The following is a 144,179-nucleotide window of genomic DNA, read 5'->3' as shown; positions in this document are numbered from 1 at the left end:
CTATATGCCACTGTGCCCCATGATATGCCTTTTAACCCTCTAATTGCCACTGTGCCCCATGATATGCCTTTTGACCCCCTATGTGCCACTCTGCCTCCAGAATTGCCTTATATCCCTATATAGGGGGTTAAAAGGCATATTATGGGGCAGAGTGGTATTAAGGGGGTTCAAAGGCATTTCACACAGCACTCTGCCTACAGAAATGCCTTGTGCCCCCATTTAACACTCCCTCCTCCTCCCTCGTCCAAACTTACCGGAGCTTCTGAGTCCCCGGTGCGTAGTCCGGGCAGCGTGTAGAGCTCTACGCGATTCGCGTACACAACTACCGCTGCAGCCGGGAGGAGGTGCGTTTAGCAGCGGGGGTTGTCTGCGTCCATCGCACAGACCTTCCCCGGCAGTCAGAGATCACGGGGAACTCTGATCTCTGACAGCCGGAGAAGGTCTGCCCGCACTAAGCACCGGGGACTCAGAAGTACCGGTAAGTTGGGGGGGGGGGAGACAGGAAGATCCATCGCTGAGGAGGATCTGGATCTTAGTCTCATAGTCAGACCTAGTTGAGGTCTGATTATAAGACGACCCCGATTATATTTTTATTTATTTTTCAGAGCATTTGCTCTGGAAAAAACCTTGTCTTATAATCGAGCAAATAGCTCTCATTACATGTGCATCTTACATCCATTCATGGGTATTCCAAATTACTTCACATGAGCTGTTACAGTGCTCATACATTATTTTACAATGTCTCACAGACACACATGAAATCATCAGCAGGAATTGTACATTGCTTTTTTTGCCAGGGGTAGGTCCTGGATGAGCATAGTCACAGCTTTGCCTGTAGTAAGCAGAACATTACACTGTGCTCCTGCCTGCAAAGCTCCTGAGAGAATGGATGCATATTAGGTCAGCACTGGCAGGCAATTTGGCAGATTGTATGGGTAAATTAAACACTCCTTAGCTACCCTAACCATTATAGCTAGAGGGGTTTCCTTTTAAAGGATACTCACATAAGCTGTTGTCGTTTGCGATATATCGAAATCTCTGACATACTTGAGCAGCATTTGAGAGGTCTTTGTGAGACAGGTTGGAAAGTATGGAGATCCATATCTCATCAGGGAGTAGTAGCCACACAGAGCCATTGGTACTTTCAGAGTTCTGCATTGCACATAAGAATAGATGTTTAGTTTAAATTGCTACACGTGTGGCTCGTATCAGTGGCACAATTTAAATAGGAAACATACATAATAAATGCTGCATTTAGCATGTATGCGACAGCTGCGTATCCCATTTTAATTAACAGTAACTATTATTTAATAGGAATAAAAGGTAGGTAGACAATACAATAGAGCAGCAGGAATGGCTAGCAGAATGCTTGGTTGTATAGGTAGAGATATTAGCAGTAGAAAGAGGGAAGTGATCATGTCGTTGTACAGAGCACTGGTGAGACCTCACTTGGAGTATTGTGTACAGTACTGGAGACTACTAAAATGGTTCATGGATTACAGGATAAAACTTACCAAGAAAGGTTAAAGGATCTTAACAGATATAGCCTGGAAGAAAGACTTGACAGGAGGGATTTGATAGAAACATTTAAATACTTAAGGGAATCAACATGATAAAGGAGGAGAGTTGATTTAAAAGAAGATATACTACCACAACAAGAGGACATAGTCTTAAATTAGAAGGGCAAATGTTTAAAAGTAATATCAGGAAATATTAATTTAATGAGAATGTAGTGGATACATGGAATAGTCTTTCAGCCAAAATGATAGATGTTAATAGAGTGAAGTAGTTTATGCATGCATGGAATAGGCATAAGGGTGTCCTAGGTGTCCCTAAGGCTAGGGACTAAGGACATTTTTAATAAATTGAATTTAATTAAATTTAATAACTGACACATTCTATGCTATCTATGTTAACTTAACTTGAAAAAATGTGTATGCATTATTCTGCTATCTAGATCTTCCTATAAAAGCTAGTACTATAACTGTGTATGTTTACCTGTATAACTTACCCACTTTATTGTATTTGAGAATCCATCTGAACTTGTTTTGTAGAGATGTTCAGTAATAGTCCCTAAATAAAAACATATGAAAAGGAAAATAATCAACCATCCAGGCTGTGAACCCATGTTTTTAGTGGTTAGAATTTTAAAGAATAGACCCTGATTTTGCAGAAGTTCTCCAAGAAGCCAGACTAATGCTGACAGATTTGCAGAGTAAGTGAGGTGCAGAAAAGCTTCTCTTTCTCCACAAAGTCATCTGATATATTCTTATAGTACTTCCACAAAAAGGTGTGCAGCACCTTCTAATAGAGTCTATGGAGGCTGTGATGAGGTGGCACTCTTTTCAAGCTGAGAGTTGGGGGAGCTCCGGCACTGTGTGTCTTACTCGATTGCCATCCAAACCACGCCCCCCCCACTATAAGTCATTAAAGTGGGGGTGCGGCCTATATTCGGCTGCAGGGGACCTGCATCCTACTCTCTGAAATGCTCAGACAGCCTCCCCTGTCCACACTTCCCACAGGGGGAGTGACGGCACGGGAGATTGTCTAAGCGCATAATGCAGACGTTCACCGGCTGCGGTGATGTGCATAAAGAACCGCCGCTGCCGGCATGTCTGCTCGATGTGCTTTAACAATATCCTTTGCCGGAACTTCCCACGGGGGTGGTGCCGGCAAGGGAGATTGTTAAAGCACATCGTGCAGACATGCCGGCAGCGGCGGTTCTTTATGCACAGTGAACGTCTGCGCGATGTGCTCTAACAACCTCCCTTGCCGCCACTTCCCACGGCAGAAGTGCCGGCACTGGAAGTTGTCTAAGCGTATTGCGTAGATGTCCCCCTGCCGGCCCCTGTCTCGGGGGGGACAGAGTGGCAGCATATCTCGTGGGGGACAGAGTGGCAGCATATCTCGGGCGGACAGAGTGGCAGCATATCTCGGGGGGGGGACTGAGTGGCAGCATATCTGGGGTGGGCAGAGTGGCAGCACTAAGTGGGTTTTTTTAATAAAAAATGTTTCTTTACAAAAGCACCAAACTTTTAGGGCGCGGCCTATATTCGGGTGCGGCCTATAATTGAGTATGTAGGTGGGTGTCAATGTATCAATGTGTCAATGTATGTTGTGAGCCTGGGATTAGTGGTGTGAGGCAGAGGAAGGCGATAGTGTGTGTAGGTATATGGTGTTTGAGTGTGTTTGCATGTTAGCATATGCATGTGTTTAGTTACAGAACAAATCTGCAGTACTTATTACCTTCAGTGCCCCTGGAATGGAGCTGAAGGTTTCTGTGAACGCAGGGTGTATGTATTAGTTTCTTAGTGATATCTACACCTATGGATCTTTGAGCTTAATGTTAAATCTCTAATCTTTAACCAATCTCATTAAAACGTGTACAAAAGGTTCATACTGTCAATACTCACATGCATTTGTTGTCTTCATGTAAGCATCAACATGACTTTTGTATCTTTCAATATCAGAAGCAGAAAGGCTACACAGTCGCTGACTGTCGTTTAACTTGTTGTTTAAATCCATAAGAACTACATGACAGAATATGCATTGTATTTACTATAGTTATGGTTATATGCATAAAAGGTTGCTTAATGAAGAGTAAGATTAGACATAGCACACATTGAAATCCCTGTTCTTACATGAGGTCTATCCATTGGCCGAACTATAAGCAAGCTTGGACTGGCCATTGGCTAAACCAGGTAAATCCCTCATGGACCAGTGCTCGATGCTGTCTCCTACGTACCTTTATTCCTACTTGTGCAGAAGATCCTGTATGATATTGTGAGGCCGCCAGCTTGTCACATGTTGCAAAAGTGTGAGAGCCTATGGTACAGCCACTTACATAATTTAATTGGCTTTTAGCCTTAAAGGGTCAGGGCCAATTTGAATGCCCAGTCTCACCGTGACCATAAGGATATATTGAATAATATAATAATATAAGTCAAAAGATAGTTGACATTACAGAAGCAGTGAATAAGTATGATTATACTGTGGAAAAATAAATAGTCATTCTGCTATTTATTTCTTTTTTTTGCTGAAAAAACTGTGAATGCCCATCTTTTTCAGCTAAATATTCTGCCTATGGTTAAGCTGGATGATAATGACAGAGCAACCAGTTTTGGTCCATACATTTGAGGGCTACCTTTTAATGCATGGAACTTCTATAACCGTTACACAATCAAATAAATATGTAGTGCATTTTCTGTGCATGCCTAGTTCCCAAAATTGGTAATACTTTAACAACAACAAACTCACAAAATGATATACAATTTAGATGTATAGAAAAAATATAACATGTTACACAAAGCACTTTGCAGTCGTTTTCATGTTTGACTGCAAATCTTTTATAAAAAATATAATAACCTAGAACAATGGTCCGAACTATGTTCTATCAAGGTTTATACATTACTATTTTGAAAGTAACTTTTGCTACAGTTGACTACTATTAATGCTAACACTTTGCCATTTTGCCAAAATATGCATTTTTTTGCTTACCTGAGCTATTGGGTCTGTGGCCTTGACTATGGGTGTCTTTCCTTCTGACTTCAGCAGAATCTGGTTTTTGAAACCTTTCTGATCTACAGAAACCAAATGCAAATGTGTTTCAGTTCCTTGGCTTTACAATATACATTGTGAAGGGCCAACATCAGTGAGCTTCAACTGCAGCGAGAGCATAATGCATAATTAATTATGTGACATTTTTTCAAAGTCTCATTTAGGTATGAATTATACAGGACAAGCTCAGTCACTGACTTTGGAGAAAATTACCAGTCTCGGCCCTTCATAATGAAGTGAGAGAGTTAAAACCACAACTCCCTGCAAGCTAACTCTCCCTTTAGTGTTTAAATCTTGACATTTATGGACCTGTATGAAAAGGTCTTGCTAGATAGAAGTCTAGTGACTAAAAGGAGAGTTGTCAGGATAGTTTGTGTTTCAGCTCCTTGACTTCACTATTCATGATGATGGTCCAAACCCGGTGAGCTTCTGCTGCAGAAGAAGCTTCTCCAGACCTCCATAGCTCCATTAACCTGCATTGCATAGTTTTACCAATATGGTATGATAGAGGCTGTAATGTATGTGAATTATGATTGGATAGAGAAGTTTAAGTTCCTTCTTTGAATGACCTACAATGGTTTCCCATTAAAACAACAACCATAAACGTATTTATCTTGTCATATTAACACCCTTATTAATTGTTGCTGAAAAAAAATCAGTGGAATACTATGATCACTGCATACTTAAGAGATTTCACTACACAGTAAAAATTACCAGCCAACCTCAAAATATGCATTTCACCTACATTTTACTAATCTACACCTCTGTAATATATGCAATCTTAAAGCCTCCCCAAGTCTGTTGCTATGATTAATTCTGATCTTTGTCCAAGTTGTTGGCAGCATCCTTTATCTTTCTCATGCAGGCACGTAATAGCTTTATTCCTCCTTGACAAACGTTTAGTTAAATAATATATGCAGGTCTTTGACAAAAATACACAATGGACACTGCACTTTGTAGCCGTCAAATATAAAATATATATGGGTCAAAACAACATTATCTCCCTAAGCACCACTGATTTGTTTTTTCATTAAAATACTGCCAAGGGATGTCCACAGTAATAACTTTGGTTTGCCTTGGCCTGGAAATGTATGGATTGGACTTGTGTTAACAAAAGTATATAACATGTAAAAATGAGATCATGATAACGGTCGAACCTCCGCAGAGGACAAGGCCTATTCTGTTTCCCATATGTTTTGATAAGACATTATATTACAATAAATAAAATAATATTTTATAAGAAAATAAGAAAGATACTAGATAGACCTCCACCTCAGTCCCCCATTAATGTCAGTGTGACATTGGTTTGGGCTCCGTCTCCTGTGGAAAAGCTTGTTGAGTCATAGTAACAACAAATAGTTTAACTCAATATAGAAGAAGTATGTTTTGAAAGGTCTTGTAATACATGTTGGTAAAGTCATCCAAGCATAGTGCTTTATGCAACTTTAACTTATTTTATGAGGAGCTTAACCTCATCTATTGAAGTGGGTTGAAAGATAATGTGGGGAGATTGACCTTTCCTTAAAAAATCTTCATCTCCCTTAGTGGTGGTTAGTGAAACGTTTCTGCACATTACATTCTCCGCAAATCCGTCTGCATTATTCCGGTCCCTTGGAGTGCTTCACCAACAAGCAGGAGCCACAGCGTGCGCCACTAGGACAGCCATTCCCCCATTCCTCCAATTGGACAAGAGGGTATGCACGTAGCCTCTCCATGAGTCCAGGATAATGGAGTGGATAGTGGGGAGAAGCGGACCAAGAAAGAAGAAACAATACATAAGAAAAATAAGAGGTAAGACTAGCTAGGGACACAGGGTTGGCAGAGAAGGTAGTAAGAAATTGAGAGAGTGTGAGAGATTGTAAGAGAGAGTGTGAGAGAAAGTGAATGAGGGCGAGTGACATTTTTGTTTCCGAATTGAAAAAACCCTTCAAATTTCCTCAGAACCAAAGGGGCAGGAAATTACATTTGTCCAAAAATGAATGGATGAAAAATGACACAAAATCATTTTTGGTCCATGTGTACAAGTCTATTAGTATAGACTAATCCCTGAATGTCTTTCACCTATTGATTCATTTTAAAGGACACAATTGTAAACACTTTGTGTATCATAGTCATTACCCCTCTTTTCTTAGAGCAACATGATAAATGTTATAAACTTTTTTTTTACTAGACAAATGGGTTTCTTGGAAGCAAGCAACATGAGAATTATTGGAGACAATAAATAGCAAAGAAGCGTATGGCTAATGATTTGTCTCAGCCACAGTGAGCAGAAATAGTTGTAATAGAGGTTCTGTCCTGGGCTAACATGATGTGTCCTGTTGAGGACTAGAAGATGATTCTGCTGGACACATGCCCCAGGACTTAAGTTCTTCTAAGAAACCACATGTTGAATGCCATTCTTGGTTATTATCATTTGGGGAATCCCCATCTGTATGGGAGATCACTGTCCCTAAGAAGTTTGGTGAGTGGCTCAAGGGATCTTCTGCTTTAAAGAGTATGCACTGATTATGTGATTTTTTCAATGTACCGAGGATCAGTTCTTTAATGCAAAAGTCATAGGAGTCTTAGTATTACATTAGGTGCTACTCATGGCTTAAGAATCCTTGTGAGTGTGGGTCTTATGGTATATCCAAGTGTGTTGCAGTAGGTAACACAAATCTTATACATAATCCTTATGAGAGCTGGCTTGGCTATCAACTATCTCATTCAGTTTCTGTTCCATTGAATCTCTCCCCAATCAATTGTATATCTAGCAATATATGCAATATCTTCTTTAATGTTGCCCCTGAGTTGGTCCCTCATATCCTGAAATAATATTTAGTTTGATTGACAGTTACCAAGGCCTGTTTGTTGGCTTGATCCACAGCCATATTGTCCGCAAAGATGTGGATTGTGGCTGTCAAATGAGTTTAATGGGTCCTTGGCTGAGAAATATGAAGTCTGCCCGCTGTCTTTTTAGAACAATACTGGGACATTTACACCACCCTCTGAAGTGAGTTAATCATGCTTTGTTCAACACAAATGTTGAATATGGAATGTATTTACTGGAGATCAGCTCTCAGGCATCCATTCAGCTCCTTGGCTAGCTTCACCCCATAGCATATGTTTTAATATATGTCAACCATAATTTTGTAACTACCATACTTTGGTAATTAATGTTTTTACACGGCATGTGGCTCTACTATACAACGGTTCTTATAATATCATAATTGTATTTTCTGTCTTGGTGCATTTTCAAATAGGCATTTTTATGTAATTCTAAAACTATTTTTAAAAACACTAACAACTTTCAAAAAGTTATTTTAGTAGTTGTGTGAGATGATTTATCTCATTGACTAAGTCAACACAGAAACATGGCACATAACAACGATTTAGCCCATCTAGTCTGCCCATATTTGAGCATCTCATTCACTCCACCTCCCTTCCGGTCTCCCACAATAGCCAAATTTCTCTCTTCTTCCACAGTTCTGGTTTCCAGTAATGGCCATCTGCATTTTGCAATTTTCATATTTGAAATCACTGGGTGCACTATAACTGGACCCTGGGAATTGTTAGGTTGGGCTCAAGGTGAACGCTTGATTATAATAAACTACTGAGCTTAGTATTAACCCCTTCATGACACAACCTGTTGTCCTTAAGGGGTTAAGCACTAACCACTATGAGCAACAATCCCAATGGTCACAAGGCTTTTATATACTGAACATATATATATATATATATATATATATATATATATATACACACAAATACATATACACACACATACACAGACATATATAAAGAGAGAGAGAGATGTTTAATTGATATTCAAATCTAAATAATTTCAACTTGACGGATGCAACACACTACAGCACATATGGAAATTATTGTAGGGCCAGACCGGTGATGAAAAAGGAGTCCTAGTACTTTATGATCTGGCCACTTGATGATACACGTGCTGCCGCCAGCTGGATATGCATCGCTGCATGTTATGTTTTTATGCTTTCGCAGCTTCACGCTGCAGGACCCGATCTCCAGTATTGGTGAGTATGTAGCTTTATTGGCCACTTGCGCACTGGGAATTTGCACTGTGTGCCAGATGGCTAGTTCAGGCCTGAATTAACTTATGATAGCACAGTATAGGTAAAGTATAGTATAGGTATATACATATTTACACATACGGGGGAAAATGTATCAGATTCACAAAAACATTCAATGCAAATAATAATAGGATAATACATTGATTAACAGAAAGACAATGAGCAGGTAGATCGGACTCTAAATATACGAAAAGGTGTTAGTCTAGAGTATCGTGTCGATTCATGCAACTCAATGCAGTATGTTGTCTAGCTATTTTAATAACGCTCTTAACCTGTGCTAACCTTATACAGTATAACAAGCTATCATCAATGTTCTGTGTGAGAGACAGACTGCTCTGTTCGGACAGGAGACAGGAGCACATATAATATCCATGCAACAATAATACAAATCATTATTTGTACTGATTAACAGTGATCTACAGATTAGCAAATATGTATTTGCATTAATTTGTCTTGATTTTGCATTATTAATAATGTGTGTTGTTTTAGACCTGAATCTGTTATATTCTGTACCGTTCTGTTTTGGTTAGTAACCTGTAAAGTCTTTATAGGTCTAGCAGAGTCTGTCTCCCCAGTCTGATATCTGAATATGTATCTTTGTATAAGCCCACTGCATTTTTTCTAATTATAGGCATTATAGGCATTTTGAATCCCATATCTTATCAATCTAAAATACAGAACATTACACCTTTACATATGACAAGAGTGAAGCATGTTTAATAAATGTAATAAGACCTAGAGGGCATGGGTTTTTCAATTCAAGTAATAAACTGTGTTTTTAGATTATTTTGCACATTGACTCAAGTTCTTTAGTGATGGGCAGCAAAAACTAGGACCCATTTACGAAGAAAAGTTTATGTTGATTTATCAAGCATATACAACCTGACACAGGACAACGGCCACTTTCCTCCAAAGCCACCATTCTCTGAGTGCCATCATAACCCAGCAGGTGTAGTGTTGAGCAAGTTTGCTACGAGGGCTGTGCTGGTCTTCAGAGAAAACTACTCATCTGTAGTGTATCGGAGCACAGTGTAAGGGAGATCTCTGGTCTCCCAACTGGCCCATGAAGCAGGTCTAGTTGGCCAAGAATACACAACTGGTGCATGAATTCTAAAGTGAACCTACATTTATACTGGAGTAATGCACTCATGGCATTGAGGGATGGCTTATTTTGGGACCATGTTCGTTGCAGTTAGATCTTTTTTATATGAAAATGGCATGCTGCTACCCTATTTATCAGATCAGTACATTCTGGAACTTTTGGATAAACTAGTTTATCTTCTTTAAAGGTATATTTTCTCATGCCAGGGTGGGCTAGCAATGGTAGCATTACCTCCATCTAAGAGACAATATGTGAGTAAAAGTGGTCTCCTTTCAAAGAAATGCATGATTTGGAATTCAACTTTCTATCTTAAACCAAAATAGCAGTAGGGGATTCTAGCTTCTAGTAGATTGTAAAAAAGGGTACATGAAATCAAGATGAAACAACTAATAAGTCATTAATTGGGGACAGGAAAGTATTCGCTCAACTGAAAAGGATTAACTTTTACACATGCATTACATACCATAATTGTCTATGATCCACAAGACATGTATATGGGCTTTTATTAAAAAATCCTTTTTTTGTTTTGAAGCAGTGGGCCATGAAAGTACTATTTTAAATCACATAATATAGACTGAAGGACAATAACAGAAAAGCAAAACAAATTGGATTTTAAGGTAGTCAACTTCGTTTTGTTATTCAAAATTGTGTGCTTGCTATATAGTGCAATGTATTGTATTCTAATTGTATTAATACTGATAAAGTAGATTTCAATTCTGCCTTGGAGTTCAAAGAGTAAACATCACAGCCACAATGTTCTATTAAATTAGTTATAATTGCAAAGTAGGTGTCTATTTCAAAAAATCAACTTGAGCACCATGAAGCAACGTATTTAATCAAGCATTGTTCTGTTCACTTTGCTGAAATGTCAGTGGGTCAGTAAAATACATGCATACTAATCGTATGTTTACTAAGAACAAATTGCTGGGAAATAAAGTGTAAAGTAACATATACCACACATAATACGATAATTTGTAAGTCTTCAAAATATAATTCTTACACGGATGTTAATAACTTTATATATATACACCCATGTAATTTAAACAGTATACAAATGAATTATGCTTAAACTTATATATGGCTAGTCACAAGATGTTTCTACTAAATACCTAGAAAATGTTAGTAAAAGTAAAGTAATACATGTACAATATCATTAATATTAATTACTAAAAAAAGAATTAGCTTGTCTCAAACTTTAAAAATAAATATTTATATTTTAGAACTACTCTATATCACCACCCTCCAACAACTACTGGCCATTTTCCAAATGTTTTCTAGCAAGTATAAGTAATCTAACCTTGGTTTCAGCTCTCCATGTGTATATGAAGACCATGCAATGCTGGACTTCTCCCAGCACCTCTTAGGACCAGTGACATTGGATGACATATAACTGGACTTTTGCAGCTTTCTGTCTAAAATATTAGTTATAAAAAAAGGTTTACTTCATAATAGTCTAGTAAAAAATGTAAGGTAATAATACTCATCGAGTCATTGGAAACGAAAAATAAAACACTTGACAAGGTAAATAATAAAGGCAACTGAACAATTATTCAACAAACTGATTGCTCCAGTTTATTTAATACAAAATGTACTATAACATTTAAATGAGTAATTTCTGGGAAAAACAAAAATGATTTCAAGATTTCAAGTGCACGCATAAATCTGATTTGTGCAATTTACACAAAGTGCTTTCCAGTGTAATTAATTATGTTGATTATTAAAATATAATATTTGTTTCTTATTTACCATGGTAAGGGGGATTAATATGTAATCAAGTAAGCAAAATATAAATTGAGAAAGACAAATCATTTTTACTTTTACCGGACTAACAGGAGTAAACCAATAAATTGATCATATATCTATTTGTTCTTTACCTAATGAACCTTTAACACTAGTCCCAATAAACTTGTCCTCAAGAAAATTCATGTCATTGGCTGTCTCTTGTGCTTCAGGGTAAGCTTTAACAACATTTCTTGCTCCCAAAAACTGTACTTCACTCTCTTCAGAGTCACTTGGGTCATCTATTTTGATTACAGTACTCTGAGGTAATCCAGCTGGTAAATGTGGTTTGCCGTACTCTGTGGTGGACTCGGCTTCACATGACATTTTGCTCGAGCAGCCATTCGTCTGTTTTTGTTCTTCGTGTTTCAGCATGTTCAGTTTGTTAACATAAAACAGATATTTCTCAAACACACTACCTTCACAATCTGATGAGACATCAGAATTAACTTCCCAGCCGACTGTTCTCTTATATTCTTTATCTTTATGTTCTATCAATGATGTTTGATCTAAGCTTTTTTCATGTTTGGTGGGGATCAGTATTTCATCCACTAGATCTCTTGGTGTTAATGTTGACTCATTTGCTGTGTGCTGTCTACACGGTTGGCTTTGGGCAGCCAGTAAAATAGAGCCACAATCAGTACACCAGCTAGTGTTTGTATAGTTTGTGAAACTGCATACTGGACACAGTTTATATGATCTTGCTTTAGGATCCTCTGGTAAATTACTAGATGAGTGAGCTGTGTATGATAATGAAGTGTTGGTATCTGACTCATCAGTTTCTGGAGTTAAGAAGAGTCTTTTTGGAGCATCATACTCAACAAACTTTTTCACTAAGAACGTTCTATCTGTTTTAAACCCATCATCCTCTGTGAGAGGAATATTCCTTTCTTCAACTGAATAAAAATCTTCCAGGTCATCAAGTCTTTCTGTATGAAGATGGGATTCTGATCGCCTTGGCTTATAATTGTCCCTTAAGTTTCCTATTGATTCAGTTACCGTGCTATCAGAATCATAGTCATATTTTTCATACTTTTCTATATTTTCAGATACGTTTTCTTCCTCGCTATAGTCACAAACCCTTTTGTCAGTCACGTTTTTTATCAAGTAGATATCCTTTTCATTTCTAGAATTATCTGGGCTGCATCTGCCTTTGAATTGTGGAGGAATCATTTGAAATAAAGGGTCCATATGAGAACCTTGTGCAGCAACCATACCAAAACAACTACTTACTTGTTGGCTATTTCTAATGTCCTTATGCAAAGGTAAATAAGAATCCAATTTTGGTACATTAGTTACATTTATTCTGTCAGGACTTTCTGGTATTATGCTTTTGTGTGGAAAAAGTTCCTCATCATCAAAATGGAAATAAGGGTCTTTGTCTACTTTGCTGGTATGAGAATCTACTAAGGCACCACAGCGAATGGTGAGGTCTTGGGCAAACATAACATTTAACTCAGCAGGCCTATGATCCATTGTATCTTCATCGTGTGAATCAGTATTTTGGAAAGTATGCAATTCTGATGATTTTCTATTGCGTACATCAGGTGCAATGGCTACCTTTTTAACAGAAGCAGTTTCATGGGATGACAGTGAAGTATTCTGTGACCTTCTACTGTCTTCTGACTTGTTCAAAAATTTCTGTGCCCAGGACATCACATGAAGAAGCTTCTGGGTTTCTGGAATAGATGCATTTTCTAAAAGATCTTGATCTAGATCAGATAAGAAGCTACTCCTTAGGAGACTCTGGCGAGTATGGGGCTCGCTCATACTTTCTTCAGTTTGTGCTGATCTTACGCCAGTTCTTTCTGGCTTTTTTTCAACAATTTTTACTAAATCTTTACCCTTCGCCACACTGACATTTGTAGAAATAGACTGCTTTGCTTGTGAGGTAGGTGCAGAGAGGCATCTTCTGGGTGTTTTACTCATTTGAGGTTGATGAACTGCTCTTTCAGTAGTCAGAGAACGTGGGGATTCTTCTATCGCAGATATTGTACTCTTAGCTTTTCCTCCACAGAAGTAGTTTAACCGTTTTTCACGAATGAATTTGAGATTACGTGTTCTTGGTGTTTCTATATTGTTAGCCTCAGGAGCTGCATCCGTCTTTTGGACTGCCCGCTCCATCTAAAATAAATAAAGGAACACCGAATAAAAGAGAAAAAGCATAAGCTTCCAAAGGACATCTGAAAAATGTTCTTCATATATTTATTTATAAAAAAAAAATATTTAAATTACTGAATAAAAATAACAGAGAATGTACTATTATGTTCTATAACAATAACAACTATTTTAAGAATAATATAATAAAAAAATACTAATTACAACTTCTTGTTTCACTTGTTAAAATGATGTTGTTTTGCAAATGGCTAGATACAGCAATTTCAAGCCACTGGTGCTAGATGACACAAGTCATAGTTCAATACATTCTGAGCTTGACCATCCTGGATCATACAAGATGAGTTGGACGGACTCACAAGACTCTGCATACCCGAAGACAGTATGATGGGTGTGTTTAAGCCATCCTGACCATCACCTGCACTAGCCACAAAAGATTCTAGGCATCCGCTCATGGTCATCTTAATACACTTTTAACTGGTGGGGGTATCAAAAAAGACATTCGTTTGCTTCCACCCTGTTAGAGAACGCTGTAGACTTTGTTACACAAGCTTAATGGCAACACATGGTCTGACCAATTTGCCAGGTCTCTTGCTGATCAGTCTAACCGCCCCTCCCCCACTACGTGGTGAAAATTGACTTTGCTAGACTATTATATTACAGTATGAAAAAACAATCCAACAAAGAAAACCACAGACACCATGGTCATCCACCTCTTGTGGCCAATGTCAAGCTGAGACAATTAATAAGGGGATTGTGCCTAAGATTACATATATTACAATATTAAAAAAAATACACAAGGCTGGATTATTCCTAAAGGTCATGATTTATTGAGGAAGTCTTGATGTTATGCATAACCTCACTGAACATGGCTGGTGCTATAAAACTAAAAGTAATAACGGAATAACGATGATCGATGTGATGCCATACACGTACTGTCTGATGCTGAGATAGAATAATCAGCACGATTAACAGGCAATGGAATGCACATTTAGATCACTTACCTCTCTCCAGTTAGTCGAAATGCTGCGTATAATGCGCAATCTTCAGGAACTTCCCAGTCGTAACTCGTGTTTTGGGGAGGAAATCAACACAACGGAGCGTTACCATAGCAACAGCAGACGCCCAACAGAAACTTGGGGAAGCCAAAGCGCAAGCGCCGTGGGGAGCCTGCCTCCCGTGTGATGTCACCTGCGTCTAACAATACAGCTATAAAAAGCGCTATCGTCCGCTGTTAGGGGTATCATGTTGCTTGCAGTGAGCTTGCGTGTCGCGGGTTCTTGTAATAGTAACATTATGTCATAGCGTGTGATCCATTGATCTCCCATCAGGTAGCCCGCAGCAGCTAGTGTCTCCCTTGTGGCCAATTACCTGAACTGCGAGCCTCAGACATGCAGGTGGCAGGCATTGTGGGCACATATCCAGCTGAGATGTTCCACCAGTTAATAATCATTATCTTTGCTTCCTTCAGCCACAACTAACTTGCATTCCATTTCTTTAAAAGAAGGGATTCTATATGCGTTAGCTTCCTTCATGCTTCAGTTTGAAATAATATTTATATAACGCCAGCAGATACCGTAGCGCTGTTACAACTGTCAGTAAAACAATCTAAAATCACACACAATAACAAACTGGGAAAGAAACGGACAAGAGGGACCTGCTCTTGTGAGTTTACAATCTAGTCGGTGGTTAAGGGAAAAATTAGATATTCCGGATGATGTCCCCAGATACACGTGTGGATATATCAGCTGGCTGTGGATATTCACGCATGTGTCGGTTAATCCCAATGACAGGCAACCTTGTGGAACTCTCCTGATAAACGAGGCCTTCTTCAAGAGTTTCCAACCTAGAGAAATGAAGATGTTTTTTTATACAAAAAGCTGCAATGCATTGGACAGCAAAGGTCCCAGAAGCCACGGTTTATGTCTGGTGCAGCTTGTATTAACCCATTAGTCCCCATAGACATACCGGTACGTCCATAAAATGTATCTCAAGAATCCCCTATGGACACATTCCTGCCACTACACAAGAGATCAGGCTGTTTGACAGCCTGGACTCTCCCCTGTCAGCAGAAGCCAGCATCGCTGGCTTTCTGCTGCCTGATCTCCTGTAACAGCTGCCGAGTCTATCCAGACCCTTCTGGGATATCCGATCGCTCCGATGAGGCACAGATCACAGACACTGTGATCTCTATGCAAGTCTGTGGGGAATTCTATATGAAATTGTTTTTTTTTCAGATTTTCGCTGGTTTTTACTACATTTCTCAGGTAATTATCTAACTAAGGTATCAAAAGAAAGCCCTCTCTCTTTCTTTTAATACCTTAGTATAATATATAGTTTACATGGGTACACTATAATCGCTGAACCGACATACCGCAAAAATGGCAAAATTGTTCCAGGCCTTGAGGTACCAAAAACCCCTGGGACTGATCATCAGGGGTTAATCATCAGGGGTTAATCATCATAAGTACACCTTAATGCCTGCTAATGAGTGGCCATGTCTTCAATATTTATCTGCCGGGCTTCAAGATTTTACATAAATATTGCCAGTCTTGGATTTTTTTAATAAACTTTTCAGAATTAGAATGACAAAAGTACTTTAGGCTAGTGATCAACATCATAACAGCATCACGGCATCAGGAGGTATAGTCAGCAGCGTACCTAGCGTACCCGGGTGCTCATCAGGGGGGCGTCACGGGCTAGGGTGCCTGGATCCCTGGCAGCCTTGTCACTTTGTTTTACGCAGAGGAGAGGGGCGCCTAGCAACCGCTTGGCTCCCCTCAGTCTCCTTCGCGAGGTCTCTAACTCCGTCGCGGTGCTGGCATGTCATGCTGAGCGCTGGAATATGACGTCATATTCAGGCACTCAGCAGTGAAGCGGCGCACACCATGGGAGAGCAGGAAGACGGACGGAGGCATCGCGCTCCCACTGCAGGACGTCTGGATGGTAAGTCCAAAACATTTAACTACAAAGGGGGAGAAACAAGGGAGAGGGGGGTAGTTAGTGAGAAACGAGGGAGAGGGGGTAGTTAGTGAGAAGGGAGGGAGAGGGGGTAGTTAGTGAGAAGGGGGAGAGGGGGTAGATAGTGATAAGGGAGGGAGAGGGGGTAGATGGTGAGAAGGGAGGGAGAGGGGGGTAGATGTGAGAAGGGAGGGAAAGGGGGTAGATGGTGAGAAGGGAGGGAGAGGGGGTAGATGGTGAGAAGGGGGTAGAAAAGGGGAAAGGTAGATAGTGAGACAGGGGTTGGTAAGTATATTGGAATAAATAAAACAGTGAGATTGAGTGAGAGAATAAATTAATTTGTGGGTGCATTGTGAGAATGAGGGAGATAAGTAATGAATTTGTGAGAATGCATTAATGAACAGTGAGAAATTTGTGTGAATGAGTGAGAGAATAAATCATTGTGTGAATTAATTATGTGAATGAAAGTGTGAATTAGTGAGTGACTGTAAGTGTTTGTGTGTACGATAGATGTATAATTGATTTGTGGAAAGGCAAAGATGGCACAAACAGGATGTTTGAGCCTTGGGGACCAAGATGACACAGGCCGGGCTGTTTGGGGACAAAGTTGACTCATGCTGGGCGTTTTGGGGACAAAGATGGCAGGTCCTATGTGTGTAATCTGGGTGCTGGTCAGGTTCTATGTGGGCAGTGTGGACGCCAGGGCTGGCTTTGGGTTGTGCCACCTATCATCTATGCCTGTTGTTTCATCTCTACCTTTATTGCTGAGTTTTTATGTGATTTAAAGTTGATCTATACCTGCAATGCTATGTTTCCATACATTGTTATTGTATACTTGCAAATACAGGATTTGTATGTCTGATTCTATGCCTACAGTGCTGAGTTCACATGTGAACAATAATAATAACAATATAAATATATATATATATATATATATATATGATTACTAACAGCAATCACACTCCTATCATGCCCAGGTAACCAGTACATGCTGGAATCTGGGTATGCCTGGGCATGATAGGAGTGTGATTGCTGTTAACAATCATATATATATATATTAATATTGTTATTTATTTTTTTTGTCCTATTTTGGTATGTTACTTACTTTAAATAGTGGTAGGTGTTATGCTATACAACAGTCAATGTCTGCCTCAGTATATAGTGCTAGGTGTTATGCTGTACCACCATCAATTTCTGCCTCAGTATATAGTGATAGGTGTTATGCTGTACCACCGTCAATGTCTGCCTCAGTATATAATGATAACAGTAATGCTGTACCACCTTCAGTGTCTGCGCCAGTATATAACAATAGAAGCTATGCAGTTTTAAAGTGTGTGTGTGTGGGGGGGTGCCACGTACAGGATCCGCCCCAGGTGCCAAATACTCTAGGTACGCCCCTGGGTATAGCCATACCTGGGAACTTCTGGGCTCCGGCTATCTGGAGCCTTCCCTTGCGGCACGCGGCCAGGACTGCCCACTGACGTCAGCAGGCAGTCCCGTGACGTTGGTGGGAGTTCCCCCTGACATCGGGGCGTTCTCGCTGAATTGTGGAAAATGGGTGGGGAACTGGGCATGTCAAGACCCCAAGACCCGGAGGATTCAGGTCCTGACCCAGAGAAGCAGTACTTCACCTGGCAATCTCCGGGGCAAACCCAGAGAGTTCCTAGGTATGCTCCTCATGCTGTGATGCATTTATTATGTGACAATAAAGCTTGAATTTTTATCTGGATTACGTCGGTACTATTTTGTGACTTATTAGTTCCCTATGAGGTGTGCAAGAATTTGCTCATTTCTTCTGTAAAGTTATTATTATAGCCAAAGGAGAGACTGCCTTGTGCTTCACTCAGTGGGAGCAAGCCATTGAAAATAGACATTGGCTATCCGGGGCTGCTACAATATTGCCTGCACGTTATTTATAATTTTATGTAATACCTCTTCTTGCCACTAGAGGGTATATTTGTTCTTGCAATTCATAACTTCCCGGACCCAGCTAAAACACTGTGGTGGTAATGGTGATTGAAAATGCGTGGTTTGTGATCCCAAATAGCCATTGTAAATTCCAAATGGCAACTGCTAAAAAAAAATACAAGTACATTCCAGACTATGAAAATCTTTGTCAATTAATTAAGCAGTCAGTGCCTTCAAGTTTTATTCAAATCTAACTCAGAATTCACTAATGGCAACACCGCATGTGCGCTCATAACAAAACAGTTGACTCACATGTGCTCGACTACAGGAGAGTTGAGTTGGTGTGAGTTAAAAAAAAAAACGCAAGTAACCTGTTACTTAATCCACAACTTGTTATAGCAGGGAGGTTATTTTGTAACACACATATTTGCAAGCTGCAGATTAGGAAAAGGCCACTATCAGAAATCTTGGGGCTTAATGCCTGGGCCACAATACTCCTGACTTCAGGCTGACCTCTGTCTATCCCATTGTACTACCTATTTCTCTACCTATTATACGATCTTAAGATCCTACCATAAGCACAACCTATAAGAACAGGGGAGAGCCTAGGGTTAGTGGCACCTGGGTGCAGTATTTCCTGCAAACTTTCTCTAACAGACACTCACTATAACACCGTACACTTACATACACATTCTTTCTCCTCCAGGCGCCACAAACCCTAGACTACCCCTACACTAACATATTGTAACAGAACATATTTTCACACACAGTAACTTACAGACACACATACAGTAGCATACCTACACACACAGTATCATACTTAAATGCACACAGTATCATACTTACACACCCACAGTAACATACCGGGTGTACCCCCTGATGACAACCCTGGGTGAGGATAAGCAATCTGTCATTTCACGTAAGCTAACCCAAACACCCTAACTATCTTAAGAGGATGCACAGTATCAAAGTTTGCTATTGAAGAACAGAAAGTAGTGGGAAATCAGAAGGTTGTTATAAGGAGGTGGGATTCTGGAAGACAGTGGTAGGGGTTCTGACACCAGAGCAAGCACCAGAAGACCCAGGGAATACAAAATTACTCAAGCCAAAGGCACTGCAAATCTGTGGTTTATTGAAGTAAAGGAAACAAGCAAAAGCATAGACAATAAACAGTCCAAGGTCTGGTACTGGCAGGTACTGGGCGTTTCAGGAACAGAAGACATGGCAGGGTTTAGGGCAGGGGACAATCAACAGCAACTCTGGACAATACAGAGCTCAAAAGTCTAGTAAGGACACAACAAAGTCCTCAACAGAGCAAAAGTTAAACGATAGACTACAGCAAAGTTGGTGCAAGGCATCAGACAATTGAGCACTGACTGGAAGGTGTGATGGCATACAGTAAAGGCCTGCAGGTAATTACCACTTACTTGTAGCACCTGCAAGACCTTCCTCAGGAGCTTGCTGACCAATAGCAGACAATTCACCTGTCCATTTACCTGTGTAACCTCCAGTTTGGCTAATTGGGACTCCATTAGCATAGCAATACCTCCCAGGCCATGACTGCATGGCACCAAGGCCTGGTACACGTTAGCCTCACAATACAGTGACTGCTGACAAGTCCCTACTATAGCAGTTGATGAAGGAGCAGGTAGGCGACCTTGGCACCGTGGTACAGATGTACCAGACACCTGACAAAAGCCACCCACCCCACCAGCGAGGTTGGGAGCAGGATGACTGGTGTAAGCTCTATGGAAGTCTTGAACACAGACTACTCTTCACTTACAGAGGAAACCCACATCACATTTTAGTTCTAGACCATCTGTGTGTGGGATTAAGTTCATATGGTGATGGATTTCGTTTCTCTGTGGCACAAGTTAACTAATATTTGGGACTCATTATTTTATTTTAATGTTAAACACCCATACTACCATCTTGCTAAGTGACTTGAGTTTTACACTACAAAAGTTATCTGGAATCATATCAGTTGTGGGGATGTGTAATCTGGACCTCACACAATAAAAACAATTCTGAAGGAAGGTCATTCGGATTCCATTGTGAATTTTATTTGAGATTGTCAGAGTAATAAGATACAAAACAATCTGAATGTTGACATAGAAATGTGAAATTTACTTCATACAAATATTGTAAGGCTCAAATGAAAGGTAGAGTTTCCCCCCATTTTGCAACAGAAACAATAAATGTGAAATCCCAGAGATGTGTTAATAAATAAGACAGACCACAAAAATACATTATATTTATAGACAAAGTACACGTCACTGTTCCAATATTATCTTCATAAACCAACTGTAACCAGTACGAACGGAACACGTCTACTATACATAACTTAACAGACTGTAGCAAGGCTAATAGGTAACTGTCGGTAGTTAAGCATGACTATTAAACCTGACCTGTGCTTTACTCAGAAACAGAATGGAGGTTTTGCTATGGTTCATGGCACTTTTCGTAAATCTCTTAGGTGCCAAGCTAAATCAAAACCAAGGCAGAATATGTTTATCAGCTATAGCCCTGTTTGATATGATATGTATTCCCTTTAATAGATATCATGGTTTTGTAATTTAGTTTAGCTGCAAGAGATTACCGATAAGAGCCAATTCTGTCCCTTAAATGCCTATGTTGCCAGCTTCTGTTTTACATGCAAGAATTGCTAATGGACTTATGTGCACGGCATCATGTAAACAGACACAAAAAGTGAGTTTACAGATGAACTCTAAGTATTAAAGTTTTTCCTGCAAAAAGGTCTAAGTGGGCCCTGCTTGACACATAGTCATAGTGGGGGCTCAAATTAGAAACAGTGATTGGCCCTTAATCATTTTTAGTGATGTTGGTGAGATGCGATACTTCATCCAACTCAACTCACAGTTTAGTGAGTATTCCCAAAACCTTAGTGTTAACAGTGCAAAGACTAAATTTATATGGACTAGACATGATCGCTATTGCCATACACCAGAGTCCACATTCATCCACCTTCAGCGTAAACCATCCAAGTTTTTTCAAACTTTCTAAAACTTTCTGTTTATTCACTTGTGTGTCTTATTTAGTAAATATTAAGTAGGTGTACTTGCTTGTATACTGCAAGAAGGGTTGTATAGGCAACATTGTTTAAATACCCTGCTAAGTGCTAGAACCCTCATTATTGAGGGGGTAAAAAAATCTAATGTGATCCATATATTTTTTGTCCCTATTAGAGTTTACAATACAGTGATATAGTACAATACAATGTTGTGATAAATTCATATGTTAGGTTAATGATTAATTTCAGACAACCGGTATTTGGAAATAATTTCAACGTGTCTCTACGGTAGGGTGGTTAACATGTATAAACCTATGTATATTAAGTACACAAATATACTTAAAGCTTCAGAGCTGTTATGAATTGCATAAAACAAAACTTTTTTTTTTTTTATTGGGGATGGACCTTCAGAATGTATAGTGAAGTCAAGAAGTTGATACCACAACTCACCTCCAAACTATCATATATATCCATTTAGTAAATAAGCTAAAAGGACTTTAATTTTACTTTAATTAGTCACCACACCTTAAGAGCGCAAGGGAGCATTTTCTCAAATAGTTTGTCTTTTATCATTCTTACAAATAACTTGTGATATTCAGTTCATGGGAATTTTACTAATACCCTTGGTTGACAAGCGAGAATGGAAGCTTTTTTGATTTCCATATTTTTCTCTACTTATAATTGTTGTGTCTGTGTAAAGATTGTCATAAAACTCTCATTTAGCCAACTCTGCAATCTGATACCTCTACTATACATTTTATACAGTAATAAAAAACATTGTGATATATTACAACTAGCACACAAAAGAGAACCATGAGTTATTTTTTCCTGCTGTTTCAGAATACAGATTAGCATGCTGGTAATTTCTAACATTCACACATTAATGTATCATTACAGGGCAGATGAAACTCAACATTTTCTAGAATATAATACATGGCAGAGCCTCTTGTTTTTTTAAGGCAATCTTATTCAAACGCAGAAAAAGAAAGTAATAAAGTAAGCATAGAATTTAAAATCATATGGTTGTTTCAAATTTGTTCTTCCCCCCAAAATCTTAAATAATTTATATTTCTGAAACCTATTGCATTAAGTGTATTTAAAACCCAAATTATTTTACACGATGGATCTGTGCATTTTCTGCTAAAAGATCTTCATGACATCTGAGTGGGCTGTGTAGTTCTATTCTGTCATACTAACATTTGCCAAATGATGATGTTCTTCCCCAAACTGTTTTAAAGAGTGAAACAAACTCCAGCAAGAATATGTAAGGTGAATAATTAGTATAAAAAAGCAAGATCAATAAATTGTTGAGAAATGTAAGTAAATGACCAGCAGCCTATGAAGCAATGGAATGAGTGACATTCATCAGGTGTTTTTTTTAACCTTTTTTGACAACTTAGTTGGCAAAAATATGACAGATTAAATTGAACAGCCACATTTTATATCCAAAAAGATCATTTTTTTAAATCTTTATAATTGAAATTAGCAAAGTTACTTGGTATTTTTGTTGAGTCTCTTTAGATAATGAGGTCTGTTTACTAAAGGGAGAGATTGTGTGAGAGAAGAGTTTCAGCTCCTTGAGTTCAGTATACATCATGGCCATCTACTGTCAGCGAGCTTCTACCACACACAAAAAAACTTGGCTGGCCTGTATAATGCCTAGTTGAATCAGAAAGAGTTCCACGACCTCCCCTGACCCATTGAACAATACAATATGCAGGGCCAGTTCAGCGTTCTGGCTGGAGAATCCTGGCAGTGTTGGCCCTTCATAATGAATGGCGAAGTAAGACAGTTGAAACTAGACTCGTGCATTCGTCTTCGGGCGAACATGAAAACGAACACGAAGAGTGCGTTTTCGTGTTGGTTCCGAAGACACCCCGAAGAGAAGACAGTGGCGGTAAAACGTAGGCGAAGACGAAGACACGCACCACGAAGATCTTCGTCTACCACTCTCCCCGGTCCCTTCCCCTTCTAACTTACCTTGGCATCGCGGCAGTTCACGGAAGTGGAAATCCGCAGGTTCGCCGTCACGGGTTACAGGGCAGTGCGAATGAGCCTATTGGTCGTCTACAGGGACCTCCTCTGGCATCAACCAATTGGAAATCCATAGGTTAAAGGGCCGTGCAAGCGACCAATAGGCTCACTCTCACGGCCCCTTAACTCCTTAAGGTGCAACAAGTGCACCAGGAGCCTAAAAGTCTGTACGAGCGACCAACAGAGTCGCTAGTACAGACTTTAAAAACCCCAATGCTGCAACATACCCGGCAGATCCCACTGGTCTCCCTGTGAATAGGGAGACCAATGGTATCTCCTGGACAAGTTACGGCACCAGTCTGTACGAGCGACCCTATTGGTCGCCAGCAGGGGGCTCGTCAGCCATCAACCAATGGCAGACGAGCCCCCTGCTGACGACCAATAGAGTTGCTCATACAGACATTTAAACTCCTGGCGCCAGAGCTGCTGCGGTACGCGTTAACCCCGTACTAACCCCTTAACCGGAAAAAACAAAGAAAAACCGAACACGAAGAATGTCAACGAATATTCGCCCGAAGAGAAGACAGGAACAGGCGAATATTCGCGGAATATGAAGATTTTTTTTCCCCCGAAGACGAGCACGAAGACGAACACGAAAACGAACACGAAGAGCCCCCTGGTGCCCAAGTCTAGTTGAAACCATATCTCTCCGTTAGTGAATAAAGCCCAATGTCTCTACCAACCTTACTTTTAATATGTGCGCACTTTTAGCACCTCGGTAACAAGGCACAGAACATTCTATTCTTGGCATTTCCTATCCCTTAAAGCTTCATTCTAAATCTGAGAAATACTTAATAGAATTCTGTTCATAACCTCCTTAAAAGTCACTTCAATCACTTTTCCCCCACTTACCTAGCCCATCAATCACTTACCTCATTCGGGCACTAACGATATTTATGGCTAAAAAAAAAAATTAGGTACCTTAATTGAGATCCAATCCCCACTGCATTTTTTCCAGTCTACTTTTGCTGTGTTTGTGATGACCTTAATGTATATATTTTTTTCTTCCATTTTCTTTACTAGTCATGTAAATTCTCTAACGTACAAATATACCATTTATTTCCTGAAAACAGGACAACTTATTAAAAAGAAAAAAAGATCATAAAATAAGATATTGCCATACATAGAAAATAACAATAATCTCAACATGCTTTTTGTGCATTTATCTTTTAGGTCTGTACAATTTCATAAGTTAAGAAGACTTATCTGTTTGCTACAAATTTACCAAAATATTTAAACACGTAAAAAGTTAAGAAAAATAAGAACAGCAAAAAATGTTGCTTGTATAGGTCTCGATTAACCCTTCTACTGCCTGGGAGATCTGCACACACTTTCTTTTTCTTGATATTACCCAGCAGTTAAGCAGTTATTGCACTGAGGTTTATATTTAAAATAACTTTTCCAGTCTGGGCAAGGACTATTCTTTAAATATGCTATGTGCAGTTAATTCCACTTCAACAGAATATCCACAGCTAAAATATTTACATAATTTTCTAATATACAGGAAAAATAGCAAAAAAAGAATAAGATTAAGAATTTTACATTGCACACTTGTTTTTGGTAAAATTTCCCTTACTGGTTTAGTGAAAAATATAACATTATATATATATATATATATTCCAAGGGGTAACTGCCCTATACTTCGTAGATTAGTTTTTATTTCATTTTATTGATTGTGATATTTATGGTATAGTGAGAAACAAAAAACAATGAATATAACCCTTCAGTCATTTGACATAGTCACTTTTTATGAACTGCTGAGGAGATGCAGTGCTGCACTAACTTTACACGCAATCCACTTCCGCAAAGGGCAGTAGTACTCGTTATGGAACTGCTCAAACTCTGGTGTCTGACGTATTTCATGGAGGAAAGAAATGTCAATGTTGGACTCCAGCAGAATGAGGAGCAGTGGGAGAACCACCATCAGCAGGCCCAAAGCCACCAGGATCAGTCTGGAGAAACTCTTCAGGAATGCGTTCAGCTGTATGTTCCCCATTAGAACATTGTAGCTCCAGCTCAGTGCTTTCCTGGCTTCTTTCATTTCTTCCTCCTCTGCAATCAGAAACGCATGTTCATCTGCCTCTAATTCCTCAAATGAATCAATGTCATCTTTGTCATGTTCTGCCCTAACGGGACTGTTAAAGAGCATTTCAACCCCCTCATCTATTGGGGTGGGCAACAAGCTAGCACTGGGGTTATACACCTGCTCTGAGATTGTTAGCGGCTCCTCTTTTATACTCTCTTCCTCATCGATTTTGATGTCTGTTGCTGCCTCTAATTCTCTGGCAGGAGAGTTGCCAGGAACTGGGAGAGAGTTGGCATCGTTTGTCTGTGAGATCACGACACCTAAAGAAGGGAGAGAAATCTCATTAGACACTAAGATCACTGCTGTAAAACAAAACATTTCCGATTTCCAGATAACCAAAAGGTGCTGTTCCACCTACTCTGCTGAGTTTGATAATTTATAACTTTTGCAAGTGCCGTTGGGCTATAGAGCTGAAAAAAACTTCTTAAACGGTTGTGTTGTTTTTTGTAATTAAACCTTCAGAGAAAAGAATACAATGACAGATGTGCTAAAGTTTATTTGCCTGCCATACCAGAAAATGCAGTTGATGTCATGTAAGTGGAACAGCAACTTTAAAACAGCGTCAATTAGTTGTTTTAAAAAACATTAGCATCCTGGGCTTTGTAGTGTAAGCTTAAGACTACGGAGAGAGAGAGAAATGGAATATCTTATATTTCAATAGAAGCTGACGAGTTAGTTCTTAAAAGCAGATGTTAAATCCCTTTGGTATAGAGTAAGTACACTGGCACTGTAGAATAACTCTCCGATTCTCTTCCTGGAGTGAAAGCTCCCCTATTTATCCAGCGCATTACTTTCCTGTTTTATTTTTATTAGTTTGAAACTACACCGTTTGTATTTGCCCTGCTACTTTTTATGTGATGGGTTATGTTGTATTTGAAATATGATGTTCATCTTTTATGTGTATGTTTGTGATGTTTTCAACTAAGGCTTCAATCAGTGTAATTCCAGAAATTGAGGCACTAGATAGGAAATTGTGTGTAAAAGTTACAGCATCTAATTGCATAGATACAATGAATTAATGTGAATTTTACTTTAATAAGATCTGATTGGCCAGTCCTAGATTAGATCGTGATTTTTTCTTCCAGTCTGATTATAGGAATTGAGGAAGCCCTTTAGTGTCAATGAGTGGCAAACATACTCACCTGGGACTCCCCACGATCCTTCAGTCCTCTGCAGACAAGGCATCATTGTTATACATTGTTCAACTCATCTGCAAAACCTCTGGTTAATTCAATAAAGCTCTACTTAATCTTTTTTCCTATGATGACACCATTGCTTAGTTTTCCTGCTAAAACCTATGACAGCTAAAAAATGAATGGTCCCTAGGTATTTGTTCCCAGTAGTTGCATATTCTTTTTCATGATTGTATAGGTGACACTAAAATAGTATATACGTTAACTGTGGATATTAATTTCTGTATTTTATCTGAGAACTAGAGAGGTGGCCACATCAGTTGCATATTATGTAAAATAATAGTAGATAGAGATATCTACAGCACTGACACACTGCGGAAAGAAAAGGGTCAAAGGGCACACTGCAAGAATTAATTGCCTCTCATGAAGATAAATGCCAACAGCCCATTGACCCATAAAAATTACATGGGATTCTCAACACAGTTGTAAGCAAGCGAAACATATTAATCAGATCATGAACATTTGATTGTTTTTGCAGCATGTATGGTATTATTTTTTTATGGAATTAGTATTGCTATTTATTTTTTTTATATAGCGCCATCATATTACACAGCGCTGAACAATGGGAAAACAGGACATAACAAGTAGTATATAACATAACAATTCAACTTACAGAAACAAGGGGTAAGGAGGGCCCTGCTCAAACAAGCTTACAATCTAGAGGGAGTTATTACACAAGAGGTAAAAGTGCCACTGTTAGGTATGGAGCTGCCACATTAGTATAAGTATTGTCCAAAGGCAGGAGAGGGACTAAGAAAAGTGGGTAAAAGGAAGATAGGAGGAAGAGCTTCAACGTGCAAGTTTGTAGGCATCCCTAAGGATAAGGGCAGCCCTTGAGAAATCTTTCAAGCGTGTATGAGAACTAGAAGCACAGAAACACAGAACAGACAGAGATCATCAGATGAACGGAGACATCGGGTGGGAGTGTATTTGGAGATGAGCGAGGAGATGTAAGTAGTGGATCCACTATGAACAGCTTTGAAATTTTGAAGCACACAGGCAGCCAGTGAAGAGACTGACAGAGGAGAGGTGTTAGTAAAGCGATGGGTAAGGAAGATAAGTCTGGCAGCAGCGTTCATGGTGGATTGTAGAGGGGCAAGACAGGTATGAGGGAGACCAGCTAAGACAGGGTTACAATAAACAAGATAATTTATATAGTGATCAAGCGCTAAAGTATACAAGAATATATAGCTCCAAAAAAATTTTTAGGTGTTTGACGTTATACCCGGGAGCTGTTTCTCGCCGGTTGGAGCTACAAAGAGGACTCCGATACTTTGAGACTTTAATTCAAGAGCACATTGCACTTTATTGCTGCAAATAAATCTTTTTGCAATACATATCCTGTCTCCCCATCTGCATTTCGCTATTTGTATGGATCAGAAAACGGTTCAAACGTAAACAACGGAGGAGATACAACTTGGGAGAGAAATCCCACAACGCTTGTCTAGTTTGAGCAAGCTGTTTTGCTCAACCTTACGTGAGTGCAATATTATCCTGGGGGGGGAAGTCTTTCACTGATATAATATAGAAAGCACTATGATTATTATTTGTTTTTGATTTTCATATGTCAACAAGCCTCCATTTGAAAACGGTTGGATGCCAATTCCACTTAATTGAGGATATAAGTATTGTTTTCAATTATATTTCTGGTGGATTATACACTGTGTGTGTCACAACTTTGGTGAATTTTATATCTTTAAATTGTGGTTTTTTTTTTGTTTTTTTTTTTTTTTTTTTTTTTTTTTTTTTTTTTTTTTTTTTTCTTTTTGCGCGACACTTTATATATTTATTTACAATAAACAAGGCAGGATATAATGATCGCATGAAAAAGAACCTTAGTGGCATCTTGTGTTCGGAAGGGATGAATGCGGACAATGTTTTTAAGAGGGAGATGGCAGATTTTTGATACAGACTGGATGTGGGGGGTAAATGAGAGGTCAGAGTCAAGGGTGACACCAGGGTAGCGAGCGTGAGGGGTCGGGGATTTGACTGCACCATTAACATTGAGGGAGACTGTAGAAGGAATGTTAGCATTTGAGAGAGGGAAGATGAGAAGTTCGGTTTTGGAGAGATTCAATTTAAGAAAACATGCCGACATTCATTTAGCGACAGAGGCAAGGCAGTTGGTTACATGATCTAAGACAGAGGGAGAGAGATCAGGAGAGGATAGGCAGATCTGGGTGTCATCAGCATACAGGTGGTATTAAAAGCCAAAGGTTGAGATTAGTTTGTCAAGTCAGGTAGTATACAGTGAGAACAGAATGAGTCATACAACTGAGCCAAGGGGTACACCAACTGATAAAGGAAGGGGAGGGGAAGCGTTACTGGAAAGGGAGACACTGAAGTATGATCAGAAAGGTAGGATGTGAACCAGAAACGCAACACAAAGGTCCGGTAGGATTAGCATAGAGTAGTGGCCCTTGGATTTAGGAGTGAGGAGGTAATTAGTAACTTAAGTAAGGGCGGTCACAGTAGAATGTTGAGAGTGGAATCCAGATTGAAGAGGGTCAATAAAGAGTTGCAGTTATGAAATGTAGTTATTTGACTGTATACAATTTGTTCATGAAGCTTGGAGGCAATAGGAAGTAGAGAGATGGGACCGTAGTAGGACAGATCAGTCGTAGCTTTATAAAGATAGGAGCTATGGTAGCATGCTGAAGGGAAGGAGGATGGGACAGATCCAGTAAGGAGGGAGTGGTTGAACATATTAGCTAACGTAGACACCAAGGTAAATGAAAGAGACTGGGTAAGATGAGAAGGGATAGGAGGGGGGACATGAGGATGGATAAGGGGAAAGAAGAAGAGCACAAACCTTAGTGACAAGAGGAAATCACTTAATTTAGAAGAGGAAGAAGAGTTCAGTGTATAGGAGGGTGCAGAGTCAGAGGGAGGGCAAGGGCAGCAGAAGGACTGTGCAGATTTTAAACATCTGATTATTTCAATTTTATTAGAGGCTAGGTTAGTGGAAGGGATAGTTGTCATAGGGCAAAGATGGGAATTGAAAGTATTGAAGAAGCGTTTAGGGTTATGAGATGAGTAAGCAGATAAGGGAGGTGAAGTAGGTTTCTTTAGCAAGGGTGAGAGCAGAGAAGTATTGTTCTGGTTTACAAGGAACAGAAAGGTGGTGGTTTAATTTGAAATAAAATAATTTTCAAACTGATGTTTTTTTTTGTTTTTTTTTTTATCATATAGACATAACTCTCCTTTTTCCACAATATTAAAGGTACTCTTCCACTTAAGCAACATATGAATTGTACCTGCTGGTCTGCTAAAACCATAAACCCTAGCTGATGTCCCAAGGCTTACATGGCTCTACAACTTTTTTCTGCCACCAATATAAGACAACATATGTTTACCAATGTTCAAAAAACAAAGAAAAGTAAACAGCTATCTTGATGTCATGTACAAAAAAACCTAATCAGTAAGGTTAGTAAGCACAAGAGCACATTTAACAACACAGCAACTGAGAAAGATAAATCTAACATTTTAAACAGGAAGATAAAAACTACAGACATAGCAGATTTCTTGCTATCTGAAACATTAATACTAAATTATCTGATAAAATTGAAATAATATGTTGGCTTTCTTAAGCAAAAAATGCATGTCTGGAATGTATACAAGCGATTGGGATCTTTAACATAAAGCAACTTGACTCCAAATGTACAATACTTACTATATCATCTCTAAGTCTGTCTTTAATTATAGGTGATTCCAATGTTTAGTTAACTCTTGCATAAAAAAGAAACCTTAAAGTTCGTGTATCTTGAAAACTCTATCCTTCTTGTGAGCTATTAAAGGTATTGCCTTATTCTATCGCATTTGCAATTTTTTTATTAGTAGCTTCACTTACTTTAATCAGTTAGTCTTACTAAGCAACACTATATTATCTCAATTTCTACTCCAAATTCAAAGCAGGGATACATACTGTGTAGAAATGCAACAGAAAACCTATAAAATGCCGTGTTACCAACTTCTTATGTCAAAACATTTGCAAAGGTCATACCAAAAGCATTATTTATTTACCATTATTCTTCGCTATAATCTTGGATCCAAACTTCAGCAAGCGAATGAACACCTCCTTATCAGAGCGATTTACCATGCGCATATAAATACTTTTTGTGGTCGTAATTTTCACTAAGAATTTCACCATGTTGACTTCAGGTTTAGAGTTGAGCAATGCAGAAGCTCTCTGGACACAAGCTATAAATGACTCGGTTCTGAATGTTTATAGTGAGTTACGGAGCATGAGCAAAAGAATGGGAAGGTCAACTACACAAAGCTAGGGATTTGAAGGGAAGGATAAACTGAATTGCCAGGCTAATAATAACTATATGCATAATTCTTAGATTTAGAACTGTATTGTGCAGCCTTTCTCACTAAGCCACTTTTTATTTATAGATACCAACACAGGGTAAGTAATTGTAGTTAATTCAAACAAGTCACAAACCTTGATATAGGGGGGATCATTAAAAAGGTCCACATGTGATTTGCATGTTCAATGTGTAATATAAAGCACCATAATAATTTTAGTGCATGTTTCATGTTTTCTGTAATACAAGACTGCATCTTTGATGGCATCTTTGTTAGAAACTGGTGGTAGATGATTTCCTCTTTCCCGAACTTTTTGCAACATGCATGCATGTAGCATGTGACAGCATCTATAGGTTGCCTGGTTTTCTGGAAGTTCTTGGGCATGAGAAGATTGAAGGTGATTTATGTGTACAAAAACATCTGAATGCATAAATTGCGGGTCTCTTCCATGAAGGAAAGAACTTGTAACAAAGTCTTATAATTTAAACAACAAACGACAAAGCTAAAATTCTGTATTACCTGTGTTTTATCCATAGAGCAGTGCATGCAACTGTAGCAGAGGTTACTAACTTGAGTTTTATGAAATATAAACTGGCACCACCCATATAGATCATTGGCAGATGAAGCAGGACAAGGTAATTCTTGCCCATTATATTCATCTACCATATGCAGCTGTGAATTGCTGAGATAATGTATGCAGAGCGGCCTTCTCTATGTCTATGGGGTCACTGAATGATGAACCCTCCTCTGTTGGAAGACAGGAGAATCATGTGATGGCAAAGTCCAAATCCTGGTCAATATGTGGACACTTCCTAACCACCGTGGGTTTAGAAAAGCAGGGCACTGATGGAACATGATTATTGCAAGCATATCCAAAATCAGCCTGTGGCATGGGCCACTATAATAACATTACTAAAAGTGAGAAATTAACATCTGGAACAGCATGTCCTCCCCCTAAATCAAAGCTTGGCATCTGATCAAAGGATTTCCAGTCCCTTCCAGAGATATTAGAAACAAAAAGCACCCCTAATACAGATATATTATTGTCTAGCTAGAAGATGGTTGCAGACCTGGGCTATGAATACAAAGTCTGCTACTGGAAAGTAGGACCTGTATAACCACAGAAATAGCTTCAATCATGTCTGCAACATGTGCATGACTTTTGTTTCAATGCTGGATGGCATGAAAGTGTGATGGCATATGGTGGTCATAGCAAATATTGAGAATTTTTGATTTTCTGTATGTATTGACAGATTTTTTTACTCTTATTAATGAAAATGATGCATGATTAATTTTTTTTCAGGATTTTTTTAATTTTATTTTTATTTTATTTATTGTGTACTTAGACTTTTACAACCTATTGTACATGATGTCAGCTTTGGTTGGTTTGTTCATTGAATTGCTGCTGCATAATCATCTACACACTCGTGCTAACATACATATACACTCACACTTACAGATACTTACATTAACACACTTCCACATACTCACACATTCATGCTAGCACATACTCTAGTTCCCCTCTCATACTTGCACGTACACATTCATGCTCACACAAACATACACATTCATGCTGACACATACAAATTAATGCTTACATACACTCTCCCTTTAACATACATACATTCATACTCCCCCTCCCTTACCCTCTCACTCATCCCCTCACTCGCCCCCTAACCTCACTAGCAGCTTTCTTTCTGGCTGTATTGTGTTACGTGACCCCACTGCATGCCTGCATCACTGGCTAGTCTAAAATTGTTCACAAAGGGTTGGTCCGACCCAGGCCTTTCTAGACCAGACCAGCCCTTTGTAAACAATTTTAGCCCGTGGCTTAATGGAGTGGGAACAGATCAACTCTCAAAAGTCGGTGGATGAAAATGATATTCTAAATATATTGATGCTGTCCTATTTACATGTAGTGGAAGAAGAGTCTTCCTGGGCTTAATGGAGATGGAACTAATAGCATATGAAATCTGAAGAATGAGCTGGTGGCATTGAATCTGTTTAGCTGCAAGAAGTGCTAGTAAGATTTAGTTAGGTGGAATGGGGGCGGCGGTGATACTTGGTGGTTGAAGTATGGAAATATAATGGTGAACTGTGTGGATGTGGTGCAATCAGCATGAAGTAAAGGTGATCTGATGCTAAATGCAGCTAAATCTGGTACCAGTAAACTAGCTATAATAATATTTAAGCTATGACATGCAAAGAGCACATACAATACTATTCAAAAAATTTGGGATCAATTAGAAATGTCCTTGTTTTTAAAAGAAAGCAAATTTTGTCCATTAAAATAACATCAAATGGATCAGAAATACAGTGTAGACATTGTTAATGTTGTAAATGATTTTTAATGGAATATCTCCATAGGAATACAGAGGCCCTTTATCAGCAGCTCCTATCACTCCTGTCTTCCAATGGCATGTTGTGTTCGCTAACCCTAGTTTAAGTTTAAAAGGCTAATTGATCATTAGAAAACCCTTTTACGATTATGTTACACAGATAGACATGTCCTTGTTTTCCATGAAAACAGCTAAGTGACCCCAAACTTTTGAATGGTAGTGTATTTTCAAGAGAATGGATCTGGCATGTATTATGCAGATCACGTGTGATGCAAGATAATCTGGATGGAGAAACCAAGGATATAGATGTCTTGTAAACATACAACATTGGAATGAAAAAACAGAGCTGGGAGAGTTACAAAGCATGAATATTTGCATAAGGCCATGTGATTCTCGTTCCATACAGAATGCATGGTTTGCCAAGTAATCCAGTGCAGAACTTCCAAAATGGTAGATCTCTGGCTGTAGTTAAACTATAATTACTATGGGCCTCTGCCAACATCTAATTGGCTGAGAATCATGGAATTTGCAGCTGATCTACCTTTTGGCCCCATGGATCTGTAAAGAAGAAGCTTAGAGAAAATATATATTAATGCAATTTTAATTCTTGCTTTATTAATATCAAATAATTACTGGGCAGAAGTTAATGATTAGACTTTACACTTAAGCATAAGTGTTGCGTCCAGCCTGTGCTTCACTACCAACGTGTGGCTAAGAGAGAACCATATATTGTGAGAGACAGCTGCCAACAATAAATTAAAGGATATGGTTCAAGGCACAGGCTTGTTGGAAACACTGGTTTGCTAGCAAGTCTAATATGCCACAGAAAGTCATAGCAGCGCACACACAAGAAGGAGGGGTATGGCTTTGCAGGCAGGATGCAGCACTGGAAGTAATGACAAGCAGGAGAAGATAAAAGAGGTCCAAAGACAATAAAACACAAAAGCATCTTTATCAGCAGACTGAGAGCACAGGTAAGGCAAATAGTAATATGTATAAAAAGAGCCTAAACTCACACAAATGTTTTCTAGGCTGGAATGGAAGTCCTTTGCTCAGCTGCAGGCTTTCTCTGGGGGTCTCGGAGGAAAAGTCAAGAGGTCAGACGCAGTTTTCTGCGTTCGTTTGGCCAGATATTTGTTTAAAGAGTTGCTGGAGCTACTTTCTCCAAACTTATAAAAACCCTTCAGAGAGCAACTAACATCTATATTAACTAAGGTTACATTATTTTTATTATGTACAAATATTTACTGGATTGTAGTAGCGCTGATTCTGTTATCCCTTAAACTTGAGGGGTATGACTCTTTTTAAAGTCGCTCAAATTATCAAGAAATTGGCAAGATTACATAAGCAGAGATCCCAAGTTTCTTTGTAGTTATCTACATATGCATCAAAGCAGCATTTCTATGTTACATTGGTCCTGCACCAAAGGATTATACAGCTGATGAGAGAGGGCAATGGGAAATTAAACGTATACATGCCTCACTGTCTCCTTAATATTCCAAAAAACTTTCTTTTGTTTACTAAGGAATTCAGCAGGAGCTATCAGCTAACTACTTTGCTTTTTGGCTTACTAAAGACGTTAGCAATTAAATTACCAAAAGTCACAATTTGTTTCAGTGATTGAACCTTCTTTTTAAAAAAAACTTATTGATTATAAATAAAAAAGCAAATGTCATGAAATGGAGAAAAAGATAGCACTGTGACAAATGTGTTGGATAACTGGGAATGGCATATATTAATGTTATGCAGTAATGGACATGCAATGGATCTACCCTACTGAAGAACATCACTATTCTCGTACAAAACAGTGATTCCATACAATACCCAAAATTAAATACATACAATTAAATATTTTACACCCAAAAAGCTAGCCTTTTCCAAACAGATTTTTCGGAATAGGTATGGATTATTTTAGTGCATAGCGATAATTTTAAAAATAATTGTTAACAATCAGAACTGGAAATCTCCATTAGCCCACTCACCTGTGATGACGAGTAAGGACATTTACTAGGTCAGGGGCGTCCAACATGCGGCCTGCGGGCCAAATGCGGCCCGCGGAACCTCGAGGTGCGGCCCGCGTGAGATCCGCAGCCAGGATCACAAGAGCCCTGCTGCTTACTTGTGGGAGGCTCTATTCTCTGCTTCAGTCCTGCTTCCTCGGTGGGGAGAACGAGGGAGGCCGCGCCCCCTGCTGAAGTCTGTGATCGGCATTGAGAGCTGTAGAGCAGGTAAGGGGGTGGGGGAGGTTGTGTGAATGAGTATGTCTGATTGAGGGAATGAATCTGTGAATGAATGAATTTGTGTGTGTGTGATAGCATGGATGTGTAAGTGCTGGAACCTAGGCATGATGGGACTATGATTACTGTTAGCAATCACACACCTATCATGCCAAGTCAGCCAGTACATGCTGAAACCTGGCTAGCTGCCCCCCTTGTGTATTGATGCTGCCAGCAGTATGGGGTCTGCACTGTACCAGCATGTATTGGCTGACTTGGGATGATAGGAGTGTGATTGCTAACAGCTAATTGCAATCACAGTCCCATCATGCCTAGGTTCCAGCATTCACTGGTTGCCTGGGTATAAAAAGAGTGTGTTTGCTGTTAGCAATCACACTCCTATCATGCCAAGTCATATTGTTGATTTTTTTTTGTCCAATTGTGGTGTGTTACTTTTAATAAAAGTGTGGTTACACTGTAAAATTGGACAAAAAAATACAATGCCCAGCCAACCAATACATGCTGGAATCTGGGTATGCCTGAGATTGCTGTTAACAATCATAATATATAATTTTTTTGTACAATTTTAGTGTGTAACTTACTTTTATTAAAAGTGTGTGGGGAGGTCACTTTCAGTTTCGGCTAAGTGAACCCTGAATTTTCGGTTTTGGTCCAGAATTTTCATTTTAGTGCATCCCTAAAATAAATAGAACTATTTTATTTTTACTTATCCAGAATCCTGAATTTGTAGGCCCAGAAATCCCAGAAATCAGTGAGAGGAAAAGTAAAGGTTTTGTGTCATTTACTTTATTTTAATCTGCATATCTTATTAAAGGCCATATTTTCTCTCAGTGAAAAATGAATGCGGCCCTCGCACGTATACAAGTGGCCCACTGCAGAAAAAACTTGGACACCCCTGTACTAGGTGGTTTAGGTAAAGGGTCTGATTTTAGCTATACTTAACTATGTAATAACTTGGATACAAAGACATCACAAAAGAACCAATCTCCCTATCTACTGTGCCCTAGTTAGTATAATTTTATGCACATCCCAAGCTTTCTTGAATGAGAGTTTGCCTGTGCTACTTCCACTGTATCTACTTTATGTAGGGTAGAATTTTGTCACACTACCCTTCAGTTGTTCACCTTCTAATTTTAAAGGTGCGTTTCCATCTTAAAATACCACCAAATAAGCGCAGCATCATGTAGACAGAAACCTGTCTTTTTATTTTTCGCCTTAATGCTCCCGGTTACTTAAAAAGCCCTCCTCTATATATTACTAGATACTAGCATCCTTAGTAAATACTATAAATAACAAGGAAGCAGAGAAGCCGGAATGTCTGGTATATTGATTCTTTTTCGACTTCTCATGCTAGTCTATGGAGAAATGATTGGGACTTGTTCCTCAACCTAAATGTTATGTTACATAAACCACTAGTAGTCTTATCAGTGAAAGGAGACCTTTTTTACCATCAGCTACACTCTACACTTGTTAAAGATGAAGCAAAATAACACTCACTGCACCGATTACCAGTATGACCGATGATCTGAGTTTACAAATCTACTACCCAACTGCAGAAAGTCTGTAAAAACATTCTTACACTGAATGGTCTTTAACCCCTTCGAGACAAAGGCTGATTTTACTTTTTGTACCCTTTGTGACAATGGCCTTTTTAACATTTCTGCGCTGCTTGTGTTTAGCTGTAATTTTCTTCTTTCCCGTTTACTGAACCCACACACATTAGATATTGTTTTTTTCAGGACAAGAAGGGCTTTCTTTAGATGACATTGTTTTGATTGTATCATATTATTTACTATTAAAAAAATTATAAAATATGGTGAAAAATTTAGAAAAAAATGACTGTTTCTAACTTTTAGTTGAAAAATCTTTTACTCATCTATAAAAGGTAATGAAAAAACCTGCTAAATAGATTCTACTATTTGTCCTGAGTTTAGAAATACCCAATGTTTTTATGTTTTTTTGCTTTTTTCTACCCATTATGGGGCAATAAGTACAGGTAGCGTTTTGCTATTTCAAAGCCATTTTTTCCAAATCTGGTAATTCTTCCCCCCATGTGCCATTTCGGGTATCTTTGAACCCGGCCAATGCAATTTACCCCATCAAGTCATATATTTTTGAAAACTAGACAGCCCAGGGTATTTCAAATGCTAGTATTTTAACTCTTTCCATGCACCATATCTACCACCAGTCTTTGTCAAACTTTGTGGTAGTCATTTTTTTGCATTTGGTTTTCCACACACATTTTAATTCAGGTATGAATTAAAATGTTCTCGTATATGTCACTATCACAAAACACCCCAATATGTGTTCAGCAACATCTCCTGAGTACAGCGATACCTCACATGAATGATTTTGCCTGGCTGTTTTGGGGCAAAAGGGCCACATTTGGGGCATGCGCTTTTTTCAATGTTGAACTTTGGCATTTGGGATCCACTGCCCATGCCCTATTTGGTACATCTTTGAGCCAGGCCATTTCAGTGTGCCCAACAAAACCATATATTTTTCAAAACTAGACACCACAGGGTATTTTAAATGCTGGTATTTTAACTCTTTGCATGCACATATTTTACCACCAGCATTTTTTCAAAGTTTGCAGTAATATTTTTGTGTGTGTATTTTTCCCACACACACCTACTTTATGTATGAATTTACAGCTCCTGGTATATGCCGCTGTCACACGACACCCCATAATGTGTTCAGCAACATCTCCTGAGTGCAGTGATACCCCACATGCATGGGTGTGTCATTTTTTGGGGGAACTAAAAGGCCACATTTGGTACGTGTGCATTTTTCTAATTGGAAATTAGATGTGTGGCCATCCTTCCCCCCGTGTTAATTGGGACGTTGTTGAACCTGGCCCATTCAATTTACCCCATCAAATCATACATTTTTTAAAAGTAGACACCCCACGGGCATTTAATATGCCAGTATTTTAACTCTTTCCATACGAGAATTGTTTTAAGCTAATATGCTAATTTTAGGACTTGCTCACAAAAATATATTTTTTATATATATATATATATTTTTTTTTTATTTAAAAAAAAAAAAATTTTACATTTTTTTCAACTTGGAGGTTCCCCTGATAGTGACATCAGTGGGAAATGATTTTTACATTTTACTGTTTTTTTACTATTTTTTTCTAATTATTATTAATTTTATTTTATTTTTTAATTTATTTTTACTAATCACACTGTGATTAGAAAGCTGGGCTCCATTGACTTGCATGGTGAATGCAGTACCTGTATTCAACCTGCAAGTGGAGCCAAAGTTCTCTAGATGGTCTGGACTATCTAGCGAACTTTTAAAATTTGTGGTTCCTGTTACAGGACGGCGGCCATCTTCCTTGATGGCGAAGATTGCCGGCAGCTGCGGCTGTGACCGCTCTCCGGAGCGGTCACAGCCCATCAAAAGGTTAGTGTTTGGTGTCGCTGGATGCCTCCTGATCGAGGCATTCCAGCAACACCATTTAAGTTTAGGAGGCGATCGTCGATCGCCTCCTAAACGCTTTTAAAACGGGCGTCCGCCGCCATACAAAGTATGGCGGATGTTGACGCCCCGTGGAGGGGCCAGAGATGGCCCCTTCGTGCCGATCGCGGCGTTGCTGAATGCCTCGAGGTCGAGGCATTCAGCAACGCTTTTTGGGTGCAGAAAGCGATAGTAGATCGCTTTCTGCACCCGTTTAAAGACGTGCCGGTCCTGGCACGTCAATTGTCGTAAAGCACATGCTTTTCCGTGCCGTGCCAGGACCGGCAATTGTCATTAAGGGGTTAAATAATGATTGCTTCTATTACAATTTAAGATTGCTCTAAAATAATTGTCATTAAAACAGTTTTTTCCTTGTCTCTCTCCAAAGCATTACGATTGTGAGCATAAACAAACTCAACTAGTTATTTTCTAACTCTGCAACTCACTGAACCCTGTAAGTTTATCTTGTAAATCAAAACCACCCATTCAAAGTGCACTACACTCATCTGGCCCCATCAATCAGATACCCAACACTTAATTTTAGCTACAGAAAAGGTCCTTTTTTCTTTTAATTTTTTACATTTTGTGTGTAACTAGTAAATCATTTCTAACCAAACCTTGCTGCAAACACACTTATGTTTCACCTATATTTGGAAACACTCAGTAAAAGTATTAAAACAATTTGGACAGTACGCAAAAAGAGTAAAGTCGTTTGACATCCAAAAAAATAAAAAATAAAGGATTTATTTGTAACATATAACTATAAATGATCTGTGTACTTTTGATATGTAGTATTGGCTCTGTAGTCCATGGAACTACAGGTCAAGATTGGGTTACCATAAGGTCAAGTAGTCAATAAATACATTGACAAGTTGAAGAAAATGGAGTAACCTTGGCATAAAAGTAGATTGAAGTTATAACACTACAATTTACTACATATTTACCTTCATCTGGTTGTGCATGGTCTTCCTCTTCTTCATTCGGTGATGGAATTAATGGCTGGAGGGGCTCCATGTTGATTATAAGCTGCTTGTTTAAGGAATACGAACTGCGACTGTGGGGTATGAGAGATCTAACAATACAAGATAGACAATGTTAGCTGGACATCACACCAAAAAAAAGGTTTTAGTGATAAACCACTGACAGACTGGAAACTTTCATTAGTAATAATAACAAAACTGAAAGATCCAGGTTTGGAGGGCTTGATCCAGTATGATTTATACAATGTATGTGTATCAATCACTGACATCCTCTTTATATTTAAAATTGTGAGTGTAAAAATGCCTTGTAAACAGGAATTTATGTAACATAATTTGGAAAAAATATTTTTAAGATGTATCAATTTAGAATGGGAATAAATTGTTAACTATGAAAAAAAGCTTATGAAAATTATCTGTTTCAATGTGTTTTCACAAGTCATCATTGTTCTAAAAATTGTATTTATATTTTACTGTTATGTTATATCAACATGTTTAAAATATATGTGTAGGCATGATGTTTTTTTAGGCTTCTCCTGGTTCCTGTGGTTTTACAGACCACATGGTCTCAGTGCTGGTTAAAGAATAAACTATGAACCAGTATCAATAAAAGATTGTTCTAGATAGTTTTCCTTCCTGAAAGATGAGGTTTATGGCATCGCAAATTGCATGTTAATAGGCTACAATTTTTGAATACTGATACCCTACTTCTTGTTCATTATTATTCAGTTGCGCAATATGTTTACACAATTTATTACACATGGGTCAAGGTGTTTAAAAAATAGTAAAAGCATAAAAACACAAAAAGAATTTAATTTTACAAAAAAAACCCAGCCATACCTATGTACTTCCGGAGGGTCCCTCTGAATTTTGCAGCTTGCATCTACAACCTCTTTTGCAACTTTTCCACTGTATAGAAATTAAATGTTGTCATAAGTTCATAGAAAATGGATGGAAATAAATGGTACACTAAATCCTGTATTACTGGAAATGTAGTTACGCGTGATTTCAACGTGACATTATTTATGTGTATTGAGAAAACAAGTATACAAATATGCAAGCTTTTCATACGGGAATTATAATAGCGAGCTACCTTTTGTTTCCTATAAGTGTATTCACCTTATAAGCACATTAAGGAGCTAAATAGGGCTCAATAATGAGCAAACATTGAACTTGTGTTTAGTATCTTAAATTATAGAAAAGTGAATTCTGTGACATGTCCTCAAAATATTTTAATTGCAGACTTAATACACTGGAAATAGTATAAAAAGTGGGAAAAAGTGAACTTTTGACTTTGACTGTGTTTGGCTATTTACACATGGCTTGTAACAGCTCCAGCTATGAAATAAATTTCATACACAACCATGAGCTGTTCACATCAGGGTCTGCGAAAATGCACATTTTTGTCTATTCTGTCCATTAGGTGGCAATATTGTTGCCACACATTACAAAATATGATAGTTATGCCATAGTGTAGAGAGCATTTTAATGTAAAAGCTATTTTATTGTTAATCATACAAACAATAGGCATGCACTAGGATACTTACCAATACCGAAATCGACTACCTTTAAAAAATATATTGCTGCTGGTCATTGTCTTCACTTGACTGGATTTTGCATATCTAAAAACAGAAAAATTACCAGAAATATATATTAGCTGTACAAGTATTATTTTTTTCACTTGTCCTTTTCATGCAGACATTAGAATGAAAAAGCAAATTTACTGCAGGTCACCAGAAGCTTGTTTCCTAAAGACCTAATGGCAAAACATGGTGCTTGCTTATAGTAAACCTTATGTATCAAGGAAAGAAATTGGGTCAAATGCATGAATAAGTGATGCTATCAGAGCCCAGATCTCAACGTCACTGAGTCTTTCTAGGATCACATGAAGAGAGAGAGGAAACTGAAGCTGCCTAAATACAGAGAAGAACTGTGGTTAGTTATCCAAGATGTTTGGAACAACCTTACTGCCGAGATCCTTAAAACTGCGTGAAAGCCTACCTAGAAGAATTGATGCTGTTTTGAAGGCAAAGAGTGGTCACACCAAATATTTGCATTTTGTTAGATGATAAAAATAGCATGTCTTACTTTACAGCATTTCTTTTCACACCTGCCTAAAACTATATCTATATATGTAAAACTATATCTATATATATATAGAAAACGAACTTTATATGAATTTGAAACACTCTAACAAACTCAAATACAGTCAAATAATTTAATTCTAGAAAAACACCCTTACTTGTAAAAGGCTTGGTTCTCCACACCACATTTCCACAAGTGCTTACAGGCCGCTGGTGTCGAGGTGTGAAAGGTTAAAACGTTTTTTTTCTGGTGAGTGGAAAACAAGAACAAATCCATGCATTAGAAAAAAGTTAGCGTAAAGCAATGCATTTCTATGGATTACGTTCTCTTGGTTATATGGGTAAAGGTTAGAGAGATCACTCGCGTGAAATATACAAACGTTCATTTTGAAAATGCCTAACAGGCTTCAGAAAATAACCAAAGTAAAATATCTCCAAGTTTTCCCACTGAGATCGTTTTCACACCATTGTCCTGAGTTGGTATTAGGAGCTACTAGCAATTTCCTATGTCAGTGGAGTTATTTCTACCTTTATATGATAATATGTAATAGCATGTGTGGGTACGAGACCAGCAATGTCATTCATTCTTAGAGCTGCCACCTTTTCTTAAAATAATTATTATTAGCCCATGTCTCATTTAGCTGCTCAGTGATAACCGCATCCACGTATTTTTTTTTAAATTCCAATCCCTATTCCAATGGAAAGACATAAAAAAGAAGTAATTGGTTTTCTTCGGTTAGCTTGGTTAATAGGCAGACACAATAAGAATAGGTAATTCTTGGCAGTAATGAGAAGGACATTGTGAATTATACAAAGGGAGATGAAATGTGCAGTATTATATTCTCCACACTGAATGACTTTAAATTACATCTTTAACAGAATTCAATAGGTGAGGCATTTTACTGTTCCTGCCTAATTGAGTAACATACTGCTATCTTTATATTAGCAAGAACTCATTTCTGTTATTGACTTTTTTGTATTATGATGGGTGCATTCTCACAGCCATTCAATATGTACCCAGTTGTCTACCCTACATTGTATCCTTCGCAGTATATTAGTCTTCTGTGAGATAATATGTTTCTCCATTATACTTCCCACGGAACTTGACAAATCAGCTCTGACAACAGCTATGACTTAGCATAATAACATTTTTCATTTGCTAATATTTACTACTTTACTTATTCCACTTTTATTTTAAGTAAAACTATTGCAAAAAGTGGTTCCTAGAACACAATAAGATGTTTATAGTTTATGAAGTACAATCCTTTACCATAGATTGGCAGGTAGAAGAGCAGGTGCCTAACTTAAACACTTACCTCCTTCTGCAATACAACAACATAAAATGTCTTCCCATCAAACTTCAATTTACAGATATCCGGCCTACAAAGGAAAAAAAAAGATGGCATATGTGACATGCTCTTCAGATGCTGTACCACTTTTAGAGGCAGTGGTGATCATGGGCCGGATTGGTGATCTGAGGACCTCACCAGCTTGGCCCATTGAGAAGCAGAAAATATCTGTGCTCAATCAAACCTCAATCAAAGCTCCCACGCAACTTAGAACCTACAGAAGTGGAGTGCTGGGATATTATACTGGCAGACACGGGACATGCGGGGAAGTATGTTTTAATACCTGGCCCCAATCACCAACTCCTTTGACACATGAAACGAGGGGTTGCAGTAAAGGTAACTACACATTCTTTTTTATCACAAACTAGAATGATCTACAGCTTGTTCCTTTTTGTTTCAGGAAAACTGTTGTGGAGAAATTTGATTCAAAAGTTTATTTATCTGTGAAAAATAATCTAATTTATCCTGATAGCAAGAACAGAAGATAGCTGCTCCCAAAAGTATACAGTAAAGGTGGGTTTTTAATATATCATTTAACATTGAATGCATTATTTTAAAGAAAAAATACATAGGTACCATAAAATATATTTAGTGCTCCAAACTATAAAATGTACAATTTGTGTAAAAGAAACAGATTTGCTTTAAGGTCTACTATGAATCCTGTTTTTTCAAGCTAGCAAGAGCCAGTATTATGGCATTCTACTAAATATTGTTCTTTTTCTACATTTTTTCTATGTTTCATTGCAAAGAAACCTGAGGCTCAGAGTCTTTAATAGCCATAAGCAGGATGCATGTATAAAGGAAAGTTCCTCACCATTTTATAAGATGCACTCTCTTGTTACCCTGGAAAACAACAAAACCTGCGGCGGTATATCCAAGAAACGTTGTGGTCCCAGTAGAATCCTTGAAAAGAAACCAGCACAGACACATGAAAATACAGCGGCCGAATGAAAGGGATATCATATGTGCATCAGTCAGAAGTCTTCTGCATGAATGGATGCTTTTTCTATGAAGTCCTGCCAGAAAAGATGACTATAGTACAATAATGTCCCTTATTTAGGATAAAATGGGATCGGATTATGTATTATGATATAATGACCTAGCATTCTTGTTTGCAAACTACACCAACCATAAAGCACTTTCCATCTCCAGTTCTTGTGTAAGAAAGGCCACTTTAGATAGATTTAGATGAATATATGGAGGATAATACAGAAGCGAGTCATATTATTTGTAAAAGTAGATTTGCAACTATTAAAAATTAAAAATTGCACACTTTTTTTCTAACTTGTAAATCCTTTATAAACTCTTAAACCCCTTTAAGAGTCAATTCTTTAAACATTTATTGATAGTATAAAAAGTTGCTTGTAACGTATGTGCCTATTGTACATTACTTCCAACTATTGAAGCAGGTATTTCAATTGAGACATATCAAAGAGAACAACACCAACTTGTATGTTGAAATATCCTTAAATTGAAGTAGTAGATGAAGGGATGAACTTCCTCTAACTGGGATACTAGTTGTTACAAGGTTAAAACTTGCTGCAGCTCATGGATGTATAATGATTAGGATGTGTGCACCCTTTTAGTAGGTACATTTTAAATTGCTTGGCATACGAATATTGACTGTTTTTTTGTTGAACAAACAGGATGTTTAAATTTGCTGAAAGCAGCTGTTTTGGGCTGAATACAAACTTTTCTTTTTTGTTTATCAACCTGGCTTCCAGTCTCCTTCCCTGCTGAGCTCCCGTTACAGACTCTCTAATACCGAGGGTCAAACCTTGACAGTTCCCAGGTAGGTGTACTTGTGTGATTCAAGCACTGACTACAAATTTAGACCTGACAGAATAGAGTTGATTCAAGAAGCTCTGCACCAGGTCTCTTTGAGGTGTGATTAGGTCACACATTAATAGCTCTGCTGCCATCATAGGTGTGAGTTTTCATAAGAGTCACACGTAGGACTTTCACATTTGTTTAACAGGATGTGGAAATAGCTTCTCCATTGTAATAGCCAGAGTTAAGACCATAATCCCCAGTCACCAGACATATCAAACTATGTTGCAAACAACTGTGCTACCTTGCAAGGATGAGGATCCACGCCATAGGTTTCCAGGGAATGTGCTTTCAACAACAAATTAAATTCGGCAACAGCTGGGCTCTGACCTCTGTAATGATAGGAGAGGACAAAAAAATCTCCATTAGCATTTTTTCCTCCATGGTAAGCAAAACAAGTCCCTCAAAGAGTGCACTTTATCTTTTCAGTACATTTCAGTGTTATTGAAGATACATATCATATGGGCACCTTGACTATATTTATCCTCCGAAAATGTCTAATTTCATTATTTTTGCAAGCAATTGTTTAACTGTTGTCAATGCTCCATATTCTGCCAGCTAAATGCTTCTTTGACTTGGTGGTCAAGTTGGCACATCTTCCAGTTAGGGTGATCACATCGGCTATGTTTTCCAGGACACATGTGTGATTTACATATTGATGACCAGCACAGATAAAGTGCTTCCCTGCAGTATGCAGGTTGTATAGACTCGTGGAATGCAACCAATTAGTCATTTATGCATCCTCCATACTGCAGGGCAGCACTTTATCTGGGCTGGTTAGCAATATGTAAAAATATATATGCGTCCTGGAAAACATGGCTGATGTGGTCACCGTACTTTCAGTCCTTCTGCCAAAACACAATGGCTTCTACTCACAGACATGGAATACATTGTTTGGCATGATGAGACAGGAAAGGGTGAAGCAGAATTAGTTTGGCTTTAAAAGGTTTTATGTTCTGTGTGCACTATGGAAAGGTAAGTTGCGTAAAATGAGGTCCACATCTTTGGATGGTCAAATACAAAAGCAACATATGAACTAATACAGTATGCCCCTGAGAGAGTTGTGTTTTCTTACCCCCTGAGCCACCGAGTTGGGTACTAAAAGAATGTATTCTTGCCGTAAGAATGTCACGGTACAGCAGGCGGAATCTTTTATTAAATGGATGTCCTGGGATAAGCTTATCTCTCCTGAAAATGAATTCACTATTTGTATTTGTAGGTTGCCAAGTGAAGCTGCAGCAATTGATGTTTCTGAGCTTTTTCCTCTTGAGGCTCTTCACATTTAACAGGGCCTTCAGATTGTGTTTATTCCTCTGAGCACAGTTTGTAGTTATCATCCCACTGCAGGTATGCCATGTATGTTAATATGACCAATCCTGCTAATCAGATAGCGTTTTTCTAATTGACTCGTGGAATGAATTTACAAATACAATCCCTGTTTTATTATTGGCAATGATAAAGCTCATTGTGTATGGCTTCATCTCATATTTCCACTTGTTCTGCCATATCTGAGAGACTAATATCCAAAACATGATGATATTTGGACCAACAAATATCACAATTGTATATGTATCTGCCATTCATTTTCTAAGGGGCCTTTTAAACTGATGGGGGCCCTAGTCAGCTACTTAATCTGTCCACGTGGCAATGTCACCTATGCTCTTACTGAAGGTTAGGTTGTATATATTGTTTAAGGAGAGGTATTTGTGTAATTCGGTAGCCAATACTTCAATATATTAGTAAACATATCTAATTGTCCACACCAGAGTCCATGTCTGTGATACTGACTGAATCATAAAAATCAAATAGGGTTTTATTCACTCAAGAGGCAATAGGCATTATAAAAATCCAGCTCAGCCGTTCTTGCAGAGAAAATAGCAAAGAATCTTACATTTGAAACATTACAACGCAGAGCGAATTTAGGGAGTTGAAACTACAAACTTCTACTTTTAGTGAATGAACACACTTTGACACTTTATCAAGATCCCTAATGTAGTACTTTAAAATACTATAGCAAAAAAAAGCAGTTTCTGTCCCTGGAAGAAACCCATATTGGTAGAGTTCTGTTTCTACAGCTGCAGCAGGAGAGCTCAGCTGCTTTTTGGTAGAAATGACATCATAGTGACCGCAGGAAAAAAAAACTGTTTTAGAAGTCAGAACCTGGACAGAGCTAAGCCTTTATTCTTGATTGCATGTTGCTAATGCTGCTTCTCCCCATAGAAGGAGAAACATTTTTTTATAGAAATGAAAACATGCATAATAAATAAATGTCTTCAATTCTGCCAGTTTTTAGTACAGCAATCTGGTGGTAACTAACAATCACCTTGTATGCAGTACTGTAAAATATCACTGATATTGCGTAGTTATCTATCTTTTTCTGCACTCCATATAGCAGCGACAGAAGGCATTAGGTAAGGATATCATCATGTCTTGATGCCTTCAGTACAGAACTTAACCCAATCCCCATCAAGATATTTTACTAATAAATAGTGAGGAAAGAGACAAAAGTGCTCCAGCATTCAATGTCCCATCACAAAGTTCAAATGGATTCTTATGGGAAGTTATAGCTTGTGGTATGATATCCTGAAATTGTATCTTTTCTATCAATTTTTGGCCAAGGACTTTAAAGCCATGGGATGCTCAAGCTACTTCCCCTCACAGGTTTAAGGTTATCAGCAGGTCCTTATTACTTTATCATTAAAACGTAATTTATTCATTACTTTAAGAGCGTCATTTTCTACTGCAAAGAGGTTTTTACACCTAGAAAATAACATTACTTATGAGTAGGATAAGCAGCAATACTTTTCCAATTATAAGGGAAGCATTTTTATTCTTTAAACCCCGGGAGCCTCAGGGGAGCAGATTATAAAATGTCACAAAACCTTCTTTAAATGACAAGGACACAAGCGACTGAATCCAAGTCCATTTTTATCAAGAAAAATTGGGCTGGATTATATTATTACGATTTGTCACAATAGGGCAATGTATAAAGAGAATTCTATTGTAAGTCCCTATAGCAACCTATAGCAACCAATGGAATATTTTTGCTTTTATTACTCCATACCAGAATTTTCGGAAAAAAGCCCCCGCTTTTTTGTTGGTGACTACCTTGTTAAGGCCTTTTGTCCACATTATAATGTGACTTTACCATTTATAAGTTAAGTAATAAACAATTGGCCACGCTCAACAAGAAGGTAGACATCTAATACCATCAAAAAATGTCAGCCTTACTGGATCCAAACTGAAAAAAAAGATTATTCAGATTATGATGATTTTTTATGCTTTTTTCTTAATTTGAAACAGCTGTGTGCATGTATAAAGCCTATGTAGGTCTTCTAATCGAGTTCTGCCGCAGGCTGCTCAATCAGGTGTGGAACATCACTATTACAGCGTACAGAAAGACCCTCCTGCAAACTAATGTATAAAAAGTATATCCAAACAAAATAAATACCGTATTGGCTCGGATATAGGCCGCCCCCGTATATAGGCCGCACCCTAAAAGTTTGGTGCTTTTTTAAAGAAAGTTTTTTTCTTTAAAAAAGCACCAAAAAAACATGCTGCCACTCTGTCCCCCCCCCGAGACATGCTGCCACTCCCCCCCGAGATATGCTGCCACTGTCCTCCCTCCCCGAGATATGCTGCCACTGTCCTTCTCCCCCCCCGAGATATGCTGCCACTGTCCTCCTCCTCCTCCTCCTCCCCCCCGAGATATGCTGCCACTGTCCTCCCGAGATATGCTGCCACTGTCCTCCCCCCCCCCCCGAGATATGCTGCCACTCTGCCCCCCCCCCCGACTTACCAGAGCAGACTCCCAGGTGTCTTGCGGGGCCGGCGGGGGACATCTACGCAATACGCGTATAAAACTTCCGGTGCCGGCACTCAGCGGATGTGCCGGCACCGGAAGTTGTATACGCCTATTGCGTAGATGTCCCCCGCCGGCCCCGCAAGACACCGGGGAGTCTGCTCTGGTAAGTCTTGGGGGCAGAGGTAAAACGCATTGTGCGGACGGTAACCGGCTGCGGCGATGCGGGTAAACCAACCTCCGCAGCCGGTGACCGTCCGCACAATGCGCTTAGACAACCTCCCGTGCCGGCACCCCCCCAGTGGAAAGTGCTGGCAGGGGAGGCTGTCTGAGCGTACCGGAGAGTAGGATGCAGGTCCCCTGCACCGCTGCGGGGGATCTGTATCCTAACCCCGCTGCCTGCCTGGCGCCCGGGACTGCATGTCCCGGGCGTCGGGCGCTAGACCCCGAATATAGGCCGCACCCCCACTTTAAAGACAAAGTGGGGGAAAAAAGTGCGGCCTATATTCGAGCCAATACGGTATCAGGAAAATATATTTCTAAAGGCCAACTTCTCAGCTCCATCTCAAAAACTCTTAAAATAGTGTGATATTCACATTAGTTACATGGTATACATCCATATTTGTTCCCTTACTTTCTTTAGTCTAATAACAGCCACAGAAAGTAAAACTTAAAAACTAATACATTTTAAGGTCGCAAGGATGTTATTCGTAACTCTGTACTCTCCCCTTTTGTAACAGCGCTTCATAAATACTATGTACCGTAATGTAATATAAAAATATGGGACAAAGCTGTCAGCTGTAGCCAAGAGAGTATGGCAAAAACCATTGCTCACCATATGGCTCACTTTTTCAACAGGTTTTTTTATTACATCATGTTTTATCAAAAAGAATGTACTAATACACACTGTACTCACCCAAGTTAAATATTTACTTATATTATGCACTATATAAAAACAATATATATATATATATATATATATATATATATATATTGTGCACTTTCTAAGCTAAATTTAAGGTTTTTATATACAGCTCGTATAGGTCAATGGTGGTTCTAGGTTTTTAGGGGCCCTAAATCAAAAGAATTAGGAGTCCCTATGTATAACACAAGTGATGAAAACAATAGTTGTACATACTTGACATGACACAAATTGTGTGTTAAATAAAAATATTACAATAGTGATTTTACAAAGAATGTCATGCATCCCACATCCTCCAGGCCCTCAAGGGCCTAAAGCAGCTGCTAGCAGCAAGGCTAAGTCTGCTTTCAGCGAACAAGTGTTATTGACACGCCCCGCTCCCCACCCATTTTCTCTTTAAATGAGGGTGTTTCCCTGCTGCCGTCAGCGGGAACACCCCCAATGTCAGCGGGAACTCCCATTGCCGTCAGGGGGACCTGCCACCGACGTCATAGGACCGCCGACTGACGTCAGTGGGCAGTCCTGGCCGCGTCCCGCATGGGAAGGCACCGTGTAGCCGGAGCCCTGAAGTTCCCAGTTATGGTTATAACACGCACTATTACTGGGTCATTCAGTCTGACTCGCCCCTTGGCCAAATGATGGCAGTGCTCCCTTAGAGTGATAGCATTTTCAACACAACACAGCTCCAGCTGCAAGAAAGTGTTTAAGGTAGTGGGAAATACTTTACCTGAGTTCACTTTTATGAATGTCCATTATTTTTCTTTCAAGCTTCTGTGATTGTTTTGGGAATATCTTGAAGTCGCAGATGTAATTGTCAGGATGCTCATCAGGATCGTAATCTCCAATTTCAGCTGTAGCAATAAAATATATACACGTGTTTTTGTTTAACTGTTTTAATCAAAAAATTATGGGTAAGTTCATGACACTACCCAAAGAAAAATTAAATAGAAAAACATGTCAAAAGGTTTAAATGTTTATTGCCCAATGTTGGTAGTCTTGTTCGGCAAGCATGCAAACTTCTAATGTAAAAAAAAAGGAGTAAAATGATGTAATGAGCGAAGAACTTTCAAGGGTACTGGAGAACTATCATCTGAGGTCTACCCAATCCAATTATTTAATGGAGAATATTTAAGAAATGACTGCAAGCATGCCCAAATTACACTTTCTCTTTGTTAGAAATAAAACATTGCTTTTTTTTTTTGCTTTGCCAACAAGAACATTTCACATGGAATGGCTTCAAAGCTTCTCATGTGATTTAAAGAGGAACAATTGTTTAAATTATCAAATTAGTTGAGTGAGTTGGAACAAAATTCCTTTTGACCATGAATCAACTGCTTAATGTGAAGATTCATTAAACAGACTTGCAGCTGCTCACATCAGTAACTGTGCTTAAATTCCATTCTCTACTATTAGGAAAATGTCCAACAGATAAGAACATCTATTAAGGCGGGCCCACTGGTGCTGTAAAGCTGTTTGTTATTTTCTTTCTCTATACAGGTGTTTTAGAAGACAACAGACTGGTACCGAACAACAATCACAAGTCCAAGTTAAGTACCAAGAAGAAAAAAGGAAGGCATAGGTATTTTTTTTGAAAGATATACTACTTTGGGTTTACACATGCAAGAGAACTGTGGTTTTTAATCACCAACTTCACTATGCTATATGGAGGGCTAATACCTGTCCACTTTCAGCTGTAGAAGCTGGCCCTGCATAATAAACAGCTCAATGGGAAGATACTCTTAAGAAGCCTCACTATGTTAACTATGTATTATCAAGGACTAAACCAAACTTCATAATGCATAGTAAAGAAAGTAAGTCAAAACTGCAACTCTACTGAGAACTCACCTGCAAACTTCTGCTACTCCTGGTTGGCACCCTGTATCAAACTAGCCAAGGGCCGTGTCAATTTTGCCACTAGAGTCGGCCAGTTTGGGGACATTCACTTTGCAGAACACAGTAGAACAGTGTCTAAATCCAGCACTTGATAAGCAAATTCTTTGCCTAAAATTCTTTACATTAACTCAATATGTGCATAACACCCTTCAATGTTATGATGGCAGATGAAAAGGCAGAGCTTGCCTTCCAGTAAAAACAGAGGTGCATCTGGGTTCTTGTTACTTGCCCAATCACCAAGGAGTGACTTAGGGAGCCATGTGGTACAAGTATATTTATAATACATACTAATCTGGAACTATCTGGGTGTGTATTTTATCTACACTCACATACACATATAAGTTGTCTAACAATGGTGGTAATCATCAGCAAGGGGCCACATATGATGATGATGATGCCAAACCAAGAGAAGGTGCACATAGTTCACCAACCTTGAATAATACAGGCACCCAGGAATGCAGCATCCGCAAAAGAGCAGAGCAGACGGCCGTGGAAAATATCCCGCTTTACTTGTAAATATAGAAGGTACCTAAAAAAAAGAAAAAAAAAAGAAAGCACATATGGTTAACACGAGCTGAAAATATTGCATTATCAGAAATCATAGCATTTATAGTATATGTTCCATTGTGTGAGCCAGCATAGTTTAAGTATTGATGATTTATAGAACTGTTTTCATAAATTCTTAAAAATTCATATTAAGTTGTATACATTCCATTTGCCATTTCTATATTTTATTTGTGAGTTTTTGTTAGCTGTAAGAGACACATTAATGTAGATTTTTTTAAAAGTCAACAATTGTAGATAACAGAAAAAATAGTAAAAGTAATTTGGGAGTAAACCCCAGATTATGAAGCACATCACTAATCTTTACGTAATGAAATAGCATCAAAGCTTAGATACAAAATAAATCAATTTGGTTTGTAATTTAAATCACTGATCCTGTCTTGATAGTTCTACTTAAAGCAATCACATTGGTCCTGAGGCTTTTCGCTCACAAATCGCAGATTAAAAGAATGGTAAAGCAGGGTTTTTCTGCAATTAATGAAGGCAAGGCTTAAACTAATCACTATTTAATTACGGCAGATGAATACAAAACAAATGTCTATGGTTTGGGGTCCTTTATTATAAGCCCAGAACATGGGGAAGTTACGCAAAGCTATGATTTTGCAGCGGTAAATTCGCCTGGGTTGGACTAAAGTCTCGGTCACAAAATCACAATTTGCAGATGGACCTAAATGTTGGTTGGCAATTGGAACTTAGTGTAGATTTAATTACAATAAGGCCACCCAAGCCCCCTTCCCGTGCCCAATGGGATGAGGGTGGATCCTTTAAGAGGCATGGAGCCAATCTGTAAAAAGTGTGAAAGTTTACACTACCCCTGCGCCTATGTTTCAATCCCCAGGTAGAAATGATGAAGTACATCCTGGGAAATCTTTGGAAATTTGAAAAAAAGCCTGATGCAAAAAAAAAAAAATGCTCCTACATACATTCAGTGGCAGTGTATTGTAGAAAGACCACGGTCTGCACAGGAGGGTGTTTATATACTCCTGTTTACCAAAGGCCCCTAGTGGTGTAATTGCATTGTATCATCCAGCAACATGAATGGAGAATAGAAATTCTTCTTTTTATTAATATGCATTTTCCTAGTCAAGCAACATGTTGGGCCACATCATGGTGCAGATGAAAAAAACCCCAGACTCTGTAAAAGCTAAAAACAATACTGTAGGCGTTGGCGGATCCAGGGGAGCAACAGGGAAATTGCCCCCCCCCCCCCAGCTAGATGGCAGCATGCTCCAGGAATAGGGATAAGGAGGTAAGTCCCAACAACAGTACTTAATTCTTAAGCTCCCTAAAGGTCCAGGAGGAGAAGGGGTCACATAGCGTTGCATTGCTTAACCCTGCGGGAGCGGTGCAGCAGCTCACCAGGCGAATTGCATCAAAGACTGATTGAGGCGGTAAGCGAGTTTCTTGTGTGTCTGGGTAAGTTAGTGTGTGCATGTCTGGGTATGTATGTGTGTCTGTCTAGGTATGTATGTGTGTCTGTCTAGGTATGTTAGTGTGTGTGTGGGGGGGTATGTTATTGTGTGAACATGTGTCATGGGTGTGTTAGTGTGTATCCGGGTATGTTAGTATGTGTGTGGGGGTATGTATGTGTGTGAGCATGTCTCTTTGGTTATGTTAGTGTGTGTCTGGTTATATTAGTGTGTGTGTATGGCTATGTCAGAGTGTGAACATGTGCATTTGGAGATGTTTGTGTCTGGGGATGTTTGTGTATGCCTGAGTATGATAGTGTGTGTGGGTATTTTAGTGTATGAACATATGTCCTTGTCTGGGTATGTAAGTGTGTCTCTGCCTATGTTAGGGTTTATCTAAGTATGTTAGAGAAAGTGTGTGTGGGTATGTTAGTGTGTGAACATGTGTCTTTGTATATGTTAGCATGTGTATGGTTGAGTTAGTTTGGGTGTATTTTAGTGTTGAATATCTAGTTGTGTTGGTGTGAGTGTCTGTGTGAGTTGGTGTGTGCGTGCATGTTAGCATGCATGTCTGGATGTGTGTGTTAGTGCGAATGTCTGGATGTTTGTATGTATGTTAGTGTGAGTGCCCCTCCTGAGGTCAGGCTGTGGATCTGCCCCTGACTACAGGTGCATTTGCTGCATTACAGATGCTCCAGTGCAAAGTCTCTTACATTGGCACCCTGTTGTAACAGTTAGTTTGATTTAACATGTATAATGCAGTTAATAATACCAAAAAAATTCTGTAATTTAAAAATTCCACAAAAGACCAGTGTTCTGGGTGCCTATTTGTACTCTGATGGAAATATAGAATTGTACTATGTTGTGAAAAGACAGCTGGTAAAGATGATACCTTTATCGGCTAAAACTGAAATACATTAAATAAAAAGCTTTTAAGACTACTTTGGTTCTTTTGCTCATAATTCTTATCTTTTTCATTAAAAAATATACCTAGAAGAGCAAACCTAAATAGTTTTGACATCTTGTGATCTCATATAATTTAATTAGCAAATAAAGGTATAACCTTTAATACAAGATAAACTGATAGACTGTTTGCTCACTCATTGTACTCGCTATTATCATATCTGTAGTAATTGTGAAGAAGCACCAATAAGAGAACAACTCTTTTGTGTAGAGTATGAGAAACCAAAAGATCTTGGGACTTAAGCTTCATATACTTTTGTAGTTCAGCAAACTGTCTAGGTTTTTAAAAGAAAAATGTAGGTTTTCTTTGGGGGAATGGGTTCTTGTCACATTTCTCACTTTGTTTGTTGCCTGTGGGTATTAAAATGAAGAACAACTGAGTTGCAGAAAGTAAAATGCTCATATCTGAAGCTGACAGCATTCAGTGTGATGGCTTTGCAGATAACGCTCCGGAAACATTTCAGCTTCAGAAAAATTCAGCATGTCATCGTTTGCATGTTATAAGTCCAAAATGAGCTATTTGTACTTTTTAAAGCCTACTGATCAATTCAGATTTCCAGCTTGCCAAAATTACTGTACGTTCTGAGTATTCATTTACTTAATGGTGTTGCTACTATCCTGTTTCTATTTTTTTATCAAGATTAATTCTGAGAAAAAGTGGCACAATCACCATGGAAACGAACAAATTGGCCTTTATCCTTATGGCCCAACAAGAGAGATCTGTTCTAAGGCTGGGTTTTATTTTATGTCACACCTTTCTTAACACAGGCACTAAGGGGTGGCAGCAAGTCAATATGTATAACTTATTACAGTCAGGAATTATCGATAGGGCTATATATTTTACTGTTTTCAACAAAGTAGGCAACACAGGTGTGACTTTTTCTCTCGAATATCAATTGGTGAAAAAAATCTTCACTGATTTGCTAAATAGTTTGTTGGTGGATTCGGTATGTTTATATTTGAGGCCGCCTAAATGTCCCTACAGCCCTATCAAGAAAGAAGGCTTTGAAAAAGAACATTATTTTCCCTGGAAATGAAAACCATAAAGACTTACATGGTGAAACAATACCAATTCCACTATCTGCATTTTTCACTGGCAGGAAAGTGATTCTATTCAAATCAAAGGAATGCTTTCTGCCCATCTGGGTAGGGGGTCTAGCGGGCCTGGGGGGGTAACACAGGGGCTCTTTGGAGCAATACAGCGCTGGAGGAGACATGGCAGGGGCTGGAGGGCACTTGACAGGTGCTGGAGGAGACATGGAAGGGCCTAAATGGTACCGGGGCTGATGGGACAAAAGTATGTGCCTCTACAAGAGTAGATCTGGTGTGGGTGATGTAGTGAAGACGATATGATATATCCTTGAGGGCAGCAAACAATCCACAAATTCTTGTCTTGGGGAAAAAATCAAAAGAATTTGTGGCCCTCAATGACTGGAACTGTATTTATCTCAAAAAACGGAGGAGGAGGAGGGTCCTACAAGCTTTCTTGCACCAGAGCCCTTTGCTCACTAGTTCCACTACTGTTTCTGTAGGATAATGGTAGTGACAGTTACTAAAGGATATGGATATAGATAGTGTTATAGCTTTCTTGGTTTTCTTAAGAGGAACCTAATATTTGAATGCTATGTTTTTGTTCAGGTGTCCACTGGTAGCAGAGTCCACGTTCTCTATCAATGTTCTTGTTGGTTTCAACATTTACCGCATTAAAAAATAGGCAGACTAGATATTTCTATTTTGGTTTCTTAATACAGTATTTAAAGCTCTCTGGCCAGCAATGGCTCCAGATATGTCTGTGGTGCAGACATCAGTTTACCCTGGGGGGGTGTGGAGACCTAAGGAGTACCACTATTCTAGATGTGTGTAAGCGTAATTCTCATATGGTGTTCTCGGAGAATTCCCAAAATAACTGTGATGTTTAATATACTATCTTGCCTTATTTCTTAACACTACCTAACATTGTGACAAGAATTTCAAGAGATCTAACATGTAAAGAAAATGCTTCCGACTGAAAGTGTGATGAGCAGGTGGCACATAACAATCTTATTACTTTTTCATTGTAGGTTTCTGTTTCCCTAGGAGCGTGTTAAGAATAAACGAGTTACTGCAGAAGACACTTATTATTAGCAAGACTGCTATCACGTAGGCAAACACCGCAGTTACTTGAACACAATCACTATAATGTGTATTTAACTATTATGAAGGCTCAGGATTTTTTCAAATAAATATTTAGACTGAAAAGACAATTGACTGTTATGAATGTGAATTATTGGTTGTTATCCTTTAGAAATATGTATCTAACAAGGTTTTCAAGTTAATAGAACAATATAAATATTTTATGATAAAGTGCCATTTGGATCAGTAGTGTACTTACATTGGGTGCTGCTCTAGGTCTAACTCTCGTCCTCTGTCTTCACTGCTGGGCACCAGAATATGTCTCTTAAAGGCATGGATCCCTGTGCACTGCATATTATGGTGCCCGCTCGGCACAATTATTCATGGTATAAATGGGCCGAATGGAGAGCAGGAGCCCACCGGAGGAACTGATCGCACAAAAGGACAATTTGCCCCTGGTTTTTCGGTAGATGTATTGTCTGCCCTTTTTGCTTGATGTAAAACTTCATAGCTTATTGAGTTCCTGGCCTTAGCTAATGTTCAGGCTAGTTTAATGACTATTCTGTGACTGCTTCCATGTTCTCACTGTATAAACCTCTTCTGTTTCTACGGGAAGGTGATTTAAAGACATGCGACCATCCCCTTCGGTGAAAAAAATACTGTGTAGCATTATGATGTAAAATATGTAATATAAAATGTACTTGGTTTGCTGCATAAAATGTTTTTATGATTGATTGAACATTTGTGGAATTATATTATGCACCAACTATCAGATAAGCTTGTGATATCCTGGTAAATTTTAATTATTCAACAGCTGCCCATGGCCCAGTCCAACATGGGATCACATTAGTTGTCCCTTGTCCCTTGGGTATGGTTAAAGAAGGGGAATGGGAGTATGATTGAGAAGGAGCAAAGGAAAAAGATTTGATGCTGTCTGAATATTATGTTGACTATCTGGGGGGAATATGAAATGGGGAGCCACATGTCTTCCATGTGTTCATTGGGTCTTTTTTGGACCCAGTCTGTGTCTAGGAGGTATATGGTCTAACAATTGAACTCCTGACTTACAGCCACTGCAAACGCCCGACTAAATTTCCAACATGATGGGAGATCAACATTTTGGAATACCTTATTAGATTAGTGATTCACAAATTAAAAAGTAAGCTCTATCACATATGGATGATTAGCTTGGACATATATATATAGCATCTCACGCCACAAGACCACTAACAGACACAGATTTCTAGCCAACATTCCAAACACAAATTAAAAAACCAACCAAGCCCTTTCTTCAGAAGTAACCCTCCACGAATATGGTTATCTTGATGAATGAAGTGAAGTAACAGAACAAGACTTAAACTGAAGGTTAGATCTCTAAATGCCAACATCACTGGCCTTTTCACTTAACGTCTAGGTACATCAATTGAACTGACATGACACACATACAGACAGGAAATACCTGGTGAGCTCTTCTTTAATCTTCAAAGGTTCGTGAGGGTAGAATTTCACTCTAAAGCACATGGTGTATGGTGGATGAGCTGAAACGTTATAAAAAAAACAAAAAACAAACAAAAGGGCATGAGAACAGCAGCAGAGTATAATAATTTGATGAATCGAAGGAGAGGGGTTTTAAAACAGTGAAATGGTTAGATCTGCGGTATCAGCCAATGCAGTGAACCAAATAGCATTCTGCTCATGGCATCAGTGGACAAAAGGTGATGCCAAAAGCAGATATGAAGAATGAGTACATTTTATATACAGTGTTGACAGCTTAATGGGGGGGGTATGAGAAGCGGTTTTCTTTGGTATGGTGTTCTTAAAGATGCTGTCCCACTAAGACAAAACAACAAACTGCTCTCTCTAGAATGTTAAGCCAATAAATCTCAGCAGATCTGTATATTTGTTTTTCCCCCTGAAATCTTTATCACATAAAAACAACACAAACAAGCTATTTTCTGTTGTTATGGCCGGCATCAGTGCCTCCTTTTTTAATCACACAATTAAGTAATTCCCCGAAAGAAAAGGAATGAGGAATATTAAGATTTATGTAGAGGATGTGAATTTTTAAATGTAGCGGGAATTATGTTTGTAATGCAGCACTTAGTGCTAAAGTGTAGGAGGAACAGCACCTTTAAAATAATTACCAGTGGTTTCAGATTACTACTTGTAAAGCCCTGCTTTTTATTAGCTCATAATGACTAAATAAGTCATATAATGTATATACAGTACATTATGTAGATTTGTGTTTAAATCAGGCAATATCATTAATACTCTTCTTTTGTGAAGGCGTTTTGGACGCTGTGATGCCATGACATACCCGCACATATTGGAGCTAGAACATGACCACAGACAGCCTTAAACACTGAAACCACATTCAAACAGCCAGTCGATAAGGAACTAATTGCTAGCAATGAACACTGATAGATTTTCACACAGACCAGAGACGCAATGTATTCCAGCAATACTGAATATAATAAAAGCATCCATTTGCCAATGCATCGTTACACCATCGATGGAATGCATTACAGAGTCCTAGGGAATATATAGATATATTAACAACTGTGTGCAAAAACCTATACACACACACACACATATGTATTGCTGTATATACAATAGGTCAAATATTTTGCATGACGTCTCAGATCCAGTATTATGAATATGTAATGTATTTGTGTTTCCCCATACATTACCTTAAATGTGCTCATATTTGGGGGGTTTTATCAATAGAACCATAAGGCTTTGTCTTTCAATATAGTAAACATAGTAAAACTATATGTAGTATGAAGTTGGGGTATTTTAATTTTCTGGTGACCAATGGTAAGAGGGTGACATCAAACCTTTATTTCATACAGATACAGTATATCTATTATATAAATACCTGTATATGAAAGCTAGAACCAGGACATACTGATATGCATATTTGAAACCATATTTTATATATAATAAAATCCATTAGCATGTTGTATAAGCAAATGATACAGCCTAGCATAAAGCCTATTTTCCCAAAATACATAAATAATATATAACGTCCATTTCTGATATCAATTCTATGCCATAGACCTCTCATTGAGAGTTTACTCTGTTTCTTTATCTATTTCATATGATTATTCATACTAAAAATGTGGTAATACCGAAATACATTAGAAAACTATTATTTAAATTCTGGCTGACAGGTTGTTCAAATGCTCTATTTCTTTAAACTGGTTCAAGCATTCTACCCTTTAAATGTCACCGTGTATCATAAGCATGGATACATAAAAAGCTACTCATATAATAGTCTAACGTGGTGTCTTGCAGTGAGATTTGAAATTCACGGACCATTTTAAAGAAGGCTTTCAGCAAACGCTATACTATGTTCCCCACGGGCAACACAGATAAGCCTGCAATACATTTTTAAATAGACACTAAACAAAGTTTTCCTATTTTGCCTCTCATATTCCATTTAGCACTGGAATCCACAGTATAGCCCTTGTGACTTGGTGTAAAAACATGTGTAAAAAGGATATAAAACACATATTGTGTATTTGAGAGGCCTCAGTAATAATGCAACTCCGGCAGCTAAAAAAGAAAAGGCTGCGGGATCAGGTTTATTTATTTATATCATGCTGTCTTCATTGGACAAGTACTGTGTAACATTATGTAGCCCCAATTCCAGCCCTATGTTCTGCCAGTTTGATGTGGTTACCCTACATCGCCACTAGGTGGCAGTACAAATAGGATAGATATGTTTTTAATCATCTGACAGGTTGGAAAAATATAAATTTATCTAAATACACATTCTGTCCAGATTACCAAAAAAAGATACATAAAAGTAGATGGAGAAAATTGGCCCGCGTAGTGTGATAAATGCTGGTCATCACCCACTTCCTCGTTACTGTGATAGTTCATTGGATTTTCTCTCCAAACAAGTTTTTGTTGAGTTTTAGGATCTCCGGTAGACTTTTATCTGCATTATTTAGTAATCTTTTCTTGTTAACATCTCTTATTAATGCAAGTCTCAGGAAAGATCTGCACCCACATGCCGAGCAATGATCACGGATCCAGAGCTACAATAGTGGGTCCACAGCTATCATTTAGCCAGGGGCTACAAACAGACTACATTTGATAATGTCATAAAGGACATGCAGCTTGTCACGTTTGATCATCAAGCAAGATGTATAAAAATACCGTGTTGTTTAGTTTTTTTTGAATGCAGTTTTGTATTTATAACATGTAATTTGTGTATGGTAACAAAAAGAAGCACAATTGCAACTTTTTTAAAAAAATGTCTGCTACAAACTTCTCAAAATGAAATGTACATTATCTTATACATACGACAAGCTGAGATTTTTATCCCAAAGACATACTGACACAATCTCCCAGTAAGCTTCCACACGCAGCAAAATGGGACTAGTTGCTGTATAAGTCTTCACCTTGGTTTTGATTGCATTCTCTTTGCAATGACGTACCGGTATATATCCTGGATCATTTTAGGTCCTGACATGTCATTTTAATAGTTCAGCTGAACAACTTGATTTGCAGTTTGTCTGTTTGGAGGTTGTCCAGCAGTACATTTTGCCACTGATGTTTTACTGAACACATAGTGTGCTATTTTGACCTATGACTACAGGTGACAATCTTATGTTTAATTACTATACATGAAGTATAATAATGTTAACAGAATTATAATAGGATAAAGTCAGTCATTGATTGGCCTGTGATGAACTATACAATTATGTTCTTCTTCCGCTAAGGAAGTATTAGACCATTAGGGCTTGGCAGTCATTTTTCACAGATCCCAAGTAGCATTGGATATAAAGCTCATATATATTTTACTTACTGTAATAATTGCGTATGGCTATTTTGCCATTACCAATATAGTGACGTTACTCGTATAACAATATGGCGCATGACAGCCAAAAACTTTTCAAGATCTAAGAGGTCTTGCTTAAGGTTTTTTTTTTTTAAATAATTCAGCAGATGATCAAGGTTTTATTAATTTATGTAATTAAGATATCTTCTAATTCTTTATTGGGAAACTCAATGTATGAATATTAGAAGAGACTTTTCTACATCTTGATATCTTCTGTGCTCAACTTGTCTTCTTTTTTGAAGGAGCTACAAGTAAAATTGGTGTATTTTCATTGCACCAAGTTTAATTAGTGCTTTATCATTAGTTTATGTTTTTGTTTATGTTTTGCATATTATGTATTGTATAATATCTCTCATCTGGTAGATTTGTTTTAATGCTGCTCATTATGTTTTAACACCAGTATGTGTGCTAAGCATTGCTTATTGTTTAGTCATTCTTTTTTCCTTAGTTTCTTTTGCAATCGCTGTAGAACTGACTTATAAGCACTAAGACTGGAAATTACTGTCAACAGATGGAGCAGAGGAGATCTATTTTTACAAAATCTGTTTGAAATGCACTGCATGAGCTAAACAGTGTTTGCCTCCTTCATATTTCCTGTAGGATTATCCTCAACCTCTCAAGTAATAAGGGGGAAGAAGATATTTCTAAATTTACTGTAATTATATACTAGCCAAAACCATTTTTTCTTACATTATTGCGAATGTTATTGTAAATTTATAATTTTGTATTCTCCATCAGTGTAATAGTGTTATGAAGTCTGCTGGTGTACTATACATAAAATCTATCAATATTAATAATTATTAATAAATAGGTTTGCAAAACAGTGCAAGGCTTTAGATATACAAATACGTTTTAAAGCAGTGTCAGCCTACAAGCCCAAATGGCACCCTTTTACCAACCATGTCATACTAAACATTGTAGAGCATCTCAAAACCCAGGAAAACTTCATGTTGATGGATAACATGAGATGTACAACTCAGCAGAAATCAATAAACACTTTTTCATTAAATGTGGATCTCGTGGAAAATGTATGGCTCTTAAGTGGAACACAACATCAAAAAGAAAAAGTTTGCGAACCAGAAGCATCACACCCAGGCGGTGCAACATGAAACAGATAAAAGGTAAGTTTTATTTTGATTTAACCAGATAGTAAAGAAAAACACCCGAAAGTGTGTAATTTTTCAATATGTGACACATATCAATTTCATATTTAATGATTATGTAGAACAGTTTTCATAAAGTATATTTATTTGTGTTGAGGTATTTCTGTTCTCTCACCCCAGAAATGTTCACACTGCCACATGGAACTAAAGTTAAAAAAAGAAAATAAACAAACTTAACAGGTTTTGCGAACTGAAAAACAAGTCTGAAAGCAGTAATTCACCGTGTTAATCACAGCCCACAGCGTACATGGTGTTTATGCAGAAGATAATTACAGACATGTTAAACTCTGCCTTGGATATATATTTGATACTGCTTGGTACTTTGCTTCAGTGTGAAATTAATCTGGCTTTGAATGTACAAAGGGAGGCTTTCTTTGAAGATATAAATGGAAACTTTAATTAAAATTACTTAAAAACATTTTTTCTAAAGACTTAAAAGTAGGTTTTTTGGAGTTGCAAAAATCATTACTTTTTACTACATAAAAACTAGGTGTCACCTATTAGTGTGGAGGGGAATCTGATGAATAGCCTAGGTGATGCTTTAACCCAGGGAACACATTTCGCAGAGTGTTGCACACCAGCCCTTACTGTTCAGACATCACTAATACTTATAACATGGGATCCATAGAAGGACAATAGAAGAAGCACCTGGGTATCCTGTCATAGACAAAATACTAATTAAATATTGAAAAGAGCAATTAAATTATCCATTGGCCAACTCATCCCTCTCGCTTATAAGAACCTTACCAGAGATGGTTTTTCATAATACATAGCTAATTGTGTGAAATCAAATGAATATGACTATATCTAAATATTTAGTATTTGGATAAATACCATATTCTGTACGATGTATAAATATTTTTATAAAATCACTCAATATTTATAATACATATCCACTGATGTTATCTGTATGTTTAGCTCATATTCTACACAACTTCACACAACTCAATTTAGTATTCATTTGCACAAAAGGAGAGGGAATGGTTAATTAGATGCAGGACACAGATTTAATAGGGATAATGTAAAATGTGTTATTAAAAAGATCTAAAAAAAAACACTGAATGAAACAGTTGTAAACTTCATTTCACCAGAATGCGAATTAAAATCACGTAAGCAAATATTACACACATAGGGATACCACATTAAGAGTTCATCTTATCATAGTAGAAATTTAGGAAAACTTGTACCTATGTTTGGCTTTATTGATGTAGTCAAAGCAACTTGTAGGAACTACTTAATGACTATTTTGAAACTAAAATTGTGGATAAAACAGTTCTGATCTCAGAGATATGTATAGGGCCAGCTCAGCCTTTAAACAGATTCCTCTAGGTCAAAGTGAAGTAAGTGTGAAAAACATGACACTCACATAATATCTTATTATAAATTAAACTTCTCAAGGAGATACTAGACTTTTGTGTATGTTTGGGTTATGATAGGTTCAAGTCTACATACCATGTGAATCATTAGTAAGTATTAAAAAAAAAACTAAGGCCTTCCAGCTCTGGAACCATCCACTAGACATGGTCAAATGTTTAAAAAGTGCTCTTCTCAATCAGTCACACCAACCAATAAAATAGTACATCTGAGTGGATGTTTTTGCTCAATACTATGGTGATAAGACAATTTTTATACATAACCCTAAGTGTACATAACCCAAAGTGTACATAACCCACAGGAACCTCTCCCGGATTGAAAACGGAAAACTATTTTGATGTCACACAGTTTGGAATGTTTCTGTTGTCTAGTAGCTCAATGTTACGTATTCATGTAGTGTTAACAAAAACACTACTGGAACCACGGACAGCAGATTTTTGTGAAATAAACAAACATTCAGCATTTTATAGTTGTTTACTTATAGCATTGGTGGTTTCATCACTGTGCCACTCAGACTTTATAGACTGTAATTACACCATAGGATAGGAAGACTTACATTTCATTTGCTTGGCAATGGGCTTGTTGGGATCGAGCCAGTGCTGAAAAGAGAAAGCAAAGATTTTAAAGTTAGACTTATGTCTAATAAATACGATTTTAGATTATTTAGTAATGTACATGTGATGTGCTAAGAGTCCAAAGGCAACTGAACAGCAAAGCCAGAGTTGAAATGGTAATCGTTCTTTCCAATAATTCAAAAGTGCCTCAACTTAGTGATTTTGGGAGAAATCTCTTTACCTCTTATCTGATTTCATACAATTGTATTCAGCATTTCTTAAATATTAAGGATCATTGCTAAGGATTAGTTATTTGTGAAAACCCTATTTTGTTATGCAAATCAGAGCTTTTCCCCAACATTAAGCAGGGATTTGTGTTTGATAATCTCTCCATTTTGTTTCATAGTACAGTGACCTATATAATTAATAAATAGTACTAAAACATAGCAATCACGTCTTGTACTAATTACTTTACCACCCCTCTTTACAATCTCTTTTATGCTCCATTTGCATTTCTTAGATGCAAGGTGGCAAATACCTTCTGTGACTGTTGCTTGTAATATATCATATATATTATGTTTTAATATATTTAATATCCATGCAATTTAATGGTAGTTCAAAGACGGGAAATATTTCCTGCAAAAATAGTATTGCAAACAGACTAGAATATCCCGGCATACGTAGCTCAATCAAAAATCCAGACCCTCTGTCTGTGGGTCTGAGGCCTGGAGTTCAATAAGTCAGGTATACTATTTTTCTGGACATTTTCTCACATGGTATATAACCTAAAGGCATTGCTATACACAGTTCCAGGAGAGAGTTAACTGAGCATACTGGGTAAACCATGACTACCTTTCCGTATTCTATTATTACTGCAGAGAACCAACAAATAAAGTGTATGAGGGATTTAGCAAGGCCATATAGTCTGCTTTCATCCCTCTATTAGTAAGATGAAGCCGCAGTGTTCATTTCATGAAGGTGCTCTTTTCTCAACTTCTTTTATAATCTCTAGACTGTGAAAGAATAAATATTTCTGACTCCCTACTTGCCTGTCTGGGGCTGCCCTGATTTGTACAGATACACGGAAGAACACAGGCATGAAAACAATATTAATACCATTGAGATTTGTGATACTGGAGGTTTTATTTAATTTTTTTTTTAATAAATAACTGCTGCTTCCATAATGTTTAAACAGTGATTTATTGGCCACATATTGCTCTGAAACTTCATTATTTTCCAATAATCGGGTTTGAGAATGTACGGTGCATCATTGTAGTTACATGAATAGTAATAATCATTTGTGATGTATTGTCTGCAGTAAAATGTTTCTGGGATCTCTATGGAAAACCTTCCAATATTACCATTTATAGGAAAAATTAGCCCAGACAAGAACAGTATAAAACCCATCGTAAAAAGAGCACTTCTTCCATGGAGTAGGAACTTTACTTAAATTAAAGGTTTTATGATGTCATCTCTTTGAACTTCACAACTGCCGGTCAGCTCTGCATTAGCACTGGCAGTGATCTAAGATCAAAATATTGATCTATCAAAGAATCCAGAATAAAGGCAATGGCCCAAATGTAAAAATGTAAGCAACTGTCCAAAGTGTATTTGTTCTTCTTTAGGAGAAACAGAACATCTTTTGTATTCATTTGTCTATACCACTCTATTTATTCTAGGAGCCCGGAATGCTTGCTGGCTATAAGTGTATCACAGTGTTCTTCAGCCCTAAAAGCCACAAGTGTGTATAGAAACAGTAGAAACAGTTACAAGTTAAATTGTTAATTAAAGCCCTTCACTCTAGCCACTAATATAAAGGTATCCTTCTTTAGTTTGGAGCGTGGCATAACTAGATAGGTCTATGAGGATGCAATCAAAGCTATACACGTTGATGTACTCAAGTGCTGGAACATTTTAAGTTTTTGTAATATTTTTTTTTTTTGTAAGCATGGCCCTCAGTATACCTGTAAAAAATAAAAATAAAAAAGTGTCTCTCTGTGCTACTTGTAACAGACCGTGGATTACGTTGGCATATATATATATATATATATATATATATATATATATATATAGTGATCACAACAATACAATAAATTATGTAGAGGTGATAAAATACTGGATGCAGTGTTGTGTAATACTTCTAATATTACAAACAGCCAACTGTTGAAAAAGGGAGATGACAACTCAGAGTAGTTTGGACAAAGCGTGATAACTAGGGTGTAACACATGTGAGTTTATCAGTGTTACCCAACAACCACACCATCAAGTACACTATATGACCAAAAGTATGTGGACAGCTGACCATCACACTTATATGAGAACGTGGGACTTCCTATTCCTATTCTAGAACCATGGAAATTGATCAGCTTCCACTCTTCTGGGAAGGCGTTTCACAAGATTTTGGAGTACTTCTGTGGGAATTTGTGCCGTTAAGCAAAAGGGCATTTATGAGGTCAGGCACTGATGTTGGACGAGAAGGCCTGGCCTCGTAATCCACGTTCCAGTTTATGACAAAGGTGTTCAGTTTGATTGATGTCAGGGCTCTGTGCAGGCCACTAGACTTACTTCACACCAAAAAGGTCTTTATGGACCTTGCTTTCTGCACAGGGGCACAGCCATGCTGGAACACGACACAGTCTTCCCTAAACGTGTGCTACAAAGTTGAAAACATACAATTATCTAAAAAATACTACCTGCTTAAGCACCGCTTGGTGGCTAAAGTGCTGTTACTCCTACATGCTTCCACTTCACACTAATAGCAATTGCAGTGGAGTTGGGCAGATTCAGTAGGGCACAAATTTCATGAATTGACTTGTGGCAAAGCTTGCATCCTATGACACTGCCACGTTTAAAATCACTGAGCTCTTGACAATGAATGAATGTCAGAAACACCATAAATTCAAAACATGGGGTGTCCACATGAGAATGTTACAGCTTCTCTCCGAAGCAGGGAGAGCTCTTTTAGAGTCCTGGAGGACTGCTATATTAGTTATCTTAATTATAGAGACCCCTCAAGCAGACAACAGACTAAAGGATGATAGATGGCACCTTGAAAGGGCATAACTCCTTCAACTGCAGAGCCTTGTGACATTTCTATTTACTGTTTCCTTAGTAGTAAGCCAATAATTGCTTGACACAGAATAATACTAAACACTCTAGTGACTCCAATGTATAGAAAAGACATCTGTGAGGTTTATTTTTAAAAAAAAACAAATACCGACCCCTAACTCTATACCTCTGTACCCTATACAATGCAGGGAAAGTCAGAACATAAATCAGCTCATAGCAAACATGAATTGGAGTCAATGAACATTATTGCATTAATGCTTTAACACTTTAACTGGTGACCCTCTCTTGCCTGCATTAAATCCTGAAATGCCTAGGAAACCTATAGGTAGAGTACCAATCAATCTTACTCTTCTGTTTTTCTGTAAGCAATCATCCTGGGTCATTATTCTACCAGAGTAGCAGGATATCGCCAATTAAAGTGCAATTAACCAATTAACTTGTGTATTATACTAAGTAGAATGGGATAATTCTAACCAATATAAAGCTTCAAACTATTAAATATATACATATTGCCAATTTATTGTGAAGAAGCTCCTGAAGGTGCAAGTAACTTTACATATTTGTGATTGGCCCAATAAAAAGTATCAACTTCAGCGAAAGACTCCATTTTTGTTCAGGCTAATATGGCTAGACCCATTTTTCTTATCAATTAATTCTCGGGACTCACTAAGGTCCACGCCTTCCAATTGGCTAAACCTTGGAGGGACTAATTTTGCAGACCTAAATATTTCTTATTATATAAATTATATAACGTAAGCTTTCTGTAGGTAACACTGCAAATATTTCTGTTTGATGTAATGTAAAGGGGTGCTGTCCACATTGCACCCCCTGATACCCTCTCTCAAAAGCTATAACCCCAGGATTAAACCTCAAGGTATATGCAGAGGCGTATCTAGGGTATGGCACCTATGGCTCGTGCCATAGGCGCCAGTTGAAGGGGGCGCCAGTGAGCGGCTTTCAAACGCCGTCTTTTTTTGATGCGGAGGAGAGAGAGGGGCGCCTAGCAACCGCTCGGCGCCCCTCATTCTCCTCCACGAGGCCTCTACCTCCGTCCCGGTGCCGGCTCCGGCGCGGGCATTTCATGCTGAGCGCCATAATATGACATCATATTTCGGCGCTCAGCAGTGAAGCAGCGGGCACCAGCGAGCGGTGCAGGATGACAGCAGCATCGTGCTCCCGTAGCTGGACTTAGGTGAGAGACCTACGGGGGGAGGATATATATATATAGTGGGTGGGGGGGGAGAGGATATATATATAGTGGGTAGGGGGGAGAGGATATATAGTGGGTAGGGTGGGGAGAGGGTATATAGTGGGTAGGGGGAGAGGGTATATAGTGGGTAGGGGGAGAGGGTATATAGTGGGTAGGGGGGGAGGGTATATAGTGGGTGGGGGGAGAGGGTATATAGTGGGTGGGGGGAGAGGGTATATAGTGGGTAGGGGGGGAGGATATATAGTGGGTAGGGGGGGAGAGGATATATAGTGGGTAGGGGGGCGAGGATATTTAGTGGGTAGGGGGGGAGAAGGTATATAGTGGGTAGGGGGGGGAGGGTATATATTCCTTCAGTGCTGAGATCACAAGTGAATTTCAATTGATCTGGGTTTGTGTGTTGATCTATACCTGCTATCGGCACAGGGACTAATATTTATATATATATATGGGCAGCAGGGGCTAGTAAATGGGTTTTAGATATTTGGACAGAGGCGCAATTTCAGTGCTTGCCATAGGTGCTATTTTCAGTAGATACGCCTCTGGGTATATGACATAAAAGATGAGATGGAGTACTAATCCCCACTGCAAATGTACACATGAAGAACAGTTCTTCTAAATTAGCCATATTAATCTAACCCACTGAGGTTATTTTTAATATACTTTGTTATAATGCAAACTGATATACTGTATAATATTACATACAGCACCATTCCTTTTAACGTCTAGATTGTAAGCTCATTTGAGCAGGGCCCTTCTTACCTGTTGTTTCTATAGGTCAAATTGTTATGTTATATACAACATATGTCTTGTTTAATCATTGTACAGCACCACAGAATATGATGGCGCTATATAAAACAATAAATAACAACACTGTATACATACTGTATGATTATAGCTCCTTGCAACCTCTACCTAAGCCATAAGGATTTTAATGTAATATACTACTGAGGTGCTTAAATTAAACACAAATAAACCTGGAATAAATTTATGGAATAAGGAAAACATATCTAATACATACCCGCTGTTTCTCTGGGTCAACAAAGCGAATTCCAAAATAATCCTTTTCAAGCAAGCTGTAATGATTGCAGATGTGGTCTATGAGAAACTGGCCTTTGGTATCCCTCTGGAAAAGAAAATCAATGTATTTGATATAGAAGAATGGTCAATTTGTTTCACTTGTGCACATAAGAACATTAAATGTTGTTTTTTTTTATGTCTTTTACTTATTTATTAGAGCGCTGAAAATTAACAAGGTGATCGTTCAGTCTTATAACACTAATGCCAATGAGGTCTGCAGCTCAATGAAAATGGCAATTCTTCTACATGGAGTGTTTTTAGAAATGGCTTTCACTGGAATATTCGCTAGTATTGCTGACCCCTAGGTGAGTAGCGGGAGGGCCTTATCATTATTGTCAAACGTATGTGTATATATATACCCTTTGTACAGCGCTACAGAATATGATGGTGTTGATGGTGTTAACAATAAATAATAATAAAATACACAACTTGGTCACTGAAGAACAAGATTAGATAACAAACATATTCATAACCAATTCAATTGTGTGACTAATCAATTGTTCCATATTAATCTTCAGTAGCAAATTATGTCATTATTGTCATTGGTCTTTAATATTAATATCAATAATAAGTGCTGAGTGTAAGACCTGCACAAGTAGAATTGCCTCAACCGTTTTTGATGGGAACTTTTCACAGGAAACTTTAGTTTATCTACTTTGTTGATGTCCATATGTGTCAAATATCAGCAAAATTTGAGCTAAAGTTCCTTTAATAAATATCACATTATCATGTGTTTCACTGATAGTCTCTTGTCAATTTAGCATGTGCTTTTCTATAGTATTACACCCTTGTTAATATCACAGAAATGTTAACAAATGTTCAAATATAATCAGGGTTTATACAAACCACAAGAAACCATTTTCACAATATGCATGGTCCAAAATAATGTATTTCAACTAGACTTGTGCATTCGTCTTTGGGCGAACATGAAAACGAACACGAAGAGTGCGTTTTCGTGTTCGTCCCGAAGACACGCCGAAGAGAAGACGGCGGCGGTAAAACGTAGGCGAAGACGAAGACACATACCACGAAGATCTTCGTGATCGTCTTCGTCTACCATTCTCCCCCCCTCTTCTAACTTACCTTGTCTTCGCGGCATCGCGGCAGTTCCCGGAAGTGGAAATCCACAGGTTCGCCGTCACGGGTTACAGGGCAGTGCGAATGAGCCTATTGGTCACCTACAGGGACCTCCTCTGGTATCAACCAATTGGTCGATGCCAGAGGAAGACCCTGCAGGTGACCAATAGGCTCACTCGCACAGTCTTTGTAAGTTAACCCCTGACAGCGAACCTATGGATTTCCAGTGGCATCTGCAGGATAAGTTGCAGCATTGGGGTTTTAAAACCCCAATGCTGCAACTTACCCGGCACATCCCACTGGTCTCCCTCCCTGTTCAATTAGTTAAATGTCTGTACGAGCGACTTTATTGGTCGCTCGTACAGACATTTAACCCGGCACAGACTAACTAATTGAACAGGGAGGGAGACCAGTGGGATGTGCCGGGTAAGTTGCAGCATTGAGGTTTTAAAAACCCAATGCTGCAACTTACCCTGCAGATGCCACTGGTCTCCCTCCCTGTTCAATTAGTTAAATGTCCGTACGAGCGACTTTATTGGTCGCTCGTACGGATATTTAACTAATTGAACAGGGAGGGAGACCAGTGGGATGTGCCGGGTAAGTTACGGCACCAGGAGTTTAACAGTCTGTACGAGCGACCCTATTGGTCGCCAGCAGGGGGCTCGTCTGCCATCAACCAATGGCAGACGAGCCCCCTGCTGACGACCAATAGAGTTGCTCATACGTACATTTAAACTCCTGGCGCCAGAGCTGCGTTAACCCTGTATTAACCCCTTAACCGTGAAAACGAAGAAAAACCGAACATGAAGAATGTCCACGAATATTCGCCCGAAGAGAAGACGGGAACAGGCGAATATTCGCGGAATACGAAGATTTTTTCCCCCCGAAGATGAGCACGAAGACGAACACGAAGAGCCCCCTGGTGCCCAAGTCTAATTTCAACCTTTATGAGGATATATTCACATTAAGATGTCATCAGTCACCATTGCCAAACACAGCATAGAAACAGTTATCCTTGTCTGTCAATGACATTAACTTACGGAGTTATAGTCCACTATTATTAGGTCTAGCTAAGGAGCATATTGAGATAATTTAAGGTTGTCTTCTTTTTTAATTTAGGTTGAGCTCTATGCAACCCCATCTGAACTGACTTGTGATTACGCGATGGGCTTCTTTTACACCTTTGATTTAGACGTCTGTAAAGAAGAGTGTGTTTCGCTTATTCCAACATCTTTAATCTATCCTTTTCTAGGAATTTCACCTTTTAGAAGAGCGCTGACAGCCTGGAGAAGAACCCAGCCACATGGCTCTTTAACATAGTAGATCAGAACACATTTGAGCTACAACATAATGTTACCAAAAGGGTCTGCAAAGAATAGGGGGCATTGTAGAAGCTCAGAAACGATGCAGATATGATGTAAATGCTGCATACAATCATTGCTGATCTATACATTTGAACTATAAGTAAAACACACAAGAAGACTTCGAATTGATAATATTTAGTCCTTGTCCCCCTTTCTAGCCCTCTACTGCCTTCATCTGAAAAATGCAATTCATCCCTTGCGGTGTCTCTGTTCGTATCACACCAATTGTATTATTGAGTTTAAATTTATCATGGGAAATTAGGAATAATTATTTTGTAGACAATAACCTTGAGTGTTCTCTTCCTTTTCAACTGTTTTTTTTGTACCTTTCTTACAGAAAGGGAGATTATCATGAAACACGGCCAATGCACTTTAAAACTCCTTGTCATAAATGGGTGTTCTTGCTTTTCTACATCTAAATGGACCTGCTTTGTTTCTGGGATCAACTCCCATGTAATAATAGACCTATATAACATACTGAAAAAGACAAGGACCAATGCTTTTGAGAGTCCAGATATGATACAGAGATATATAATTTGTGTAATACATAAGGAACAACTTACATTGTTTCATGTGAAGACAGTGTTTGTCGAAAATGTATTAAAGCACATTGGCATTATGCATATAAAATGAGATTATGATGCAAAGTTTATAAAGTAACAACTAATGCAATGACCCAGTCCACAGGAATATCCCATTGGTTGGGTAATAAGACCACTTTTCAATGTTTGCAGGTGGGTATTAATTCCCAAAACATGATGAGAGGAGCCATGGGATATTTGGGTTACAGGAATCAGCCAAAACAGTGAAAACTACTCAAGCCACCATCTCATCGCCTCACTGACGGCTATAGTTGTCTATAGTGTACAGCTGAAATCTCCATGCTAATCTTTTAAGAACGGCACTGACATATGGTGAGTGAATTAATTGGATTGTACCGTTTTTTTTCTACTGTGATGGCTTACAGGGTATTGCAGGCAATTAAAGAACCCCTATAATTCTAGAGAAAACATTGACTTAACTCTACATTGTATCGTTCAAAGCGAAAGGCCCATGAATGCTAAAAAATCAACCTGGAACTGAATGAGTTGTACAAACAAATGAAAAGGTACACAAATTCTTTTTGCATACTACCCAGGAAACGCAACAAGTGCCATTCCACATCTGCCGCAAGCAGCGATGGAATGAGTGAATAGACAGATGGCAATCTGCATCATAACAACCGGCTTAAGTAAGTGACAAAGCTACAATGGCTTACAGGATATTGCAGGTACACCAAATTTTGCTTTCTACGATCCGAGATCACGTGGTTAACCCTTTCAGTGCTGGGCGAGTCTAGTGCGGGCGTGATGAAACAGGCCTGCAATCTAACGGAGCCGAACTGACACTATGGCTAGCCGGAGCTTAGCTACACAGTGGGACAATAAGTTACCATAGCAGCCCACCCCAAGCATCAGACTTGTGTTGAGGTGACAACAGGAACAGTTTATTGAGAAAACACACTGCCTTATATAAAAAGATAAGGAGCATATTCACATTAACCAAACAATACACTGCCCAGACAGCCCAGCGACACAATCTGGTCACCAAGCATAGCAATGTCCATATAACCCTAAATCTGTATTTTCGGGGTGATCCCAGTGAAGCGGCGAAGATCCCAGGGTTTGGATGGATAGCTCGGGGTCCCTAGATTGTCCAGTCCAAATAGCGATGTGATCCGGAGTCGGAACCCCCGAGTGACAGCAGTTGGAATAAACAGGGGAAAATAACTCCAAACAGCTCAAACGGTTTTCTGGAGCCCTAGTTCCGTGACAGTAGGCAATTAAAGAGCCCCTATAATTTCTAGAAGAAACACTGACTTTACTCTACATGTCGTTGCTCAACACGAGAGACCCATGAATGCCAAGAATCAGCCTGGCTGCTGAACAACCTACAGTACCTAAGTAAGTGGCTTCACAAGATGCCACATAAAGTGAAGCACCCAAAAGCTCTAGTTTGTTCCCTTTTGTCTTCTGTGGATTGGTATATTTACAGGCAGCATACCATAACGCTGTATGTACAAAACAGAAAGAAACAAACCCAGATTTAGAGCATGTTTTCTGACCTGTGACCGTCCAGCTCCAAAAAAAATCAATAACTTGTGCCTGTATTTGTTTAATACCTTAACTTTTTTGTAGTACATTAAATATATTTGTATGAAATGCCAAGGCTATGTCTTTGTTTAAGCAGACGGTGAGGGTTGGGTCCAAGTTCTCTCTTAGTTACTCTATTTTATAAAATATCCTGCATTATCATCCAGATCTTGGAAATTCTATCTGATTATATTTGCAAATAAGTACACAGAAAACGGTTCTAAGATTTTTTTTTTATCTCAGCCGTGTAGGAGCTAATGGGAAATTGGACAGCGTTTTTATGAGATGATGCAGCAACATTATCGCTGCAGTCTGCCAAGCTCCAAGGGTAGATGAGCAAACAGAAAGGTTAGTTAAATTCACTATTTAAAAATGATTTACGATAAAGCATTAAGTATGTGTTAGTTACATGCTTAATGGTTCATTAATGAAAATAAATTATTGGGTGTGGTGGTGGGAGTTTCCTTTGGAACATCTCAGTTGAAGACTAGCAAAATATATATTATATCTAATATATTAGATGTTTTCAGATGTGTCACCAACCACTTGGGGGTTAAATATGGAGATACCATGTTGATGGTACTTGGTCCATGTAAGGCTGCGGCAAACTTGAGTCACATTTTGTGGGGTTGCGGATTAATCCAGTGGTTACTGTAAAACAAAAAATATTTTCTCACAAACAAATTTCATGTAACATCTAGTTTGTTTCTCTTATATTTAGGTATTTTGCTGTAGTCATCCATTGTGGAAGGTTTAGGCATGGATGGAAGGTTTAGGCATGTATAGGCATGGAGGTATGGATTTGGTACAGCTCGTATTTATATTTTGACTTAAATGGAATATTAAAAAAATACAGAATGTAATAATAATAATAATGATTATTATTATTATTATTATATATAAGCATCATATTTCTGGCAACAGGAAACCAAACGTTGATATGAAGTCTGCCAGATCAGCACTTCCAAAATTGCACTCAACATGTAGAAAATGTATTGTTTATGATATAGTCCATTTACTTCTTGCATTTAACTTTGTCCTAAGATGAATGTAGCTATCAAGAGATCAAAAATAATGAAGTAAAATCTAATTAATTCAACAGTGTGTAGTAATTAATACTAACGCGCGATAATTATTTTAAAGATATTTCTGCAATAGATATGAATTAGGCTGGGAGTCTATATGCTTGTTAAGCTTTTCCCTGTGGGTCCTGGAAAGTGGAGCTTAAAGGAACAGCTTGCTGTCCCTGACAGCCGCACTAAAGAAGAATGCATAATATGTATAAAAACAAAAAACTGATATTTTTTCAGAATCCCCTCCAATGCATTTTGCAAGAGGGACGTTGTGAAAATTTAAAGGTTCCCCCCCATCTATCATATACATTTAATTGCACCTGATGACTTTAATAGGGGTTGAAGTTATCTGTCAGGGAGGCCACAGTAACATTAACTCAGAGTTTGTCTAATTTTATAGGTCACAAATGTAATTTCACCTGTCTTAGAGACCTGATCTTCACAAAGACATACATAAATTAAAGGTCATTTAAAGAAATTTTAAAGGTAGAAGGTTTTAATTATTTAAGCAAACCATCATCATTTGGTGTACGTTACCGGCAATCGTCTGATAGATAACACAGCTGGTCCGATCTATCCAGTTATTTAAAAAGCTAAAAGGCGGAAGAGGGTTGATCAAATGAACAAAATAAGATTATTACTTCATATCTAATTTCTATTATAACAATATTACACTATGTTTCTCTTTTCTCTCTCTCTTCTCTTTTCTTTGTATGTTCAAATTTATGAAGACGCTGACTACCTTTTGAAGATACTATTTGTGTAGAAGAACCAGACAACAAGTTTATTGAAACAATTTGTTTGATGTAACCTAAGGAAAGTATTTCCTCTTTGTGTGCGCAAACACCAGGGTGATTTACAATTAGAACAGGTTGGGGGTTTTTTTTGCCAATGAAGTCTAAGTAATCAATTGTTTTTCTGCAAAGTGGCTCCAGTATATTACAATGAGTGAACGCAAATGGCCCATCAAATTCAACTCTTCAATTAACTTTCTATTGCTTCTGAACAAGTTGACTACAGTGTGCCTGCTATTAAAATAAAAAGCTATCTTTTAGTATGGTAGAAAATCTCCACAAGTGCCAGTTTTGCTTCAAAATATACGTGAAAAATTACTGTGATTTTTTTATTCTTTTTTTTTACCAATTATCTGTATGGCAATTTTCTGCTACCAGCACTTAAGACAAATAATACAAAACTGTCCACTTAGAGACCCACTAAAGTAGATGCACCCACAATGATGTTGCTGTAATTGGTCAAGAGTAAACCGTGAAAACTAACCGTTAGGACACTCAGTTCTAAACGACAACTTACAAGACAAATGGTTTGTTTTGGCTTGTAACTGCGTGAATGAGTGAATGTTATAAGTGTTTAGGGGCAGAAATGTTTAGGGACAGAATTTTATAAGAGTTTAAGGGGCAGAGGTGGCACAGGCAGACTGTTTCAGGTACAGATGTGGCACAGGCAGGTTCTTTCAGGGGGAGAGGTGGCACAGGCAGGAATCTTCGGGGCTGGAGGTGGCACAGGCAGGTTGCTTCAGGTGCGGGGGTGGCATGGGCAAGTTGCTTCAGGGGCAGTGCCAATGTCCTGCTTATAGTGATGGTGCTTATGCTGCACTACCGTCAATGCCTGGCTCAGAACGTTACGCTGTACCACCATCAATGTCTAGCTCAGTATATAGCAATGGGAGCTATACTGTACCATATCTTTTCAGTAAATGTTATTTACATAAACTTATTTAATTTATTTTTCAACGTCTAGCTTTTTCCAGTTGACATACAGTTTAAAAATGTGTGAAATAAATATTCTTGCCTACACTATTTTTTTTTGTGGGTGTCTTTACATTTTAAAGTGTGGGTGGCACATACAGGATCCGTCCCTAGTGCCAAATATTCCAGGTACACCCCTGCTATTTGCTTAACATATCGTAGGTTAAAATAATGTTGTGTCTAAGTGGAACAGCATCTTTAAGAACTATAAGGAATATAAAAGTTTCAATAAACGCAAGGTTTTGCATCAGGTACCCATGACTTCCCCAGATGAAACACATGCCATCTGGTTTCCATGCAATAAACCTCAGCTTGGCCTCTATATATCTCACAAGGACAGTGCACTCAAAAAATCTATTATCCATTAAAAGCACTGCTTTCCATACTGCTGACATTTCTCCAGCAAGGAATAATCACCAGGATTATTGCACTGCACGCAAAGATAATTGTATAACACTATTTCGTTTTGCATTGATTGGTTACTCAATTAACTTTAACCTGCAGTGACATAAGTCTCTTCTTGGACTAAAGATCAAACAATTCTCTTTTTCAATACGCAGCCTTAATGCCATAAGGAAATGTGACGGCCGCAAACTTCAACACAAACAATGGGTCATCAGCTTATTGGCTCTCATAATACTCCTCCAGTAAACTATTTGCACCATATATACAAATTACTTTGCAAGGTTTTTACCAAACATCCCACTTACCGAGTTCTAGATGTATTATGGGTTATATTCAAGGAAAATCCCAGAGGGTCAATTAGTCAATCATACAGAAAATGTATAGCTAGCTGAGCAGCCTAAAAGTGCATTAATTAAGGTGTATAGTGTTTCTTGTGATTTATTCTTTGCAGTATTGATTTGATTGTGTGTGTTAGACACAATTGACAGCCTACATTAATGGAGGGAGGTGGAATAACTCCTCTCCCATGTGACATATGTGAATAATTGTTGCTTGTTCATGCACATCTTAGTTAAATACACAAAATTCTGCACTATACGTCTCCGTTCCTGGTTTCCCTGTGCGGGACAAGAGAAGTGTCGGTTTGGGTGTCGGTGTGGCAGAGTCTGTCATGGTGTGTGTGTTTGGGTGTCGGTGTGGCAGAGTTTGTCCCGGTGTGTGTGTTTGGGTGTCGGTGTGGCAGAGCCTGTCCTGGTGTGTGTGTTTGGGTGTGGCAGAGCCTGTCCTGGTGTGTGTGTCTGGGTGTCAGTGTGGCAGAGCCTATCCTGGTGTGTGTGTTTGGGTTTTGGTGTGGCAGAGCCTGTCCTGGTGTGTGTGTTTGGGTGTCGGTGTGGCAGAGTCTGTCCTGGTGTGTGTTTGGGTGTTGGTGTGGCTGAGCCTGTCCTGGTGTGTGTGTTTGGGTGTCTGTGTGACAGAGCCTGCCCCGGTGTGTGTCTGGGTGTCGGTGTGGCTGAGCCTATCCTGGTGTGTGTTTGGATATCAGTGGGGCTGAGCCTGTCCTGGTGTGTGTGTATTTGGTCATCTGCTTCTTGGCACTTTACTTACTGTAGGAATAAATAGAACTATCTAATTTTTACTTATCCAGAGATAAAACACCCTCCTGCATTTGTAGTCACTTCAGAGGACAAAACATTCTTGGCCCAGAAATCTGTAAGAGGAAAACTAAAGGTTTTGTGTTATTTACTCTATTTCAATCTCCATACCTTATTATAAAAGATTAGTGGCACTAAATTGTGGCTTTAGGCATCCCATGTATGACTTTTTTTTATAGTGTGCTACTGTCCTTCCAATTCCATCACATAAGATTCAATCCTATATTATCTGCCTCGCACTGATATCATCTTTATCCAGTACACATGGATGCCGAGGAGTTAAGATTCTATTTTATTTATATTCATAAAAAGGCCACCAAAATTCTCAGCGCCAGACCCATGATGCTCTTAGTCCGGCCTTGCGAAAAAGATTCTAAGAAGCGTTTTTTTATCTCATGGACAAAATGTGAGAAATATATCATACAATCACTTCATAAACACTTACTGAATACACTGCATATATAGTTTGAAGAAAATATGCTTATAAAATGTTTTTTTACCATTTGCCAAAAAAAAAAATGTCCCGGATTTCATTTTAAAAATCTGGTCACCTTAATTTAACATGAACGTGCAGTCACATAATGATAAACCCCCACAATGCTGTCTGTTATTTTGAGAATACACATCTGTGGAAAATGGGAACTTCCATGGATAGAGTAATGGTGAAGAACAGGGGTTTGTCATAAAAAGGTCCCTCTTAGGCTGTTTGAAATGGTTAAAGGTAGGATTATACCCAATTATGTATTTAGTGTTAGTGGGTCAGTTATAGACTGTTTCCAAGGCCTAAAATACGCGACAAAACACTAGTATGTTAAATCAACCTGATATGTCATTTAATTATTTTTCTCTGAAGGCTTAATCACATAAAAACAACACAAATATTTCCAGCTTCTATGGAACACATTTTTCACATGATAATTAAGTGTTACTGGCAAAAAAACTGAATGATGTAAATTTCCCTTAATTCAATATTTTTTCCTGGAAAGGTTGGACATTCAACAGTACTAGGGACGATGTCTAGTTGCCTACACTGATTAGTTCAGGAGTAGGCACCAACATTGCTCATGGTGGACATTTACTGAGGTCTGTGGGGGACAATTTAATGAAGTTCTACGGACCTCACAAACCTTGCCACGGACACTGGTGTCTTTGTCAGGATAGAGACACAGTACCTAAAGATCATGGCTGTCCCACAAAAACCAGGAGACTAGGAGGTATCAACTTGCATTCTTTCCTTGCTGATATAACTGATGTTCTATACATAATGTCTGTACTTATGAAACGTCAGTGATGTATGACAACTGTCCAATAAAATAAGCAGTGGATTAGGAACATGGAGACAGATGGTAAAAATCAAAGATTATTTAAAAAATCATCCCTATGCTCAATGCATGTTGTTTGTAGGGTAGAAGTGGAAAAAATCTATCGGAACAAATAGAACCATGTGAGATTTGGAGATAAGTCAATGCAGGCCTTTTTACTGAGAAGTTATATACGGGAAGGCTTGGGAGACTATGCACAAGACATGCCAGACTTTCCCCATCATAAAGAAAAGCAGAAGAAAGTCCACACAAGCATCTATATGATCACTCATGATGACCAAAATACTGAGTGAGGAGAGTCAGCCCAGCTCTTCAACTATAGATGAGCTAGTCTAAGTAGTTTATCATTTGAGATACCATACTAAATGCCACAGTCCTTCTAGTCTGATACCTGATAACCTAAACATTGGAACTCCCCAAACAGGTTTCAAAACATTCACTGAAATCTAAGTTTAGTTATGATAAAATACAATTGTGCCAACTACAAATAACTCAAATAACTGGTCACTTCATTTTCTTCTCATTTCCTTGGAAAGGAACAATAAAGTCTTTCTACTAAACAGGTCTTGCATGGTAAAAATCTGTGTCTTTTTCCGTACGCCCTGGGAACAGTGAGGCACAGAGTATGGAATAGTCTCTGGCACAATTCTTGTTGCCATGGGAATACAAATAAAAAATCATCTCGATTGGCAAGCATTGACCCAAACAATCTGTGACTTGTTTTACATGGAAAATACAGGATATTGAGACAATTAAGATTACAGACATTTCCATTTGCTGCTTTCCTCTGTTAAAGCAGTTTCGTGACACTATTTATATATTCAGTAAATGGTTGCCTTCAAACCTGGAGAGAATTACTGTTCAGACATGATGCAGAGAGTCATAATGTGAAGGCTGTAATTTTGAAATTTGAAATGCGCAATATAAAGAAATCTATAATTCTTTTGTTCACCCAATATTTTGTTTTACAACTAGACATGAACAAGAACAAATATGCAGTATAGCCAGGCGTGGACAGGCCACTGGGCAACAATGGCAAATGCTGATGCTCAATGGCAGTGGCATAACTACAGGGGTTGCAACCGTGATGGGGCCCAGGTGGCCCATGTGACCACTTGTTCCTGTATCCTCGTGCCACTTCACAATTGTTCATAAAGGGCCCTTTCGACTTGTGTGAAAGTGGATGTGAGTATGGATGTCTATGTATCAGTGTAACTGTGTATCAGTGTATGTGAGCATGAATCTCTATGCATAAGGGTATGTGAGCATGGATGTCTGTGTATAAGGGTGTGTTTTTAGTGGAATATTCATTATATTTTTATTCATTTATTGCCTTAGAGCAGAGCCAGGGAAGCCCTGCAAGAAATCAATGTGCTATATGTCAACGAGGCAATGAAAAAACAAATTGTCACAAGACAAACACAGGGAGGAGAATCACTAACCCATGATGGTATTGAGCACACAATAAACAGTACCCTCTAAGCTGCCCACGGGCTATTCCAAATCCTACATGCATGCCATTCTTTCTGCACAGTGCCCCTGTGCTAAGCTCTAAATATGAAGCTATTAAATTAATAAACAATAATGCATGTCGCAATTATTCAGATGGAATGCGTACACCCCCACAGCATATTCCCATTTAGAATTCAGCATTTCCATTAAAGTAAATATTGGACTTTACTGTAAGGGCAAAGAAAAGAGGCAAGACATTTAGCTGTTACTTGTCACTCCAGAGGTTAACAAAAGGGATTCTCAAAAGACAGAAATCAACAAAAAGGAATTCTTAAAGGACAGAAAACATTGATTATTTCCAATATACTGCATCTAATACATTTACAATATAGATGACATATCCCATGATTTCTATCCTCCATGTTGATATACTGCATATTCAAATATATTCTATATAAAACATTTAAGTAAAATGCAATGAAGCGCTATTTAGAACTAGGTTCTATAAGCTTAATGGGTTAAGAGACATTCTGGAAAACTTGATGGAGAACAAGACAGTCTGACAGTATAGCTATTTATACTTTGTGCACAGGGCTGAAGATTTCCACTAGTCAACTAACCTGTGACATTAATACCTTTTTACAGTTAGCTAAACTTAGCTAAACTTCAACTGGATATAATAACCCTTTAAGGTTCAGAGCAATACACTTGGGCAATAAGGTGCCTAATTAGAGATGAAGGGACCAGCCACTTGCATTGCATCAGCATCACAAAGGTCTCTATGGACCAGAACCCAACAACCTATCACCGGTTCGCTTTTGTATCACATGGCAATTAAGTGTTCTCAGCAAAATTATGGATGAGGCAAAACTGTTTAATGTTACAGAATGAATTTAGCAGAACTAGGTGGAACAACTCCTTTAATAAGTGTAACAGAAGATAAACCTACTATGTATAATATCAAATGCTGGTGACTAACCACATACAAATGTATGTTTTTTTTCCAGCATGTATTGTGAAAGTACAAACTACAACATATAAAGAAGCCATAAGATGGACATGAAAGTATCCTGAATATATCATAAAACTGATAATTGAATCCCACGATTAGAGGTTTTAAGGAAAAAAGAAAAGCATTATGGCAATCATTCCACTCTCCTGTCAAATTGTATTTTTTTTTATAAGGTAAGTAGCGTTGACTTTCTGAGAAGTAATTTAGTTATATCCGCTGAAGTGTTTTTCCCAATACATGCCACAGGAAAACAATGTCTGTGCAATATGGAAATGGTATAGCCTATGTAGTCACTTTTACAGGCATAGCTCAGCTTCTGTATTTATTTGTAAACACACTATATATATATATATATATATATATATATATTTATAAGTAAAAACAATAACCATTTTTTAATGCAGTAAAGCAATCTTTACAATTGTATTATTGCTGATTTGCAATCTGGCGTAATATATTTCGTATTATGATATATAGTATAGTTAATACAGGATATTAACTGCATTTTCAGTTGCATTTTGAACAGTAACTGTGGCATTTTGGACAGTAACTGTGGCAGTTTGTTCAAGAGAGGTGAGCGTGACATCACTGGGCAAGTAGTGCAGGTTATCTAAGAAGCTTCCTATTCTAGTACATCTTCTCCCGCCTCTAGTATAACATTAAAGGAACACTCCAACTATCATATGCACTTTAACACATGTGAGTGGTCCTGTTAAATTTACATGGTGTCCCCCTTGAAAATGCATTGGGGGGATTCTACAAAATTCCTTTAAATGCATTTGCCTCTTTGCCAGCCCCCATCCTCTTGTTGCTGATGGCTGGCCCCATGGACTGTCCATTTAAACAGGGGAAAGGGGAGCTGCCAACTACTCATATTGTAGTAATGCAAATAATCAATTTCTCAATGAAGAAGAAGTTTCTGCTGTTCCAATGAATACGACCAGTGGTCAAACACTAGATGCTTAATCTCCCATGCAAACCTTATACCTTCCAATTGTCCCTCTTTAGGACCCAAATCTCTCTGTCCATTTGTGCTCTCCTGTCATGTTTCATGTATCGCAGTGTTCTCTAGAAAGAAGTGATGTAATAAAGAGCAAATTAGATGGGTGGAATATGCTTTTATTATTGTGCAATGTGTATATAAACAGCAGGATTTTCTATGTATTTGTAACCCTGGTATCTATATACATCCAGTTACCATAGATACAGACTTCCTGGGCAGAGAGTGATCACTGGAGCACTGGGCATGACTTGGGGCCAATAGGAAGTGAGGTCCTTCCCCCAGACGGCCTGGGGGAGTAGAGAGAGAGAGATGGGAGGTGGCTGAGCTGGGGAAAAAGGAAGGGGGACTTGGTCTCTACAGAAAAAAGCACCCCAAGAGATCTCTGTACCTTCCCTGTTGCTGAGAATCCCACAAGTCTGCTATGATTAGCTGATTGACTCCTGTGTCAGGCTGCTAGGTGTCTGAAGGCAGATGTGCTGCAGTGAGCTTGCCATGTGGTTCCAGTTGGATTACTGAATCCAGTATACAGCAGAAGGCCTACAGAAGCTAAAGCTGCCAGACTGCACCAGATCCAGATATCAGAGGAAGGTACTCAGGATTAGTTACAGGCATTGAGGCCATCACTACCCATTTCAAGGGAAGTATTACCTCCATCAAGGGCCCCAACATCTATGTGCACCAACGTTACCCCAGGGGACTGATAACTATACAAGGTTGGGTTCCTAATTATTTGGGGAGGCAGGTGATTTGGACTGGGCTTGATTCAGCTATATTTTGTTTGCTGTATACCTGTTGATATTATTGAAATGCTGTTGGTTCCTGATCTAAACTAATACATGAGTTCATCTGTTTGACAACTTTACATTCTTTGTGTTTGAGTTATATATATATATATGTGTCCTAGTACACTACACTCTAACTCCCTAGAGTAATTACTAGGTGGAGGCACTGCCAAACGGTCATATTAACCCCTAACTCTCCACTATGCAGAGGCCAGGATCTCCTGTAGGCGCCAGCCAGGGTGTACACACTATGATGGATGTCAGGCCCAAAGTAAAAAGTGTTACAGATGGAGGCACTGCTGAGATGATTAGGGTTAATTTTGGGACCCCCAACACCCCTTCCTGGCCATCATCCTCAAAAGTATATGACTGGGCCTTGGACTTGGAAATTCCCCCATGGGAAGCTGTAGCTGTGTGTGAAATTCCTAAAAATAAAGGAATAAAATCAAAGCAATTAATAGCTACTCTTAGACAGATTCCTGGACTGGAATATGCTCAGATAGTGGACACTATAGTAGATACCATGGAAAATAAAGGGGCTGCACTAGTTACTGGGGGTGCCCGCTTAAAACAGGAGGATTGCCCAGCAGTAATACACCTCCCAGGAGCTCATCCCACTGGATGTCCTTTAGTGTATCCAAAGAGGATTAAAACCACAACAGTGAGTGATATGATGCCCCAGTTTGCTGCTAAGCTTGAGCCCAATTCCCTAAATACAACGGTTGGTGAGGTGACCAAGGTATCAGACTCTGAGGTAAATTTGTCTCTCCTCATAAAACAACTATCTGATGATATTGTGAAATCTTCCCATACTCATAGTTATCGCAGGTTAAAGATTTTCTCAGGAACTCTCCCTGTTCCTACAGGAGAGGAAGGGTTTGATGTGTGGCAAGATAACACTTTACAAGTCATGGAAGAATGGACCTGTGATGAGGCTAGCAAAAGACAAAGGCTGATAGAATGCCTAAGACCACCAGCATCAGATCTTGTTAAATTACATAGGGCCCAATGTGATAATCCAACAGCTGCATACTTAATTAAAATACTGAGTGATGCTTATGCCTCAGTGGTAGATCCAGTAGACATGTCTGCACGTTACTTTGCCATGAAGCAAAAAGAGAAAGAAAAGTTGCCTACTTTTATCACTCGACTGGAGTTGATGTTAGCTAAGTTAGTGGACAAAAAAGTAATTGCCATCAGTGAGGTTAACCAATATAGGCAGAGGCAGGTACTAAGAGGGGCGCTTAAGTTAGACCCAGTGATACTGTCTCTCAGGGCTACCCTAAGTGAAGAGAAATATCTTACATTTTCAGAGATTACTGACATGGTAAAACAAATAGAGAGTCAAATGTGCGATGAAACTGTGAAAGTGGTAGATAAAACCACCCACAACCTGAATCCTAAAATAGTTGAAGATTTGAATGCTTTACACCAGAAGCTATCTGAAATGACTGTTCAGAAAGGTATTTTAGAAGACAAAAATACTCATTCATCTTCAGACCAATCTAAAAATATGGCAGTAGCCCCATCTCCTACGAGACCCCGTCCCATTCGCTGTTATGGGTGTGGTGTAGAAGGACATACAATTCGTCAGTGTCCTGGTAATTCACAATCCAAACAAGTGAATCAGGTTGCCATCACTAGAAGTGTGCAGGATTATACCTGCAAATCAAAGGCAAGAAGGAAAAGACCTACAAAACGAGCATATAGTCATTCTTTAACTACCAGGATAGGCCCAAAAGCTATAATACCGGTACTAGTCAATGGGATCTTTGCGTCAGCCTTAATAGATACTGGATCTCAAGTAACCATTATCTACAGATCATTTTACAATCGTCACCTGAGACACTTGCCAATGCAAACAAAAGACAAAATAACCTTATGGGGCTTGAGTTTACAAGCATACCCTGTGCATGGGGTCATAAAGGTCAAAATAGTGATTCCTCCGCTCAATACAGGAGCAGCATGTCCCATGGAGGTGGAAGCCTTAATATGTCCTGAACCAGGTGATCGTCCAAGTGCTCCTTTAATTCTTGGTACTAACGCAGAGGTAGTGCAGGATTTGTTCAGAGCCTTTCTAAAAAAAGAAGATTTAACACGGTTAGATCTATATCCTGTACTAAAAGGAGAGTGTAGTAAACTGACTGCTGAAGGTAAACATGGATATTGCTACAACAAGAGCAGAAGAACTGTAATTATACCTGCTGGACATGTTAAAGTTCTGCATGCTATAGCTGGCTATCCAGAGAGAGATGAAGGTGATCGCTATTTCTCTTTGGAGTCAACTCCTAGAGAAGATGCTGCTGTAGGGTGGACAGTGGTGCCTGAGGTACAAGATTGGGGTTGCGGCTATCCTAAGAGATTCCCAGTAACAATCAGAAATTTCTCACCTCATCCAGTAGAAATCATGCCTAATCAACAACTGGCTTTAATCTATGCTATTAAGGAAGTGACTCCATATAACCACGTGAGTGCAATGTCAGTGCAACCTACTCCTGCTGCTTTGAGTTTTGATTTAGGAGATTCATCTTTACCACCCAAATGGAAAGAGAGCCTTAAGTCTAAATTACTCCTAAGGGAAACAGTATTTTCCCAAGGTGAGATGGATGTAGGGTGTGCAAAGAGTGCTCAGCATAAAATGCGATTGAATGACTACACTCCTTTTAGAGAGCGATCAAGAAGAATTGCTCCACGAGATGTAGAGGATGTCAGAAATGTTCTACAAGAGATGGAGACTGCTGGAATAATCACTGAATCCTGTAGCCCATATGCTTCACCTATAGTAGTTGTGCGGAAGAAGAATGGATCTGTCAGGTTGTGTGTGGATTACCGAACTCTGAATAAAAGAACTATCCCAGACCAATATACCGTGCCTAGAATTGAAGACCTTCTGAATGCTCTTTCAGGAAACAAGTGGTTCAGTGTTTTAGATTTGAGGTCTGGCTATTACCAAGTACCCATGAGTGCTGATGATCAAGAGAAGACCGCTTTCATCTGTCCTTTAGGTTTTTATCAGTTTACAAGAATGCCGCAAGGTATCTCAGGGGCACCTGCCACCTTTCAACGCCTTATGGAGAAGACTATTGGGGGCATGAATCCTAAAGAGTGCTTAGTGTATCTGGATGACCTCATTGTGTTTGGAAAGACTCCTGAAGAACACGAGGCCAGATTGGTGAAAGTACTGGATAGACTACAGAAAGAAGGTTTAAAATTATCTCTTGATAAGTGCAAATTTGCAAGGACATCTGTTACCTATGTGGGTCACATTGTATCTGCTGAGGGGGTGGCCACAGATCCAGCCAAAGTGGAAGCCGTTGTCAACTGGCCAAGGCCAAATAATGTGGTAGAACTTCGTTCTTTCTTGGGTTTCTGTGGGTACTATCGAAGATTTGTTGAAGGATACTCTCGAATTGCCCGAGAACTGCATGATTTATTAAAGACTTCAACAGGGAACGTAGAGAAAAGAATGGCACACCCTAAAATTCCTTTTGGTGAGAAGTGGACACCTGGTTGTGAAGAGGCTTTCAATACTTTAAAGAAGAGACTAACCGAAGCACCAGTTTTAGCTTATGCAGATCCAGAAAAACCATATATTCTACATGTAGATGCCAGTTTTGAAGGATTGGGAGCCGTTCTTCATCAGCCTGATAACGGAGGGTTAAGACCTGTAGCTTATATCAGCAGGAGCTTGATGGATAGTGAGCGCAATTACCCTGTGCATAAACTTGAATTTCTGGCGCTTAAGTGGGCCATTGTGGATAAGTTACATGATTACCTATACGGAGTCACTTTTGAGGTGAGAACTGATAACAATCCCCTTACTTATATAATGACTACTGCAAAACTGGATGCTACAGGACATCGATGGCTGGCAGCTCTATCCAACTACCAATTCACACTGAAGTATAAGCCAGGCCCCAAAAACATTGGAGCAGATGCACTTTCACGTCGGCCTGGACTACCCTCTACTCCAGAAGATGAGGAATGGGAAGAGATCCCAGGTCCTGGAATCAGGGCCATGTGTAAAACTACTACGATAGTAGAGGACAGAGTTAATTTCTCTGAACTGAGAGTGGTTGATTCCCTGGGATGCCATCCTAAGGTTCTTCCTGCTGCTTTGTATCAGCTCATGACTGTGGCTTTAAAAAGATGGTCCATAATAGGACCAGAAGAGAAGAGAGAGGCTCAAGAAAGGGACCCAGAGGTGGGACTGGTATTAAAAGCTGTACAAGAAACTAATGCTAACATGCTAAAACAATTGCCTGCAGGCCCTAGAGAATTATATAGAAGAGAATGGAGCAAACTCAGAATAGAAGAAAACTTGCTATATAGAGTTGTGCAGTATCATGATCATCCTGGAAGGAAGCAGTTAGTATTACCACGTAAATTTCGCTATATGGTACTGAGATCACTCCATGATGATCACGGGCATCTAGGAGTAGATAAGACCTACGGTCTGGTGCAGGATCGGTTTTATTGGCCTCGTATGCGAGAAGAAGTTGAACAACACTTTCGAAAGTGCCTAAGATGTATTCAGAGAAAAAAACTCTACCTACTAGAGCAGCTCCCATGGGACACCTGAAGAGTTCAGGGCCTTTAGATTTAGTGTGTATAGACTTCCTAAGTATTGAACCAGATACTTCAGGAGTAGGAAACATACTTGTGATTACAGATCATTACACCCGATATGCTCAGGCTTTTCCAACTAAAGACCAAAGGGCTATAACTGTAGCCAAAGTTCTTTGGCAGAAATACTTCATACATTATGGCTTACCAAATCGTTTACATACTGACCAAGGGAGAGACTTTGAAAGTCGATTGATTCAAGAATTACTCAAGGTTTTAAAGATTGAGAAAACACGAACCACTCCTTATCATCCCGAAGGAGATGCTCTTCCTGAGAGATTTAACAGGACTCTCTTAAACATGTTGGGTACTTTAAAAGACCCAGAGAAGAGAAGCTGGAGTCGTCACGTGGAGGCTATGGTGCATGCATACAACTGCACCCGACATGAAGCTACTGGATATTCTCCATATTTTCTAATGTTTGGAAGGGAGGCAAGGCTACCTTTGGACATTGCTTTTGGTGTATCATCAGATGGTATGATCAATACCTCCCATTTCCAATATGTGAATAACCTAAATGATAGTTTGCAAAGAGCATATAAGTTGGCTGAAGAGGCTGCTGCTAAATTAAATCAGAACAATAAGAGACGCTATGATGCCAAAGTTCGCTACCGGGAGCTACTACCTGGAGACAAGGTTCTTCTTCGCAATCTAGGAGTGCCTGGCAAGCACAAGTTGGCTGATAGATGGAGAGAGAGTCCATTTGAAGTTGTGACTAAGTTGCCAAATATTCCATTTTACAGGATCAGAGGGGCTGATGGCAGAGTAAAAGTTTGGCATCGGAACCATCTCCTGCCTCTCTGTCAAGTTGAAACAGAAAGGCAACAGAATGATTACAACCAGATTGAGGATGTAGAACCTGGGCAGTCAGACCCTCCTCAATTAACAGACAGTAGTCAAGGAGAACCAGAGCTTACTGCTGATAGAGATTGGTGGACTGTACCCCAAGAAAATTCTGAAGAACAACCTAGTTCTTTGTCTCCAGTGCTTTGCCAATTAAATCCTGAAAGTCCTAATTTTGTTCCAGCCTCTGGGAGAGAAATTTCCAGACCTGTGGGAGAGCCAGATCCTCAAGCTGCTGAAAACCTTCTCGATAGAGAGTCTAGAACAAAGACAGAAGATAATTGTGGATTTGCGCAGAGAGAGTTGAAGAGGGGGCAAAGGTTAAGGCATCCTCCTAGGTTACTAACTTATGACTTGATGGGAGAACCAAGTTATGAATATTCTAATAATGTACAATCTAAAGTGGTTAATATGTTGTATGCCATTGCAGATGTGTTTGGTTCTGGTGATGCTCCAATTTAATTATAGTTCCTTTATTTACAGATAAATATATGCTGTATATGTATCTAGTTAATTATTCAAGTGTATTTATATGTTACTGTTAAACTTTGCCTACCTTTTCTTGCCAGTGGAAGGCAAGAATTTGACTGGGGGGAGAATGTAACCCTGGTATCTATATACCTCCAGTTACCATAGATACAGACTTCCTGGGCAGAGAGTGATCACTGGAGCACTGGGCATGACTTGGGGCCAATAGGAAGTGAGGTCCTTCCCCCAGACGGCCTGGGGGAGTAGAGAGAGAGAGATGGGAGGTGGCTGAGCTGGGGAAAAAGGAAGGGGGACTTGGTCTCTACAGAAAAAAGCACCCCAAGAGATCTCTGTACCTTCCCTGTTGCTGAGAATCCCACAAGTCTGCTATGATTAGCTGATTGACTCCTGTGTCAGGCTGCTAGGTGTCTGAAGGCAGATGTGCTGCAGTGAGCTTGCCATGTGGTTCCAGTTGGATTACTGAATCCAGTATACAGCAGAAGGCCTACAGAAGCTAAAGCTGCCAGACTGCACCAGATCCAGATATCAGAGGAAGGTACTCAGGATTAGTTACAGGCATTGAGGCCATCACTACCCATTTCAAGGGAAGTATTACCTCCATCAAGGGCCCCAACATCTATGTGCACCAACGTTACCCCAGGGGACTGATAACTATACAAGGTTGGGTTCCTAATTATTTGGGGAGGCAGGTGATTTGGACTGGGCTTGATTCAGCTATATTTTGTTTGCTGTATACCTGTTGATATTATTGAAATGCTGTTGGTTCCTGATCTAAACTAATACATGAGTTCATCTGTTTGACAACTTTACATTCTTTGTGTTTGAGTTATATATATATATGTGTCCTAGTACACTACACTCTAACTCCCTAGAGTAATTACTAGGTGGAGGCACTGCCAAACGGTCATATTAACCCCTAACTCTCCACTATGCAGAGGCCAGGATCTCCTGTAGGCGCCAGCCAGGGTGTACACACTATGATGGATGTCAGGCCCAAAGTAAAAAGTGTTACATATTTATTTTATATAACACATAAACACAGTGCCTGTGTTGCATACCTACGCTTCTAGCTCCTAAAATTGCAGTATTAATCCCAAATCTTGACCATACTTGACAGCTAATTAAGCAGTCTAACAGAGGGATAAATGTTCAGTTGCCTTGTGAATGTGTTAAATTTACACCCTGAGTCTATAGGGCGAGCAACTGCTCTCCAAATCTGCTCAGTTTTTATGTGGAAAACAAAACAAGTACAAAATAATATCAGCAATAAGCATAAACTTTAACTTTAAAGAGACAGTCTTTAATCTTTCGAACATGCCTTCTGCAAGCTACGTACCTGGGAGGGGGGGATGCATAAAGTGCATATGATGGCCAGATTGTCCCTTTTTTTTACAAACTGCTAGAGCTGAAACTTTTTTTTTAATGTACCAACATTTGTTAAAAACTAAAACACAATAACTTTTGTCCCCAGATCATTCTGGACCAGCACCCAAAATACCTGCTGGTATTAGAGTGGTAGTTCATCTTTAAAAACAATGACAGTTATCTGTTAATATTTCCTTATAGCTTTGAAGAACTAGGTCAAAGGGGAAGACAAGGATGACAACAGAACTATTACTGTCCATGCTAAATAGTAGGAACAAAGCAGAGATTGTGGATAATTACTTTTGTGCGGATGCACCCCTGTAGAGACATATATAATGCAATGATTGTGGAGGCAGACAGACCTTTTGATAAACCAGTAAATGACTGGAAAGCACATTAGTTTCTCAATCAATTGAGAAACTGCTCCCTGACATCATTAAACACAAATACATGCTGGGCGTCAGTGTACTACAGTGTCCTGCAGCTCTAAAAGTCACGGTAATGTGTATAAAAACTAGCAGAAACACACACACACACATATATATATATATATATATATATATATATATATATATATATATATAATTAATTAAATTGTGCAAATATATTACATTCCTCTTCTTCTACTGCCTTACTCAATTACATAAATACATATTAATAGGTCTTAGTTAACCCTTGCCCCACTAACTACACCTCTAACCATACATCCTAAAACATATGGATAGCCCTGGCTCAATTTAGCAGCCAGGGCTGCATGTGATTGTGGGGATAAGGGGTCAAATGTAGGTCAGGCAGGTAAAACAGGTTAGGGTCAAAAGTTCAGTGCTAAAAAAAAGTGGTAGAATGTTCTATTGCTGCCCATGCTTTTTTGCCCGCCTTGCTCTCGCGGCTGTCTCGTGCTGCACTCGCGGGTATCTCACGCTGCACAAAGGGCGGGAATTTGCGCTATAAATAGCAACCTGTTTGAGGTGAGGTGCATTACCTGAAGCGAACTGCAAACTGTCTGCACTGACCTCGTAGGAGAGAGATGGAAGAACTTCTTTTCAGGCGGCCACCCTCCCACCCAAATAACTATTGTTTTTAATTGTCATGGCCTTAATTGGGGTTAAGGTTGCCCTTTCTTATATAAAAAAAAAAAAAAGAGAATGGATGCACTGGTGGTTTAGTGGGCCTTCTGGCTTTAGGGCACATGACCTGGAGTAGTGTTAAAGTTTGTTGCACTCTGGGTTTGGGCCAAGAGTGTCAATATGTTAAAGAGTATTGGTATATGTTAATAAGTTATAGTTTTGTTTGGTAAATGTATTGTAAGCTAAATAAAAGACCATGGTCTGTTTATCCAATTTCAGTTGTTTGTCTTTATATATTATGCGTTCATGTTTATAGTGTTTACAAATGTTTTGTTTCTGTTGAGTTTATATATCCCTTACAATCACATGTAGGCAACGCCACAAACTAGTTTTGTCAAAATGAAAGAAGACCAATTTCTAAATAAGTGTACAATGTTCCCCATACTAAAGGATTAAGGTGGAAATAGCTTAAATGGAATGAGTGAGTGAGGTGTGAGTGGCAGTGCTTCCCATTTTACCTACCACTTAACAACCCACTTGTCTCATTCTCACATTCAAAACACTGCCCACAGTCCACTGTGGGACTGCATGGGCCAGTTAACCAACATCATAACAGGATTATCATACAACCTTCAAAACATGCAACCAAAAGTAGTAGATGTGGTTAGTTCAAGTACATGCTTACAGATATTATCAGTTGGGATAGAAGCAGTGTGGAAATTGAAAACATCATGATTTAATGGTGTTGCATATGAAATATTAACTAAGAATGTCAGACCAAATAATGTTGATCCACGGGAATATTTTCTATTCTGTTACATCCCAACACGCCTTGTTAGCAAAGCCTCAGTGTATTTCACAAATTTTAATATCAAACTCAAATAATATTTCAAATAGGAATGCTGGTAATATGTTAATATGACAGAAAAAAGCTACATTTTTTTCCAATTACAATATTAATTTGGAAGACATCCAACATCACTTACCTTCTGATTATAAAATTACTGTTTCCGTGGCTTAACCTCTTTCCCCACTCTGTTATTTTTTGGGGAAAACCTACATTTAAATTTGCATTATAATGAAGAGTTTATCAGCTGAACCTGTCCGTATTAATATGAAAATTAATAGAATATCCTTTTCTTTTTTGGCACATAGTCTAAATAATATAAATAATAATAATTTTATCAATTACTTTCTATTTCATCATTTCTTAGGGTCAGTATTCATAAATAAATCTGTTACAATTACTTGGATACGACAAAATATTACTCGGAAATGCCACTTTCCTTTTTATCAATTTTAAAACATTAAACAGGGAGAGAAAAGAAAACTAATAATATAGCTTGGCATAGTTGTTCATGAAGCCTGTAAGGATAAAAATTGTTTATATTGCTGAGGTTTATGTACTTCATGGCAATAATGATTGCATATGTAACAATAATATTACAAGCCAACCACTAAATATTTATAAACTACATCTATGCCTTATATTTAACAAAATGTCTTTAAAAAATTAACGACGTTTTGCATGGCCAGACTAGGTATGACTAGATGGCCCTGGTAGCTGCATATTACATTATTATACTAATGAAGAGACTGGCAGATTGGGGTATGGAGTGATGTTGGCGAGTAGCTCACAAGGCATTTGCCTGGTGTGCCAGATGGCAAGTCCAGGCCTGGGATTTTGTCTTAATGGTACTGAACTAAGTGTTGAGAAGATACTTTTTCCTTTCCCTTCAAGGGAGTAAAAATATTTTAAAAACTGTAAGATGAAACAGAATAATGTTCACAGACATCAATACAACATTGTGTCTTAAGGCACTGTGAATCCATTGGGTGATAAAATTCAGCACGTTTAATTCATGCATTTGATCTGCAAAAACTTCTGATAAAAAAAATGAATACTAATCGGAAATGCTTAATTTGCAGTTTCAATCTGTAACATCTCTCTGAGTTGTAGAAAAATGAAAGCTTTTTCTTGGAATTTCTTTTCTCAGAAAAGAAACTTGTCTTGCTTTAATAATTTCCATTTAATAAAAAATTAGGAATTAGATCTGAATTATTCATTCTATGAAAATGTACGCTTCACAGACTCTCATAGGTCTCGACTCTAATAGAACCATCGACGTATTAGCTGCCTGTGCTTTCCACTATCTGATTTGTGTTATGTCATAAACCCTATTCACATGCTAAACAACTGGACATGAAGGAGACTAACAAGGGAAAATAAGTACAAGCGGAACATTCATAAGGCCACTAACTCAATAAAGGTTAAAAATAGGTCCCAGAGAAGGAAAATACTGTTGAAATTAAACTGATATTTAATGTGTTAATGTAATAAACCACGTAGGACAACATAATATGAAAGGATGTTAATTGCTAAAATAATATATACATTTGGAACACTTACGAATGGAGGGACAGAGGAAAGGCTGCCCCATGGCCTTGCCTTTTGTCAGAATAATGCAGACATATTTGTGGAGAAAGAGAGGTGCAGAAACGCTTCTCTTTCTCCGCAAAGGGCAGAACCACAGAGACAGCCTCTCTCTCATTCCCCTATTCAGGGGAGATAGTGTGCCCGGAGGCTCCCCCCTATCGTGGAAGTACTCTGGGAGGCCTGGTTATGAGAGCAGATAGCAGGGAGAAGCGTGGAAGAAAAAAGACAGAAGTCAGAAGGGTGAGAAGAGGCAAGAGAAGAAGCAGATCTGCAGGAAAGGAGACAGCGTCACAGAAACGGTTGGGGGGGCAAGTAGGGAGACATTGAGAGAGAGTGAGACAGAGTGAATGAGAAAGTGAGAGAACATGAATTAGAGTGTGAGAGAGCATTTGAGAGTGTGCGTGAGGTGAGTGACAACAATTTTCATTTCTAAATGGAAAAAACCATCCGAAAGAGGAGGAAATGAAATTTGTTGTTTAAAAACAAATGGACCAAAAACTAGATGACAGTTTCATCTGAAATGTTTTTGATCCCTGCGCACAATTTAATCAGTACTTGCAGACTGTATGTTAAGTTTGAAACAGAGCCGGCCTTAAGTGTTCTGGCGCCCTGTGCGGACTACTCCTCTGGCGCCCCCCCATCCCCTTCTCACTGTCCCCCCCTTCTGCCCCTTCTCACTTCCCCCCCTCTGCCCCTGCCCCCCCCCCTCTGCCCCTTCTCCCTGCCCCCTCCCTCTGCCCCTTCTCCCTATCCTTACTTGCCTCGTTGTCGGAGTCCTGTGGTGGGAGCGTGAGGCATCTGTCTTCCCGATCTGCCGCGGTGCGCGCTTCACAGCTGAGCGCCGGAGTAATTCCGGCGTTCAGCATGAAACGCCGGCACCACGACGGAGTCACGGAGAGTGAAATCTTCACGACCGACCTCTCAGCGCCCGGCCTGCCCGGGACTTAAATTGAAACATCGTGTTTTTTTTGTTTGTTTTAACTTTATTTAACATCCTCCATGTTAAATAAAGTTAAAACAACTTTATTTAATATAGAGGATGTTAAATAAAGTTAAAACAAAACAAAAAAACGATGCACAGGTCGCACACCGGCCCTGGTTTGAAACTCCTTTGAAACTCCTTTGTTACAATAGTCAGTAGTAATAATAATATATTGTAACCGCTTAAGGGAACATGGATGTCAGGAGCAGGTGCAACAGCCCTGGCCCCCAGGATACAAATGTTCTCCTTCATGTTGTTAATAAAATTGTCACTTTTTATCACTAGAAGTTAAGGGAATCCTTATTTTTTGTTCACATTTATCTTCAAGGTAAAATTAGACCTATTGAAATTATTTTTGGAATATTCATAGTATGTGTTTATTCCTAGACCTTTTCATATGAAAGTACACTGTGGTTACTGTGAAACATTCAAAATCGCGGTAAGGTACATGAAAAATCTCAGTAATAAAGTAAAGTGGACCAGCTGAGCTTATTTTCGGTACAAAATAAATACGACAAGGCCATTTAATTATTTTATGAATATATATACAAGTTGGTACAAGGCTGTATCTGGGGAAACATTTATCAAAGGACTGCTTTGTGTTCTTCTTGTGGTTTCTCTACAGAAATCAAAGGAAGAAGATTTTCAAAAGAAGGGTGTGTTGTCCAATAGGTTAAACACAAAGTTTATAAACTGCTCTTTATATTGGACCTGTACATATTTATACAATGTTATAATATCCCCTCTAAGAAGCAGTTTTTCTAGCATATATAGATGCAACCTTTTTTAGTCTTTCTTTATAATTAAGATCTGCCAATATCCTTATTAATTTTGTGGCCCCCCCTTCGCACATTTTCTTGTTCCATAATGTACTTTTTAAAGACCGGTGGCCAGAGTTGCACCAGAGATTTAAGGTGAGGCCTTACCATTGACTTAGAGGTAAGATCAGGGGTGGGCAATTAATTTTCCCATGGGGCCACATGAGAAATTGGAATGGTTTTAGAGGGCCAGACCTCTACAAACTACAAACTACAAACTCCGAAGCCTTGTCCATTTTGTTAACTTATGTGCTGTTTAATAAAGTTATTCAAGCCTACGTCATTGGTAGAGGTGCTTGAATAAGTAAGGCCTGAATAACTATTAGCACAGCACAGAAGTGAACAAAATGAACAGGGCTTCGGAGTGCATACCGTATTTTTCGCTCTATAAGACGCACCTGCTGATAAGACGCACCTAGATTTTAGAGGAGAAAAAAAAGGAAAAAATATTTTGAGCTAAAAAATGGGCTAAAATATTTATTACAATAACTGAATAAGCTATGAACACAGTAAGACACACGCAGTAAGACACACACAGACACAGTAAGACACACACAGACACAGTAAGACACACACAGACACAGTGAGACACACACAGACACAGTAAGACACACACAGACACAGTAAGACACACACAGACACAGTGAGACACACACAGACACAGTAAGACACACACAGACACAGTGAGACACACACAGACACAGTAAGATACACACAGACACAGTGAGACACACACAGACACAGTAAGACACACACAGACACAGTAAGACACACACAGACAGTGAGACACACACAGACACAGTAAGACACACACAGACACAGTAAGACACACACAGACACAGTGAGACACACACAGACACAGTAAGACACACACAGACACAGTGAGACACACACAGACACAGTGAGATACACACAGACACAGTAAGACACACACAGACACAGTAAGACACACACAGACACAGTAAGACACACACAGACACAGTAAGACACAGTGAGACACACACAGACACAGTAAGATACACACACACAGTAAGACACACAAACACAGTAAGACACACACACAGTAAGACCTCCCTCCCTAACCCCCCTTCTCAGTATCTCCCCTCTAACTCCCTAACCCCCCCTTCTCAGGATCTCCCCCCCCGCCCCGGTCACTTACCTTAAACTCCTGTGTTGGAAGCGTGAGGCGTTTGTCTCGGGTGCCGGCGCTTCACTGCTGATCGCCGGCGTCTGACGTCATATGCCGGCGCCCAGCGTAAAGCGCCGGCACCCGAGACAAACGCTTCCAACACAGGAGTTTAAGGTAAGTGACCGGGGCGGGGGGGACACCGGACTCATTGGTGAGTCACCAGGACACTCTTTGCGGGCCGGTCCGAGCTATTCAGCGGGCCGGATGTGGCCCGCGGGCCGTGCTTTGCCCAGGTCTGGGTAAGATAATACTGCTCCCATGAATCAATACCCCCTTTTATATGTGCCAATATCCTATTGGCCTTTGCAGCTGCTGACTGGCATTGTGCACTGTTGCTAAGTCATTTACAATTATTCCTAAATCCTTCTCCTTAGTAGTGTTTCCCATAATGTATATGATGCATTGTTATTATTTTTTACATAATATCAAACATTATATTTACCACTATCACCAAAACAGACAAAATTGTGTTCTCAGCATATTATGCCCAGGAAGCCTATTCTCTTTCTAAAAGATGAATCAGAAACACAAGGAGGAAATGGAGACACTTGTGCTGATAATAGAAAAACACAATGATTGTTTATCTTGTCAAGAAAAACTATAGGTTTTATCTAAATAGCAAATTTACTGTAAAGGATTGAACGTAGTCTCATCACCATAGCAACCAATGCAATGTTCCAGCTCACACAAGCATTTCAATTGTTGCTATAGTGATAGTAAGACCGCTATAAAAACTTTGCACCAATACCGCTTTTTATAAATGTTTGATTGATAATATGCATGTCATACTCAAACAACTATTGACAAAAAACTTCAAAGCATGTGATAGATGAGAGATACCATTTATGTGTGGTCCTTTTGCAAGTGCATATAGGGATGCTATAGAATCCCACCATATACCTAGGAACTTCTGGGCTCCGGCTACCCAGAGCCTTTCCTTGCAGGACGAGGCCAGAACTGCCCACTGAAGTCAGCGGACAGTCCCGTGACGTCGGTGGGAGGTCCCCTTGACGTCAGGAGGTCCCGCTGATGTCGGTGGGAGGTCCTGCTTACGTTGGTGGGAGGTCCCGCTGACGTCGGTGGGAGGTCCAGCTGACGTCAGGGGCGTTTCTGCCGATGTCAGCGGGAAACCTCCCCATTTAAATGGAAAATGGGCGGGGAGCAAAGCGTATCAAGACCCCACTCGAGGATTCGGATCTTGACCCGGAGAACCAGAGAAGCGGTGCTTCACCCGGCATTCACCGGGCAAACCCAAAGAGTTCCCAGGTATGTGTATGAGTGCCCCTCATGGTTGATTATTTCATTTTTGGCACTAATTTATCTTTAAATGTGATAGGTATCTAAGGTCAGAGTCTGGAAGTGAATGTTCTTATGTTGTGGCCTTTTATTGGGATGGAGGTCACCTGCCTATTCAAGGGGCGGTGAACTAGCTGGTTTTGGGTAATATGTTTTTAGTTCAGGCTGAACTAAAATACGATGTATATGGCTAAATTCTCTGGAGGTTTAGAGACCAGGGATATGTTGGCACAATGTTGGTTACATGTTGGTTACATTTAATGGAAGTGTGTTCCACTAAATAAAAGACCACTGCCTTTTTTCAAGTTTGTGTCTGTTTGTGATTTCTAAGGTTTTGTTTTAACAGTTTTTGGTAAAAGCCCCAGCAGTGTACAAGGCGAAGGGGCTTAACAGTTATCCCACCTACTGTTGTATGTTCTCTTTATATTTCAGAGCATGATCCATCTCTTTTTGAGCGTAATACATGGATTCCAGTCATCTTCCACATAATCCAAAACTATAGCTTTTTTGATTTTACTTCTTTTGTTCTGTGAAGGATGAGCAGTAATTTATGCCTAGGGGTGGCTTCCAAATACATCCTATCCACTTTTTTTTTTTACACACATGGAGGGTCAATTTGAGACTCTTCCTCAAATTGCTAAAACAAACACACTGCTGCCCCTGACATACTGTATTTTAATTAAGTAGCCCATTTTTAGGAGATACTTATTGTACATCGCTGCAGAATATGATGATGCTATATAACTGGAAAAATAATAATAATAAAGTGTACAGTGAATATCCGCCAGCTTGTTATTGCAGCAATGAGGCCTGAGGCACACCTGTAACCTGAACATGCATATTGCTGATTTCCAGATGGGTACTTTCCACAATCTCCTGAGACATGCACAAGACTAAGCAGGCAAAAGGTAATTGTTTAGATGACAAAAACAGGTAGCAAAGCATGATATTGTATTGCAATTAGGCTTTGACCAGAAACGAACTCTCAAGTGTAGCAGTTGGGAAAACAGGTCTGATAACAAGAGTGCTTAAGTATGCTGTCTTTTTATGCATTGTAGTGCACCGATGCTCAATGCAACATATAAGTGAATTAAGTTCCCTCTAAAATCAAACTCCCATGCTCATTCTGGAACTTATATGAGAAGAGAAGAGATTCACTTGTTTTCATGCAGTAAAATGAGCTGCAGTCCATGAAGGATGGACTCTAAAGTGCATTTTGCTGACGTTTGGAATGCTTTAGCATCAAGCACTGCTTGTCATCTCTTAAAGAAGGCTGTACTGACATTGCTAGTAATGAATAACCTATACATGTGTATTGCTTTAATACATAAAAGCATGCCATTGCAGGAGTGGTTTCAAAAGGATCCTCAACACTGTGCATAGCTGTACACGCGGATATGATTAAGAAAGAGTCGGTAAAAGTGAAATGCTTTATCCTGCAATGCCTGCAAGCTGGATGTGCTTTATCTGGGCAGATGGCAAGCAGCTAAACTAAAATAGGATCTTACCGTGTTTCCCCGATAGTAAGACACCCCCGATAGTAAGACGTATCGGGAGTTTCAGAGGGGTCAGCTAATATAAGCCGTACCCCGAAAGTAAGACATATGTCTTACTTTCGGGGAAACACGGGGGATTTGCCTACGGCCTACGGCCGCATTAACGCAGGGCATAAGGGGCGCCTGCCCCTTAGGCCCGCCGCACCTGCGACCGGGTCCGCCACTCTAAGGGGCCGGGAAGTCCCCACCAAGGCCGGCCTTACGTGTCTGCGGCCGCACAGGATTTAAATTAAAACATCGGGGTTTTTTTTTTAACTTTATTTAACATCCTCCATGTTAAATAAAGTTAAAAAAAACTTTATTTAACATGGAGGATGTTAAATAAAGTTTTTTTAACTTTATTTAACATGGAGGATGTTAAATAAAGTTGAAAAAAAACCCCGATGTTTTTATTTAAACCCTGTGCGGCCGCAGACCCCTAAGGCCGGCCCCTTAGAGCAGGGCCGACCTTTGGGGTGTGCGACCGCACAGGGCGCCACACTCCAGGGGGTGCCAACCTGCGGCACCCGGCACCCCTCCAGAGACGGACAGTAATGTCCGCCGCTGGAGGAGCAGGCTCGCAAGGGAGCGGTATCGGAGGTCTTTAACAGACCTCCGGCTCCCTTGAGTGATTTTAAGCCGGGTTCAACCCGGCTTAAAATCACTCAAGGGAGCCGGAGGTCTGTTAATGACCTCCGATACCGCTCCCTTGTGATCTGCGCGGCAACAGCTGTTGTGCGCCGGGGTTTCTTGTCAGATCCCGGCGCACAACACTGAAGCCGCGCCCACCGCTGTCCGTGCCCTCTGACCCGGAAGGAGACAAGAACTGGCGAAGAGGAGGAAAAGAAGCTGAAAGAAGAAAGGAAAGCATTAAATTCGAAAAAATTTTCCCAATATAAGACATACCCCGAAAGTAAGACATAGTGGGGCTTTTAGGGATAAAAAGAAAGTAAGACGCTGTCTTACTTTCGGGGAAACACGGTAGCTGTCCATCTGGACTGCGGCTGCAGCCATAGCTTGCATCCTATTCTCCCAAGTGTCTAAACTGAAGACCTAAACTGAAGCAATGAGCTGTAAAATATAGCATAATGTAATTTCTGTAATAATTATTTCTAGTGTTAGAAAGATGAATCACAGAAAATAACTAGTTGAAGAGATCTAAAATAAATAATGGACAATAAATATTATAACACACCTGCCATTCCGAAAAACATAGCAGACTGGCTTTTGAATATGTCTTTCTGCATTGATAGGATAATGATATAAAGTAATAAAGAGGCTTGGAAGGAAGACATACAAAAATAATTAATAAATCCATCCATACAACCAGCCCACAACAATGATCATCGCAATGGGAGCATCACAGATCTCGGCCCCAAGACTAGAACTTTGCCCTGTCAGGGTCCTTTTGGGAAGCAAGGGTGGTAGAGATGAGTTGGAGAGTTGGGTCTAGTAACACACTATAAGTAGAACCAGTGCACGTGTAGAGCATGGGTATTGCCAATCAAAGACTGACCATCAGGAACACTGCGTAAATGTTCTGCAGGCTAGTGACCCATAGCCCTCTTTCTTACTATTTTTGCTGCACAAGCAACCAATCTAATGCTTTAGTGTGTGGCCAGCTGCTTACAAAGTAAGCTGCAAAATGTAAGAGTTGTGCATGTGGCTGTGTTTATCCAGAAGGCAGACACACACCAAAGCATTGGATTGGGCGCACATGAGGGAAAAAGTAAGATGAAGGAGCTACTGGGCATGGTGTAACTGATGGCCATGCCAAGCCTAGCATGACCCATGCTCTAATCATACCCTAAATTGCCAGAATGGGTTATCATCCCCAGTCTGTTCCTGGTAATTTCCCTCTAATCCACCCATGAAAATCATATCCCAAGGTCCTCCAGAACGTCCTCATGCATTAAAATGGTGTTCCTGTGAGTTACGATCACCAACAGTGACGAGAATGAAGTAAAAGCTCCAATGTTATTATATGAAGCCTTGTTTAGTATATCTAAAACCAGTCTAGAGTAACAATATATATACTATGGAAAAAAAAGTAAAAACCTAATCCAGACCAAATCCACTAATATAAGCATGATGTTAAGGTTGAAGAGTTTAGATTTGGTTTCTACAAAGTAGCAAATAACTAAAATGTTAAATTCAAACACAGTTTAAAACACAAATATTAGTATTTATATAGTAAGAAATTCCATCTGAGGAAGAGACCCTTTGTGTTCATAAGCTTATGTGACTTGACATCTTTTTCTTTGTTGGTCCAATTAAAGGCATCAACACCACCTACCAATATTTATTTAATGCAAAGAATATAATTTTTTTGTGAAAATAAACTTATTGTTTGTATATATAGCTACAACAGAGTTAAGTATAAATGTTAATTCTGATGCACAGCAATTGCCCTGCTTTCACCACTCTGTAACACAATTGCCCTCGACTCATCCCCCAGCAAAATACATACCTCCCAACTATCACTGACATTTCTAACATCCACTTCCAGGCCTAATGGCTGTTTTATCAAATGCTCAAGTCACTTGCTCTGCTACATTTTTCCAAGATTGTAAACCTGTTGTGAATGCTAATTGATCTTATATTTTTTTAATCTGTACGGTATACCAGACTTAGCATGTGATAAATATTTTAAATACTGCTGAGGTTTACACAAAATATCATTATAAATAGACTTGGGCACCAGGGGGCTCTTCGTGTTCGTCTTCGTGCTCGTCTTCGGGGGGGAAAAAACCTTCGTATTCCGCGAATATTCGCCCGTTCCTGTCTTCTCTTCGGGCGAATATTCGCGGACATTCTTCGTGCTCGTTTAATCTTCGTTTCCTTCCCGGTTGCCTTGCAGGGGTTAATACGGGGTTAACAACACATCGGAGCAGCAGCAGCTGCCGTGAAGGAACGTGTGTGCAACTCTATTGGTCGTTTCGGCAGGGGGCTGGTCTGGCATCAACTAGTGAATTGCAGAACGCACTTCATTCGTTGATGGCAGGCCAGCCCCCTGCCGAAACGACCAATAGAGTTGCACACACGTACTGAGGTTTACTGTACACAAAATGACCTAGAGACAAATGTTCCAAGGAACTTGGCCTCCGTTTATCATACACAATCACACATCCATAGATGTTTAATAAAAGAATAGGGATTATTTTACATTTTTAAATTGATTTTGGACCACTTGTAATACATGCCTAACATTTGCTACCTATTTACAATGGCATACTTTGCAACAACCCAACTTTTACTGGACAGGACTGGAAAAAAGCAGGACTGTCCACCAAAATCTTGGGTGTGTTGGCAGGTATGCGGATGGAAAAATGTTGGACAAGAACTAAAAAATAGCTTAGGGTTAATGTACGGTTATGTTTAAGATTAGTAGCAGTGCACTGCTTTGGTTAAAGATGTATTATGTCTAAATAATAATTTAATTTTAATGGGTTTTAAAAAAAAATTAGGGGTTTATTTAAATGTATTTTAAAGTTAGATTTATTATTTAGTACTTTATTATATTTATTTAATGTTTATACTAGTGCTTCCTACCGAGCTATAACTACCAACGTGTATTTGCATACCTAGTTTAGCTAAATTAGATGGGACAGGACAGGAAAAAAGCAGGACTGTCCCTGAAAAAGTTGGGTCTGTTGGCAGGTATGTGGATGGAAAAATGTTATAGTATGAAGTGTGAGTTATAGCGTTAATGCTAGTGAGTGTAGAAATGAAGGCCAGGACAAATAACAAGAGGAAAGGTCCTTGTGATTTTTGCATTGTACGTGTATGTGTTATGTGTGTTGTCACTTGTCACTGTGTTATATGTGTTATGTGTGTTATGTGTTATGTCACTGTGTTATTTGTGTTATTGTGTGTGTTATGTTTGGTTGGTTGTGTATCAGAAGGAAAATAATGAAATGGAAATGGAAAAGGAAATGGGAAAGGCGAATGAGTGGGCAATTGGCGACCCACTCACCTGTTTCACCCCAGAGCAAAGCATCCAAACACTGTCAGTCCTAGACGTTTGGCAGCGGACTTCCAGAGCTCAGACACAAGGCCCTAGCGTAAGCTGGCCACTCCGGCGGAGGTAGCAGGCGTTGCCACACCGCAAACAGACGCAGCCAGGGGGGAGAAACTGCCCTTACCATTAGGGACATTTAAGGCATGACACTAGCCAGGAAGCGAACTGGCAGAGAAGAGACGCTGGCACCACCACCAGCAGCAGCAGCAGCAGCAGCATTGGAAAAGGCGAATGAGTGGGCAATTGACGACCCGCTCACCTGTTTCACCCCAGGGCAAAGCATCCAAAGACTGTCAGTCCTTGGCGTTTGGGAGCAGACTTCCAGAACTCAGACACTAGGCCCTAGCGTAAATTGGCTACACCGGCGGAGGTAGCAGACGTTGCCACACCGCAAACACGTGCAACCAGGGGGAGAAACTACCTTAAACATTACAGATAAAAAAAATTAACTTTCCAAGCTAAGAGCTGGGTAACCCAACTTGGGCAGATTGAATTTAAGGAAGGCAATCTGCTCCATCAGATGAGGTGCCATGCGTGAGCGCTGTGGACTCCAGTCATAGAAAACACGCGCTCACTTTGAACAGTGGTTGGCGGACATGATAGTAGCTGCTGCGCAACCCATGAGAGTGCAGGCCACACACTCTTCTTTTCATCCCAGTAGCTAAGAGGATCAACATTAGGCGCAGAAGGAACTTCACAGAGGTAAAGTTTGACCATTTCAGCAGCACTACTCTCCTTTCTGCTGCTAGCTCTGTCAGATGGTCCAACTATACTCCCAAGTGCCTCTTCCCAAAACGCAGCTGCTCCACTCAGCTGTGTTGTGCTGCTTGTGGCACTGCTGCTGATGCTGCTGCTAGGAGTAGCAGACCACATCATCTCTTCCTCCTCCTGCACCTCTCCCTCCTCGGACAGCATTCCCATTTTACGCTGCCAGTCACGCACCTTGTTGACCAATTGCTCCCGGTAGCTACTGAGAACATTAAATTTCAAAGCTAGCTTTCCCTTAATTCTTGGATCGCAAAGGCACGCTAGCATCATTTTGGGACTCTCTTCCATTCGTTTGCGAAGGTGTACTTTTAGCAGATCCTTCAGCTTCCTGACTATGGCTGCTATGTCAGGATGTAGAGTGCCACCTTGAACAGCCTCACGGTTTCCAAGGAACACATCCATCTTGCTGCCTAGATGGGAGAACACTGGGATTACCTGGGCCAGACTGGCAGTGTTTGAGCTTAAATTTTCTGTGGCATCCCTGAATGGTTTAAGGACTGCCACTAGCTGGGCGATCACTGTCCAATCCTCCCTATTCAATGGAGAGGTAATCCCAATATTGTGCTCTGAGGCAAGATTATGGATTGCCCTCTGCTGCTCCAAAATCCTCTCGAGCATGTCTAACGTGGAGTTCCACCGTGTACTGACATCCTGACGTAGGCAGTGTACGGGAAGACCTGACCTCTCTTGCTCTTCCCTCAAAAGTTGGCTAGCCTTAACACTATGGTGAAAGTGCCCAGCGATCTTTCTGCAGCGGGACAGAACTACTGCTGCCACATTAGTTCCTTCTGACATTGCTGCCTTCACTACAAGATGGATGATGTGGGCTGCACAGCGCACACCAACAATATGACCATCTCGCAGCGCTTTCACCATATTGGCACCTCCGTCAGTTACCACAAAACCAACTTCAACATTGGTGCCCGCCTCTGCTCCCACCCAAAGGCTAAACATTTTCCTCATCGCATGCAGAATGTTTTGGGAAGTGTGCTTTTCATCCATCACTTCTGCATGGAGAAGGAAAGATCGGTAGCCTGCTGCAGCAGCTTCCTTAGACACACCGGGCTGCCACCAGTGTGCTGTCAAAGAAAGAAAGGCATGCTGGCCGCTAGGTGCACTCCACAAATCTGTAGTGAAATGAACAGACTGACCAGCAGCCTTGGAAAGCTCCTCTTTCACTGCTGCAACACAGGACCGATACAATGAGGGGACAATGTTCCTGCTGAAAGTGGAACGTGACGGAACTGTATATTGTGGAGCCACAGCCGCCATCAATTGTTTGAAAGGCTCCCCTTCGATCATAGAGAAGGATGCCCCTCCAACAGCAATGAACTGACCAATCAGTCGCGTTACTTTATTGGCCTGCTGTTTGGGCATTGACCTTTTGGATTGGAATGCCACAAATTGTTCCAGGGTGGGCTGGACATGCAGTGCTCCAACCTGCCTTGGTCTCTGGCTGCCAGCACTAGTTGCTGCTGCTGCTGCTATTGGCTCAGAAGAAGAAGCTGTTGGGGTTTTTCCACGGCCACCAGCTATGCTGCCTGCACTAAGTTTTCCCTCTGCATCTTTCCCCAATAGCACAGCGTTGTGTTGAGTGCTGAGGTGATGCTTCATGCTAGCACTGGTAAAATGGCCAGACACTTTCCCTCTGCTTATTAGCTTCCCACAATGTTTGCACTTTCCATAGCGCCCTTCTTCAACATTTTCAAAGTGCTCCCAAATTGGGGCGCGCATAGCCTTGGAGTGTGCCTTGGGTGCTGCTCCTACTGCTCGGGGTGGATGAACAGAGGCAGAACTAGTGGTGGTGGGACTGGTGGTAACAGTACTGGCCATAGTGGGACTGCTAATTGCTTTAGATTTGCTAGGTTTTGCTGCTGCTGCTGGTGGTGGTGGTGGTGGTGATGATCGTAGCGGAGAAGGTGGAGGCTCAGGGGAAAATTGTGCACTAGTCATTTGGACACTGCTCCCTGAGGAATCTGATTCCTGACCACTCATCTCCTCTACTTCCTCTGGCTCATAGTCTAGCTCTTCATTAGCCAGATCGAATGGAATTCCTGCTAGGCTGGAGCTAAGACTGATATCGTCGTGAGACTCGTGACTAGTAGTAGTGCGAGCAGGAAGAATAGACTCTGCACTTGGCCTCTCAGTCTCAGGCTCCTCTGCTACCTCGCTAGGTGGAGTTCCACTATGTGTAGCCCTCTCTCTAACTGTCTTTACAAAAATTTTGTAAGGACTTGGTGGCTTGCTAGAGGTACTAGGAGGACATGGCGTGGCGGTACCAGTGGGAACAGTAGGCGCAGCACTAGTGGTGGTAGAGGCGGTAGAGGTGGGGGTGGTGGTGGTGGTGGTTTTCCCTACAAAGGAATGAGATCGCTTTGGTTTGGGACCCCTCTGAGTCTTGCTGCTAATTTGGCTCTGCTTGGTACCTTGCATGCTGCTGGTGGATGGGGAAGATGCTGCTTGGGGCAAAAGGCACTTCTTTTTAGTCACTGGGCTGGTACTACTTGTGCTACCCTTTAACTTTGAACGTGCTTCTGGTGCTTTAGGCTTTCCGTAAAAAACCATAGAGCTTGTGGGCCTAGCCGCACTACTACTGCCTGCTTTTGGTGCCTTTCCTTTACTTGATGATCCTTCAAGCAATGCTTCCCCAAATGATAAGCGAGAGCTTGGCCTACTTGGCCGACTAGACTGACGCAAAGGCTGCATCTTAGAACTGGTGGTGGTGCTGGTGGTGGTGCTGGTGGTGGCGGTGGTAGATGGAGCTTGTCCCTCCTTAGTCCCAAAAGGAGGATCCATTTCAAATTTTGTGTTGTGTGTGTAGTGTTTAAAAAACTATAAAAAAAATAAAAAAAAATAAAAATAAAAAAAAAGGAAAAACGAATTAAAGACAAAAAATTAGAGGAAGTTCTCTTCAGTGCTACTGCTTAAAAAGTAAAACTATGCACTACTGCACTGTGCTGTGTGCAATCTGCCAAAGTGCTAAAGTTATTTAAATTATTAACTCAAGATTAACTATTTAATAACTAGCAGTATTTTATTTTTAATTTGAATTTACACGGGCCTAAGAGCTTAGCCTACTACTATGCTAGCCTAAAGCTATATTTCCTTACTATAAGTCTACCTCTAGGCAGACGCTCTCAAACCCACTAAGCTAAAGTGAGGTTAAATCAGATTCAGTATATGATTTATTAATTAATATTAAGTTATATAATATTAATAGATTAGAAATAATTTACTTATATATTATGTATTATAGATAGAAGAATATAGATTATGAATTAGAATTTAGAATTAGAATTACTTATATTATAGATTATGAATTAGAATTTATATTGTTATATATTATTTATAATATATTATAGATTAAGATTAAAGAAGATTAGAATTATTTTAGTACTACAGCTAGTAGCTTGAAGCTTTGCTTAGTACAGCTCGTCACAGTCAATTTTTCTTGAAAAGAATTAGAAATAAAATAAAATGTCACAGCAAAACAGTTAGCTTCACTGCTGGCTGCACTCACTAGCCCAACAAGTTCACTTCACTGATGGACTGAGGTGAGCAAAACACTAAGGGTACTTTTAATAAAATTGAAATAAAATGTAAAATAAATGAGAAAATCTTTGCAAAACAGTTAACGTCACTGCTTGCTGATCAAAAAAAAACACAGCACTTATGTGGCTGCACTCACTAGCCCAACAAGTTCACTTCACTGATGGACTGAGGTGAGCAAAACAAATGAAATAAAATGAAAGATTAATTAAGAAAAATTGACTTGGTCTCTTGCTGTTGCTAAAACAAAGCACAAACTATAGAGCTGCAGCACCAGTACTAATAAGATTAGCTGAACTATACGCTAGTAGTAATTATTTAATATTATTACTTTTATTTATAGCTAATTTAATTAACTATTAAGACAAGAAAGAATTATAGAATTATTGATATTACTGATTTTAGATTAGACACTAGTAGATGTCTTGAATGTCTACAGTACACTCTACACTAGTATACTATTACTAACTATAACTGACAAATATATATATATAATTTTATAATGAATTCAATTATTAATTATATTAATTAATATTACTGATTTTAAATTAGACACTAGTAGATGAATGTCTACAGTACACTCTACACTAGTATACTATAGAATATATATATATATATGACTGACAAATATATATATATATAATAATGAACTATTAAATTATAGATTCTATTAAATTATTATTTATAAATTCTATTTAATTTATTTAAGCAGGACAGGCAATAGGCACTAGTGCCAGCCCAGGGCAAGGGCACCCCAGTGCCACTGAGGCACTGGGTGCACTGTCAACTCAACAGCACTTACACTACAGTTGATGACAAATTAAATAAAAAAAATTAAATTAATCAAATTATTATTAATTATATTAAGTAGCACTGAAGTGAGGATGAAGTACACTGTGAGAAATGGCAGGCTAAGGCTTACCAGTCTCACACAGAACAGAACAATCTCTCTCTGTAACGCTCGGATGCAGCACAGCAGTGTTGCCAAAGCAGTCACAGCGAAAAATGAATGGATCTCTCAGGCAAGCTCTGGTCTTATAAAGGCGCCTTCAGAATTCAAAAAACAGCAGCACAGGCATTGGACGAGACCCTTAGCGTGACGTCACAAGAGTGAGCTGATTGGACAGACGAGATCAGCTCACTCCTGTTTGAAATTTTGGCGGCTGCGCGGCAAAAACGAAGACGATCACGAAGAATCTTCGATTCTTCGTGGTTGTGAGTCTTCGTCTTCTCCTACGTTTTGCCGGCACTGTATTCTCTTCGGCGTGTCTTCGGAACGAACAAAAAAACGGCCTCTTCGTGCTCGTTTTCATGTTCGCCCGAAGACGAATGCGCAAGTCTAATTATAAATTAATAAGCATAGTGGGCCTGTTCATTCATGCAGTTATATACATCGATAAATACATTAATCAACATATACTACAGCGTTTCATTGTGTTTGTTTCAGTTTGTAAAATTATTTTACAGAAATGGGATTTCAAAGTGAGGGAATAGTTTACCTTGGCAGAACTGTATATAAGGTTAGGGTTGTCTGAACTAATCATCATAATAAGGGCTATGAAAAGCAATATATTCTAATACCTGTATATTGGTTATTTCTGTTGTCAAAGATGATACCCTTAACAGGTCTAAAGTCACATAAGTTATCACAACAACAGACAGCTTCTCTTCAGATAGAATGAAGAACCGACTTGTGCAACTGTACATCTTTTTTTTCTATGTTGGCTCAATAAAATACTGAACATGCCATGGGATGCATTTGGGCTGCCATAATCCCTGGTTCATACAAAAGAAATAGAAAAATAAGTAAAATGGATATAGATGTACAGTTCCAAGAGAAAATGTAATCTTCAAAGTAAAGGTAATACCCTACCTCTTTTTAGACCAACACATTAAAAGTTGTAGAGATGCATAAGCTAGAAAACAACCCTCATCCTGAAGGAACCCTTTATTTTCACCACCTCAGAGATTTCCAGCCAGTTGACTTCTCCAAATTATTATTATTTATTGTTTTATACAATGGGTAGACAAAGGATCTAAAAAGTAGTATATACCATAAAAAACAAGCTTACAATCTAGAGGCCTAGCTACAATGAAATTATCCTCAACCAAGCACTCCCTCTCCTGTCTCATTTCCACCTAACCTAGATTGTAAGCTCCTAAATACAGGGACCTCTATCCTTCTGTATTAGTAAGTATTAACATGTGTTAATGCTACTGTCAGGTTTGTATATTGTTAATTGTTATGTTATTGGTAATTTTCACTCACCTCTGCAAGTAACAGCGCTACGGAATCTGCACTTTATAAATAAAATGTAATGTAAAAACAAAGGAACATTTGAAAAATAGACCTCCCAGGTGCTTATATGACTACATATTTGCTATATATTGTTTCTATATTCTATAAATGTATAAAACTAAAGACTTATTCATCAACATAAGTGGAAAAACCAACAATATTTGATTACTGTAAAGCTACAGATATATAAATACAAGTAGGACACAATGATTAAGAGCTACCTCGATCTATCTAAACGTACTAGAAGACATCGCATACAATGAATGGGTGTGAAAAATATCTACTGTATTCAAGTAACTGTGTATGTGTTATTTTTCATTTCAGTAATGACCTATATATCCTAAGGTGCAGGCTCTTCAAAAATATGCAAATAAAGGCATAAACATCAAGGACAGGGCAGAAAGAAGACACCACATGACTACCAACCATATTCCAGGTAGTTCAAACCACAGTGGAGCTTCTGCTGGCACTTTAATGCCAAATCACCTAATTTCCCTGTGTCCCAAAAATGCCCCTATGTGTGTTTCACACTATACTATACCTGCCCTATTTGGGATCTCAAACATTTGGCCAAAGCAAGGTTAAGCTTTTATTACATATTTATATATCCTCACGTTGCTGTCCAAATCCACCCTATGATTTCAACTGGCTTATTACCAATGGGGCACTTATGTTTTAAAGTATATCTATTTGCTAGCACAGCTGAGCAAATACAATGAAAAGAACTAGCCTCAGATGACTTGCTAAATTGCAAATGGAAATTGCATAAGTCTAATTTTATGTTAGTACACATGGCTGCTAAACATGCCAGATTCAATGACAAGAGAGTTGTGAAGCTGAAGGCTGAATTTCTGTCCATATGAAAGCAAAGAGTGTGATAAAAATGCCTAATGTTCTGATCTATAATTGAGAGTCCTGATTCATGTTATGCTTGAAACGTCAGAAACTTGTCTTGAAGCGCTTGAAAAAAAAGTTTAATGTGATAGTTATATAAAACAGTGGAGCTTGTGTTCCTTCTTCTAGCCAGAATCCTAATGAAGAAATATGTTCCTCCTATTACTGAGTTTATGCTCACGCATTCTTAGCCCGTGAAGCAGAGGCGGCAACCACAGTTCTCAGGACAATAGGATATGCAGTCAAATAATATGTCTCCCAAAAGTCCAGATTTTCAGACACTGCCCTGCTATCCCAAGTATCTGCCAGGGAGCATGGGCCAGTTGGGGAGATCCTTTAGTCTTCTCCCTTCCTGGCCAAGTCGGGTGAAAAAGGAATACAACAGAACAGACCTCCTTTCCAGCTTCTACATAGCGACCTCACAACGCCATGGTCACTAGATGGCCAATCGGGTGACCGTGCCTCCTGTCCCACTCAAAACCCACGATTTGGACACCTGATATGTTGGGGATATGTAATTACTGACAGCACATATCAGATTTTGCGAGTTCTTAAAGTAGATCTCACATTGAAAAATTGCAATCTGTCTATTTGTATGGGATATTTTATCAGAAGATGTAATTTTCCTCTTTTATCTCTCTGCTATAAGGTTTGATGGTAGTTGAAAAACTACAAATATGGCCTCCAAGTGAGCTACTATCTACAATTCTCTGAACAAGAATGTAACAGAATGCTGTACGAGCAAATGTGTTCTATGAGAGAACAGAACTTCTGGTTTAAATATTTAAACACCACTGCATAGGTTTCTTTAGTGTTCCTAAATGGAAAAGGTAGGATCTAAAAAATGACATGTCAGCTTTAAGGTTACAGCGTGCACATATATCTAGATCCCTTACAGGTCTTGTGGACCTCATGGCTGCTACTTTAAGTGGAAGTATTTCTGACAAAACAAAGCAAACAAATGAATAATCATAACAATAAAAATGGACAATGGATAGCGACATGCATTGTAGATTTATATAGTAAAGGGTTAATTAACGTGTCTTGATGTGCCGCACTTTATTGCTCAATGGAAAATTTTTATACTTCATATATTCTGTAAGCAAGAGATTCAGTTTCTCTGTTCTAGATACTAATGCTCGCTATCGCTCATTTCATTATACTTTATTCATTTATTATCTGCAGTGGCCTCCTTTTCATATCAGCGTAAAGTGACCCTCTGGCTATTTCCTCCAGTTTAGCCCATCAGTCTCCACTAACAACATAAAAAACACTATTTTTAGGACATAGCTGGAAAACAATACTGAATTCCCAGGTCACATCACAGGAAGCTGCAAGCACTTACGTTCCTTCAGATCTCATAGACTCAAGCAATTGCTGAAACCAGGATGCAATTTTAATTAGCTTATTACTAATGGATGTGTCTTGATGTAGGCTTGCTAAAACAAAAATCAATATATCACAAGACTTTCAACTTCATCTCCGGGGGAAATTAAAAAAAATGGACCAAGGCCAAATCTGTTGCTGCTCTATGTAAAATAGACGTCTTTAATAACTGATGGTTTGCAAGATTGTCTTTGACGGTAGAAAAAACTGAGATGGGCAATGAGCAGTAGGTCAACTAGTGAAAACAGATTAAAAAAACATTTAACAGTGTAGCCTGTAGAAAATAATAAAATGTAAATCCATTGCTTGGTAGGGTTAGGAGACAGAAAGTATGTCTTCATGCCTCCATTCTAGTTAACATAACTAAAAACGTATACATATTCTAAATTGGATACTATACACCTTATCTACAGTACGCTCTACTGTTATTTCAGATTCATATGAACAATAACAGGCTGCATGACTGGATGTATGTGGCAGCCATCAATCTATACCACATTTCCATTCTACATTATCTCCTGGAGTCCTGAAGACCAAGAGCGTCTGGTTATGATATCATATTCCAGGTACATCGCGGCCTGATGGAGTAAGTATAGTTATCTTGGGTAGAAGGCACAATGGGAGGTATATGCAAAATAACTAATATATAATTAGCTGTTTAATTATGTGTTTAAAGCTTACACATGGAAATATAAACCTGCATTGCCTCTTTCCGTCTGTGAACATGTGACAGCAATTCATGTAAACGTATTGCTTAAACGAGATAAAAGCTTGGCTTAGAGAAATGATGTTTGATAAATGGGTTTGTTTGCTATTACCATTCCAAAGAGATCATTAAAATGCTTTCCTTTCAGTGGTGATTATTGTTATAAATGCGAAAAAAAAAGGTTAATTGTTAGTGGCAGAACCACAAATGACACAGCACACATAACCCTTCTTCATGAGGCTGCAGTATTTGGCATTACGCACTGGGCTTTTTTATTGTTTAGTCGTGATCGTCATAAAAATATTTAAAGACTAAATAATGAGTTTTGCTTGTGTGACGTATACGTACCACTCTGGTTTATTTTTTAAATCACTGTTGTTTTAAGAAACTACGTTGCATTATGCTATGGAGACCAAAATTGCATCTCAACCACAATCAGGGGCAGTTCAAATTCACACAGAACCTGTCACCTGGTCCAACTTCTTCATGGAGGGTCCATCCTACACATACTTTCCAACTGTTCTGGTTTTGAGCCACTCTTCCTCATGTAACTTTTATGGGCAGTAGGGACCATGGACCAGTTGAGAAGATTCTCTGATCTCCCATGACTAGCCCAAGGTGCTATAAAATCAGTGGAGTTCTGTTCTATTGCACCGTAGGCTTCTGTTGCAGTTCTCACGTGGCTGCCTCACAGCGCTCTGAAACTGAGTCTCACAAGGAGGCTCCTCAGGTAAGGTGAGTGGCAATGCCTCTAATCACCCCAACTTTCAATGTTGACCACGCTTTTTCCCTGCTACACCTCCTGCCAACACAGTTGTCCCAATTTGGACAACAAGACATGTTGGAAGGGTTTATACCCCGACATAACTGAATTTATGAATTATATAGTCTACTGTTCTGTACTTGTCAACGAGTGTCCTACAGAATATATATCATTTCTGTTCTAAATGTTCATCTGGCAATGTCCAATTACAGGTTAAACCAATGTATTATTTTGTAGAACAGAGGTGTGAGTTTTGTAGAAAAGAATAATAATGGAATAATTACAAGAATATAATGGTTCAAAATACAAAATCAGCACTTATAACAGTCAGGTTTACACTCTCTCTAGCGGTGTTCATACATCTATATTTATACTTAATAAAACAATGGCTCAATCTCTTATAAATGATCTTAATTAATGCAGAACGGTCTTGTTTTGTATAGGTAACAAGCTAAGTGAAATTCTAAATTTTTAAATACTATAATCTCAGACTTGCATTTTGCAGGCTGCCATGTGCTATTATTTTCTTGACAGCCCTTCTCAATGAATCACTCAGTGTTGTCACAATACCGTTTTTACACAGAAAAAGGTAACTGCTGAAGCCGATCTACAACCAGTAGAAAACAGCAATTGCCATTGAAGTCTAAATAGACAAGGAAAATAATTTAAAGCGTACATAAGAGATAATCATATATTTTCAATTGTCCTCCTTCACATCATCTCTTATTCTGGTTTTAAGGCTAGAGAGACTTCAGTTCGAATTGCAGTGTGATCACTGGTTGACACACAATTTTAGCATAGGATGGCAGATACGATGGAAAGTGGCAGTTGTCACAAAACCAGCGCCATTTGGGAAGATTAGTGGCCCTGTTACAAAACGGAAGTCTATGCCTAGCCGGCAAATCCTCTGTAGTATCCTTACCCAGTGCAGCAGTTCCTTCTATGGAGGAGCACCTAAATTTTATGTCATATATTAGTGAGGAAGGTGGTTAGGCATGGCTGAGGCATAGCATTGACAGAAATTGTATTTACCAACTGGAATTAAAAGGGACATTCCAGCCATCGTATTGAATGCATATGATAGAGTTTACATTTACGTGTCCCTTTTTTAAATGCATGGGGGAATTCTGTACAAGATCCCATGTTCTCTTAGACAATAGCATCTCCAACATTTCAGTTGTCCTAATTGAGACACGTGTTGGGGTGGCTAGAGACAAAGAGCGATGCATGGCCAGACCTGAGGGGTGTCACTGGCCCTGAGAGAGGGCATGGTTAACACCACCTGCTCCATTCAGCGCTTTAATTAATTTTAACATTATGAATATCATACTCAGGGCCGGCCTTAGGGGTGTGCGACCTGTGCGACCGCACAGGGCGCCATGGTTGCAGGGGCGCCTGACCGGGACTTAGATTAAAGCATCGTTTTTTGTTTTTTTTAAACTTTATTTAACATCATTCATGTTAAATAAAGTTTTAAAGAAAAAAAACGATGCTTTAATCCAAGTCCTGGTCAGGGGCGCCGAGCGGTTGCTCGTGAAGTTCTCAGCAACCGCTCGGCGCCCCTTACTCTCCGTGACTCCGTCGCTGTGCCGGCATCTCATGTTGAGCGCCGGGCTATTACGGCGCTCAACATGAAATGCCGGCAGAGCGAGAAGACGGATGCCTCCCGTTCTCACCGCAGGACTCCGGCAACAAGGTAAGTGTGTGTGTGGGGGGGGGGTAGTTTGAAGGGGGAAAGGGGGGGGTGTAGTTTGAAGGGACAGAGGGGGGGTGTAGTTTGAAGGGACAGAGGGGGGGGTGTAGTTTGAAGGGACAGAGGGAGGGGGGTGTAGTTTGAAGGGACTCAGGGGGGGTGTAGTTTGAAGGGGTAGAGAGGGAGGGGTAGTTTGAAGGGGCAGGGGGGGGGGCGCCAGAGGAGTAGTCCGCACAGGGCGCCACAACGCCTAAGGCCGGCTCTGATCATACTGCATCATGAACACATTTTTCTACATACATGTTTATACACTAAAAATGATGAATGAAAATAAGAAAAAGACCAGTTACCAAAGCAAAATTGTAACAATTTGCTTTTCTGTGCTAAGAGTGAGATCTCCTGGTTATTTGGTCTAAAATACAGAAGAGTACAAAGAATAACCAGGAGAGCAAAGGCTGTCCCAGAGGTTTGGAGATCAGCTGTGATTCCTGGAGCCTCTAGGGCGAACACAGTGACTTTCGAGATTATAATTGTGATAAATTGTCCTTTAGCAACTGTTACTCAAGCCATTGTAACAAAAAAACTATCTCACAGTGAAACATACAGCAGAATAATAAGTATGATGTCTATGATATCACAGGTACAATAAATTACCCTCAATAAATGGCAAATCAATATATACCCCAAGTACGCTGTGTAATCTGACCGCTTTGTAAAAGCTCAAATAAAGATGAACATTAAGGACAGATGTGTGTCCATAATTATATGTAAACAGAAGGGCCTTGAACTTGCACACAATATTATCCTTTATTTATTAAAGGATACAAAAGCCAGAGGCATATCTACTGAAAATAGCGCCTATGGCAAGCACTGAAATTGCGCCCCTGTCCAAATAAAAACCCATTTACTAGCCCCTGCTGCCTATATATATATATATATATATATATATATATATATATATATATATATATATATATATATATATATTAGTCCCTGCTGCCGATAGCGGGTATAGATCAACACGCAAACCCAGATCAATTGAAATTCACTTGTGATCTCAGCACTGAAGGTATATATCAAATAAACAGAATCAGACATACAAGTCCTGTATTTGCAGGTATACAATAATAATATATGAAACGTAGCATCGCAGGTATAGATCAACTGAATAAGACATATTAACCCTGTATTTGCAGGTATACATAAATAATGTATGGAAACATAGCATAGCAGATATGGATCTACAGAATAACACAAAAACCCAGCTTTGCAGGTAAAGATCAATTGGAATTCACATAAAAACACGGCATTAAAGGTATATTTAAAACAGGGATAGATCACAGGTTGCACCGCAAAGCCAGCCCTGGCGTCCACACTGCCGACATAGAACCTGGCCAGCACCCAGATTACACACATAAGATTTGCCATCTTTGTCCCCAAATAGCCCACCACAAGTCAACTTTGTCCCCAAACAGTCCGGCCAGTGCCATCTTTGTCCCATATACACCCTGCCTGTGCCATCTCGGTCCCCAAGGCTCAAACCTCCTGCTAGTGCCATCTTTGCCCTTCCACAATTATACATCTATGATACACAAACACTTTTACAGTCACTCACTAATTCACACTTTAATTCAGAGAACTCATCCACACATTAACTCATGCTCTCCCTCATTCACTCAATGCATCCACACATTAACTCATGCTCTCCCTCATTCAGACAATACATTCACATATTAACTCATGCTCGCCCTCATTCAGACAACTCATCCACACATTAACTCATGCTCTCTCTCATTCACTCAATGCATCCACACATTAATGCACACTCTTTACTTATATCTACCCCCCTTCCTTATCACTTTTTAACTCCCTCCCTTATCACTTTTTAACCCCCTCCCTCATCACTTTTTAACCCACCCCCTCCCTTCCTTCCTTATCACTTTTTAACTCCCTCCCTCCCTTATCACTTTTTAACCCCCTCCCTTCCTTATCACTTTTTAACTCCCTCCCTCCCTTATCACCTTTTAACCCCCTCCCTTATCACTTTTTAACCCCCTCCCTGCCTCCCTCATCACTTTGTAACCCCCTCCCCCTCACCTTGAAGTCCAGCGACGGGAGCACGATGTTGCTGTCTTCCTGCACCGCTCGCTGGTGCCCGCTGCTTCATTGCTGAGCGCCGTAATATGACGTATTGCAGCGGGCACCAGCGAGCGGCTTTTAAACACTGATGCGGAGGAGATAGAGGGGCGCCTAGCAACCGCTCGGCGCCCCTCTATCTCCTCCGCATCAGTGTTTAAAAGCCGCTCGCTGGTGCCGGCATTTCATGCAGAGCGCCGCAATATGCCGGCATATTGCGGCGCTCTGCATGAAATGCCGGCACCGGGATGGGGGTAGAGGGCCCGTGGAGGAGAATGAGGGGCGCCGAGCGGTTGCTAGGCGCTCCTCTCTCTCCTCCGCATAAAAAAAAATTAAAAAATGCCGGTGAGCGGCATTTAAAAGCCGCTCACCGGCGCCCCCCTTGAGATGGCGCCCATGGCACGTGCCATGGCTGCCATACACTATATACGCCTCTGACAAAAGCCATACAATTCAAACGTACAAATATAAAACATACTACAAGAAAAGAAAGGTCCGAGGATAGTATTTGGACATTTTCACAGACCAGGCGGTACAAATAAACTGGAATTCATTGCTGGTTTCTTATGACTGAAACCTGAACCAAGAGTTTTAAGCTCAGATGCAGCCTATGTTAAATTATTTAAAAGATTGAATGGGATAGATGTCATATGAGATGCCCGCTTTAGAATAGTCCAATCCTGCAGTCATGATGCTAATGGTTTTTAACCTTTGTGACTTTGAAGCTAGGATAGTTAATAAATAAGAATATGATTTGTACCTTGCCATTGGCCATAGATGCATCTGAACTTTACCTCCCCATGAACTCTAACAGCCAAACATGTCACCGTACAATGACACTGTAACCATCAGTAACCTATTTACCCATTCTGCCGGTGACAGCTACCATCAAGGGAATACGTCAATCTGCTGAAATCAATGAAGGCTGCATTGGATCCTTTAGTTCGTGCGCTTTTCACATATTAATACCTGTCTGTAAACTATCATCAAATAATAGATCTAAAGTTCTCTTCACATGACACTTAATGGAAGTTAATCCAGTGAATATCCAGAACAATATAATTAAACACATCAGTGCCACAAGGGGAAAGGGCAACACATTGATTAATTAAATATCAAGGAAATAACATAGAAAATAAATTGTGTTGATGATCTCAATAAAACAAGTTTATGCTGGGATGATGCTGTGATAATGGAAAAACAATTGCCAAAAAACTGAAATATACATTAATCAAATAATTAATAATATTCAACTCCAGAACACAGACTTTGTTGCAATATTTTAACATTCAGTCTCCCAGTCTTAAAAAGTTGTGTAATATGTTGCAACATTTTATATAAATTATAATAATATGGACTATTGTATTATTTTAGTGGATTGTTACAGTTATTCTAGCTCAAGACATTTAGGATATATTGTAGATGTTTAGCTCTAACCAACTAAGCACACCATCAACAATGATTTAAGTATGACCGACGGAGTGTCTCATCAGCTATCGCTAATTCACTCCTTTCTCTGTCTACTCTGATTCATAATGCTATGTGGTGTCCAGTCTTAATAAAGAGAAGGCTCATGTTGGCACGTTTTTCCATTTTGATTTAAAGATTATTCTAAAATGTAAAACTGATCAATGTATTCAGAAACAGCCGACCCAATAAATGAGCTGAAATGTAGGACCTTTCAAATTAAGACAGCTTGTGACATCTCTAATTGTATCTTTCAGATAAGGGTGTAACTAGAAACCACATGGCCCCCAGTGCGAAAATTGCCCCAGGGCCCCCCATCTCCACCAAGCAACATGTTCCACAGTGCTACCTTTGTCCCAAACAGCTTGTGAGTGCCACCTTCACCCCAAGCAGGTTATCAGTGCACCCACACAGCCTGCCTGTGCCACCTTTGCTCCAGCTTGCCAGTGCCCCCAAAAAGCTTGTTTGTGCTATCTTTGCCCCTTTCCCCACCTCCAACATACACTTTGACACACATATGTAAACACACTTACACAAATGTACACATAACACACACACTTACTCATACTCACTAACACACACATACACATTTATTCTAAATCATACACTTCATCCTCTCACACCACTCATGCTAACACACACTTTCACACCACTTACACATACATGCTCACACTCACTTGCACATCCACATCTATGCTCACACACACACGCACACTTACATACACATCCATGCTCACATATACTTATACATAGACATGCATGATCCCATACCCTCATACATAGACATGCATGCTCACATGCATACAAACATGCAGATTTCCGTCTGCTGGATTTCACTGTTTGACCACACAGTCACGTAACATAACGGGAGACCGCTGCTTGCCTGTCTGTCTCCGTGCGGGTTCCAAATGCTTTGGAGTGGTCAGAAGGGCTCTTTCTGAACAATTTTAAAGCAGTACAGAAAGAGACACCCACAACTGGTTGCAAAGGTCGCCCGGGTCCCCTTAAGAGGCGGGCCCCGTCACAGTGATGACTGCTGCAACCCCTGTAGTTACACCACTGTTTCAGATTATGATGTAATGGCAGACATGAAAGAGTGGAAACATATAAAGGATGTAGACATGGTGCAAATGTAACCTATCCTCAATGCAAAAATAATTGCAAATAAGAGATGCCTTAGATAGAAATCTCTATTTCCTGGAGAGAAAACATCATCTAGACATCTAGGCATCCCATCTGAACACATAATAATGATGATGACCATGCCTCAGGATTACATTTGCATTTGTTTTGAAATTATAACGTATATTGAGATCCATTTACCATTTTAATATAAAATTATCATTTGAAAATAAGGAAGCTGGATGTCTCCGGATTTATATTGATTATAGGTAATATTGTAAATATAGTGATAAAAATTTGGGGATCCATTCCCATTCATATCCCTGACTGGGCACTTCAAGTATGCCAAGGGTTATACTGTATATCTACCAAATCGTGTCAGTCTAAGAAACAGTGGCATCATTTTGGCACTCTACAAAAAGAGCATAGATATGTTCATATAATAATGAGTATATTAAGGTATTATATTTTTTGTGTGCAGGCTTTCTAATAACAAAACACGACAAATTACAGCAATGACTTTCTCAGCACACAGGAAAGAAGCATATTCAGTGCTCAAAGTAAATATTTACACAACTCGATACAGTCTTAGAGCAAGTAATTATTTAGTCATTTCTGAACACGAAATACTAGTTATGAGCTGAATTCCTGTTCATTGCCCTAGGGACACTGTATCTATCTGACCGAGTGAAGAAGGAGGAAAAATAAACAGGCCACAGAAAAACATACAGCTTTTTAAATGTCACAAGTTGAACATTCTTTCTAGAACTCATACAACCCCCACAGAATAGTTTTAATAATTTATGCATGCTTAAGTACTAAATGTTAAAAAAAGATAAATAAGATAGCTAATCATCTATTTTTCCTGCTAGCATACCATTCTTTTTTTCTATTTAATCTTTTTAATGGTAGTTCTGTGATAAAAATTTTAAAAAAATACACAGATATCACATACAGTTTTATATTTTACATGTAATATGGAACTAATTGTTTTATATTATAATCCCAGTGTTTCTCCAGATCTTTTTTTGTGTATTATACTCAAACTACAAGTAAAATTCTTGTACAATAAATTTGGTAATTCTTCTACAATAAAAATGGTAATTCCTCATTGAAATGCTGGTCAGATGTCGATGAAACCATGACAGTGATGCAAACCATTTGCCTCTCTGATCTCTTAGAAAATCAAAACCGGGCATGACTGTCCCTTAATAAAAGCTATTTTAGCTTATATTTATTTTTATTCTTTTGGAAAGACTGTTTATCTTGTATAATGTTGGGTTATAAAAAAAACACACATATATTTATCCTAACTGTAAACACTATAAAGAACATTCTGAAATTGCTAGAATTAAACATGATTTATGAAATTACTATTTGCTTCCTACGTTTAGTACATAATTATTCTCCCGCAATCATTTCAGTATGAATTTAAGGGGACACTCCAGCCATCATATGTACATTAATTTAAATGACTGCTATGTGATCCCCTTAAATTTATATGGTGTCCCCCTTACAAATGCATGGAGGAATTCTGCAGCATCCACCCATTTGCACTTTCCTCACCTCCAAGCTATATGCCATCCAGGAGATGTGTTCGGCCGAACATACCTCAATGATATACCATATTTGCTCGATTATGAGACGACTCTGATTATAAGAAGACCCCCCAAAATCTGAATATTAACTTAGGTAAAAAAGAAAAAGCCTGAATATAAGACGATCCTAAAGGAAAAAAGTTTTACCAGTAAATGTTAATTCATGTAAACTATTTTTTTAAATAAAAGCTATGATTGAGAAAAATATTTCTTTTGTTTTTATTTCCTTGTATTTTCCAACCTGTCCCCCAGTTACGCACATCTGCCCCCAGGCTTGCCACACCAATATGGCACTGTGGCCCATGATATGCCTTTTAACCCTCTATATGCCACTGTGCCCCATGGTATGCCTTTTGACCCCCTATGTGCCACTCTGCCTCCAGAAATGCCTTATACCCCTATATCCCATTCTGGCATTTAGGGGGTTAAAATGCATATTATGGGGCAGAGTGGCATATAGGGAGGTATAAGGCATTCCAGGAGGCAGAGTGGCATTAAGGGAGTTAAAAGGCAGTGTATAGAGCACTCTGCCTGCAGAAATGCCCTATACCCCTATATGCCACTCTGGTATTTAGGGGGTTAAAAGGCATATTATGGGGCAGAGTGGCATATAGGGAGGTATAAGGCATTTCAGGAGGCAGAGTGCTCTATTAAATGCCCCCTTAACGCCACTCTGCCTCCTGAAATGCCTTATACCTCCCTATATGCCACTCTGCCCCATAATATGCCTTTTAACCCCCTAAGTGCCAGAGTGGCATATAGGGGTATAAGGCATTCCAGAAATGCCCTATGCCCCCATTCAACACACACACACATGCGCGCGCACACACACACACACACACACACTTACAGGTGCTTCCAATTTCCTGCTGTATTGCTGGGGCAGCGGGTTGACATCTCCTTCCGCTGCAGCCGGAAGGAGGTGAAGTTGGCAGCGGGGGTTTGTCTGCGTCCGACGCGCATACCTTCCCCGGCTGTCAGAGATCAGAGTTCCCCGCACCGGTGCCGCACCAGTACGGGGAACTCTGATCTCTGACAGTCGGGGAAGGTATGCGCGTCGGACGCAGACAACCCCCGCTGCTAGCCACACCTCCTTCCGGCTGCAGCGGACGTTGTCTACGCGGATCGCTGCCCCGGCAATACAGCAGCGGTGTGGGGGATCTGGATCTTAGTCTCATAATCAGACCTCTATTTGAGGTCTGATTAGAAGACGACCCCGATTAGAAGACGAGGGGTATTTTTCAGAGCATTTGCTCTGAAAAAAACCTCGTCTTATAATCGAGCAAATACGGTACTTACCTCTAATCATCTCCAGCAAACGCTTCGGGTGGAGGGCTAATGATTTTAATGGGAGTGCTTCCCTGCCACTGATTGGCTGCCTTAAGGATTGTATAGCAACGTTTGCATCCTAGAGCTGTCATCAGTAATAGCAAATGCTCTGTGGGTGATGACCCATTTATTGACAATAATAACTTGAGGCTATGGGAAACCAATGGTCTATAAAGTCTCAGCAGCCCTGCTTTTCTCCCAACATCCAAGACTATTTGCAATAAAAAAAAACATCTAGTGTTACTCACACTCACATTCACTAATCATATACCATATCTATTTCAGTTGACTGGTATGAGTATTTTACTTTCCACATGCTTTTGAAAGAAAGGAAACTTTTCCCCCTGGTCAACTGAACAGACAAGCAAGAGCGCAGTAAGAGTTAAGAGATGAGACCCTTCAAAATATTTGACTTTTATACTAAAGAAACTTGTATCATGAGCAGAGTACGTCAAATAATTTAAGCAAAACTGTGTTGTCCTATTTGTAACAGCTGTGAATGTCATCCAAGTCAGAATAAAAGACACAGAGCTTAGGTAATGCAGTAGAAAACAGCTTTAGAGCCTACTGTATCTTGACAGCGGCCCCTAAAAAACACACTAACATTAAGTGTACAGCCCCTGTGACTGTCAAGATAATCAAAATATATATATTTCAGAGAGTAAATATCTTTAGGTGAAAAAAAAATCTGGGACTCACTAAAGTCTGTTCATATGGTAAATGACAATTGTACTTACCCCAAAAAAATCCTGGTATGGAAACATAAAACCAGAAAGTACTAGATTTGATTTTTCTATACATAGACCAACATTGGACTTACACTAGCCTCTTTTTTGTTCTTCTGTGATTCCCCCTGCAAAGCATATGTTTCTATACCAATCTTCGTGGAAACCCTAACTTGTCAAGACTTAGAAACATCTTATATTTCAAACAGGTATTGTATTATAAGTATGACATAATACTAAGAAGAGACCTCTGCAGTCCAGAAAACGTGTAATTTTACGAATTTTTCTATACTGGCTGAATAAAAGGTATTAACTTCCACTAAGACTACATTTTCTCTTGAGGTAATAAATATAAAATTTATATAAATTTGTCTTATCAAGTATGCTATAATGTTAAGAAATGCTCCTCATCTCTGGATCTCCCTTACACTTTTTACTGTAGCACTTTTTACTGTAGCACTGCAATAATATACACATTTCATCTGGCCTGAACTTTTAGATCTGTCGCATACTACTGCTGCTATTCCTTCTTACTGTAACTGTAGATCTAAGGAACCTCCCTAAGGGATCTAATTTCTGCTCTCTCTTTGATAATTGTTATATAATTACTGTGATTGTTCTAACTACACTCACTGAAGAAAATGTGCAAAATTATAAAAATAAATGTCCCCATAGCAGGCCCTAGGCCTTTGGCAGGCATTATAAAAATGTCCCTTTCATTGCCTACCAGCCAAAAAGACAGGGAAAGGTGGCAAAAATTAAGACCTAGTGAAAGCTGCAATGTTCTCTTCAAGTCTCATGCACTTACCTGCAGCCCACTCAGAGTCATGCTAGAGTGTACCCCACACCCAGTTCAAACCCAGTTCAGATGAGCAAGCCTAGGTTGGACATCCCTGGGGGCTAAAAAAGGATCTCAAGCGTCTTCTTACAGATGGTCTTGTGGTTCCCAGTTTATGTGAAGAACAGAAAAACTGTAGCTGGTGCTAAAAACACAGTAAAGCCAACAAGGGGATATGAGGCCACTTCTTTCCATCCCAGGCCGAGTGCCAGCTCTTCCATGGTCTCCTCTAAAGAAGAAACCCACTGAAGTCTTCAGAGAGGAGTAGTGGCCAGAAGGCACAGCCCACTCCTCCCACCAAATCCAAGTCTCGAGGACCCAGTTCTACTGTGTCATTTTCAGTGTGGAAATCATCAAGTAAAATCCAAAATCCACATGTGCTCAAAACAATAACTAAAAAATAGTGTCCGTGAACAGTGTGATTTGTGCCATTAGTGGCCCCAATTATCAACTCGTGCTCGCGTGCCCCCACACACCACTAATGTTCCAAGTGCTCTAGAGGGCCAAACCAGAGGACACTATGACAACTCTCAGGCTTCATAATGCAATCCCAGCCTTATGCTCTGCCATTAACTTCTGATTCTTTGATTCCAGTCCTGCTCTTAGCTTCAGCTTCTTGTTATGTTTCTCTCAGTCTGCAGTCTCGTATGTTTTATCTCTGTTCTGTGTTTTAATGTTTAGTTTCAGCTTATTAGTAATTCAATAGGCAGGGTTTAGCGCTAGGACCCACCGAATATTGAAGTACTTTGACGTAGTGGTGTGCTAAGCATACTATGGCCATATTATGTGACTAAATCTCCAATTGTTATCATATACTAGGCTAGTCCTGTATTTATGTGTGTCAGTCTTTTATGTACTTTTGCCCTCATTTCCCTGAATCATGTGAGAATCTCGGTTCCTCTCTTCTCTCCCCTTGTTCCAGTTAAAATGTCCTATCCTTGCTTAAAGGAGAAGCATCTGAGGATCTCCTTCCTCACTCCATCCCTTGTGTTCCTTCCCTTGTTCCCTGTCCTTTGCTGTGTCCTGTACCATGTATGTCTTGTCTGGCTCTCTCCAACTCCACTACTGCGCAATACCTCCTGAATTCAATCAATGGGCGCTCTGGGTCATTACAGTCATCTGTATGGATCCAGCCCCTGACAACTGTGCTATATTATTGTATGATTCTCATTTAAAGTTGACCATATTCTATTTTGTAATTCTTGTATCCACCCAAGGCACCGTCAAGACAATTCATGCCATTTCTTCTTTGTTTTCCCTTGATCCCTCAGTGAACATTGCATTGGAATCCTCTTGTATTATTCTAGCATACAGCGTGTGAGCTTCCAACTGTACAGATTGTTTACAACTCTGCAATTCCTCCATTCAGCTGTTTTCCCAGATATCTTAGAAAAGGCACCATATTAAAGCATAATACAAGGTGTCAAGAAAGGACAAGTATATGATTAATATGTTGCATACAAGTGTTACAATTAAGAACAGAGAAAATCTGTATTGTAACAGATTCTTTTTAAGTGGCAAGACTTAATTATCTGGCAAGCACAGCAGAGATTTTACATTGTAAAATAAAGTAACACTTATTCATTTAATCCTTGTGTCGGCAGCGCTTTAGTAACACAGGTATTTCAATTCTGTAACAAGATTGTGGTTACCTACTAATCTTATCATATAATTTTACTGACATATATACTAAGCACAGGAGTCCCCAAGGGCTTTAAATTGGAAGATGCCTGTAGGCATTGGCGTTATTAAATAGAGTTATTGTCAATGGATGAAAGATGGTATTTCACAACCACTTTTAAATTGACCTGTGAATGAACAGCAAATATCTCTCATTTAGAGCTCATCGTGGTCTGGGCCAATTAAACAAACACAGAAAGAGCTTGCTTTTTCAATATTGTGAACAATATATATATATATATATATATCGTGATCCTACACCACAGGACAATCAGAGGTACAAATTGAGGAAAAAAAGAGGAATAGATATATTTCAGAGATGGCGAAGGGCTAAATCTATATCAGGCTATACAAACTCTAGGCTTTCCAGAAGTTCCTGCATAGATTTATTTAAATGGAGATTATTGACAATGTAATCTGGATTTATGAGAAATATAGTGTATGCTAATTGTAAACATAAGAAGCATTATTGATAGCCAAAGAATTCCGTAGAAGCATGGCATAGCTATTTTTGTTGGGTAATATCTTAAACCTAGTACAGCAGACTATGAGAATTTTTCAGATATGATAGACAGACATATATTGGCATAACTATGTTCCATGTGTATTGTGGTTTTTATGTACTGGTATAATTGTATCGGTGAAAATGGTGTGGGACAGCAACAGCCTAAATTATGGAGACCTGACACCACCACCTACCTTGTGTCTTTGTACAGTGGACTAGCATGGAGCAGAGGGACCTAAGCCAAAAATAAAGCCTCGCTCCTATGCTCTTCACTGGCCAACACATTACTAGATCAATACATATGTTGGTTTTATATTCCATTTTATACAAAATAAAACAAATGTGTATGTTTGCTAGTAAAAATGATTTCTCTATACAACAAAATCATCTGAAAATAGACAACTAATGTACCTACAGCGTGCCTCACTAAGAATTATTTTTCAATGCCACCTACAAATTCATTATTTATAGAGCTGTGAAGCTGTTCTAATTCCTATGCAATAAAAATGAACTAACTTTTCCTCTCCGCCCAATGTAAAATAAAGACACCCTAGTTTGGCCATGATCAAAAAGAGTGAAAATGCAAACTGCTTGCCATCAAAGGACTTAAAGGATTAAAGGGACAGTTTACTGTCCCTGACAGCCCAGCTAAGGAAGAATGCATATTAAAAATACTCTTTGTGCTTTAATATGCATTCTTCAAAAAAAAAAAAACATTCTACCTGAGGTAGCTGCCCTCATCCTCCTCGGTGGTCCAACATTACTGCCCATTACTGGCTAGAGCAGGAGACCCTCACCCAAGCCAGTATAATACTTGCGTGGAAATGAGTTCAGCCGAACACATCTCCTGAGCTTAAAACAACTGCGGGATAGGAAGAAGAGTCGTTTTAGATAATATTTTTACTTAACGTTTCCAACATCTACAGAATTTCCTTTGCTGATTAGAATGATCATGATATCATGATCAACCGCATTTTTGGGAAGTACATATAAAATTCTGACTGCTGTATCAAGCCTAATTGTACAAATAATGGTAACTTTGTAGTGAAAATCAGGAATTAAATATTTGCTGGTATTTTTTTAATTAATTTATAAAGTAACTTATCTAGAAGAAAAGGGTACAATCTAAATTTCACCAGGTTAGCTAACGTTCCTAATATGCTGGTATTTAAGATTTTGTAGTATTTTATACCTATTCCTATACCTGTTCTTAGCTCCTATATACCGTATTTGCTTGAATATAAGATGCCCCTCTTCTTATATTCGAGGTCATTTTATAATCCGACTTCAAATAGAGGTCTATAAGACTGCTGCGCTGCAGGGGACCTGGATCCTCTTCTCTGGCAGCCGGTGGACGTCTGCGTGATGCACGCAGACAACCTCCGCTGCTGCCCGACACTTCCGTTAGGGCTTCTATGAAAGAACGCCAGCGAGACGTGCGCTTCCGCAGAGGTTGTCTACGGCCATTGTTCAGATGTCCACCAGATGCCCCCCCACTAGATACCATGGAGTGTGGCGCACGAGAGGCAAGTCTGGGGATGCATTGGTAGGTCAGGAGGGGCAGAGTGGCATATCTGCGGTGTCAGAGTGGCAAGCCTGGGGTCAGATGTGCATAACTGGGGGGCAGGTTGGCAAAGAAAAGGAAATAAAAACATTTTTCTCAATCATAGTTTTTATTAAATATGAAAAAAATAGTTTACATGTGGGGGGGTTGTCTTATAATCAGGGTTGTCTTATAATTGAGCAAACACAGTAAATAACCATATAAAGCTGACCTAAGATTCTCTGTCTGGCTCCTGAATATGTAAATAAGTCAGACTCCGGACTAAGCAAGGGCTTGATTTTCAAGGCTTATCACCATTTTAAAAGAGGGGAAAGATGCAGAACAATGCCATTGCAACAAAAGCAGGGTAACCTTTGTAACTGTTCTTGAAATAACTACACCCCCTTAAAAAAATAAAATGGGTGCATTGACTGAAGAAAAGCTGTAAAATGAAACTGGAACGGGGAGCGGCTTATTTAAAAATGAAGTTAGAAACATAGAATTTGATGGCAGATAAAGACCACTTGGCTCATCTATTCAGCCCATTTTTTTATGCAGTACTTAAATTCAGGTCAGCAGTATGCTTATGCATGACATCAGATTAATGTATAGTATAGGAATTCTGTCCCACCCTATCCACAGTGTTACCACTAGTGTTGTTAATCAGTTTTTGATTACCCTTTGGAAAAACAGACATCCTTATGTCTACTACTACGGGCTGAAGCCAAAATGAAACCAAGGGTCTCATGTTTAATATTACAAACAACATCTCAATGAATATTTTATTATCTACTATTTATATATTTTATTTATATATTTTTTATATAGCACCAACAATTTACGCAGCACTTCTTACACTACATACATTCAAAGGGTATGACAAAACTAGAATAGACAGACTAAGGCAAAACCGTATGTTAGGAAAAGAGGACCCTGCCCTCAAGTTTACAATCCAGAGGCTTCCTTGGGAATAAGTGCAGTTAAAGTGGATTTGTCACTTCCCCAAATCCTACACTAAATAAACATATGTCATTGTGTTTACATATTACAATGGGCAATATATACAGTATGTATTAAACAAATGTTATGTGTATACATCAAGCCCTGCTACCTACATAAATAAAGATAATAATGAAATAAAAGGCAGATTTTTTTCCCTTGCAAGTTTATGGCACCCAGGTGGTTAGGATATAGCTCATTTGTGTATATTTTTCAATGCACCCAAGTAATTTAGTAGAATAAATATTGACAATTCCCAGTACAGTGCCGGAGAACAGTCATTATGGGTATTCATAATGATGAAATTTCAACTTGGGAGTAGTTAAACTTGTTACACTTCTTAAAAACCGTCCAGTTCAATGGAAACCCCAGTGGCAGCACCATTAACAAAACGTAGGAGTAACTGGACATGAGTCTGCTCTGCTGTGACAAATCGGTGTCCCTACAGAAGTCGCAACAAGTCTCCGGCAAGGCTTTAAGCCACAAAGAGTCTGCCTAGTGTTTATAGTTCAGAGTAGAGCTTACTTTAATAGTAAACCAATTCCATGATGGACCCTTCAGGCAGCCCTGTGAGCTGTGTGTGCAGTCAGCTGTGTGCTAATCATTATATGGGAAATACACAACTATTGTTGTTTAAATATTTACGTTACAGTACCCACAATGATGGTATAATATTGATTTGAAACATTTTCTATAGAAAAACATGTTTCAGTGTTTTTGGCTGAACCCCTGTGACAAGCTCAAAAGTTTCTGCTCTTGTGTGCCATGCACTTTCCTTAGGAAAAGGTACATCTTCTATTTTGACAGAGGGTGGGGACTGGGTGTATATTCAAGTAGAAGTGTAAATAAAACCTATTCCAGCTATGTACTTCTACCTAGACACGTGTACATGACATGGACAACAAATACTGAATGGCCACATGTGACAAGGAGTTTACCAGGGTCGTGATCTTATATAGACTGGATTGTAGGTAGGAGGGGATCTGATATATACTGTCTGACTCATTTACTGTATGCAGTGTGAGGCACCAGGGGCAAGAACCCAGCTGTAATGATGAAGCCTGGAGAGGCAGATGTTCCTAAAAGGGGTCTATTCACTAAAGGCAAAGTTGGCAGGACAGTTTCAGCTCCTTGACTTTGCTATAGATTATGAAAATCCAACCTTGATGAGAGTCTTTGTAGGGAAAGTATTGCTGGCCCTATATAATGTATGATTAAATCAGCAAGATATCCTTGCACGTTGAACTATACATTATACAAATTGGTGTCTTGATTGATAAACATGTCAGTGTTGGCCATTCATAATGAATAATGAGTTTTGTACAGTTTGTAACATGGAGCAGGACAGTCTTCATCCAGCAGGCATCTCCCAACTTTCCCTGCACACTCCCAGTGCCAGATCCTCTGTAAGCAAAGAGTGCCCAACGTGCCGACACATAAGGGAAGGGTAGTGAGATCTAAACTACCAGGAGGGTCCGGTCTAGAGAGAAAAGTGGTAAGGCGTCTACTGTTCAATGTATTCCTGCCAAAAGCCCTCCATATGCATTGCTGCTATATGTTTGGGCGACACGTGCTTAACCCAACCCCTGACATATGATCAGAGGCACAATTCTAGGGCTCAATGACAGCCCCCAAACATACACACCACACGTTATAACGCAGCCCCCAAACATACACACTACACATTACAGCGCAGCCCCCAAACATACACACTACACATTACAGCGCAGCCCCCAAACATACACACTACACGTTATAGCGCAGCCCCCAAACATTCACACTACACATTACAGCGCAGCCCCCAAACATACACACTACACATTACAGCGCAGCCCCCAAACATACACACCACACGTTATAACGCAGCCCCCAAACATACACACTACACATTACAGCGCAGCCCCCAAACATACACACCACACGTTATAACGCAGCCCCCAAACATACACACTACACATTACAGCGCAGCCCCCAAACATACACACTACACATTACAGCGCAGCCCCCAAACATACACACTACACGTTATAGCGCAGCCCCCAAACATACACACTACACATTACAGCGCAGCCCCCAAACATACACACTACACATTACAGCGCAGCCCCCAAACATACACACTACACGTTATAGCGCAGCCCCCAAACATTCACACTACACATTACAGCGCAGCCCCCAAACATACACACTACACATTACAGCGCAGCCCCCAAACATACACACTACACGTTATAGCGCAGCCCCCAAACATTCACACTACACATTACAGCGCAGCCCCCAAACATTCACACTACACATTACAGCGCAGCCCCCAAACATTCACACTACACATTACAGCGCAGCCCCCAAGCATTCACACTACACATTACAGCGCAGCCCCCAAACATTCACACTACACATTACAGCGCAGCCCCCCCAAGCCATTCATAGCCATACCTGAATACTGCAGGAGATTTCGGAATCATCCAGCAGACGGACGGTGCATTTCATCTCCAAATTTAAGGATCTCATACTAGCAGTCCTCAAGCGGATCATTTTCATAGTCCCCTTCTCCTTGGTGCACTGGCAGCCAAACATGCACCCTCCAGACAGATCAAACACTGCTTTGAAAAGAAGGCAAGAGGGTCTCCTATCACCACCAGCCAACAAGCAGCATCTTTTCCTCCTCTTCTCCTCCTCTCCCCACCCTCCACCACCCTCCCCTCCTCCTGAGACCTTTGCGTGGTGGGGGTCTGGGAAAACAAGGGAAAAAGCTTATGTAGGCTTTCTGGATGGACGCTGAAGAGGAGAGTCAGGAGGGGGCGGACGCTACTCCTGGTCCCAGACAGATCCTCTGCGATCCCCCCAGGATTGTGGGAGTGCTGCTGCTGCTGCTGATGTGAGATCGAGGCTGGGTTTGCTGTGTGTGTGTTTGTCGCCTCCCCAGCTCAATGAACAGAGGCTGTGTGCTAGCAGAATGCCTCCCTTATGTTTGTGGCATATTAATAGCCTGCTTGCTGCTGCTGGTGGTGGGTGGGAAAAAATATATATTCAACAGCATGACTGAGAAATTCCACATTTCCTTGAGATCTTGAGGGATTTTTTAACCTTTTTGTTTTTTCTACAACTGGTCTGCATAAAGAATAACTTTTGCTGTGTCTGGGATTGAATTTGAACAAACCTCTTGAATAGGAATTGCTATGATAATGGGTAGTGAGGTAGTATGGAAACCCAATATGTAAATAAATGGTAGCAGGTGAATTATCAGGGAAGTAAGGGGAAGCATTATTAATTATTATTATTATTATTATTATCATTATCATGTTTTATTTATATAAACAATAAGCACTTCTTACAATACATATATTCAAGGAGTATCACAAGACTAGAATTGACAAACTTAAGATAAACCAATACATTACATAAAGAGGGTCTAGAAAGCTTGTTACCACGGTGATTACTCCAATTTCTTTTTCCTTTTGTACCAGATCTGCTTTTGTTTTGCCTTAATAAATATGGGCTTTTGTCCTTTTCAATAAATACCGTTGAAACTACGTAAATATTGTAAATATTGTAAATATTCCGAAAAGTTATTTTTGTTGCAGACGTTAAAAGAAGTGAATAAGCAATTCTTAAAAAAGGCACAAAACAATATTCATGAAGCAGTTCATCTGTGACGTATTAAAATAACCCCCTAATTTCATGCTAAAGTAAAACAGCTTAATGAAACAAAGACAACAGATAAAAAAACCATTCAGCCCATCTAGTCTGCCCAGTTTTTTTTCCTGCTTTAAAGACTCAAACCTTAGATTCAGGATAGTCGTATGCATATATCTCATGCATGTTTAAATTCTGTTCTACTATCATTAAAGTATTTGAGAGCATTAATTCCATGAAGTTATGGAAACATTTACTTTAAAATCTCACTTCTTGTATCTAGTACATATTATATACATATAATACTTGTATGCTCCAAACAGAGGCTCCTACTTATTTTACACTTATGCAATATAAAACAATATAAAATTAGATTGTATGGGGAATCAGCAAGCTGCTCTCTCTAGAATTTTTTGAGATATCGTCACAGCAGACTTTTTTTTACTTACTCTGCTGCCTACAAGACAATATTATTATACAAAAACATGACCATGCCACAACATTGTCTGGAGCATAAAGGAGGCATATTCCAAGTCTTAATTCTTTTGTTGCCAGAAGCCTGTACAGACTGACCATTGTAGCACAATGCTTTATTCTAACCCCTGGCAGCGAAACAGTGAAATGTATCATGTCAGAAGTAGCTCACACCCTATTGGGTTTTGTTACTCGTGACAGATGTTGTCTAACACCCAGTGTGTGACTCAGTACATTCCAGTATCATATTTCTTATACTCCTGCATTTGTGTTAAATGCTAAAATATTAACATGAGAGTGTTTAATCTGTCATCATAACAGAAAGTAAGTAACAGATATGGGACACACTGTGATTAATTGATTAGGTGACAAGAATGCTACATACTACTGAGAATAACTATTAGTGGCCGACAGCCTATGGATATTATATTAGTTATGGCAGAGTGAGTATATTATTTTGATTTATTTAAACAGGCTTTTGCCTGGTATGCCAGGTTACCAGTCCGGCCCTAAACATAAGGAAAGGACCTAAAAATAATATTAGAAAGAAATATTTTATTTGTATACCATCTTAATATGTTGTCCCCAGTATATGGTTGATTACCCCCCCCCATAACATTATGTCCCTCTTTGATGGGAGCTGTGACATAGTTTAATAAGAGATCAGGACAAGAAAATAATATGCTAGTTTTGTCACCATTTGCCACAGATCTAATCTTCCAAGTTGTAATATACCCACTTACCTTAAAATCAGATATCTCCAAAACAAGTATACCAATTAAAATAAAAAGCCTACGTTATAGGTAGTTTTAAGAAAATAACTGCTTGTCATTTTGTACTTGACGTTATCTGCAAAATTTTTACCTTGTACAGCGCTGCGGAGTCTGTCGGCGCTCTTTAAATTAAGTATAATAATAACTAAGTTTAACTAAGTTTAACTAAGTTTTAAGATTATGATCTTTCTCGTTCTTTCTGATTTCATGTTGAGTGGGATTTGAGTTTATAGTGCAGTCTTCAATAGAGGGAAGTTGCTTAATATAAAGACGAACAATGTAAATCTATAAGAAGAACTCTTTATTTATTGGCATTACCTAATGTCGTATGGTCAGTATATATAGACGTGAACAGGAAAAACTTCAAAGAGCCAGAGATTCTTTAGCTGAAGAGTATATGCTGGTCCTTAGATATTACATTGGTATTCCATGCATCTAGACTCTCCTAGCAACAGAAAGTAGATCCAACCTTCCTTTCAATCACTACCAATGCACAGTATAGCAAGGAGCAGACTCTCTGAAAAACCCACATTAAACATTGCAGACACTGCACTTACTGGGTTGGTTTTTTTTTATGAAAGCTTGACGCACCGTATAGGAATGGTTTGATTTTCACCAATAATCCTATTTTACCATTTTTCTTCAAAATGTGTTAATTACTGATCCATCATTTAATTATAATATGTATTCCAGAAGAAAAAAGTTTGAAGAACAGCAGTATTGCGAAGTTTAGAATTCCTTTTAAATTACTTGACCATTTAAAGTTTGGTGTACTGCTAGGTTACCATTTACAGATACTGCAAGAAGATTTGTTTTAGTTCTAGACACTAGCATAACAGAGGCCTCCGCAGCCCTCTCAATGCTTCTCATTGTTACTGTGTAAGTATGTTACAGTGTGTATGAAAATATGTATATGTAAGAATGTTACTCTACTGTGTGTAAATGTGTGTGTAAGTATGTTACAGTGTGTAGATATGTAGTGTAAGTATTTTACAGTGTGTATGAGTATGTGTATGTAAGTATGTTGCAGTTTATGTGTATGTAACTTTGTTGTTGTGTGTGTAGTTTGTGTGTAGTATGTGTGTAGTTATGTTACTGTGTATGAATATACAGTATCTGTGTATGGGTGAGGACCGTGAGCAGAAGAGCTGCCGGCTGGTGGACTTCCCCCTCCTCAGCCTGTAAGTATGTTACTGTGTGAGCGTGTGTATCTGTGTAAGTATGTTTCTGCGTGTGAGTAATTGTGTACAGTACATTACTGTGGGTGAGTATGTGTGTGTAAACATGTTACTGTGTGTGAGCGTGTGTATCTGTGTAAGTATGTTTCTGCGTGTGAGTAATTGTGTACAGTACATTACTGTGGGTGAGTATGTGTGTGTAAACATGTTACTGTGTGTATCTGTGTAAGTATGTTTCTGTGTGTGAGTAATTGTATACAGTACATTACTGTGGGTGAGTATGTGTGTGTAAACATGTTACTGTGTGTGCAAGTATGCTACTGTGTGTGAGAGTACTGTATGTGTAAACATGCTACTGGACTCCTATAAAGGTAGAGGTGTGTATGTTACTATTTGGTTGTGTGGGTGTTACAATGTGTTTTAATATGTCAGTGACTGCACGTATGTGTGTATGTATGTGTGTGCATTTGTGTGTCAGTATGTTAGTGTCTGTATGTAAGTATGTCACTGTGTGTGTGTGTGTGTATGTGTTGTGTATAAATATGTTACTGTGTGTAGGAGGACAATGTTACTCCACTGGCTCCACCGGATCCGCATTTTATACAGAAGTAATAACTTCTAGGCCTAATGATAACCCAACAAACCTAATATTTGGTGATCATATTAACACAAAAAAAGTCAAATTACATATCATAGCGAAGTAAGAATCATTTAGGTAAAAATATAGACATGTTTACCAGCCATCTAGGTGTGCGACGGCAACAATTATAAATATAAAAGTAAAATCTCCAACATAGGCTCTGTATTTCAATTATACATATTAATATTCATAGCAGTATTTTTTTATATTTTATTTCATGGCTACTATATTTTTGTTTTATATTACATGGTTGGTTTATATGGTGTACCGGTATATGCAAACATTTCCTATGTACAAACAAATGTATGTCAATGATCATGATATGTCATTACATTACATTACATTTATTTATAAAGCGCTGGCAGATTCTGCAGTCAACATGTATTTTAAGCATTTCATCTTCTATAAGTCTTATACATATATAACCATACATATTTCACTCCTCAACTGAAGGATTATGGGAAATAATAAAAAAATTTTACATTATATGCCTCAGCTATGCATTAAGAGTAAAAAATATGAATTATTTTTTAAAAAGTATCCCACTCCTTTCCTTCTAATGAGTATATCTTATATTCTATTGGCCTTTCTGCTCTTTCGTCTTCACATTTCCCATCTTCCTTGGACATTTACAGACATGACAGCCACAGGCTACAATGCGTATCTGCTTGATTCTGCTTGTTAGGTCAAGTTTGCTAATTGCTAAATAATAATTATAGTAAGATGAAAGAGTAAGCTTGAGAATGGCACATAGAACCAAACCCTGGAGAATGTACAAAGGGGTTGTTGTCCACCCGGATGCTGCTTTCCAAAAATGCATACATTCTATTACATTAGATAATAAATAGTTCCCCCACTTTGATCTTTTAAAAAAAACAAAATCTTCCACATGGAGTTTGAAAAACATTGGTCTGGTAAATATATTTCATTCTCATTAAGTGCATCAAGGACCATTCTCTTATTAAGGAGTATATGTTACTTATATAGGAAGAGGCAGGTGATACCCCTGTGTGAGAATTGGGTTTCTCCTTTGATTTAAAGACTCCATTATGCAGTGAGGAGAGTCATACTGGATACATGCTCCTTGCCACTGAAACATGGCCTGGCCCAAAGGGCACTTTCTCTATATGCCCTATGCTCACTTCATGCCTAATGCTGATATCCTGCACTGGAGTTCTTTTACTGGAGCAATTATTTAATGGCAGAGAGAGGTCACATAATTTACGATAGAAGGTTATCACTTAAACACAGTGGCAGCTTATCCGTTAGGCACATTAGGCACATGCCTAGGGGCCACTGAGGTCTTGGGGCGCTATTGTTCAAATGGGTAATTTGGCTGACACACAAATCACCGGGTAAATAGCAGTAGGCGTTATGTAGCCATGGAGTAAAAGGCTACCATGGAAGCAGAAGAGCCACACTTAAGAAGTAAGGTGATTTTGTGTGTGTCTGAGAATGTACTGTACATGCGTATGTCATACATGTGACTGTGTGTGTGTGTGCATGAAAGAGAGAGTGTGTGTTACCTCTAATTAAGAAGACTCTCCATCCATTATGTGCAACCATTTCTTTTTTAGTGCAAGTGCATGGAGGGCCCGCACTCATGCCTATGTACTCTTTTCCAGTCCCTAGCCCCTGGATGTGTTTCGCTGAATGTATGTCCTGCTTATCAGTGTGCATACACGCTATACTCACTTCCAGGCAGCTCTGGCATGCATGAGAGTTACATGGGGGGTCCAATAAGACTTTAGGGTTCGTGTTCAAAATGGACTCCCATTAATTTTGGCCAGCCAACACTAGTGTGAATAACATAACAGAGGGGGAATTCCACTGCAGTTCTGAAGGGTGTTTTTTTTGTTTACAGGTAAACAGTGCATATTAAAGTACTTACAGAATACTTTTACATGCTGGCCTTGTTCATTGGTGGGGATGTATTGGAGAAACTTTAATGTCCTTTAATGTTTCCTTCCCTGCACTGGAATACACAAGACAAGCAAAAACACAGTAGAAGTATGCAGGCCATCTGCTGACTTTATACAGTACTACAGCTTTTGTGCTTAACATACGAAACTCCTCAGGGCTTATTTTTTGGCTTTACAAGTTCCAGTCCGGGGATAGACTGGCCATCTGGCACACACACTAAATGCCTCTTGGGCCACTGGACATCACTCTGGCAGCTAATCAGTTGCTGCCGTGTGTGCCTACCATACTTATGTTACTTGGTGGTCACTGCCCACCTAGTCTGGCAGGATGGGGGCAGACGTAAATCATTTTAGATCATGAACAGCCTCAGGAGTCTAATGGAAATGTCTGTCTCTTGGTTAGGGTTGTTAATGGCTGGATGATCTTGGAGAATGCTTGGATGAACTTCCCATAGAAGTTTATAAATCAAATAAAACTTTGTTTAGATTTCACATTAATGGGAGCTGGTCATTCCAAGATTGAGGCTACCCTTTTTAGGGACACACCAAATACAATGCCAGCTTGGCCCACGAAAATATAAATAAAAAGCAGCCTATAGCATCTCATCGGTAGCTCAAGCGTTAAAGGTGGAACACCTCACACCAATCAGAAAAATGCAGCATATCCCATTGCACAAGGGGCCGGTTATTGGGAAGATCTTTGATCTCCCCAGCTCACCAACTTACCTTATGGAGGCTGTGCCAACTCAACACATCCTCCATAGATTGCATTATTTTAATAAATAATGCAATCTATGGAGGATGTGTAGATTGCATTATTTTAATAAATTCAGGATGCCGACTGTGGAGGGGCAGTTGGGGTTGCTTCCCTAGGTTGGGCCTGGGGGAATTCCCGAAGTAAATACTCCACCAGGTCTCAGTAGTCACAGGTCCCTACTTGATGGTATGTCCGTCAACCAGTTGGAGATGAATAGGATGGTTCTTGGGTCTAGGGCCTTTACTAATTGATGGTCAATGAAGCTATCTCTAGCACCCAAATCTACAATGGCAGAAACTGATGCCTTATTATTGTCTCACTGCAAAAAGAAGGGATAGCGAAAAGCAGAAGGGAACCACCCAACATCAACGTAGGTGGAGTTGGTGGCTTAGCTCCAGAGGGACTGGGTCTATCAGGGCACTGATGCAGCAGGTGATGTAGATTGTCACAATACATGCAAAGCTTGAGTCTATATCTGCAGTTCATCTTGTGAAGCTGTGATGGTCCAGGCAACTGAGTCTCTAGTAAACGATGGACCAGGGGAAGAGTTGTAGAAGAGCTTGAACGTTCTTGTAGCCGACAGTCGATCTCAATAACTATGTGAATCAAGTCCTCCAAGAATGTAGAAACACCCATACAAGCCAGTTCATCCTTAAGAGTCTTGATCCGCCAGTGCTGTCTCATTTGATTCGGTGGCTACTGCCAGTCTTGGGAGACAAAGTCCTTCACTGGTCATCGACCAGATGGAGTTCTGACAGAGGATTCTGCAGTAGATGTGTGGAAAGGGTCATCATACAATGAGGACATGACTTGGAGGAAGGAAGACCACAAGTTCAGAACAGAGCTATTAGTGTCAACCTAATGGTGGGACCAAGCCATGGGTGCACTGGACCGCAAAGAGGTGACAGTAAACTTCTATGCTTTAAAGAAAAGTATTTGACATGATTTAATGAAGGAGCAGAACTGACAGTGCACACCATTAAATGTATAAGGTAGTTTTACTGATTGTGCTGGGTCTATCTGACTTTCTGCTTATGCGGTGTCAGGAGTTATGGGTGAAGTCAGAAATCACAGAGGTAGCCGCGACAGTTGAAGGCTAGGTGGAGGTGAATGCCTGCAGTTAATTTTTTTAGCTGAACCTGGTTACTTTGTATTTCCTGCACGGTTTATGTCAATGATGTTATCTGACAAGTTAAATCAGGAACCAAACAAGCAGGATGCACCAAGGCAATAATCTGAGAGGTAGAAGCCGGAACAGGTCCAGAGCAGTCAAAGGAGCAAGCCAGGTCAGCAACTGGTAACAGGAATCAGAGCAACAGAGTGCAGACAGCAAGACACCTGGGAACCTACTGAAGATGTCTTATAGCTTAGCTGGACACATTTCAGCCATGGGAAGTCTTAATCCATCAATTACTCAAAATCACCTCAGCTGTGGAGCCAATTGCAGTTTCCAGGCTGTATGCCATGTAAAGAGCCTCCTTATCCGCCTTTGTGTATGCACACATGTGTATGCATGTGAGACCAGTGCGCAACAACTTGTCATGGATACTTGCCGTGACATTACTGGTGACTGGTTATGAGGCCCACAGCGCAAAGTAGTTTGACCAGGTGCATGACAAAAGATTTCACTTGTGAAATCCCAGTGACATACTTGAAAATAAGATAAATACCAATGTATTCTTCCTGCTAAACCTGTGATAAGAGTACAACCCTGAAAATGTGGGGCAATTCCAGACAGTTTCCAATTAAGCAACTGGCGAGCAGACATCAGTATAGGCTTAGGTGATCAGTAAGAAAGCTTTTCGTTATTAAAATGAATGTATATATTTATTTAATTATTTAAGATGTGCTCCATATCCCATACGGTGATATATTTTCATTTCGAAAGAAAACAAGTAGATCCTCTGGTTCCCTCGTATTTTTTGGCATTCTGGTGATCTTGTATCATATAATTTACATGAACTATAGAGCTTAGTGTTTACATCTTCCCTGTGATCCACCCTTTACCGTGTCGCCCACGTGCTTTTTGGCATTTTTCTGCCTTTCATATGTGAATCAGTGATGTGAATCCTCCTCCACAAGTAAGCTAATTGTCGCCTTGGCTTGCATGTTCCTTTTCTCTCACTCCTCTGCATTCTTGGACAGTCTGTTTGTGTTGCGTACATGACACAGGTTATCCTTACAAATGAGCATTCCCAACATGAACTTTCACAAATGGTTATTATGGATTCAGTTTACCCACGACTCATCTGCAATGCAGTCAGTCACCCTGCCACTTTCTGTAAATACAGTATATCCAACTTTCCCGTTGTTCAAGAAAACTCTGTTACTTAAATATATAGATATTTCATTTTATTTCTGCTCTGTTTAAGCACACATTTTATGTTTAGTAATTGTCGGAAGAAAAAGAGTCACAACACTTCCAATTGAGATCAAATGTTCATTTATTGTGTCACAATGGGGATAAAAATCAACCTTTCAGCCTACTTGTTTTTTATCAGTCTTGTTAAAGATGAATGTAGATCGATTGGTTTTTTTTATCACTATTCTGACACAATAAATGAACATTTGATATCATTTGGATGTTTCTGATGAACACGTGATATGGTGGGACCATTGAGATGCCCGCACCATGTTTTATAATGAAATATGCTTGTAAGTGAGTGCTTTGAAACCCATTGGTTAGATTTTATCTTTAGTCACATGAAAAAACAACACAGAAATTTTAACAATCTCTTTCAGTTTCTAATGCAGCAGCCTATGAGTGGTTGCTTTTGTACCGCATGAGTTAAGGACAGGGAGGATAAACTGCCTGAGCTACATGTATAACAAGAGAGAGAGAAAGTGACAGTGTGTGTGTATATGTAAATGTAAGGTGTTAGTGTGTGTATGCATGTATGTGTAAATGTACAGTGTGTGTGTATAATCTTGGAATGAGTGGACATTATTGTATGGTTCTGTTAGTGTATGGTGTTAGCGTGTGTGAAGGTATATGGTGTGTGTCAAAGTATGGTGTTAGCAGGGGGGCGGGGCCGGCGCTGACCCAAGATGGCTGCATAATACCGCAGCTCCGTCTACCGTATCGGGACTAATAGCTTTTTTGTACGCTACCGCAATTATGGGGAAGTCGAATCGTTCTGCCGGCACTCCTAAAGCCCCCAGCACGCGGGATAGACCGTCGGCGCCGTCAG

At 39.4% G+C, this 144,179-nt stretch overlaps 1 protein-coding gene across 4 annotated transcripts; it reads right to left on the bottom strand.

The window, feature by feature from the left end:
* Positions 1-25,313: 25,313 nt before the first annotated feature.
* On the bottom strand, positions 25,314-134,185 carry LOC149300570 (FERM domain-containing protein 3). Of its 4 annotated transcripts, none has more exons than XM_089485086.1 (15): positions 134,045-134,185; positions 70,343-70,447; positions 65,048-65,090; positions 58,562-58,640; positions 52,486-52,583; positions 50,889-51,012; positions 45,682-45,769; positions 44,422-44,510; positions 43,575-43,638; positions 42,417-42,505; positions 41,722-41,796; positions 41,015-41,083; positions 40,162-40,269; positions 29,118-29,154; positions 25,314-25,895 (listed from the first exon to the last, which is right to left on the bottom strand). In XM_089485086.1, exons 1-15 carry the CDS (start codon positions 134,183-134,185, stop codon positions 25,314-25,316), a joined length of 1,791 nt encoding a protein of 596 aa, XP_089341212.1. The 4 variants fall into 4 exon arrangements, with proteins under 4 accessions (XP_089341212.1, XP_089341213.1, XP_089341210.1 ...); XM_089485087.1 differs by lacking the exon at positions 134,045-134,185 and adding an exon at positions 71,057-71,071; XM_089485084.1 differs by lacking the exon at positions 29,118-29,154 and having other exon boundaries at positions 25,314-25,912; positions 40,142-40,269.
* Positions 134,186-144,179: the final 9,994 nt, after the last annotated feature.

The sequence above is a fragment of the Sceloporus occidentalis genome, unplaced genomic scaffold (genome assembly GCF_023333645.1).
Source record: "Sceloporus occidentalis isolate IW3139 unplaced genomic scaffold, rSceOcc1.0.p SCAF_24, whole genome shotgun sequence".
NCBI lineage: Eukaryota > Metazoa > Chordata > Lepidosauria > Squamata > Phrynosomatidae > Sceloporus > Sceloporus occidentalis.
The sequence above is the reverse complement of the archived record's forward strand: the minus strand, read 5'-3'. Positions and strand labels throughout refer to the sequence as shown.

Coding starts and splice junctions, on each gene's coding strand:
- LOC149300570 (XM_089485084.1), bottom strand. CDS start 134,185: ATGTTTGGCTGCCAGTGCACCAAGGAGAAGGGGACTATGAAAATGATC. Junction 43,639..44,421: donor AGAGTGCATCTTATAAAATG/GTGAGGAACTTT, acceptor TTTCCTTTGTAG/GCCGGATATCTGTAAATTGA. Junction 41,797..42,416: donor GAGAACCAAGCCTTTTACAA/GTAAGGGTGTTT, acceptor TTCTGTTTTTAG/ATATGCAAAATCCAGTCAAG.